Source organism: Trichosurus vulpecula, chromosome X (assembly GCF_011100635.1).
Source record: "Trichosurus vulpecula isolate mTriVul1 chromosome X, mTriVul1.pri, whole genome shotgun sequence".
Taxonomy (NCBI): Eukaryota; Metazoa; Chordata; class Mammalia; order Diprotodontia; family Phalangeridae; genus Trichosurus; species Trichosurus vulpecula.
Genome location: NC_050582.1, coordinates 45,280,899 through 45,422,667, shown reverse-complemented (window position 1 = coordinate 45,422,667; position 141,769 = coordinate 45,280,899). Strand labels below are relative to the sequence as shown.

At 49.8% G+C, this 141,769-nt stretch overlaps 2 protein-coding genes across 2 annotated transcripts in view; one reads left to right on the top strand and one right to left on the bottom strand.

Annotated features, from left to right (window-relative positions):
- The window catches only part of BCORL1 (BCL6 corepressor like 1), a 66,563-nt gene extending 17,798 nt beyond the window's left edge, over positions 1 to 48,765 (top strand). Inside the window, exons 3-15 of the mRNA XM_036740370.1 lie at positions 4,039 to 4,169; positions 8,667 to 8,757; positions 9,703 to 12,696; positions 18,004 to 18,163; positions 18,529 to 18,609; positions 19,370 to 19,792; positions 26,501 to 26,730; positions 28,951 to 29,169; positions 32,402 to 32,568; positions 33,907 to 34,052; positions 40,998 to 41,075; positions 43,585 to 43,738; positions 46,851 to 48,765. Coding sequence (XP_036596265.1) covers positions 4,084 to 4,169; positions 8,667 to 8,757; positions 9,703 to 12,696; positions 18,004 to 18,163; positions 18,529 to 18,609; positions 19,370 to 19,792; positions 26,501 to 26,730; positions 28,951 to 29,169; positions 32,402 to 32,568; positions 33,907 to 34,052; positions 40,998 to 41,075; positions 43,585 to 43,738; positions 46,851 to 47,130 — 5,109 coding nt within the window. The 5' untranslated portion in view covers positions 4,039 to 4,083 and the 3' untranslated portion in view covers positions 47,131 to 48,765. The remainder of the gene's footprint in view (positions 1 to 4,038; positions 4,170 to 8,666; positions 8,758 to 9,702; positions 12,697 to 18,003; positions 18,164 to 18,528; positions 18,610 to 19,369; positions 19,793 to 26,500; positions 26,731 to 28,950; positions 29,170 to 32,401; positions 32,569 to 33,906; positions 34,053 to 40,997; positions 41,076 to 43,584; positions 43,739 to 46,850) is intronic.
- Positions 48,766 to 61,616: 12,851 nt separating this feature from the next.
- ELF4 (E74 like ETS transcription factor 4) lies at positions 61,617 to 118,542 on the bottom strand. Its single transcript, XM_036740147.1, has 9 exons — positions 118,374 to 118,542; positions 74,815 to 75,034; positions 74,035 to 74,206; positions 72,582 to 72,665; positions 70,630 to 70,818; positions 66,189 to 66,272; positions 65,797 to 65,989; positions 64,348 to 64,689; positions 61,617 to 63,075 (listed from the first exon to the last, which is right to left on the bottom strand). Exons 2-9 carry the CDS (start codon positions 74,884 to 74,886, stop codon positions 62,397 to 62,399), a joined length of 1,815 nt encoding a protein of 604 aa, XP_036596042.1. The 5' UTR covers positions 74,887 to 75,034; positions 118,374 to 118,542; the 3' UTR covers positions 61,617 to 62,396.
- Between the last annotated feature and the right edge of the window lie 23,227 nt (positions 118,543 to 141,769).

The following is a 141,769-nucleotide window of genomic DNA, read 5'->3' as shown; positions in this document are numbered from 1 at the left end:
GAAGTTTTAGTGACCACCTAGTGTACTTATTTCATCATAGAGAGGAAGAAGAAAAAATAGGGGTCAGTCACGGTGGCACTGATCTGGGGAAGGCCCAGGCTGGTGGATCCCTGGGGAGTGGTGGGATACTGGTCTGCCTGAGGAGGGGTGAACCAGCTCAGGTTGAAAACCGAGGAGACTAAAGCTTCTGTGCCTATCAGTAGTGCCATTGGGACCTCGGCACTTGGCAGTGGCATTAGGGCCATTGTACTCATGGCTGCCTGGGAGTGGCCAGTGCATTTCCAGGCTGGGTGAGATAGGGAGATTCAGCCTCAGAAAAAAGAAAAAAAAGGAAGAAAGAGGGCCCCCTAGAGAAGTGCCTTGCCTGGTATCACCCAGAGCCTTAGGGGGGATGGATCTGGGATTTGGTGTCTCCCAGTGGTTTAGGATAGAAGGCTCTTTGCCACCACCTTCTCACCTTCTGCCTAGCAAAGACTTATCGGTTCATGGGGCTAACTGCCTTCTGTATGGCTTTCCAAGATCCAGAAGCTGCTGATTTTGTGACTGAGGAATCTCTCCCTCTGGTCAGATTGACTTCTGCTGCCTGTGTGATTCAGAGGCTGAGCTAGTCTGCCCAGGTTCACAGCTGTATGGAAGCCTCTTTGCTCATAAATGTTGCCCACCCACTGAGGTTTCAAGTGAAGATATCTGTTATCAGCATGTGTAAGGTGTGCCACCATGGTGGCATGGGAGGATCCCTAGATCTGGTGCCAGGAGACCCACATTGGAGCCTGGGCTCTGGCACTTACTACCTGTGTGACTGTAGGCCATTTGCTTGTCTTCTTGAACCTCCATTTCGTCATCTGTAAAATGGGTGTAATAACCCTTGCCTTCCCAGCCCTGTTGGAATGAAAGTCCTTTGCCAATGGAAAGGGGAGCTGTTGCTGCTTTAAGGGAGGGGTGGCTTTCAGGTGCTGCTTTGATCTGTGAAGTACTCTTTCCCTCTTCTGGGAAATAGATTGTCCATCTGTGTCCTGCTGTGGGGAGCTCAGTACCACCAGGAACCTGTGTGGGAGTGTTTTCCCTCGGCTGAACCTCTTCCTCAGCTGTACCCTTCTTCCCCTGTGGAATAGAGCTGGGGTGAGCTCGTAGTGTTGCTGTCCTGCTCTGCTGGTGGGTCCCCTGCACTTTCTCTCCCACTCCTTCAGGGAAGGCTATCTTTTAATCTGTCAACACAAAGGCTGTCTTTAATTAGCAGTAACACAGGAGAACTAGGGAGGCCAGAGTATATCCCAGAGCCCCACCTGTCTGATGCTTTGTAGGCTCCAAACCTGGGAAGCCCAGAGTTTGCAGGGAATACCTCCATTTTCAGGGGTTCTGGAGATGACAGCCTCGTTCCCTGGGTGCCCAGCGGCCTTTGAGAGGTTTGGGTTGGTTTTTTCATTTTCCTTGGAGATTGTTATCTGGGCGATTCATCACAGGCCGCAAGGTTTCCAAATCCCAGAGTTCCCCCTCCCTTCACACCTCTGGTTTGGGTCCCTGCAATATTACTACTAATCCCCTTTAACCCCTCCGGAATGACCCAGGTAGTATGGACTGCCTCAAGATCCACCTTGGGATGCCTGGCAGCCACTGACCCAGCCCTGCTTTTTCTAGATAAGCAGGCAGCTAGCTACAACATACCCTTCACATTGAAATGCAAATGGATCTTTGAGGGAGCTGTGGATGGCCTGAACCTTCTAATGCTTTGGAGGGGGGGGGGTTGGGACAGAGACTGGGGAGGGAGGGAGGAAGGGTACCCATGGAAAAAAAACCACCTGGTCCATTAGCTAATGACCTGATCTCCTGTTTTCTCAATCCGGGGTGGGTGACTCCATGTGTGCCAAAATGAGCGGAACCTAGCCTGTGAGACCCTAAGGACAGTCAGAACTCTGCTCACCAGATTGCTAGAAATCTGTGGGCCTCAGGAGCCGGGGCCATGTGGGGAGCCCTGTTCTGAGTTCTGGGGGCACCAGAGTTTAGAGGAGCCCCTGTTCTTGTCCTCCTGGAGCTCTCAGCCCACTAGTGGGCTTTAGCCCCATGGGGGAAATCGAACTGCACCTTTACCTTGGAGCTTCTAGACCTGGACCTAGGAAGGGCCCTCCAAGGCCATCCAGTCCAACCCCCTCATTTTACGGAGGAGGAAACTGAGGTCAAGGGAGGGGAAGAAACTTGGCCAAAGTCATACAGGGAATGAGAGAGCCAAGTCCCTGCTCCTCTTACTCTAGAACCAGTATCTGGTACAGAGGAAAGCCCACAGACTGCGGAGTCACAGGACCTGGGTTCAAATCATGCTTCTGAATCTTACTAGCTGGGTGACCTTGGGCAGGTCATATAGCTCTCTTGGCCTCATCTCTCTTCTGTATAATGGGGGGGGGGTGGACTCCATGGTCCTCGAGTTAGGATCCCTTGATGCTTCTCATCTACTTTCCTGTCTTAATAAGTAGGAACTTTTTGAACCCTCATGTGTGGGGTGATTTAGGAGCCTTTAAGATTTGCAGAACGCTTTCTAGACAACGCTTTGTTGCCGTTTGTCCTTCGTTCTCCAAGAGGACAATGACATCACGGAGGTGATGCTGTGACTTGCAAGTGAATTGTTGATCCCAATTTGACAGATGAGGAACAGAAGGGTCAGAGAAGTCATGTGACTCTCCCAGGGAGTGGCACCCATCCCAAGACCTGGGGGTCTTCTTTCGGATTCTCTTTGCACCATACCACATTGCCAGGGTGGAGCATCACGATAGCACATTGGAAAGTCTGCTGGCTTTGGAGGGGGCACCTCCCAAGGTATAAAGGCCAGCACTGACCCCTAGCACCCTTGAGGCTCATCTGGGCAGTGGAGGGCTTGGCTTTTGGATGCTATGCTCAGTGCTAATGTTATCCTATACCATAGGTGCCCACAGTAAGGAAGATCGAGGTTGGCGTCCCGATAGCCTGCAGCCTTTTTACTCTTATATAAATCCCCAATATGAGCTCATCCTCACAAAACTTGGACGTGATGAATTGAGAGGCCAGGTTGCTTGTGATCTGGATAATCAAGGCCATTACCTACTTAGCCCAGGAACCCAGTCAGTGTGGGAGGCACCTCAGGCTGGCACTTTGGGTAATGCCACCCTTTCTCAGGGCTTACATCTCCCTGCAGAGGGCTGGCTACTGTGGCAGGGACTGAGGAAGGGCTTTGGGAGCTCCAGGTGGTTGAGGTTCAGCTGTGGAAGTCTCCTTTTGAGTTGTCAGTTTGATGGGTGGTGGTGGAGTATGTTGAATCTGATTGCGAAAAGACCCTAGGTTTGCTTTAATCTGGGCCAATCTCAAGAACAGAAAAGGGCTTTTTGAAGAATGGAGGCTTTCCTTAGACGGTCTTTGTGAGGTTTCTCTGTTGGCATCATGGGTCTACCCTGGTAGCTTGGCTTCTGTTCTGTACCCCCCCAACCCTTCCCTGCCTCTTACCTCACATAGGCTCCTCTTAGATGGCACCCTAGTACTATTTCCAAGAGTCCGCTCGAGTGGCTATATTCTTGAGCTTGTTGTCTAAGAATCTTTCTTCTGTTGTCCAGTTCCCATCTATCTTGGACAAAAAGGATTTTCTCCCCTTGCCGTAGTCCTTAGCCCCTCCATGATGTGAAATAGCAGCTCTTTCCCATCTAGAAACCTCTGGGTTTGCCCGTGCCCGTGGATTTCTTGGTCTTCTGAAGCTAGGAAGCCTGTTGCTTCATCTGCCTTCCCGCTTGGATACTCTGGCTGGCATCTTTTATGAACAAAAAGTTTCCCTAGGTGGGATAGGGCCTTAGAAGACATTTCATTTGAAGCTTCCATTTTATAGGGGCACCGAAGGAGGGGAACGGACTTACCCAAGTTCATAAAGCTAATGCCAGGAATTGAGTAGAAGGAAACCAGGCTTTCTGTCCCTCCACCACCACCCTTTGTGCTCGCTCTCAAAAAGGTCCATCGTAACAGCTATTTGGAATCTCACTCCATCATCCACATGACTTTATCTTGAGTTTGTCTGTTTGGACTTCTTAGGCAGAGCAGCTCTGGTCGCTTCCATCCTGGTGGTGAAGGGCTGTCATGATCTCTACGGCACCGCTCTATAGTGGGGTGCACAACTGGACCAGTACTGACCGTATTCGCATGTGTGGCATCAACGAAGACAGGTAAGGCAGCTCGGTGGCTTCTGAGAGGTCGAATGGGGGGCGGCTTGCAGAGTCCTCGGCCTGGCCCGTGTACCCTGAGTGGTTGAGGTGCCATGGTAGTGTTGTTGCGTGGATTGGGGGGGGGGGGTCAATAAGCTAAGCCTGGCCCTGGCCCAGAATGCACTTGTCTTCCTCTTGATGCTCAGCCCTCTGAGCTCCCTGGGGAGGGGCCCTGGCTGCTGTGTCAGCAATGGACCTTTGGCTGGGTAGCCTACACAGTGAGAGGGAAAGGGAAGTTCAAGCTCTTTCAATTTTATTTACGGGGCTCAAGATGATGTTGGAAGACATGGAAGCTGATCCTGAACTGGTCCCTGGAAGAAAGGCAGTGCCTGACACTTAGAGTCTTCTCTGTGCTGGAAACTCCCATTCGCCTTTGCTCACATTCTTGTGTCTCCTGGGCCTGCTGCTGCTGCAGTGCAGGGGAAAGTTGGTGGGCCGCTGGGAAGGGCCAGAAAGCCTGGAGTGGGCTCTGCCGTGGTCTTGTTTAGATATTGTTACTTATCGGTGCAGTGATCATTCATGTTTTAAACCCAGATCCTGATTTCTAATCCGAGTATTCGAGATTTTAGAGCTGGAAGGAACCTTTGAGGTCATCTCATCCAACCTCCTTGTTTTCCAGGTGAGAGGACTGACTGACACTAAGAAAGGGAATGACTTGCCCAAGTAGTATGAGGAGAGCCAGCATTTGAACCCAAGTCTTCTGCGTCTTAATCCCAACGTTCTTTCCACTAAACTGTGAAAGTCCTCTGGCTCCTAGTCTAGCTCTCTTTCTAATATCCCTCAGGTGATGCAGTAGAGTGAATATGGAATTGAGAGTCAGTGGATCTGGGTTCAAAAAATGACTTTGGGCAAGTTCCTTTCCCTCCTGAGTTTCAGTTTCCCCTTCTGTAAAATGAGGGGGTTGGACTAGATGGCTCCTGAGGTCCCTTCTGTCTCTAGAGCTAGGATCCCTGTGACTCAGTTTCCTCTAATATGAGAGGGGTGGACCTCTGAAGTCCTTCCTATCTCTTGATCTAGGACCTTCTGTGTGTTGTAGCCCAATTCTTTGGGATCATCGAACTGTAGATTCAGAGCTAGAGGGAGGGGACCTTCAAATTCATGTGATGAGTTCTGCTCATTTTATCGATGAGGAAATTGAGGCCAGAGGCTGTTAAAGTACTTGCCTAAGGTCATGAAATCATAAATGGCCAAGCTGGGATTTAAACCAAGGCCCTCTGACTCCCCAGTGTTCTTTCCATTGTACAGAATGACCTTCTGAACTAGTGATTCCTATATAGTACCTAGACGCTTTTAAATAAATAGTGATGGCTCTACCCCTACTGAGATCTGGACACCTTCCACATGACAACCCTGTGTGCTGGTTGGTGTGAACATTAGCTCCATTTTTTAGAGGAGGTATGCAGGTATCTCTTGAGTTGGGGAATGAATGGCCCTATCCACCCAGTGGATTGCAGTAAACTTTGAAGTACTGTCACTTCTGTCCCCTTTGCTGCATGTTGTCATATCCAAGTCACAGTCCAGGCCAAGCTGTAGCTAATTTCCTAATTTCAGTCTTCCTCTATTTAATAACTGAATTCTCCAGCCCTGTAAAACTTGGAGAAATGATGGTTACTTAATAGAATATGCTTTGAGCTCACTGAGCATCATAGATTTTGAGCCAGAAAGGATCTTGTATGTCATTGAGTCCAACCTCCTTATTTCCTAGATGAGAAACTGAGGCACAGAGAAGTGGAAGTGACTTGCTTAGGTTCACAGGGCTAGTAAGTGTGAGGCAGAATTCAAACTCGGGGATTGATTCCTGACTCAAAGACCAGCATTGGTTCTGTCTACTCTGACCCCCAGCTGCCTAGGTCAAATTCCTTCTTTTTGCCACCTCCACCCCACCTCCATTTTACAAGAGAAATATGAGGTCCAGAACATAGGGGGAAATGGGGGGGGCCGTGAAATCACAGGTTTGCCCCCCCCAAATCACATCCTCCAAATCTTCCCTCATTTCTTTCCATTCTTTCCATTCGTTATTACTTATGGCCCCCTCATTTTACACAAGAGAAAATCCAGCTGAGGGAAGGGAAGGATCAAATCTGAGCTTGTGGAAGTTTCACTGGAGTTTCCTTGGTCAAGGTTTTGCAGCTGCTCCTGGGGAAGGATATCTATTTTCAGGGATAATTTCATGCAGGGTCAGGAGGGGATGGAGGAGGGAGGTTTATGTGGAGAGGGGAGCAGGGGGATCTGATATGGTTCTCCTCTCCTCTTCCTGGCTGAGGCTTTTGTAAATTTGTGTGTGTGTGTGTGTGTGTGTGTGTGTGTTTTAAGGGGAATGTTGCCATGAAATGCTATAGATTGCTTCTCCCTCTAGTTTCCCTGGCCTCTGTAAGGGGTTGGGGGGAGAGAATGGGGACCCTTTAAATCGATCGCCCATCCCTGGCAAATTCAAGTTGTGACTTGTGCCCACCCACCTAATCCCAGGCTAGGTGTGGGCCTTGCTTTTCTCGTCTCTCAGGAGTTGAAAGTGTGGGTTTCCTCCCCCCTTCTCCCCACCTTGCGCAGTTCCCCTAACTGGATCCACAGCCCTTCCACCCCTTTCCAACCCTTCCTGCTCTCTGTGTCAGTTTCGATAGCTGGGGGACACGCCCACTTCCGACATTCTATCCGCCTTTTAAAGGGCCCTTGCTTCTTTCCATTGGTTCTGTCATTGTACTGCCCTGGAAAGATGGGGAAGGGCTTTGAGTGATGTCCCTTTAGGAAGGGCTCATTGCCCCTTCTCTCTCCCTCCCCCCCTCCTTGTCCGTTTTGCTTTCCCTTCCCCAAGTTTTATTGGGGGGGGATAACAAATTGTCCCCTTTTTCAAAGGGTGAGGACAGGATGATCGGGGCCCTTCCTCGATCACGATGTTTTTATGGAGAAGTCCAGACTTCCCGTGGACTGGAGGGCCTGACCGAATGGGAGATCTGGCCTTTGGAGGCATGAGGGAAAACAGCCACCTTTCTTTCCCCAGAAGCATCCATGCATTCTTGCCTGGTGCTCTTATGAGGGAGATGCCTAAGCTTTTCTCTGCCTGGATGGCATCTCCGTCTTTGCCCCGCATCAAAGCATCTGCTTCTCTCACCTGCCAGGTTTTCATCTTCCTGAGACATAGGGACAGGCCATTCTTGGCCTTTTGTTTTTCACACCACAGTAATTTCCTTATGCACTGCCCTCACCGCCCCCCCTCCCCAACCCCCATAGAAGCATCTCGTTGAAAAATGAAATAGTGTAGTACAGCTGACTGTGGTACCATTACCTATGCATCATTCCATACCTCTGAGCCCTCCCCTTATTACTGAGAAGGGTCATGTATTACTTCATACCTTCTCTGGGACTTCCCAGTCAATCATTGGCTAACTGCCTTTTAATGATATGACAATCATTGACATGATTGTGACGAAGGCATGTTATGGGCTTGGAGATCTAGACCTGGAAGGGGCTGCAGAGGCCATCAGAGGAAGAAACAGGCTGAGATGGGAGGTGACCCATCCAGGGTCATGCAAATAGTAGGGGACGGAGCTGAAATTTGAACCTAATTCCACAGCCAGTGGTCTTTCCACCGTGCCTCTCAATTCCTCCCATGGGCATGGGGGATGGTGCTGATCCTGCACATTTCAAGCTCCTTGGTTTCATTTTAAATGCCCTCTTGGTGTGCTGGAGGCATCCTTATGTCCAGGGACCTTTGGGAGTGATGGTTTGGTCTCCTGGTGCCCGGTTTCCCGCTCAATATAAGTGTTAGAGCAGGCCACCTGTGGGGACCTGGCTTACTCCAAGTCAATCCGGGAGAGGGAAGAACCATTCCTTTCAAAGCCGTGCTCAATGAGTAGGTGTTACTTGCTTCCCAAGAGGCTACAGAGTAGGATTCCTTTTGCATCCTTCTCGAATGCATTTCCAAAGGGGATTTCGTTTACAAAACCTCAGTTCGCATGCAGCACTTTGAGGGCCATGTTTGTTGTGTCAAACAAAGTCCAGCTGGGGGTTTCTAGAAGCATTTGTTGGCCACAGGCAGAGCTAACCTCCAGGGCCCAGGATTCCCCAGATTCAACCTTTGTTGCCCTGGAGCTACCGAGAGAGGAGAGGCAGAGGCTTTTAGGGGGCCTGGGCTGGGAGGGGGGGCACGGAACATGAAAGCAGGATGATACAACAACAAACATTAATTAAAGTCTTCTGGGAGGATAACCATATCCCCTGACCTCATGAAGCTCTCTATCAGGTAGGGGGGGAAGATACCAGCCCAGAGAACTAAAGTTTACTTTGTTCCTATTGTGTATTAGCTACAAAACAAAATGCTTTGTGAGCTTGGATGGTGCTGATGGCTGTGTGTATGTGTGTTGTGTGTGTGGGACGGGAGGGGGGCGGGGGGTGGTGGCCAGAGGTGGCCTTTGAACTGTCTCCAAGTCTCATGCCCTTTTCTCTATGTCTCCCCTCTGCCAGGAGAACGGCTCTTTCTGATGAGGAGTCCAAGGCAGCTGGCTGCCAAGGCTTCAGACCCCAGGAGTTTTGTGTCAGTAGCAGCTTTTCCAAGGTAAAAAGATGGTCTGCTGAGGCTGCTTGGTGGAACATGGCCCACAGCCCTTGTGGCCTCTTGGGCCGCTCCCTCCCACAATCAGAGAACCACAGATTTAAAGGCTGATGAGGCTGCAGAAGCCACCATCTGCTCCGACCTCCTCATTTTGCTGATGGGGATCCAGAGGCAAGAGAGGGGAGGTGACTTGCCCAAGGTCACACATGCCAGAGGCAGGATTTGAACCCAGACTCTGTGACCCCAAAGCCAGTGGTTTTCATACTCTACTGCAATAGAGCTGTCTGCTAGAGTCTTTCTTAGGGCACATCATGGCATTGAAGGCCCTGGGAAGGGGTGGTGACAGGTGGGTCCCTGGAGAGCACAAGCATTGTCAGAAGTTGAATGAGTGTTGGATCTGGAGCTGATTCCCTCTTGGCTCTGGTGTTGACTCGTTCCGATGACCTGTCTTTGCCCTCTCCTTTCTCTGTCTCTAACATGAGGGGTCCCCCCCCAACTTTGAATCCTGTGATTGCCATCCCACTCCCCCCCAAACATACTCTCAAAGGAGAAAGCATCTGATATCTGAATTCATGCTCAGAGATGAATGGTGGCCATTGCATTGAGAACACTGGACAGGAGCCCTGGAGTCAAATCCTAGCTCTGAGACTGTAATGTTGGGCACGATTAGAGTGGCTCTACTTTCCTATGATCCCATGCTGCAGGTTGGGCAGGCTGAGTTCTGTTGTACTTTTTCCTCTCTTCCCCCTCCTTCTGCCCACACCTCTCTTCTTCTCCCCTCCGGCCCCCCTCCCCTCCCAATTGCCAGCTCTGTCCTTTCCGAAGAGGCCCAGCTGGCTTATTTCTAGGGGTATTTGGAAGGGTTGGACAAGTGGGTGTCTCCAAAGTTTCCAAGTAGGAGGTACCTGGAGGGCATCCTTTTAGATGCTCTTTCTGCTGTCTTTGCAGGTGGAGCTCACAGCAGGTGGTGGTGGCAGCGATGCCCAGGGGGCGGACGCAGCTAATGGTGGCAAGGAGAAATTTGGACACAAGGCAGGAGAGCAGCAACCCAACACTGAGCTGAAGATGGCCCCTCCTGGGCCCGACGGTATTTTTACCCCATTAACCAAGCCAGGGGATGGCGAAGAGCTCAACAAGCCTTCCCCCCTTGATGGCACAGAGCCAGGCAGCAGCCGAGCCGAAACCCACATGGACAAGCTAGCCACCCGTCCCCTGGCTGGGCTTAAGGCACTGGACCACCAGCATGCTGGGGCGCAGAAGAACACTTGCATTTTGGCAACACTAGGCATTGGGGCTGCTGTGGAGGGGGCCTTGCCTTTGGTGACTTCCGATGTCAGTCCTTTGCCTATACCTGTTTCTGGCCCTGGCCCCGTGCCCCTGTCGGCTTCTCTCTCAGTTCCCCTTGCCGTTCCTGCCTCAGTCGCCCTTTCAGCTTCTGTCCCCTCACCTCCATTGGCTCCGGCCCCAACCTTGGCTCCAGCTCCCATCCCCATCTCTCTTGCTTCTCCGGCCTCCATTCCCACACCAGCTCCCCTGTCACTCCCAGCTTTAGTTTTGGCTCCTATCCCTGCCACCGGCCCTGTGCCCCCCCTCCCCACTCCAGCCCCATCCCCAGCCACCCTCCCCGCCCCTCCTCCAACTCTGATCACGGCCTTTGCGGCTGCCACTCCTGCTCCGCCCCCCACTCCTGCTCCCGTGTTCACCCCAGCCCCCACCCCTGGCCCTCAGGCCAAGCCTGCCTTGGCCCCTATTCCCACCTCAGCACCCATCTCTGCCCCCTTCAGCCTCAACCGAGTGTGTTTCCCTGCCACTCAGGCCCCGGCCATGCAGAAGGTGCCCCTGTCCTTTCAGCCAGGGGCAGTCCTAGCCCCAAGCCAACCACTGGTATACATCCCTCCCCAAAGCTGTGGGCAGCCTCTCAGTGTGGCCACCATACCTGCTCCATTAGGAGTGTCCTCCACGCTCACACTCCCCGTGCTACCCTCGTACTTGCAGGAGAGGTGTCTGCCGGGCGTCCTGGCCTCTCCTGATCTCCGTTCTTACCCCTGTGCTTTTTCTGTGGCCCGCCCACTGACTTCAGATTCCAAGCTGGTGTCTCTGGAAGTAAACGGACTCCCCTGCACCTCTCCATCCAGTGGAAACAGTGCCCAGCCTGTGCCTGATGGCGGCCCTGCTCCTCCAGGTGACGTCCCTCTACCTGCCCCTGCTGCCAAGATTCTCCCCCTGCCGGCTGCTAGTGGGAGCTCAACCCCAGGGCACCCCTCCAAGGCCCCAGCCACTACAGAGCATCATGCAGAAGGCGCTTCTGCTGCCTTTTCTCCTCTCAAGTCCCCACCGCAGCTGGAACGAGAGATGGCTTCCCCTCCTGAGTGCATCGAGATGCCATTGGACCTCTCTTCCAAGTCCAACCGCCAGAAGCTTCCACTGCCGAGCCAGCGCAAGACACCACCCATGCCAGTGCTGACCCCAGTGCACACCAGCGGCAAGGCCTTCCTCTCCACAGTCCTGTCTCGCTCCCATCGGGCAGCCCAGGCCACTGGCAGCAACGTCACCTCGTGCCTGGGGCCTGCCTCCCCATTTGTCATCTTCCCCGAGTTTGTGAGAAACGGGGACCCCAGTGCCTGGGTGAAGAACTCCACAGCATTGATCAGCGCCATTCCTGGTACCTACGTCGGGGTGGCCAATCCTGTGCCTGCTTCCCTGCTACTGAACAAAGATGCCAGCTTGGGCATCGTCCGAGACCCCCGGCACCTGCCCAAACAGGAGCCCATCTCCATTGTTGATCAGGGAGCACCCAAGAACCCCAACTCTACCTGTGGCAAGAAGGGCAACCAGTCAGCACCAGCTGAGAACCCAGGCAGGCGATCTACCCCAGCTCGGATTGCCCCTGGAGTGCCTACCTGCCCATCTAAGGAAATGCCATTTTGGAAACCCACAGGGCAGGGGAGCATCTATTCAAGATGTTCCATTAATGGGAAGCCCACCACGGCCCAGGTCTTGCCTGTTGGTTGGTCACCCTATCACCCATCCTCACTCTTTTCAATTGGCATCCCCAGCCCTGGGCAGCTGGCCGCACATCAAGGGGTGCCTATCAAACCTGCTGGCATTGCTGGGGAGTTCTCTATGGTGCCATCAGCCAACCCCAGTGAGGCTGCCCATGGGGTTTCTGAGGGTCAAGCAAGACCCAATGGGCCCTTCCCAGAGGGTCAGGAACCTGTCCCGAAGAGCAGTAGCTGTCAGCCCCCCACCAAACCCTGTGAGGAGCCAGTTAACCCTGCCATCTTGATCTTGGGTCCCCAGACAGGTAGCCTGCCTATGTCTCTCCAGTCCAGTAATATGGGAGAGGTGAGAGGGATGAAGGCCAAGGCCCGGAGTCCCCCCCGAGACCAAGGGCCAGAGGATTCTGAGAGCCAGCCAAGTCCTGACCCCCCTTCCAGTCCAGAGGGCCCCCATAGCTCTTGCAACCTGAAGCCGGCAGGGGATGGCAAACCCAAGAACAAGGTGCTGGCCACCTACTTGGCTCCCGACCTGGCCTTGTCCTCCTCTCAGGGCTTCCACAAATTGTCTGAGATGTCTATGCTACCTCATGAAGGCCACCTGAAGGAACTCAAAGTTAAAGCTGAAATACAGGGGACCAAGAGGGGCCTAGGCCTGGGAGCTCGGCGGAAGAGCGATGGGGACCTCAGCTGGGTGAAAAAGGAGAACATGATGTTCTCTCTGAATCAATGCTTCCAGGCCGAGGGCTTCCTTGGGGCCCCGGCCAGGGCCAAGGCTGGGCAGAGTCAGCATAGACCAGAAGGCTGCAGCAGCTTCTCTTGCAAAAACAAATGGCATCCTGATGATGGCACCAAGCCGTCCTCGAAGAGGATGAAGTGCAGCCGGGCCAAGGAGGATGACATACCAGCCAGCAAGTCTCGAGGCCGGAGCCCCCATGGACACAAGGTGAGTATGGCAGCAGCCACGACAGCACCTGGCCTTGGTGTGGGTGCACTTCCTGTCAGGCAGCCAAAGGGAAGTCGAAGGGGGGACCCTGGATCCCTCTGTTTCCAGATATCTGAGCCCTCCTTCTGCCCATTTACCAGCTGAGGAAAAAGAGGTCCAGAGAGGGGAAGGGTCTTTGATGATGTCATCTAACCTTGGGATTCCAGCCTAGGGCCTCTTATTACTGCATAGCAAGGGACCCAGAAAACCAATCCAATCTTGGGCTATATTAAGAGAGAGAGCAAAAAGGCTGGGATGGGGGAAGGGCTGGTCATACCTTTTAGGCCGAACCTTAGTCAGCTGGGATGGAGGGCCTTGTGTCCATACTGTGTGACCCACTGAGTCATCTTGAGGCTGTTTAACCTGGAGAGAAGACCTGGAAGGCTGGGGGGTGTGATACTCCTCTGCACGTGCCTAAAAGGGGCTGTCCTTTGGAAGAGGGATTCTTCTTGTTCTGCCCGACCTCCAGAAGGGGGCGTTACAGAGAGGCAGCTCTAGCCACCTCAGAAAAAACTTTCTGACAATGAGTCCTCAGAAAGTGGACTGGGGGATTGCCTTAGGTAATGGTGGACTTCCCCTTTCCTCCCTGGAGATCTTCAGGCAAAATTGCTGCCTGCTTGTTTACTGGCCTGGCTTTCCCATTGTGGGGAGGCCACTGAGGAAAGAGAGGCCACTTTCCCTGACAGCCCTCAAATGCAGGCCTCAGACGCAGGCCTTCACAGGCCTTCTCCACAGCAGCCTTCCCTTTCTCCACCTTTCCCTTTGGAATTGAGGAGCCTTTTCTGGGGGAGACCCTGTCTGGGGGCCTGGGCTTGGGAGTTCCTCCTAGCCTGCCTCTCTCAGGGCTCAGGCCTGGAATTAGCATTTGGCTGGAGGCTTTAGGGACAGTCCTGACAGGTGCTCTTGGGGTTTGGCAACTTTGGTTCTTTCTTTCTGGGGGGAAGGCAGGGCAATTGGGGTTAACTGACTTGCTAGGTCACAGCTAGTAAGTGGGTCAAGTGTCTGAGGCCACATTTGAACTCATGTCCTCCTGACTCCAGGGCTGGTGCTCTACTCACTCTGCCACCTAGCTGCCCTTTGGTTCTTTCTTTTAAAGGGGACCAAGGGGCATCAGTCCAAGGAAGGGCATATAGTGTTGACCTCTTAGGGATCCCCATGCTGCCTTCTACATGTAGAAGAGGCAATTCTAGGCATTCCTAGGCCCTAGATCTAGAGTGATGTTAAGAAGACAGGAAACCAAACACTAAGCACATACACACCCAGTATGTGTCAGGTGCTAGGCTACCCACAAGCTAAAAGATAGCCCCTGCCCTCAGGGGGCTTATGTTCTTATAAGTGGCAGAATAGGGATCCAGATCTTCAGTGGAAAGCCACATGGGGAAAGCCACATGGCATTGGCCATTTAGGATCATAGGATCCAAGATCTAGAGCAGGAAGGGATCTTAGAGGAGGAAACTGAGGCCCAGGAAAGTGGCTTGCCTAGGGTCACGTGGATAGTAAGTGACAGCCCAGACTGTTAGCGTTGTGCCTTAACATTGAATGATCTATAAGTATGAACTCACCAAAGCCAAGTGACTTGGCCAGTATCACACAGCCAGGTGTCAGAGGAGGGTCTTGAGCACAGGCCTTTCTGAGTCAGAGAGCAGGTCTCTAACCCCTATGCTACATACACCACCTTTCCTGGCCAAAATCAGAAGTCATCCAAATGATACCCGCAAGATGTCACCCTGAATTTTTAACAGCTCATCTCTTAACTCCACCCAGGACAACCAATCGATCAGAAAGCATTTCTTATATGCCCACCACGTGCCAGGCATTGTGTTAGGTGCTAGCATGCAAAGAAAAAGGCAGTACAGTTTGTGCCCTCAAGAAGCTTATGTTCTACTAACTTCTAACAGCATATCCCCATCTAGCTTGTCCCACAAAAATCCTGTTTCTCTGCCGCAGATTCTGTGGGCATTGGAAGAAGGGCATCAAGGAAGGGACAACAAATGAAGGGGGTTAAAGCCATGGCGCTAGAGAAAGCAGACCAAAGGTCAGAAGACTTAGGTTCTAATCCCAAGTCCTCCACCAACTAGCTGAGTGACTTTGGCCTACCCCTCTCTGGGCCTCTGTCATATGAGGGGGCTGGATTGGGTGAGCTCTGACGTCCCTTCCAGGGCTCCCAGTCAAGGCTTCTGTGGGTAAACTGATTTGGTATTTAGTTTTTAACCTGAGCTATCTTCCTGCCTCTGCCCGAGAGACTCCTGGAAATCTGACAGGGTTGATGGCTTCAGCCTCTCTGTTCTCCCGCCCCCATAGCCACCCCCACCCCCAAGCTCAGGTAGCTTGGATGGCCCTGGGAAATGTTTCCCCAACCTGACATCTGCCAGGCCTGGCCCTGCCCCTTTGCGGAGCCAGGCAGTGCTGGCCAACCAGCAAGTGAGATGCCACTGTGTGCCCTCTGGCCTGGACATGGAGTCCAGGTGAAAAAAAATTAACTAGAGAACATTTAACCCCCTATGCCCCTGCCAGGGGTTGATTTTGTTCCCCCATTACTAGAGGGGCAGGGGTCACTTTCATTAGGGTTTCCTGTTTTTAACATCACCTTTGTTCCTGACGTAGCCCTCCTTGCCCAGACAACTGTCCTTTATGACAAAAAATAAAAAAGAGGGAAAAAAGACAGGTCAGCAAAACTATCCCATGTCTCAGGAGAGCTAGAGGATGATGTATACATCATTGCGCATCCATAGGCCCTCAGGTTTGCAGAGAAGGGCAAGAGGTGTATTGGCTCCTCTCCAGGGCCAGTTGTCATTTTCAAAGCCTTTTTTTCTTGCCAATAGATATAAGCATTTATGGAAAATATTCGCACTTGGCTTTTGTTTGCTGCTGTTTCTTTCCCCAGCTGTGTGGGGAGACCCCAGAAAACCTGGGTCCGAGGCTCAACTCTTCTGCTAACTTACCTGTATGGCCTTGGACCAATCCCTTTCCATGTTGACTCCTCTGTGGACAGTTCCTAGCTCCTCATCTCGTCTTTTGGTGGCTCCGGGTTGAGCTGCTAGCATCCCTGGCCTGGTTATTCAGGACTGCTTGATGTGGCCAGGGCTAAGGGGAAGCTTTGGAGTCTAATGGAAAAAAAAGCATTCTAGGCTGGTAATCCTGAGACCTGGGTTCTGGACCCAGCTCCATTATGTGGTGACCTTGAGTGAGGCTTCAGATCTAGCCAATGTGGCTAAGAAGTCCTGGCCCCCCTCCCTCCCAGTGCTATTAGGAGACCCAGGTGGGGTGATAGACATGGAAGCCCACTGCAGGGAGGAATTGCCCAACCCAGAAATCCTATCTGAAAGGTGATACCGAAGTTATCGGCCCCTGGGCCTTTCTCTCCCTAGCCTTTGACTTCATTTTCACTTGTTTGACTTTAATATCAATATAATAGTTTGTGTTCCATCCCTCCTACTGGCATGGTTGTGACTAAATCAACAAGAGTCTCTTATGGGACATGGCTCCTATGTGAGCCCATGTCCCAGGTGCTGGGGTGATAAAGATCAAAACCGCCAGTGCCTCTGCTGACCAACCTTCAGGGCTGCCCCGCATCCTAGCTACCAGAGTGAACACCCTCGATTCTGGGATTCCAGCTGCTTCACAGCCTGTATCCCTGAGCAGGAGTGCTTGACCTTGCTCGTGTCCTGGGTCCCTTGGGCGGTCAGCCTGGTGAAGTCTATGGAGGGGCCCCTTCAGAATTGTGTTTGTAAATTTATAAAATGCACAGATGTCAAAATAATTAATGAGTTCCCGACCCCTGGTTCTGAAGCCCTGCTCTGGGTCCCCCCCCATCTCACACTACCCCCCAGGTCCCATTCTTGGATGCCTTTGCTGGCATTGTCCTCCTGTGTGAAATAGACACCCAAGCTCATGACTCTTTAGGAAAGTCTCGCCTTCCTTCCTGGGCCAGCTCAGGTGCTGTCTTGTCCAGGAAGCCTCCCAGGGACAGGCATGATCCACCTTCCCCTCCTCAGAGTTCTTACGGCATTTGGCCCAGGGCTCCCTTTTGTGCCTTAGTTATTTCTCGGGGTGTCTTTCACACATGAGTTTGTAAACTCCTTGAGACCAGGACCTGTGCTACCTTCCGAGGCCTCAGGGTGTAGGAAAGGGGTTGGACTTAGGAGTCCCAAGAGACCCAGGTTCCCATTTCTTGTTCTGCTACTTCTGGGTTCCGTAGCCAGTCCTTTCACTGTTTCCTCAGTTTCCCCCTCCATAGAATGGGGGTAATAACATCTGCATTACCTCCTTACCAGAGTTGTTATGGGCAAAGTACTTTGCAAACTAGGCCTGCCCACCAAAGGATTTCGGGTGGCCCACGAAAAACGTAGAGTATGTTTTCCTTTACGTTTTTCTTGGTCCACCCGAAATCCTTTGGCGGGCTGCAGGTTATGCAAGCCCATCCTAAACTTTAGAGTGCCAGAGAATGCAGTGCTTCTGTTATCACAGCTCATATTCCCAGAGTCCTGCATGGCCAAACTCCATTGGTACCTACCTAGTAATCCTCTTAAATTCAGCAAGCATTTATGAAGCACTCACTGTGTGTCAGCCACTGTACTGAGGCACAGGAGATACAAAGACAAGAGAAAACCAGGCCCTGCCCTCTGGGAGCTTCCATTCTTTTGGAGAATGGAACACATTCAAAGGTAAAGAAATACATGGTGGTGATTTTGAGGAATCAGAAAGAACTGAGCCTTGCAAGGAGAAGGGAGGGCATTCTAGCCAAGGATTGCGGAGTACACATCCAGAGGTGGACTGTCCTTTCTGAGGAATGGCGAGTATCCATATGACCTCAGATACTCACTAGCTGTGTGACCCTGGGCAAGTCACTTCAGCGCTGTCTCTCAGCTGTTCCTCGTCTGTAAAATGGGGATGATGATAACAGCATCCACCTTCCAGAGTTGTTGTAAGGATCAAAGGAGATAATATTTGTAAAGTACTTAGCACAGTGCCTAGCACATAGTAGGTGCTTAATGCTTGTTCCCTCCCTCCCCATGATTCTATGAGCATGCCAGGAAATTAAGAGTCCTTAAAGGCAAGTAATATGAAACAAGGTGAGAAAGATAGGTTGTCCTCGAACTATGAAGAGCTTTAAATTCCAGGTGGAGTTTTGTATTTTAATCTTAGTGTAAGAGGGAGCCACTGAAGATCCCTGAACAATGTTTGTTGAATTGGTTGGAATTGAATGGCATGGAGTATCCTTTGCCAACCAACCTGACCATAGGCATGTCTCTTCCTGTCCCTCTGTAGTGGAGGAAGCATCATGGAGATTCCCATGAATCCAGCAAGAAAGCCTGCAAGGCCTCAGGCAAAGAGCACAATGGCATACGGATCAAGCACAAGAGACAGAAGTCTGCCAAATCCCAGTCCCAGTTGACAGGATTCCGAAGAGGAGATGGACATGAGGAAGGTAGGCCTTGCCCGTGGCATCTCTCTGCTTACCACGCTGAAGGACGCTAGATCTCCAAGTCAGAAATGCTACAGCTGTCCTAGAGGGTCATGGTAGTTGACTGTGGGGACCTGGGTTCTAGCCCCGGCCCTGTTTGTTCTGCACCTTCTGTAAACCTCAGTTTCCTCGTGGGTAAAATTGAGATTAAAATGGCGCTCGCCTCAAATGAGGTCGTGCTTTAAATGGCAGCACATCGGTATGGTATTGGCGTTACCATCACAACCATCGTTATTATTCATACTCTTTTATTTTGGGGCTCAGACTCCGCTGACATTCTTCTTATGCCTTCCCTTCTCTTCAAATGATGTCCCCAATCCTCCCCACAGGCTACTTGGAGAAGAAAGCCAAGAATAATTTCCGAGACTTCATCCCTGTAGTCCTGAGTAGCCGGACTCGCAGCCAGTCTGGTGAGTGTCTCTCTTGGCAGCTGGGGGGTGGGGTGGGGTGGGGTGGCCCCCGGCAGCATGGGCCTGAAAGCTGCTCCAGGACATTTGCCGTCACCCTGGGACATACGAGCTCTGTGCATGCCCTGTGCCTTACGTCACCCCGTGGGCTGGTTTGCAGACGACTCTAACCCTTCCCTGAATCTCACTCTGGGCCCTGGTGGTACTTTGCCGATTTACATCCTTGTCAGGTCACTTTATCTTGGATGGGTTTCAGCCTTTGGAAAATGGGACAGATTGGTAGGTCAAGTCATCTTCAAAAGTGAGAAGGCCCCTAGAAGTTCTCTAGAGTCCCCCCAGTTTGTGGTGGTCCAACCTATATTTACAAATGCTAATCTTTCCTAGCTCCTCCCACTCCTACCTTCTCCCAAGGCTAGGGTCACCTGCTTGGTTATTATTATTACCCTTAATAAGGGGGTATTATTCATATTAGTGGTGCTTGGTTGGATTGAATTGCTGCAAGGTTTACAAGTCCATCCTCCCATTTGACATCTGAGAGGAAGGAACTTGGCCCAGGTCACTCAGCCAGTATGAGCTAACCAGAGGCAGGATTTGAGGCCAGGCCTTCTGAATTCCAAGTTGAGTGCCAAAGCAGTGGTTGATGGGAGACTCTTGCCCCTGCCCCCAAGGGTGGTGTCTAGTCTGAAATGATTGAGGGAGTCCCTGAGCCCTGCTTCTTCAGGGAAGGCCCTCCCTTCTTACCCCAAGCATGTTCTGTCCACAGGGAGCCTTTGCAGCACCTTCACCCCTACAGCTGAGTGTGAGCTGGGCAGCCCGGAAGTGTTCCCCATGCTGGAAGAGCACCAAGAAGAAGTAGGGCTGGGCAGCAAACACCGCAAGCGGAAGGCCCACCGATCCTCCCAGCATGTGAGCCGCCGCTCACGGGGGGACCGCTCCCTGGCAGATCGGGCCAGCCGGCACCTGCGCAGGGCCCGTGAGCTGCCCTGGAAGATGGAGTCACCAAGGCAGCCGTGGGACACGGATGATGAAGAGGAAGACGAAGACGAGGATGAGGAGGAAGGCCACGTGAAGAGGAAAAAAAGGAGACGGCAGAAAAACCGCAAATATCACACCGGGGAGTACCTCACAGAGCGGGAAGAGCAGGCGCACAAGTCTCTGTGCCACCAGCGGCGCAAGGCCCGGACAGGTATGACCAGCTGTGGGAGGAGTATTAGATGCCTAGGAAGTACCTTCTTGGGGACAGTAGTCTTTGCTGCTCACTACCAGGGAGCCAGATGGGAACCTAGATCAAAAAGGAGGCCAACCATTCTGTATCCAAACCGGGCCCTCCCCCACCCTCATTTTGTAGATGAGAAAAGTAAGGCGCTTGGGGCAAATGACTTGCCCAGAGTATTAAGCTACAGAGCCAGGATTTGAACCCACATTCTCTTCCTTGAATCCAAGGCTCTTTGCATTGTATCATGCCATCTGCCCAAGTATACCTTCAAGGAGTGCTATCTTTGGAGTCAATGGACCCAGGTTCTAGGCCCAGCTCTGTTACTTACTAGCTGTGTGACCTTGGGCAAGTCCCTTCCCCTCTCTGGGGCTCAGCTCCATTGTCTGTAGTATGAGGTGGTTGGACCAACTGGACTCTAAGGATCTTTCTGCCTCCTAATCCCCTGAATGCCAGGATCTTTCTAAGATTCAGGAGTCTAGCCTGGGGTCATGACTGTGGCCTCTCCCTTTGCTGGGCTGGTGACAAGTGTCCCACAGAATCCTAGATCTTGAGTTAGAAGGGACCTCAAAACCAGATGAGGAAACTGAGGCCCAGAGAGGCAGTTACATTCATATTTGCAAACCAGATCCTCTGACTCCAAAGTCCCTGGTGTTTCCACCATCCCACAAGGCTTCCTGATGGTTGGAAGCCATTCCTTTAATAACCTCTGCCTCCCTGGAACAATGGAGAGCACCTTTTGGATGTATCTCCTGGAGGGAGGGGGCAGCCACAAGATAGAATATAACTAGAGACACGGCAAATCCTGGGAGAGACAGACAGACTGAGCATATCTCCCTGAAGGCCGGCCGGCCCCCCCAGAAAGGTGAGGAATTGATAATGGACGAGCCCAGAGCTGGGCCTCTGGCCCCCACCCCTTCCAGGCAGGATGTGCCCCTGGACAAAAGCTGGTTCCTCTGATTTGTGTACAGGGTACATAATGATTTCAGAAAGCCTAACTTAATTAGCAGATGGTTCATTAGGTGGCTGGGCTTTCTAATGCCCTGGCTTTCCCTCCTCCTACCTTCCCACCCTCCCTGCCTGGCTTTCCCAGGGAGTTAATCTGTTAAACAAACACTTAGGTGAGCTAGAGAGAATGTCTCCTTCAGGGCTCCTTTTGAAATTCGAGTCTTCTATCTTGGCTTTCTGATTGGGAGTCTGGGAGGGAAATTGAGGTTCTTTTCAAGCAGAAATATACTTGGATTGCAAGTCAAGTCTCTAAAGCTCGGACTTGAATTAAAGGCAGAAGGGCAAGACCTTGGAGAAGAGGCGCAAGGCCTTGGATTGGCCACCCCTCAACAAGTAGGCCACAGAAAGAACGAGTAGAGATAGCTTTCCTTGGATGACCCAGACACCACCATGGGGCCTCCCCAAGTCAGGTAGCGAGGTCTGGGTGATGGCTTACTTGTTCCCTTGGGAGAGTGGTCGCTGGCTTTTCAGACAAACAAAAGTCTGCTGAGGGGTAGTCAAGTGTGGTTGAATAGACCAGAGGTTTTTGAGCCAGAAGGGACCTTAGCTGTCATTCAGTCCACCTCCTTCCTCCCTCCCCACCTCCCACCATTTGACAAAAGAGGGAACTGCCGTGAAGTGACTTACCTATAGTCACACATAGGATCCTAGACCTGGAAGGAACCACAGAGGCCATCAAGTGTAAATCCCCTCATTTTACAGATGAGGAAACTGAGGCCCCCAGCAGTGAAGTGACTTGGCCAGGGTCATGAGGCTAGTATCTGAGGTGGGATTCAAACCCATTGATTCCTGACTCCTAGTCCACTCTCCTGTGCTCTACACCGCACCTGTCTTGAAAGAGGACTTGACATTCAAAGGCCTGGCTGGACCCAGGTCTCACCTCTGCTACTCCATAGCAGCATGACCTTGGGCAAATCCCTGCCCTTTCAGGGCTCCCGCCTCACCTTTCAGAGAAGGGCTTCCAGCTTAGTAAATCTGAAATCTCCTGAGTCCTTTAAGGCAGGACACCCCTCCCCACCCCCCTTCGTGCCCTCTGTTCCTGTAGCAAATGTCTCATGATTTACTCATCTCCAGCTGTTCATCAGCATCTTCCTTGTCTACTAGCTTGAACTCATGGACCACATATCGGGGTGGTGGGAAGAGAGAGGAAGATCAGGGAAGTGAGCCCCGGTTCATCTGACTCTGGGTGACCCACATCCCCTTGCCATTGGCCCTCACTGCCTTCTTGATGCGGGCCTTCTGATTTTTACTCTCTTTATATGGAGCCAGGTATGTGCTAGGAATTTCCAGTGTCATTAGGCTGTGGTCTTTGATATTCTCCAGGGAGGGAGTCCAGAGCTGTCCTCCCAGGCTGCCAGACTAGGGATGGGTATTTGATGGACTGGGGTCTCCTAGTTCCTTTGGGTCTCAAGGCCAGCCTTGCTTGCTTTATCTGATCTTCTCTGCAGTGGAGGGAGCTGGAGCTTAGCCAAGGCTAGGAGGCTTTGACTTGTGTGTGGCAGATGGCTTTGGTGTGTACACAGCCCGCCCATCCTCCCAGAGATCAGAAGAAGTTCAGATAGCCTACTCAGGGTTCGAGTCCCATGTGGTCACAGGGTGAGCAAAGGGGGCCAAGGAACAACACAGCATTCTTGGCTGGGGAGTTGTTTGAGACATCTGTCACCTCTTACTAAACCTAGTAGGTTTAGCACAACTTATGCTGACCTGCCAAATTTGGGGGAGGGGGGTTAAATATTGTTAAATTCTCTGCCCCCTCCAAAAGGAGTCTGGAGTCAGTGATTAGGGGCAATTAACAGGAGAAAGAAAACTCCAGGGAAGGCTCAGTCCTTGGGGGTAAACGAGATGCTATGTGGGGCCAAGCCCAAAGTCCCCAAAGAGGGGAGCTGGAGAGGTGGTTGGGTTCCAAACTCTAAGAGGGAAGGCAATTGGCATTGTGAGATAATAAGAATGTGAATGGGCAGCTAGGTGGCACCATGGCTAGAGCACTGGGCCTGGAGTCAGGAAGGCTCATCTTCCCGAGTTCAGATCTGGCCTCAGATACTCACTAGCTGTGTGACCCTGGGCAAGTCACTTAACCTCTGCCTTAGTTTCCTCATCTGTAAAACGAGGTAGAGAAGGAAGTGGCAAACCGCTTTAGGATCTTTGCCAAGAAAACCCCAAATGGGGTCACAGAGTCGGACACAATTGAAGACAACTGTACAAAATAACTATAGGATATAATATAAATATAATATCATAGTGATGGCAATAATAGCTAGCTTTAAGGGTTGCAGAGCACTTTACATATATCATCTCATTTGACCCTCACTATATCTCTGTGAGATAGGTGCTGTTATTACCCCATTTGACAGACAAGGAAACTGAGGCTGAGAGGGGTCATGACTTGCCCGTCATTGTCTGAGGCAGGATTCCTGACTGTACTTTCCTCACTGGAGGCCATAGGGCCTGCTGTGCTGGGCCCCTTCCTCCCCATACCCATTTCTTGACCTCCCTATCTGAGGCTCTGACTGCCTTCACAGCACCCTGTGGCTTTCTCTTCCAGTCAGGGCCCTGCAGGTACTTGGGATTGCACCTTTTTAATTTGGTAAAGGGTTGTCGTCGTTGGTGTTTTTTAAACCTTCAATGTTTTCCCACTGACCTCTCAGGTCAAGTTCAATTCCCTTCAATCCAGTCCAACAAGCAGTTATGAAGTGCCTACTATGTGCCAGGCACTAGAAATATGAGGACACAAGTGAAAGTGGCCCTGCCCGTAGAGACCTTAGACTCTTTCTCCTGGAGGAAGGTGCCATGGAGATAAGTAAATAATGCAAAAGTAATACAGAGATCTTCAAGACAGAGCACTTAGTAGGCTTTCTGCTTTAAGCTCTTCTGTAGTCTGTGCCGCCACCCTCACCTTGCCAGACAGGTCTCATTCACCCCAGCCCTTCCCTGGGCTAGCCAGCTAAACTAGGCTGCTTGATCACCTGAACATGCCCTGGAGGCTCGAAAGTGGCTCTATAGCTAGGCTCCTGTGATCCTGGGTCCCTTCTAGTTCTGGGTCCTATGATATTGTGGTTCATTTATTCATTTCAGAAGCTTTTGTTGAGTGCCTACTGTGTGCCAGGCACTGTGTTAAGGGCTGGGGATGCCAAGAGAAAACCAGCTTTGGGGAGCTAGAGATCAATCACTCGATGGAGAAGCACATATTAAGTGCCCATGTTGTACCAGGCACTGCCCCAGCACAAAGATAACAAAGTATGGTATGTCTTCTCTGCACACGAGGGCTGTGATTGGGTCTACAGCGTGTCCAGCCCTGTGATGCCACCAGGCACCGTATAATGGGCCTTTACTGTATTCTAAACAGAGAAGGCTTTGCTCAGCTCTGAGCAGGCAGAGCCATAGGCTTTGATGGGCACGCAGAAACGTCATCCTTGACTGCATTAAGGCGAGCCTGGTGTGGGATCTGAGAAGGCAGGTGGCTGAACTCTGGAGGGCCTACCGGACTCAGGGTCAGAGCTGCTGTCAGGCTTCTGCGGGAGCCTCCCAGAATCCCCAGAGCCCTCAGATGGTAGACTTGGAAGTCCAGGGAAACCTCAGTTGGGATACTGGCTCCAAAACTTGGAGTTGTGTGACTCTGCGCCTCACACTTTCCTACTCTGCAAAGTGGGACTGATAATGCTTGCCTTATCTCCCAGGATGATAGTGGGGAGACAAGAGTACTTTGAAATGCTTAGCTTACTAGGGCAGCAGGGGCAAGGAGCTCCCCACTCTCCGTTTTGCTAACATTTATCAATCACCTCAATTCACCAAGGCCCTGAGCTTGAGATCATCCCCCTGCCTCTAGGAGTGTCTATGCTGCTGGAGAAATAGAACTTCAGATAAATAGAATACATGGGAAATGGGATGGGCCAAAGGAGATGCCCTGGCCCTAGAGCTCTTGGAGGATGTGAGGAGGGAGAAAACACTTTCAGTAGAATTTAAGGTCCCTGAAGGCAGGCATTTTCCCTTTTTTGTTTTGATGTGCCCCTAGTTGGCCCATGGGAAATGCTGGTTGGATTTCAGTAGGGGGAGGAGGGAAGATGGGGAGACAAGGGCATTCCAGGTTTAGGCAAGCACCTGAATGTCTACAGGGAGGCAAGGGAGGGCAGGATGGGCTCAGGGGATGGAGAGCATTCCAGTGGGACCCAACTCCAGAATGTATGAAGAGGAGTCTTAGGATATAAGGCAGGAGGGGTGGGTGGGAGGAGTCTGGGAGACTCAGGTACTAGTTGTGTGACCTTGGCAAGTCACCTAATCTCCCTGAGCCTCTGTTTCCTCATATGTAAAATTGGGGCAATACTAGAACCTGCCTCCCAGAGTTATCTTGGAGCTCTAATGTCATGACATATGTGAGGCACATATGCATGTATATAATAACCTCACATGTATATATATGTAATAACCTCATATAGTGTATACATACATACATATACACACGCATGTGTGTATATATACATATATACACATATATACGCACATGTATACGTGTGTGTGTGTATGTGTGTATACACACACACATATATATATATATATATATATATATATATATATATATATATATATATATATATATATATATATATATATATATATATATATATATATATATATATATATATATATATATATATATAAAACCTCCCAGAGTTCTGTAAATACCAGCTCTTCTGGTTCTGTGTGTTTGCCCTGTAGATAGGGTCCTGGAGCAGGGGAGAGGTCTAGGCAGCTGGCCATGTTTTCCTCCTGGGATGGTGGGAGCAGAAGAGTAACTTGACCTCTTTCCTTGTTAGTCTCTTATACCAGAAGGCGCATCCTGGATATTTGGCCAACTTATTGCTGGGGTCATAAGGTTTTGAGCTAGAAGGACCTTGCAAACTCTCCTTCATTTTATAGATGATGAAACTGAACCTCTGAGGCCCGTTCCAAATCCCAAGGCAATTGGCTCTGCTGTGGGATGGAGGGTGGGAACGATCTGCCCCCTCCCCGAACCCCAGCAAAGACCTTGGAGAGGACTTCTCCTGACCTCTCCAATGGTCTGCCCCCTAGTGGCCGGGACTGAAGATGTCCCCTGCCCGTAGATAGGGGCTGCTCTCTGCCCATTCCTTCACCTACCACCAATAACACCAACTCCCATGTCTCTAGCACTTGAAATGTACAGAGCCCTTTGCTCCCAGGGCTCATATTTATTGCCCCCATTTCAAAGAAGTAGAAACTGAGACTTGGGGGCAGTGACCTACCCAGAGTGACATAGCACATGACTGCCTGAGCCAGGCTTGCCACCTAGGTGTCCCCTCCCCAAGAATCTGAGGCCCTAGTACACCAACAGTGGACATTTATTATGTGCCTTATGTGTTCAGAGCACCATGTGAGATGCCAAGGAGATAATAAGTTTGAAGAAATCTAGGTCTCTGCCTTCATGGAACTTGCAGAACAAGATAGCGCGTGGCAGGGAGGCTCCAGGAAGCCCAAGAAGGGATTCAACAAGCAAAGAAGGAGAGGGAGGACATTTTAGGCATAAGGCACAACCTGGGCAAAAACCTGGAGGCCGGTGTGCCCTGAAAGCCAAACCTTTCTCTCATCTTAGCCTTAATGGGTGTCCTATAGCAGGCACGGGGGGAACCCCTCGATGGCTTTCCTTTCTCCTCTCCTCATCAGATTCCAAGTCACGGAAGCAGAAGGGATCGTCCCAAGGCTCTGAGATCCGCCTGAAGACCAAGCACTCAACACCTTCCCGTGGGTCTGGAGATATCTCAGTTTTTCCCAATGGCTTTCTGGAAAGCCGCCTGGAAAAGGTCACCTCCCTGAGCAACCTGGATAAGCCATCGGGGAAGCGCAAGTGTAAGACCAAGCATCTGACTGGCACTGGCCCCAGCGAGGCAGGCAAGGTATGGATGGTGGGTGAGGAGGGAGCCTGAGGGTAGTAATCCAGACTTCTGCTTTTGTCATGGGGCATACTTTACCAGGCCAGGGATTCGAATCTGGCCTCTGCTATTGACTGGCTGTGTGACCTTCAGCTAGTCTCTTCCCCCCTCTGGACCTGTACTCTGTAAAGGAGGGGGTTTGGACTAGAAGGTGTGGATCTCTGAGCCTGTTGTGATCCTGCCCTCTTGGGGCCTCAATGTCCTTGTCTGCAAAGTAAATGGATTGGCTTGGATAATTTCTGAGATTGTTTCCAGCTCTGAATCTGTCACTCTATGATTCTTGGCTTGGCTATAGTAATGAGTGGTAGATATGGGGACTGGGGTTTGTATCCTAGCTCATCTGGTCTTCCCTCCCCTGAACCTCTGCAACTAGGTGGCCAGATGGGTAATGCCCAGGCCTGGAGGCAGAGAGACCTTAGGCCACAGACACTTGCTAGCTGTGTGACCCTGCGCAAGTCACTTAACCTCTGTTTGCCTTTGTTTGCTCAACTGTAAAATGAGGGTCATAACAGCCTCTACAACCCAGGGTTGTTCTGAGGATCAGATGAGATAATAATTGTAAATGTTAGCTATCATCATCATCATCTGTAAAATGGGCATGAATAATGACTTCCTTGTAGTGCTAAAGAAGGTTCAAGATCCAGATTTCCCAAGCTCCCCCCCTTGTCCTCAGCTGAAGCCTGGTTCCCTTTACTGTCCAGCATCCTTCAAGCCTGCCACTCTGACTGGCCTTTGCCTCTCCAGGAAGAGAGATACCCTGCTGCTCCACAGCCATTGCCTTTCTGCCAGGGCTTCCTCTGCCCCCCCACCTTGGGCTCAGGCTGCAGCTTGGTGGGGCAGCTGGCTTTGTCTGCATTTCTCCTTTCTCCCCTCTCCTCCATTGTCCTGAGCCTGGCCCCAGGCCAAGAAGGCCCTGGCCAGAGTCCTGGCCATCCCATTCCATCTCATCCCAACCTGTTATTTCCTTGGTGAAGAAAACTCCTGGGGAGAAAGAAATTCTCTCTACCTATGTTGGTGACTCTGTCTTAAAGAATTGTCTGGGATGGTGATTTCCCCAGGGCTACACAGCCAGAATATGTCAGAACCAGGATTTGAACCCAGGGCTTCCTGACTCCAAGGCCAGCTCTGTAGTCACTATACTGCCTCTCACTATGTTAGCACAAGGTGGGAGTAGAGGGACGGGGGGAGGGAGCACTTTGTGTAGGGTAGAGAAGAGAGGCTGAGCAGTTCGTGGGGGTAGATGGAACTCTGTTGGACTAGAAGAGGAAGCTGAGTGGAGAGAGGTGCTGGCCTTGCCCTAGACCTCAGCAGGGTTTAAGAGAGATGGGGAGAATGGAATGGAGCTTGGTGCTGTGCCCCTGCAGGGGTGCGGTCCTACAAGGACAGCTCCGGCAAGAAGGTGGTTTGAGGATCCCAACTCCGGGATGCTGAGGAGAGCACCCTGCTCCCATCAGGGTTTGAATTTCAGACAGCCAGGCTGCCCCGTGTTCTCTCATTTTCCATATAGATGTAGCCCCTACCCTCCTCAAACAAGGGCCCAAATACTAGTGAAGACAGTGGCTCAGTCCCTACTCCACAAAATGTTCTGAGTTCCTACCTTCCTCGGAGGTCCCAGCTTTAGATCATTGGTTCTCTTTATGACCTTGAGCAGGTCATTCCCCCTTCCCCACTGCCTACAGGCCTCAGTTTCTTCCCCTGAAAAATGACATCCATTCCCAGCTCTGTGATCCCTAGAGAATGAGGTGAGACTAGGTGATCGCTAACGTTCCTGCCAGCTCTGAGGAAGCCTGACTTATTCACCCAGTGACACCCTGACTTATAACACCCCAGTGTTATCTAGGCACTGTATGGGAGAGCTAAGACTGAAACCCCAGTAGTCTCCAGGAAGGAGGGGCTTTGTCTCATGACAGTTTGACTTACCCAGAGCATCTAACGGTCCTAGAATGTGGAATATCAGAGCTGGGAGGAGCCTGAGAATAGAATGTTGTTTCTGGAAGGGAAGTTTAAAGATCATCTAGACCTACTCCCTCATTTTACCGAAATAGGAAACTGAGGCACAGAGAAGGGAAGGGTAAGTGGCCTGCCCCTAGCATGAAATGAATGATAGCTAGGGAGGTGACCAAGCTAGAGTGTTGGGGCCTACAGCTGACCAATTTGATCCAGCTTTTTATCTTTGATTCCTAGGTGAAAGGGCGCTGTTACCAAGTGAGAATTGTGCGTCCGAAATCCCTACTCCCAGCAAAGACCACAGAATCCTGGACCTCTTTGAAGGTTCAGACAGGATTGGAGAATTCTCCTGAGTCCCCTTCAGCTTGCCATATCCCCCCTGAAGCACGTCGACTTATTGTGAACAAGAATGCTGGAGAGACCCTCTTGCAGCGGGCTGCAAGACTTGGCTACAAGGTAATAAATTTGGGCAAGAAGAATGTCTCTCCTTCCTCTCCCACCCCACCCCCCACCAGTATCTCTCTTTTCTGATCAGATTACTGTAATTCACAAACATTTCGGGAGTACTTACTATGTGCTATATCATGTCCTCATTGCTTATCACAGGGCCTGGCACACAGTAGGTACAACGTGGCCCCTGTTCTCAAGGTATGGACAGTCTACTTGGGGCCATGAATGCCGTAGACACAGGCATTTCTCATTCGAGGGAGACAAGTGAAAAGGATTGCAGAGGTAGAGCAGAGAGAAGTTCAGAGAGGCTTCTGGGAGGAGGTCGCATCTGAGCCAGGCCTTCAAAGAAGAGAGAAACTTAGCAATGGTAGTAGACAGGCTCTAGAAAGTCCTTTTGGGGCATGTTCAAGCAGAGGTACAGAGGTGGGGAGAGCTGGAGGGGAAGAGGGTCCTCTCTAGATGGGAGTCCATCTTGGCTGGACTGGAGAATGAGGTGGAACAGGAGTGCTTTGAGAGAAGGCTGGCACCTGGTTGGGTAGGGCCTTCCTTTGGGGCAGTTGGTTTCACTCAGTAGGAGGTGGTAAGAGAGAGGGGAAAATTGTGGACAGGACTCCAAGATTGAAAACCTGAGTGACTGGAAAGTTGTTGATTCCCTCAACAGAAAGAAGTAGTGAGTTTGGGGGCTGGGTGGTCTGGGTGAAGATGTGTAGGATTCAGGTGTAGCCAGCTTCAGGAGCTCAGTTAGGCCTGAATTGATGGATCCAGTCAGTTGTTATCTGCATAGGAATGCTAATTGAGCCCATGGGAGCTGATGAGGTCACCAAGAAAAATTGTAGGGAAAGAAGAACACTGGGCCCCGGAAAACACAGAACCTTTGGGGATCCCCTCATTTAAGGCAAGGGAGGAAGAGGAGGAACCAGTAGGGAATACAATATTCTCTTCTGTAACATTGCTCTTCCCTGGGAAGTCGGGCCACTTCCCAGCTGATGGTAAAACAACTCTCAGCAAGAGGCAGTGTGATAGAATGGGGACAGATCGGCTTGGCTGATTTCTTACCTGTCTGTGTAGGCAGTCAGGCAGTGAGTATTGGATGTGAAGTCAGGAAGACTGGGGTGCAAATCCAGCCTCAGACATTGACTGTGTGACCCTGGGCAAATCACTTCATCTCTCAGCCTCAGTTTGCTCATCTGTAGAATGGGGATAATTATAACACCTGTCCTTGTGGAGCTATCTGGAGGCTCAAATGAGATGCTGGATTTTAGAGAATGAACAAACTTTCTAACCTATGGAAATGCGAACTGTGATAACAACTTATCATATACCACGATATAGTAATGATTATTATATTGTTGCTTCCTCCAATGGGATTGGTGCTTCTTGAGGGCAGGGATTGTCTTGCTTTTGACTTGGCACAGTGCCTGGCACAGAGTAGGCATGGAATTCATGCCTGTTGCTTGAATGATTGCTTAGCGTACCGAACCTTCTCCCATAGTCCCTGTTGGGTCTGACTGGGAAGAAAGGGCACAGTTAGGTATAGCAGAGGCTACAGTAATGTAGATAGGCCAAGAAAGCCAGGCTCTTGGGTGCTCTGAGGGGTCCCAGGAAGGAGAATGCTTGGTGGCCTGGGGGTGGGGGCTGTGGTAATCTGGGAAATCTTGGTGGAGGAGGTGAGCCCAGGCAGCTGCTTATCAGAGTGGGTACTCCCTATCACTCCTCTCCAGGCCAGTCCAGGGAGGCCCTGGGGCATAGCCAGGCATGCTTGGTGGGTGGGGAGCTAGGTGGGAGTCTCTCCCTCCCCCAAGGGCAGCAGCTGGTGGATCTGGGAGCATTCCAGTGCTTCTAGGGCCTTTTACCATCTCCTGGCTCCATCCAGGCCTAGCCTGGGCTACCTCTGGCCCTGGAAGGGCCTTTGGGCCTATTGTTTGAGGGGCCCAGCCAAGTTAATCATTAATGGGTAAATGATCCTCTTGGATTGTATTCAGAACAATTCAGCTCCAAAGGGGAAGGCCTGGAGGGCTGGTGTTCCCTACCTGCAATGCCAGCCAGGAAAATGGGTGACCCAGAGAGCTCAGTCAGCAATGCCAGCCGGTTCTGTAGTGAGCCTTGGGTTTTTTTCCCTTGTTCAGAAGTTACTATGGGCAGTTGTGATCCATCTACCCAGAACTTGGCTTTTGTCTGAAGCTGTGGTTGATGAGAAGGTCCTCTCTCTGATAGGGAGGTCAAAGTCATGGCTTTCATTCATCCTCTCTCTCCCCTACTCCGCCCCCCCAGTTACCTTTGCTCCTCTCTTAGCCTCAGAGGGTGCCTCTCACATGCCCTTGGTCACAAGGAGGGGCTGGTCAGAGTGTGAGTGACTCAGTGGGCCTCATTTCCAATGTTGGAAAAAAAACCCAACTTAGTGTGTATGTCTTACACTGTTCTCACTGGTGGGCAGGATAGAAAAGGGCAAGAGAAAGAATGCTGGACTGGTCCAGTCCCAGCTTTGCTGCTTACTATCTCTATGACCTTAAGCCATTCACTTCCTCTCTCCTCAGCTTTTTTAAATGTAGAATGGGTATAATAACCCTTCCATGCCCTTCCGGAATTGTTGGGTGGAAAGTGCTTGGTAAATCGGAAATCCCCCCCCCCAAAAAAAAAAACTTATACCAAATCAGAAATCCTTAAAGCAGTGTGACTGGTTAGATTTTTATTCTAGGGTAGCTGGGGAACACAGGTCTGGCCACAGTCACTCCCCTGCTCATGAATCTTCAGGGGCTCCCTGTTACCTCTGGGAGAAAATGCCAACTCTGCTGGCTGGCAGGCCTGACTGCATCCTCTCTTTCCACCTTGATGGCATGTTCGTCCCCCTCGTGCACTTGCTGTTCCCCCAGTGTCCATCTCCAAGTCTTGGTGTGCCCTGCCCCCCATGCTTGGAATGTTCCCCTTCCCAGTTCCTCCAGGTTCCAAGAGGCCTTTCCTCATGCCCCACTTAATGTCTTCTCCCTCCCAATTAATTTGTATTTATTTTCAGTTGAATCACCTGTTTCCTTCTTTATTCTTGTATCCCTAGCACCTAGCACAGAGTTGGGCACAGAGTAGGTGCTTAATGAATTGCATGGGCTTATAGTGGCGAAGTGGGGTGGGTGGCGGTGGAGGGAATGAGGAACAGGCTAGCATCTCTATCCCTGAGAGACACTCCCCCCCCAGACTTTCCCCTCCTTGCTGATGTTCCGGCACCCCCGACTCCTGTCCTCCACAGGACGTGGTCATGTATTGTCTGAAGAAAGAAAGCGAGGATGTCAACCACCGGGACAACGCTGGCTACACTGCCCTCCACGAGGCCTGCTCTCGAGGCTGGACAGACATCCTCAACATTTTGCTGGAGCATGGGGCAAATGTCAACTGCAGCGCTCAGGATGGCACCAGGCAAGTAGGCCCTGTTCCCCTACCCTCTTCTCCCCCCACAGCACACACGCACTGGTTCCAAAGCACTCATCCTGACCTCCCTTGACAGAAGGATGTCAGTGACTGCCAGGCAGACAAAACGGAACCTTAGGTTGTTTAAGCCATTACTAGATCCCAAGGCAGAAGTTGGAGATGAAAGAATGTTGTCAGGGTGGACCCTCAGCTCCTACCCCAATGTCTGCAGAGCACCTACCATAAGAGACTTGGGGATGAAACCCAGGGAGACACTGCCAACCTTCTTGTTTTCCTTTGGAAGGCTGCAGTGTGTCTTGAAAAAAACAGAAAACTTGCCAACCTTGATTAAGCATCACTATGTACTGAGCCCGTGCTATGAGGGAGAGAGAGCTTAGATAAGACACAGCGCCTCCCCTCAAGGAGCTCACAGTCTAGATTCAAGATAAGCCCCCACCGATGATCCTAAAGTGAGCCAGGTGCAGAGAAGGTGTTAGAAGTGTGGGGGAGACCACCATCACTCGCCTAGGGCGAGATCTAAGCTCTCTGGAAAACCTTAACTGTTAAGACCCAGGCAAGGTGAACAGGAGAAAGGGAGGAGGAGAAGGGAGAGCCCGAGAGAAGGAAGCAAGAGAGATGATGGTCTGAGGTCAAGGGTTTGGACTGAGAAGACCTGGGTTCAAATTCTGGCCTCTGTTAACTGCCTGCGTGAGTGTGGGGGAGGAGTTGCCTTTTTTGCCTCAGTTTACTCATCTGTAAAATGAAGGCCTTGAACTAGCGCTTTGATTCTCCCCAGTGTCACAGAAACTCTCATCTGCCATGGTGATTAGGCAGTGTACCTGTCACTCCAGGCCTTTGGGCCTGTCACCTTGATAGGGTGGGCTTACCTGGTGGTGGAAGGACTCTTTCAGGTGATTTGCTGGAAGCCTAGGAGGTGCCGCTCAGTGGCTTCTGTTCCAACCCCCCTCCCTGGCTTTTGCCTTTGCAGACCCACTCCTTTCAGGTGACTGGAATCTCCCCAGTTGGGCTCTGAAAGCCAACTCACAGAGTTGATGGGGCACTGGGGGAATTCTGCCTCTGACGCTTACTAGCTCTGGGACTCTGGGCCACTCACTGCAAGTTTCTGAGGCCTGCTTTCCTCGCCTTTAATATGGGAACTCTAATACTATGAGAAATACTGACTCCTGGGGTTATTTTGAGGATCCGCTGAGATGATGCGTTGTAAAGGACCTTGCTTCCATTAGGATGCCGTAGAAATGCGAGCTTGCCTGATTTCTTTTCTGATGGACTAGGCCAGCCCTCCTCCTCCTTCCCCCTAGACACGCTTCCCCTGCCCTCTCTCCACAGGCCTGTCCATGATGCTGTGGTCAATGACAACCTGGAGACCATCTGGCTCCTGCTTTCTTATGGGGCAGACCCCACACTCGCCACCTACTCAGGGCAGACGGCCATGAAACTTGCCAGCAGTGACACAATGAAGAAATTTCTTAGCGGTAAGCACTGGCCCCTCTAGCCGGGCTCATCCAGGAAGGGGGTGGCCCGAGTGGCTGGCCCCTTTCAGGGCAGAGTCCCTGTTCCCTCCCTCCTCCACCCCTGGCCATTCTTGAGCTCACAGCAGGAATATAATTCTGCCTTTCTGGTTGGTTGATGCAATGTGACCCAGGTTCAAAGCCATCCTCTGCAAAATGAGGGAGTTGGATTAAATGTCCTCCCATGTCTTTTCCAGCTCTAGACCTTTGACCCTTTGTGGGACTCTGGGGCAAGTCCCTCCCCTCCTTGGGCCTCAGTTTCCCCCTCTATAAAATGAGAGGGAGGTAGACTAGATGAGACTAGATGGCCTCTGGGGCCCCTTCCTGTTCTAGAGCTAGGCTCTTATGTGTGAGCTTGGGCAAGTCCCTTCCCCTGCCTGGGCCTCAGTTTCCTCTTCTGTGAAATGAAGGAGGTTGGACTGAGTGGCCTCTGAGGTCCCTTCCAGCTTTGGCTCTGTGATCCTATGGTAATTGTGACCAGAGATGAGATTTCTTATAAGTCTAATAACCATCGGCAGAGCCAAATCAAGGAGATGTAGAAAAGATGGCCTAAAACTTGAACAGTTACTGGGGACATTTTCTTGTTTTCATGCTACCATCTTGGCTCCTCCCCCTGGGGACATTTTCTAAGGCTGACTCAACAAAGCAGTGTGTTCGTGTTCTGGGCCCCGCCTCCAGCACCAGCTGAATTCTCCCCAACTCGGACTCAGTTTCCTTTTTTGAGCTCTCCTGTGTTGGTGTCCCATTTCTTCCTGCCCCATGCTCTTGTCACTGTCACTCAGGATGGGTCTTTCCACAGCTCTTTGCATATGTCAGTGAGAAGTTTTCACTTTACAGCTGAAAGCTGATGTTTCCTCAGCTCCTAAAGGTCAAGCTTTGCCTCACACCTATCCCAAGAGGGATGTCAGGCTCCATTCCTAGTACCTAATCTTTAGGGATTGGGAATGTTTGCGTGGTCTTTCCAGGCCACCTTTATGGCCCAACAGAAACCCCAGGCCTCCCTCCCTTCGGCCCCCTGAAGAGAGGCTTTGTCTCTGCTCAAAGGGTGTTGCCTTCAGGCTTTAATATCCCACTTGGATCAACTGATCCCTGGTGAAAAGGGTACCAAGTTGCAGTCAGACCACCTGTGTTCAAATGTAGGCACTGGCTCTGACCTCCTTCTGAGTCTCCATCCCTTCCCCTCTAACCTGAGGTAGTTGGCCCTGAAGATGTCAAAGACAGGAGTCCTGGGAAAGTTTCCTTTTCTTTTCCCTGTGCCTCAGTTTCCCTATCTGTAAAAGTGAGTATGATAAACCTCCCCCCATCGTCAGAAGTGGAAGCCACTCTCTTTTTTAGTTTGGGCCAGCAGCAACTGAGAACTCACATGAAAGCCCAGAGCTAGCACTTTGAATCAGTCTTTATTTGTAGAGAAGGGATGTAGCTTTTTTTTTGTCTTTGTGACCAGAGAAGCCCTTGGGGCTTTGCCTGTGTTGGAGCCCTTGGATGTTGTAAAACCATCCTTACATCCCAGCATCCTTCTCCTTCCCTTCTCTCTCTTGGCCACCGTGGGAAAGCACCTGGAGTGCTGATCGAATCTATGGGGTAGCCCTGAGACGTGTACTTTTCTCCATCATCGGCAAACTGACCATTGGCCTGCAGTGAGATTGCTGTGCTCTGCTGGGGGTGGGGTGAGGGAAGGAGGGGGTTAGCACAGCTCTGCCAGAACCTCCATCAGGCATGCTCAGTCTCTCCCGTGTTGGTCCGGCCCTTCATGACATCACAGCTGGGTTCCCTCTGCTCTCCCCCCACCAGGCCAGCAGGGCTCATTCTGTCTTCATCCCTGTTACTCCAACTACCTCTGAGGGACTGTGTCATTCCTGGAAATAGCCCTCTCCGGGAGAACAGCTGTAGGTTGGGGAGGAGCTTCAGGGAGTTGAAGAAGGCGGGTATAATTATAGTCACCATTTCTGTTCTGCTGCCTGGGAGGTGGAGAGGACCTGGCCAGCGGAGAAGACAGGCTAGCAGACCGATCAGAGCCTGTGAGCAGGGGGGACCTTTGAAGGCATCTCCTGGTCATGAGTGCTGGTTTTTTTTTTGCCAAGCAGTGGTGGTTGTGGTGGTGGTGGTTTTTTCCTTATTTAGTTTTTGTTACAAGCGATGGTTTCAATAAGTAGGAGAGAGGAGAGAGATTGTCAGAAATGGAGTGAGGTAAAGACAGAAGATATTGATTGAAACAAAACTAGAAGTCCAGGAGGAATCTTATCCAAACTCCTCGTTTAACTGAAGCCCAGACAGGAGAAGGGCTTTGGCCAAGGTCATGTAGGTGGCAGAGGCGAGATTCAAACCCAGGTCCTCTGGCTCCAAAGCCAACTGCTTCTCTGTGACTTGCCCATGGTCACAGCCAATAAGTGAGAGTCTAACCCAGGTCCTTCTGACTTCAGTGACTGGACTCCATTACTGCCCAGCTGAAAAAGCAGGACAATACAATGCTTTTCCTGCTGACTTGCTGGCCATGTTTGTTGTTTGGGCCCCACGCAGAGTGACCCAGGACAGAATCATTCTAAGAGCTTGAGCCTGACTTGGCCAATCTGAAGCACTCCAGCAAGATGCTACTGAACTGACTTTGGGTAGCCTCAGTTTCCTCTGCTGTAATTTGGACTAGGTGATATCTTCAGGCTCTTTTCACTTCTGGCCTTGTAGGAGCCTAGGAATTCCACCTGTGTTGTTCCTCCTGCCCCCTCAAACTTAGATCATTAGCTTCTTCCACAGGCCTCTCTCCCTGCCCGCAACTCCCCTCCCCCACAGCAGAGTTCCCAGGCTCCTTAACTTCCCTAAGATACCACCTCTGTTAGGACATTTTAGGTGGAGGGGATAAATTGAGCAAAGATATTGAAGCAGAATTTGAACCCAGGTCCTCTGTCTGCCAACCCCAGTGCCTTTTCTTCAGTGGCATAGAATTGGTTGAACAAACCTGGGGGTATTTAGCCTGTAGAAAAGAAGACTCGGGGAGAACCACATTTGCTCTTTTTAAATTAAATCTTTCCAGAGGAAGAGACTTTCTTTGCTTGCCCACAGGCCAGGACTAGGAGCAATGGGTGGGGGTTGTATGAAGGAACTGAGACCTTCCCAGATGAGACCCATCCCAAAGTGGGATGGGCTGCTATCAGAGGCAGCAAGAGGTCTGCAAGTGGAGGCTGGCTGCCTGCTGGATTGGCATGTTGGGACTTTCTAAGGCATCCTTCTCCTTCCTCCCTCACTTTTGCTCATTCTGTGTGTGCCCCAAAGTGCACAAGTGTGGATAGATGGAGGGAGTTGAGAGAACCATTCAGGTCCCGGCTGGTGGTTGGGAATTGGTTTCAAGTCACTGAAAGCTCCTCCCCAAGCCTTCAGTGAAAGCTTGTGTAAAGGGCGGCTGGAGACCCCACTGAGACAGCCTGGGACAGTGCGAAGAGCCCTGGATGTTCTGATTCCAGCTGTCACTTAGCAGCTAAGTGACATTCATTCTGACCCTTGGTTTGTTCTTCTCTAAGGTTGAGTGACAACATGGCCTTGTGTAGCACTTCTCAGACCCCCTTTATACTCTTAGAAATTAATTACTGAGGACGCCCCTCAAGAACTACTGGTTATGGTTATGGGTATTCGTCATATTTGAAATTAAATTTTTATTTTCACTAGTTTTTATTTTATTGTTTTAGTTTTTATTTTGTTAGTTTTATTATGAAAATAGTTTTGGCCTGGAAGACCCTTCTAAAGGGCCTTAGGGACCCCCCCCCAGTGTCCCTCTAGCATACTTTGAGGACCACTGGCAATGGATAAGGCATTGATCTTGGACTTAGAAAGACCTGGGTTCGAATGCTGCCTCAAGGTACTTAGCCATGTGAACCTTGGAATAGTTATTATGTAAGCTCCCTGTGCCTCTGTTTCCTTATCTGTAAAATGAGAGGAATGAACTCTCCTCTCATGACTTCTGAGGTGCCTTTTGGTTCTAAATCTAGGCTCCTATGCCTGGATATTTTATAAGATCCCTTATGATTGACCAATGTTCTACGTCTTGTTTTTCTCTTTGGATTTGCTGAAATTAGTCTGGAGTTCCAACTTTGCTACCAACTAGTTGTCTAGTATTGGTTCTCAGTTTCTGCATCTCTGCAATGGGGATAATTCTACCTTGGCCTGCCTCCCTTGCAGCAGGGCTGTTGTGAGGAGCAAATGAGAGTGTCTGGCAAGCACTGTGTAAACAGGACCAGTGATTATCGTAGAGAATGTCACATAGACAGACACCCAGTCAGACACTGAACACCAAAAAGTCTAATCCCCAAAGGTCTCTTAGAATCCCTCTTTTTGGGCCAAATTACAGGCAAGGCATGTGACTAATTTACCTTTGACCCCTGGAGGAAGAAAGCAACATCCAATCTAGACTAATGAAAAGAGACCAGTTTTTCCTCTTATGTCGGGAAGAATTGGGGGGGAGGGGGAGAGAAGGGTGAAATTAGATTTGAGGAAAACCGAGCAAATCCCACGGCCCTCTTTTGGCATCTGACTCCACGGCAGGGACTGCATTTTGTTGTCGTTACTGTTCGTTGGTTTTGGTGTTTTCCAATTTTTCCCTGGGAAAGTGGATCCTATGAAATGGCGGGAGGACAGATAGGTTGAGGGGAAGGGCTCTTTTTCCCCCCAAATAAGACTCAGGGGTGCAAGGTAGAGGCAGAGAGACAGCGATTGGCAGCGAGGAAAGGAAAGAGCCAGGGAGAGAAGTGGAAAGGAGACACTGAGAAGAGAAGAGAGCTGGTCAGAGAAGGAATGAATCTTGTGAGGGTGCCCTCGGCAAGACTGGACCGAGGGATTTGGCCTGACGTTAGATGAATGTGGAAGAGCAGGATAGAGGAAAGCCCAGAGGAAGCAGGAGAGCTTGCCCAGACTTACACAAGCCTTTAGTGAGGATCTCTCCTGATGCTGTAAGGGGAAATGTGTCTAACATAGAGGCAGGAGAGACCTGGATTTGAATTCTACCTCTGGTGCTTAGTGGCTGTGGAATTTTGGGCCAGTCACTTTCTCTGAGCCTCAGTCTCCCTCCCTGTCAAATAGCGGATAAAGGTTACACCCCCTGCCTCACAAACCTAGAAGTGCTAGAGAAATGGGAGGTGTTCTTGCTTCTGAGTCACCTCGGACCTGTACTAGAGGTGGCTCGGGGTCGTCTGTGTGTGTGTGTGTGTGTATACGTGTGTGTATGTATGTGACACCAGAGCTTTGGCAAGGCCTCCCCTGCTCAAGAGGCTTCAAGTGTAGGCACCTGCCATGATGGGCCATGCATCCCTCCTTAGCTGGCTTCCTCCCAGGCCAGCCACAGGGTGATGGATCAGCCCCTCCTTGGGCTCTCCAAACCCCTAACTGAAGTCACACCAGGGTTTCCACACGTGGCACTGGAGGTCACCCCAAAGAGGACACAAGTGCAGATACTGGAAGTGTTGAAATAATAACCACTGCTGACTTAGTTTGTATAGCACTTTGTACATTACCATTTGTCACTGCCAGATTCCAAGGCCCTGCCAGCTCCTGAATTCTGGCTTCTGTGTCAAGATCTGAGACCGGGCAGAGAAGGCAGGCTGGTTCACCACTTACCAGGGTCAGAATGTGAGCCCCCTGAGGGCAGGCAGGGACTGGTGAGCATTTTGTCTTCATCGCCCCCAGAACCTTCTTAAATTGGGACCTGTGATTTCTTCAATATGGGAGAAGCAGATGAATGAAAATTAACAAATGAAAAAAACCACATTTATTAAGCACTTACTATATTCCAAGCACTAGTGATACAAATGGAAAAATCTAGAGTCCCTCTGAACTTAAAGCTCATGTTTGAATGGGAGTGATACCCCTCCACCACCACCACCACCCCCCCTCCCCGTTTCAGCTGCCAGGTGGGTCCAGAGGGCACAGGAGCAGGGTAGATTGGAAGACCATTAAATCAATAAACGTTCTCCTTCTATACTTTTAGAAAGTCACTCTGGGGAACTGAGAGGTCAAGTGATTAGCCCAGGGTCCCATAGCCCCGCTATGCGTCAAGGGTAGCACCTGCCTTCCCGACTCCTTGGCCACCTTCCCTGTCTGCACTCTGAAGCCTCTCCACATTGTATGTAAAAGACATTTTAAAAACTGTTTGATGGGCCCCAGGTGACTCCTCAGTAAAACAAGGCAGGAGGTGGGTTAGTAAGGTGCTCCAGAAGGTCCCTCCTTTCCCTTCCCTTAGTGATTCTAGACAGCACATGCTGGAACTCCTCCCATCTCCAGACCTTGGGCCCAACCTTCTTTTTTGTTTGTTTTTAAGTTTATGGAAACATTTTCCAGCCATCCTCCCCCCTCCCCCCACTTGTCAGTTGCTAACAAGAAGATGTTTCTTTCTTCACCTGGGCCAAATAGTGGTTGATGTCGGTAATTGACCAGATTCTTCCCACCACCCCCTGTGGATTTTACTTACTTACTTACTTACTTTACTTACTTTGTTGCGATTGCTGTTTTCCAACCTGGCTGAACTTTGTCTAGCACTGAATTAGCTCGCCCACCTTCCCTGGGCCCAAAGCCAAGTGGCCTGTCTGCCTGAGGCAGCATTGATAGCTCTCTAGCCCCTTTTCCAATCCCTCCTCCTCATCCCCCTTACCTATGTGCTTTGGGCCTAATCAGTGATGTGGTGTGCTGGTAAATGGTTAACAACCAGCTCTCTGGGGAAAAGAATGTGCCCATGACACCCTTTTCAGTCTGCCTTTTCTCCACTGCTTGAAGTCTAGACAATCAATGAAACATGAAATCAAGTCTCAATTTCTGCAGGGTCAGAGCTCACACCAAAGGGCCCCCCGCTGGTCTGAGCTGGCCCCAACATGCCCTTGGTCCCAGGTCTGCCCACCCCAGCTCCTTATGCCTTACCACCTTCCTTTCTTCCCCCAGATCACCTTTCAGATCTCCAGGGTCGCCCAGAGGGTGATCCCAGAGTGGCCTGGGACTTCTACAGCAGCTCCATACTGGGTAAGCTCTTACCAGATTTCCTGTGCTCCCTTCTTGGCAGGGAATTCAGGGCTGGCTGGCATGGTACTAGCCATCTACAGCCTGGCTCCCAGCTACCTTTTTCCAGGCTTCTTCGTACTGTTCCCCTTCTTGTATTCTATGTTCTGGCTCTACTTGCTTAGCACAGTGCCTGGCACATAGTAGGTGCTTAATCAATGTTTATGGACTGTTGCCCCAACCTCCACCTTCCATCCCCCACCTCTGTGCCTTTGTCCAGGCAATTCCCAATACCCAGAGTGCCCTTCCTCCTTACCTCTTACATTTAGCTTCCTTCCAGAACCATCTTAGGAGCTAAATGCAATTGGGAACCTTTCCTAATTCCCTGACTCGGTAGTGTTCTTTCCCCTTTTTGCAAGAAATACTGTTATTATCTGCCCTGCGTCCAGTAGAATATACACTTGTGGGGGGGACTTGGTTTTTATTTTTTCAATATTGTCTTTGTATTCCAGTCCCTCACCTAAGCAAGCAGTTACCAGATACTTGTTAAGGTTTCACTTGGGTCCCTGTACAGCAAAATAATTAACTTTGGATCAGAGATTGAGCTGGAAGAGACCTTAGAAGCCACCTAGTCCGATCCCCTCTTTTTTATAGAGGAGGCCCAGGGGAGTGAACTGAAGCCACCTGGGCAGAAGGCATCAGAGATAGGATCAGGCCCTCTTTCCATTGGACTCTGTACGTTTCCTTGGGCAGCTTGCCTGGGCTCTTTTTTGCCACATTCATTCAGTTCCAAGCACTCCCCACCCCACTCCCAACCTGACCCTCTCCTCCCCCAGACTCTGAGCTCTGGGGCCCAAATCACCCTAGTACAAGTGATGGCTGCTTCCCCTTCCTTCTCTCTTCCTTTTCCCTGTCCTTGGCCCGAGGGCTGGGCTCATCTCTTGGGTGGCACTAAGGCTTCCAAATCTTTCTTTCCAACAACCCTGGGTGGTCTGGAGTCTAGGCCACATCCTCCCCTTGTCACAGAGAATAAAACGGGTTCACTGAAGGGGAAGGAAGTCTCTGAGGCTCAAGTAACTGGCAAAGGGCCAGGCTGGGATTTGAACTCGAGTCTCCTGAGCTGGAGCCCTGTGGGTGAGCTGTTCTCCTCCTCCTGCTTCCCTTCCCGTGGAGCCTTGTCCTCCCAGCTTCTGTGAGATAGTAATTACCCCAAAGCTCTCGACCTCCTGACCTCAGGCTCATTGCCTTTTGATGCTAACCAGATCCCCAGCTGGGATGGTTTGTGGCTCCCTCATTGGGCCAAAGACTGAAGGAAATACCCTGAGTGTGGGGGAGGTCAGGGAGAGGGAGGAGTAGGCCATACAGGCCTAGGACTGACCCCGGGCCAGGGAGTTCCCCGCCTCCTCCCAGGCCACCTTAGCTGCCCTGACTGGGGAGGTGCCCACCCCAACTGCAGGGGAAACCACTCCTGGGCTTAGTTCTCAGTCCACAGCTGCTACACCTGGCTTCTCAACCTCTAGGATGGAAGAGACCATGGAGTCTAAACCCTCCTTTTACGGAGGAGGAAACTGAGGCCCAGAGAAGGGAAAGGGACTAGCCCCACTGCTAACTAATAGCAGGGCCAGGATTTGAGATCTAGGACTGACTGGCTCAGTGTGCTTTAGGGGTGTCCCTACCTTTCTGGCCCTAGGAGGAAGACAAGAGGGGGAGGAACAAGCATGCAACTGTTGGGCTTAAACAGATTTCTTCTGAACACACGGTTTCCATGCCCTCCCTTTCCCAAGGATCAGGGACTAGGCAGGGTGGGGAACCAGGGGCCTCAAGGCTGCCTATGGCCCTCTAGGTCCTCAGGGGCAGCCCTTTGACTGAATCCAAACTTCACAGAATAAACCACCTTAATAAAAGGATCTGTTCTGTAAAACTTGGACTCAGTCAAAAGGTCACACCCAAGGACCTAGAAGGCCACATGTGGCCTCGAGGTCCCAGGTTCCCCAGCCCTAGAGTAGGGTAACACCAGACTTGACATGGAGCTCGGGGGAGGTAAGAAAAGACCACTGGATTGGAAGTCAGGAGACCTGAATTCAAGTCCTGGCCATTATTTTACTTCCTGTGTAACTTTGGACAACCCATGACATCTCTGGGTCTTAGTTTCTTCCGCTGTAAAATGAGAAGATTGAACAAGCTGACCTGTAGCCATCCTTCCATCTCTAAATCCTATGCTACTAGGAGATTCAAGGTCAGTACTTGGTAGCTGGGTGACTCTGGGGCAAATCCCTTGACCTATGTGCGGCGCCTCAGTTTCTTCCACTGATCAATGGGCACAGCAGCATCCATTTGTGCTCCCTGCCTTATAGGGCTGTGTGAAGAAAGGGCTTTGAGCCTTCCCTTGCTCTCCAAGACCGGAAGGAGCAGCTGCTGCTGCTATCTGCCAGGGTTGGTCTTTCCGGCCTCTGACGTGGGCCCAGGAGCCTGTGCCCTCGAGCTAGACACAGTGGGTCCCAATTCCCCATGTGGATGTGTGCTCTCTTCACAGAGGGGAAGGACACGGCCAAGTGTGACCTTCTGGACAACCCCCCTGGCACCTCAGACAATGACGGGACTGACCAGGAGTCGGACGACTTCGTATTTGAGTTCTCGGAAAAGCCGTTGCTTCCCACTTACAACCTCCAAGTGTCGCTCTCCCGTGGGTGAGTGTGCAGGAGGCCTCCTAGAGGGGGAAGGCTGGGGGCCTGGCTTGGGGAGGGGGTGGGGAACGGGGCCAACAAGGGACCCTGCTCTGCCCTTCTGGCCAGGAGGTTTCCAGCCAGTTGTTTATTCGATCCCTGTAATGTGTCAGGCACAGTGCTGAGGCTCCAAAGACAGAAATGAAACAGCCCCCACTCTTAAGGAGAGATTCCATGGTATTAGCCCCCGCCCCACCTTCCGTGGGTGGAGGGGAGAAGAGTGTGTGTGTTGTACTGAGTCTGAATTCCAGATCTGGCATTTAGCAACCTGGTGACCCAGGGCCAGTCACTTGAATTTCCTGAGCCCCAGTTTCTCATCCCTAAAATGGAAAAGATAATGCTGGCACCGTTGATCTCATAGGAGGCCATAAAGAAAGTGCTTTGTCAACCCTTTGGGTGCTCAAGAAATAGAAGTTCTCATTATTGGGAATGGTTAAAAGGGGCTGACGTCTACCGTGAGTGGCAGGTGGACAGGACTGCAGAATGGATTTGGGAATGGTTAGTCGGAAGTCACTGTGTGCTCCGAATCTCAGAGTTGGCAGGGACCCGAAAGGCCATCTGATCCAATCCATTCCCTGAGCACAAATCTCTACAACCTGCTTCTTCCAGGGAGGAAGGGGACACCTCCAAGGCACGGGATACCTCGACCTTAGCAGGCAGCCCAATCCTCTGGGGGACAGTTCTCATTGGGAGCAAATTCCCCACTACCGTCAAGCCTCCGTTGATCTCTCTGCCATTCCTGACAATCACTGCTGTTTGGCCCTTTGGGACCAAACCAAGAAAGGCTGATCACCCTCCTCTGACAGGCCTTCTGATGCTTATGGGTTCTTTTCCTGCCCCCCCACATCTTTTCCTTTTCTAGGCCTAGCACACCCAATCCTCAGAAAGCCCAGTCCCCAGACTCTTCACCAACCTGGTTACCCTCCTCTGGATAAACTCCAGTTTTATCAATGTCTTTCCTAAAATATGCTCTCCCCACCCCCTCCCCCCACCGGCAGCACTCCAGCTCCTCTCTGGTTCTGGAATAAGAGGAGCAGCTGTTCTGCTGCCGTGTACCACAGTTGATACGAGTTGACCTCAGGGTCCACCAAAACCCTGAGATCCTTTTCAGACAAACTATTGCCTGGTCATAACTCCCTGGAGTGTAATTGATCTGAAATGCCGTTTGAAGCTATGTCTCTTCTGACCAGCAGAGTGCCTCGGATAGAGCGGACTTGACTGCATACCCCCATCATTCTGCTTTCCACGAGGAGAATGAGGGGAGGGGCTCGATGATTTTCAGAGAGAGAGCTATGCTCTTGTATATCTTAGCTAACTCAGTATCTCCATCAAAGCATCGGCTCCCAGCAACTGTTTCCTATTTGGCATTGAGTTCCCAGCACCAAGTACAGTGCCTGGGATGCAGTTAGGCATTCAATAAATGTTTGTGGACAGACAGTGTAGTGAATGGGTGCTTGGCTTGGACTCAAGACCTGGGTTCAGATCCTGCTTTAAACACCTAATAGTTGTGTGATCCAGGGCCAGTCATTTAACCTCTCTGGGCCTCAGTTTCCTTTTCTGCAAATTGGGAAGGAGGGGTTAGATTCCATGGTCCCTAAGGTGCTTTCCAGCTCTAAATGTGATCTGTGGGTGAACGACTGTCCCCCCCAGCACTGAGCCCAATCCTCTCCTCACAATAGGTGTATAGTGTATGTTGAATGTTATTGCTGGATGAGCCCCATGAAATACAGTCAGTCCTCAAAGGGAGAAGTCTTCATGGTCTCATCTTAGATCACTGTGCCCTGGGCATGTAGGACCAGTTCATAGGACTAGGATGATCATTCTTAACAAAGAATTGGTCAGAACTTGAATTAATAATTCACTCCTTCCTTCTGGGTGTATCAGTGTTTCAAAGTCTAATAAACAGCTCCTGCAGAAAGTTCTCCTTAGAAAAAGGAAGCTATCTGATGAGCAGGTGATCTATTCATAGGGACTGTCATGAACGGAACCAGAGTTAAAAGGAGAGCTCTAACCATTGGGCCACAGTCCCACTTGCAGCCTCTCTCCTCCCCCCCCCCCCCACCAGACCAAATGGCCTGATAGGAGTAAAAATAGTCTCCTTGCTAACACCCACCAGGATCAAGTTTCAGGGGCTTATGGTCCTTATTCTTCTGGGCATACATAAGCTGATCCCTGAGGGTGGGGGTGGGCTCTAGGGATAGTATTGCACAGTTAATGAATTCCTGCAGAGTACCCCCTCCCCACCTCACATTTCCCACCTCCCACCTTGCCCTCTGAAACCAGATCTTTGGCCCGAGGCAGTAAATGAGCTGGGGGGGGGGGGGAAGAAGGGGGTAGAGCTAGGCAACTGACGTTGCCCCCCCCCCAGTGTCTTGGCCTGCAGCTGTAGGACCCTAGGTGCCAAATGGAGCCCCTTTTGAATCAAACCGATGATTTAAATGACAGCTTTTGTTATTCTTCACAAGTTGGTGATCCCTGGGGGAATTCTCACTCTGTTCACTAGAGTACCCTGTGCACTGTAAAAGAAAGTTTAGGCTTTGCTGGTGGTGAGAAGGGGTCTCCCAGGGCATCAGAGTAGTAACACCTAGAAAGTTTCAGAGCATCTGAGTGTGAGAGACAGTGTGGTCCATTCACTGGAAGGAGCAGGAGCTAGGCACTTCTCAGCCCCATTTTATGGAGGAGGCAATAGATAGGTGAGGGCAGTTTGCCCAGGGTCACACGGACACTGTGACCCAAGTCAAGCCCAGGTCATCTGGACTCCCACAGAGTCTTTCTCTTGGTCTACTAGGGCCCCCTGCCTCTGGTTGGAGAGTCCTCTAACAGTCAGACAGATGTTGACCACCTACTCAGGATTTCATCTTGGACCTGCCCATTTCTCTTTCTCTGGCCTCCCTCCCACCCCCATTAGAATGTATGTTCTGTGAGGGCAGGGACAGTTTGGGTTCTTGGTAGGATTGCTGTGTGGCTTCCACGTGGGCCTTTGGGCCAGGCCAGGTTACGTGGACTCCAGGGTTCCATTCCTGAACATTCCTAAATGCATTTCTTCTCCTTGCTAAGCTCTCTCTGCTTTCCTCAGGCCCTGCAACTGGTTCCTCTTCTCTGATGTCCTGAAGAGACTGAAGCTTTCATCCCGGATATTTCAGGCCCGCTTCCCGCACTTTGAAGTCATCACCTTGCCCAAGGTGGAGTTCTACCGGCAGGTGGTTTCCAGCCAGCTGCTCACCCCTGCCGAGAGGCCTGGGGGCCTAGACTCCAGCCCCCTGGCCAGCACTGAGACTATCGAGCTGATCCGCTATGAGCCCGAGTTGCTGCAGCTCCTAGGGTCTGAGGTTGAATTCCAGTCCTGGAGCAGCTGACGGGCTTGCCCGCCAGCCTTTCCCTGTCCCCCCTCCTCCAGCCAATTCTCCTCCCCCCTCCCCTTTTTTCGGACTGACTGCAGTATGAGGCAATAATACGGACCAACTAGAAGCAGCCTTATCAATGCCAGCATTAGTGACTGGAGTCTTTGGGTTCAAATTCCCTCTCACCTCCCTCTAGTTACGGTCAAAGGGGGAAAAGATGCATCCTTGGTCTCTAAAGATCAGAGAGGACCCGCGATGACTGTGAGAGGGGACAGGGTGCCCTCAACTCAGCTCACCTCACCCTCCTAGGCCAGGAGCCAAGCACCAACTTGGTGTCTTCGGTGCCTGGCTCTAGGGTGGGCTCAGGGATCCCTGGGCGCGTGTGACCAAGCCCCGGGCCGAGGGAAACAGACCCAGGTCCAGTTGGCGGTGCCAGCCCTGGTGGAGAAATTAGAAAACTCTTTCTCTAGCAACAGCCCCCTTCCCGTATTCCTCCATGTCTTCCATAATATTTATTTAATTAGTATTTAATTTGTATTTTTCCTTGGTTTCTGAGAAGTCTGTATCACTGTGATGATTTGAGACATCATCTTGAATGAGAGGGGCTTTGTTCACCTTTTTATTTTCTTCCCTTCCTTCTTGGAGAAGCCCTGGGATGTGAGCCCTGTCCTCTTCCCTGGGACCGACCTTCCTGGCTTCCTGCCTGAGTTGGGGGAGATGATGGTGATCTGGGAACCGAAGCTAGGGAGTAGGTGGAGCTGTGTGATGCTGTCGACAAGCACAAGGGGCTTGGATCCCAAGGGTTGTGTATTTTCTCCCCGACTGCCCTTCTCCGTAACCCTACCCCGCCTCTAGGCTCACACATGCTTTCCAACAACTCTGCCTGCCTTAGCTTAGTCCTGTTTGGGGTGAAGGGGTAATGAGCTGCTATGACAAAAAGACAGTTAAAATGAGTCTTGGAGGGGCCTGGGCCCCTTCTTCCTTCTTTCTGTTCCCGCTGCCGCCCCCTTACTGTCCCTCCTCCTCTCCCCTCCTCTTTTTGCTCAGTGCCCATTCTCCTGTGCCTTCCTCTCCCCACTGTCCCTCATCTTCAATTCTCTTCCCGTTCCCTACTGCCATTCACCTCTCCCCCTCTCCCCACTGCCATTCACCTCTCCCCCTCTCCCCACTGCCATTCTCCTCTTTCTCTTCTCATCCCCCCCCCCTTTCCTTCTCACTCCCCCACATTCTCTTCTGACGCCTTCATTAGGCTCCCTGACCCCTGGCCACATGTCGCCTCCAGGACTCAGCTGTTTCCCAGGCGAAGGCAAAAGAAACGTTTCTCTCTTCCCCCCCCCCTCCACCCCCAACACAGGCCCCAACTCCACTTGCTCTAGTCAACCCAGCTGCGGGTTGGCCCTCCCAGGCTTCCCTCCAGCCCCATGTCTTTGGAGGAACCCTCAGTCCATTGCCCGCACCCGTCCTGGCCCCCTCTCCACCCAATCAATTCCCTTTCTCAAATACCCAGATGGATATGAGCTTGTTACTTTTCTATGGACTGCTATTTTTCAGAACAGTTCTTGGGGAGAGAGGGCAGCTACCCAAAGGCAGATGTGGCCCCTCCCTGGCCTTCTCTGGTTGTAGATGGTACAGTTTTATTGTACAGGTGCTAAAAAAAAAAAAAAAGAAAAAGAAAAAAAAGAGAAAAGAGAAAAAACAAGCAAAAAAAAGAAAAAAGAAAAAACTCTCCAAAAAAAAAAAGCCCAAGTTTGAGGATGGGACAATCTGTTCTCTGGAGTCTCCTGACCCTGGCCAGGAGCAGTTGTGGTGAATTTTCTTCGTATTGTCTTTATTTTCCAGTGGGCAGCCTGACCTCCCCTTATCTGGGACCTTCTCCCCGCTCCCTCGGTCTCTCTGGGGCCCTCTGGACTCAATCAGCTTTTAAAAAAATCCTTCTTTTTTCTTTTTAAAAAATATATATATTTAAACATATAGAGATATTTTTAAATATATATATATATACATATATAAAGCTGAGGGTTTGGGGTTTGGGTTTTCTTTGGGGGTGTCTTTGGTCTTGGTTTTTTTTTTTCCTTTTTAAAGGTTTTGTCCTTTTTTGCATTTGGGTGTGTATTCTGGCTGCTCTCTCTGTTTGGTTATAAGCAACAGGCTGTGGTGTCAAAAACACATTTCTATACAGAAAAACCTGTATCAGGCCTCATGTCTTGTGTGTCTCCTTTTATTCTCCTCGACCCTCCTGCTTTCCTCAGCACCCCCCCCCCCCAACCTGGTACAACAGCACCCTTTTGTGTGTCTGAAGCCAACGGGAAGCTCTGATCCCTTGAGGACTAGAGAGCCGGCCACTAGTTTTCAAGCTTGGCATTGATTGGCAAAAGGGACGGGAGAGCCCAGCCAGGCTCCGAGGAATGGGAATGGCGGGTGTGTGTGTGTGTCCAGTTGTCTGGGGGGTTGGGATGGGGGGGGCAGCCTGGGGGATGCATTGATTTGCTTGTGTTTCAGGCATTCCTTGGTTACCGTGGAGATAGCCTGATTCCTGCAGCCCAGGAAAGAATGGTTCTGCTCCTCTGTGCAGCAAAAGGGTGGGGGGTGGGTGGGGGTGGTTCCTAAGGCCTGGGGAGAGGGGTGGGGCTCGAGCTGGGGAGGCATTTTCTGTCCTAGCCCAGAAAGCTCACCCAATGCTGCCTCTCATCCTGCTGCCCAAATTGCCCTTTCCCTGTCCTCCTGGGGGGTGGGGGGGCAGTCTTCACCATCTCAGGAGAGGGCAGCTACTGTGTCTCCTAAGGTACTAAGCCCAAAGTGGTTTTCTTTCTGCCCAGCCCACTTACATTGCAGATCCCATGGGCTTGGTTTCCCAGCCCAGAGTCCCAAGGTGGGGATGGGGTGTGTGTGGGGAGAGAGTAATTAGGGTCTGAGTCAAGAGCTCCCACCTCTTGGCGTCATCATAGATCTGTTGGTCCCTCTATGGCTGAACACTCCTTCCGGATTCTAGGGATTCTGGCTCCTCCTGCGCTGAGAGAGGTCAAAGGGGTGGGCCTGCCCTTTCCGACCATCAGATTTCACTAAGAAGCATTCCTCTTCGCAGTAAACCAAACTCTAGGCCATCATATAAAGAAAGGCGTTCACAACGATTTCTTCATTTAAACAGAGCCCCAAAGAACCTTAAAACAAATTACAGCCTGTGTCAGTCCACGTCTCTGGACCTCAGTTTCCTTCCCTGTAAAAGGGGGGCGTTGGCTAAGTTGGCCTCTAAGGACTCCCTCCAGCTGTAAATCTCCGATCCTATGATATATACCGAACTCCCTTATTTCACGGGGTACAATGGAGTGGAATGGGAAGTGATAACTAGTAAAGATTGACGTCCGGGTCTCCCACGCACAGCGAGCGAATTCATTTCCATACAACGCACGTTTTGAAAAGCACCTACTACTCTGCCTATGTACAAAAGCGTGGAGATAGGAGATGAAAGGGCAAATTCGGGCAACAGTAAGACCAGTTTGGAGTGGAGCGAGTGCACAAGGGGGAGTAACGTGCCAAGCCTGGCATGGGCACAGCCAGCTTGCCGAGGGCTTTGAAGCGGCAGGCTGACCGAGTGTATTTTAGCCGTGAGGCAAATAGGAGAGTCGGTGAAGAATATTGACTTGGAGAATAAACCAAAATTAGACTGTGGGGCGGGGGACACCCCAAAAATTCCCGGCCCCAGGTCCTCTGCACGCAAAGACGCTAAAAAGCACGGACCTTTCTGCCTTCTGATGATCGAGCCCAGCAACAAAGAGCTTTGCAGACAGCTGGGGAACTCGAGCTGGATTTTCCACAACAGCTGGAGAGCCAGGCTACTTTCAAGTAATCCTGGGTGGGTTGAGGGCGTTCAGCAGAGTTGAAAATAAACCACCAACCCACACGGCTCCTCGAAATTCAACAATCGGCTAACTTATTAAGTACCTACTGTATGCTGAGAACTCTGTCAGGCACTGGAGAGAGGCAGGCTAGATGACAGGTTTCTCGTCCTCAACATAGGAGAGAAACAAGGCACAGATTGAAACCAGGGCGATGCGCAGCATTCGGTGTAAAGGCGGGTGTGGAGAGGCCACAGTTTGCTTAGATTTTGGAGGGAATCTAGGGAGAGAGGACGACACTGGTGTAAGAAAAAGAATGCAGGGATGTTTTATTGAGAGGGGAGTAGGCTGAGACTAGGTTGAAAAGGCAGATGAACCAGATCGCAGCAGACCTTGAATGCCAGGCTGAGGAATTTGCATTTTAACGTAGAGACAATAATAATTCCTGGGTGCTGAGGCCGGTAATTCATCAGGAAGATTACCATTTCACACCTCTCTATAGAAGGCTGGACTGGCCCGGCAGGGAGACTTGTCACTGAGAGACTGCGGAGATAGTCCAGGCTGGTAGTAATAAACCTGCTGGCTGAGAGACCGGAGAGGAAGGGGAAGGGATGTGAGAGGTGTTGCAAAGATGCAACTGACAGAATTTGGAGGCCGAATGGATGTATCGGAGAGGTGAGGAAGAACATCGAGATTACAATACTTGGGAACAGACAACTGTCTCCTGGACAGAAAGAGTGTAGTGGAGTGTATGGGATCCCGATTCAGAAAAACCTGGGGCAACCCCCAGCTCCGACACTCCCTGGCTGTGTGACCTTGGCCAAATCGCACAACTTCCGTTTCCCCAGCCGTAAAACGGAGCTAATAGTAACTAACGCCGAGGGCAGTTGCAAAGCTCCAATGGGACGACGTGAAGTGTTTCGTAAATTTTGGAGCGCTATAAAAACTGCTAACTATTGTTACTAAATCGCGTGGCCATAGGGAAGGTTTATTCATTCATAAAAGCCTCCTTGCCGAGAATTGTCCTGAGTGCTTGGGGGAGTTGCTAATTCCAGCAGCTCCAATTTCTCCAGGGCTTTGGTGTTTACAAAGCATGCTTCTGCTCACAACCCTACATAGCTCCCTGCTCGCAGGGAACCTAACATTGAGAGGAAAAGGCGTGTACACGAAGAACCCGGATCCCGAGAAATGGAAAGAAATGCAAAGGAGAGGGCCAGGAAAAGGGGGGGGAGGGGAAGTTGGGGAGGAAGAAATCAGTTGGGGAAGGGAGAGGAAGGGGCAGGAGAGGCTTCTAGTAGGTGGTAGCTCCTCGCTCCAGGGCCTTGAAGGGCAAAGGCTGGGAGGTAGGAGATGATGAACATATGACGAGAACAGTTGGGAGTCCAGCGCAGCTGGAACCCAAGAGGACGAGGAGGGGCTCAGCCCAAGATAAGCCTGAACAGGAAGCGGGGAGCTTGCTATGCGTGGAAGTCTAATGCCAGAATTAGTTGCTAATGGAATTACGGAAATTTGTGGCCGACAGACTGGACACGCGGCCCTAGGTCTCAGTTCGGTAGGCGAGCACCGGGAAGATAGCTCAAGCAGGGGGAAGACTGGGTCAGAGAGGCAGACAGATGAGTTTGCCGGGAAGGCGAAGAGTTAGTTCCATTCCACTTGGGGCTGGGTTCGAGATGTCTCCAAGACATCTAATGGGAAGTGGCCAATAGGCGGCTAGTGATGCGGGGCTAGAGCTCAGCAGAGATCGGGCTGGAGCTACGGATTTGGGAGTCGGCTGCCTAGAGAAATAATTGGACCCAAGGGAGCAGATGAGATCAGATGAGATCAGAAGTCGAGGGGGAGGGACAGGGCGAGCCGGGGCCTGGGGGACACCCACGCTTGGGGGCGGGGCGGAGATGACGAGGGGAAGGGGGCGGGGAGCTCGGGAGGGGGCGTGGCCTTCTCCCTGCCGCGCCAGCCCCCCCTCCTTCCCCCCCAGGGCTAAAGCCTGGGACTGCGCGGGCGCGTGCCCAGGGGCTGGGGCCAGGCCTTCCCTCCGCCCCCTCCCCCCCCCCCCCTCAGGCTGAGCCCCAGCTGCCCCAACCGCGGGCCGTCTGCGAGAGGCTGGCCTAGGCCAAGCATCTCCAGGCGATCGGCACCGGTAGAGACCTCGGGGCCCTGGGAAGCCAGAGGGCAGAGGCGGTGGCCCGAGAGCCTGGCCTGGAGGCGCGCGCCCGGAAGCCTGGGCGGCAGCCACGTGCTCAGCCGCGGCTGGGAGGGGGAGGTGGCCGGGAGGGGGAGGACCAATCAGCGAAGCGGCCCGGAGGGCCGTGAATTCCCTGTTAGGGAGACTGGGTGGGAGAGAGAGGGAAGGGAGGGAGTTTCCCAGCCTCGTAGACCCTCCCTCCTGAGCTACTAGGGACCCCAGAGGCCAACTCCCCTCTATTTACAAAGGACACTCAGGCCCAGGGAGGGGGAGGAAGGTCACACAGTAAATGTCCCAGATAGAATTTATACCCGAGTCCTCTGACTCCTGAGCCAGTACTCTGCACAGTAACATGGTGCCTCCCCCAGTTTTCAGGCTCCCTGTGGCCTGGCTTCTTCCATGATGCGCACAAACAAGCCCAGGTACCCTCGTTTTTCTGCCACCGCACCAAGATGCATCCTCTGGTCTCTTCTCCCTATCGCTGGCAATCTGGCTTTCCACCCCGACACGAAACTGGAGAGTCAGGGAAATGTCCTGAAATTTAGAGACCTGAATTCGAATCACAATTCATTCTGTATGACAAGGCAAGACGCTTCCTGTATCTGGGAATTATTTTTTCAATTCAATAAACATCCATTAAGTGCCTACTACGTGTCAGGCACCGTGCTGAGGCGTCATCTGTAAAACCAGCCGATAGTACTCAATGATTCTGGACTGGAGAGGAAAGGAGGACTTGGGGGCAGGGGGCGGGGCGGAGAGGATGGGCCGAGGGAGAGAGAGCGAGACATGCCTGATGCTGCCTTCAACTATCTGATATTAGATTTTTTTCTGCTTGGCCCCTGAGAGCAAGAGGTAGATAAAGACTTGATTCAAGGAAAATCGTCTTGAGAGGGAAAGCTGTCCCAAAGTGGAATAGGGAGGAAGGGAGTGGCTTCCTCTTGATTGGGGGTTTACTTGTCCAGTATGTACCGGGGACTGATGATTTTTTTTTCAGACGTGCTGGTTTCCACCTGTAAAATTCTGTTTCCAAAGCCCCATCCAGCTTTAAATTCTGTGATCTTCTAAGGCAGGGGTGGGGAACCTGCGACCTCGAGGCCACATGTGGCCTCTGCAAAGTTTGGACTCCGGCAAAGAGCCGCACTTGAGGACCTAGAGGGCCACATGTGGCCTCGAGATCGCAGGTTCCCCAGCCCTGTTGTAAGGTCTAAAGCAGATCGAGATTGCTCCGCCCTCGTCAACCTCCTTGACCTGGATGCAGCTCTCCTCCCTTACGTTCCCTGATACTGCCCTCTCCTGGTTGACCTCTTACCTGTCTGACCCTGCTCAGTGTCTTTTGCTGGCTGGTCCCCCTTTCCTTCCCCACCTTTAAGCGTGGGTATCTCCCAAGGCTCTATCCTGAGCTGTCTCCTTTCCATACGCTCTTGGTGATCTCATCAGCTCCCACGCGTTCAATTATCTCGATGAAAATGACTCCTAAATCTATATATCTAAACCCGATCTCTTTCCTGAATCCTAATCCTTACGACAACATCCTCCTGTGGGTTACCTCCACCTGGATATCCCACCAAGCATCTCAAAAGCAACTTGGCCCAAACAGAACTCCCACTCTTGGTCCCCAAACTGACAGAACTCCAAACTTCCCTGTCTGGGTTGAGGGGACAGCGGTCTCCACCATTCTCCCTCAGAGCCATACAAGCTAAACACACTCCAGTCATAGTAGACCTCTCTCTCTCTCTCTCTCTCACACACACACACACATACACACACACACACACACACACACACCTAGATTCTATGACTGTCATTTCTCTGGAGGCTGCGCCAGTCACTGAGCACCCCAGATGTTGAGTGTTGAGGGCTCCAGGCTCTACCACTAAGTAGCTTGTGACTCCAGGTAGATACTTCAGTTCTCTCTGACATCTGCCTGGATCAGCCTGCCAAATGGACAAGTGAGGTACCTTCCTCTCTACTGCAGAACCCTTTGCCGGTCAGTAAGTGAAACAGGAGATGCATAGCCAGGGCTCTGGGGCCAGTCTCAGAACAATGGAGGAGAGGGGGGAAAGAAGGGATGCAGACAACCAGCCCCTCCCCAGCAAGCTGCAGCCTGAGCCCAAGGTGGGGGAACTGAGAGAGCCCTGGCAGAAAGGCATTGGTTGTGGATCAGCAGGGCATCTCTCTTCCTGGAGGGGCAAAGGCCAAGAGGATGCTGGGAAGAAAAGGGAACCAAGCCTCAGCCCAGGACAAGGGGGGAGCTTGGGAAATCTGGAGCTTCAAGAGATCGGGGGGAGCTAGGGCTGGGCAAGGAGTGGAGCATGGGGTGAAGGGACCAGGGAGGCTTGGAGAAGACCAACACCATCAGTGGCTGAACCTTCTTTAGCATGGTAAGGCTAGGTGCTTTCCTCTCAAGAGACATCTGAGAGTATGAAGATCATTATTCATCCCCATTCTACAGATGTGGTCCTTGAGGCTCAGAGAAGAGAAGGACTTGCCCAGGGTCACTCAGTGAGAAACTAGCTAAGTCAGGACTCAAACTTGTTACTGAAACCCCTTGTAATCTGGCTTCCAACCCAAGTACCTTTTTGCAATTGCTGCCAAAATAATCTTCCTAAAACTCATCTTTTCATGTCATTTTCCTTCTCAAAAACCTTCAGGGGCTCCCTATTGTCACTAAGATAAAATACAAACTTTTCAGCTTGGCATTCAAGGCCTTCCACAATCTGGCTTTGAACTACCTTTCATTCTTAATTGTACATTTCTTTTTTTTTTCTTTCCTTTTTTTTGGAGTGGGGAAGGCAGGGCAATTGGGGTTAAGTGACTTGTAAGTGTGTCGTCTGAGGCTGGATTTAAACTCAGGTCCTCCTGACTCCAGGGCCGGTGCTCTACTCACTGTGCCACCTAGCTGCCCCTTATTGTACATTTCTCCCTTTCACACACTCCAAAGTCTAGCCAAACTAGGTGCCAGCCATCCTCCAGTCTTGTCCTGTTCTCTCCCACCTTCAGTGTTACTTATGCACTTCTTTCTTATCTCAGCCTGTAAAAATGCTTCTCTCCCTTCCAGGTTCAAGCTTCAGTGACGCTGCCTCCAGAAGGCCACCCTGATTCCACCCAGCCAGAAGGGATCTGTCCCTCCTCAAATTTTCCTAGATCACTTTGTAGGAATCTCTTTCCTTTCACCCTCCGTTGTGTCATACCTATCTGGGTGTCTTATTTCCATTCTTCCTTCTCCAACCCCCCACCCCAGCTCCCTCTGGCAGGCATCTGTTTCCAGGTCGCTTTCAGTTGGTATGGGACCTCCTCCTCCCATGAAGCTCTCTCACAACCCCTTTGTAACTAACAGTCTTAGCAAGGTGCCTGAGGCACAGGAAAATCAAATGACTTACCCAAGGTCTCATAGCTAGCTAAGCATTAAAGATGGGACCAGAGCCCATCTCCTTCAGTGGTCCCTGATTCCCTCTAGGTTCAAAGAGAGACTTCTGTTTTGTGTTAAAAGCCTTTCACCACCTGCCTCCAACATACCGTACCAGACTTCCATTACTCGCCCTCATTGACTCCTGCTCTCTCCCAAGGTAGGCTGAGCCCCAGGACTGGAGTGTTCTTCCTCCTTCCTCCTCCTCTTCCGCCTCCTCCTCACTGTCAGCTTCTTAGGATCTCAAGCTTTCCTCGGCTCATCTCCTAAGCTAGCTAGCCTTTCCCGATTTTGCCAGTAGCTGGTATTGCTCTCTCTTCCCCTACATGGATTTTTTTGTATTTTATTTATCACTTATGTACTGTATCTCCCCCCACCCCAATACATACACTCACCCTTCTACTCTGATGTAAGTTCCTCGGTGCCTAGAACATAGTAGGCACTGGAGGAATGCTCATTGAATTTAATAGAATCATAGCATGTTAGAGCTGGAAGGGGGCCTTAGAGACCATCTAGTCCAACCCATAATCCTATAGTGGAGGGAAACTGAGGTCCAGAGAAAGATCAAGAAACTCTAAGCCTCTAACTCATTGTTAGAGGTAGAAGGGATCCTAGAGAGGTCCTAAAGCTCAGAGTAGGAGCCTTTGGAAGTAGGAACATGGAAGGGAGCTCAGAGGCCATCTGGTGATAGTCCAATCCCTCATTTGACAGAGGAGGAAACTGAGGACCCCAGAGGTCATCCAGGTCCATGCATTTAGATCTAAGAAAGGCCTCAGAAACTGTCCTGTCCATGCCTTTTGCTTTACAGAGGAGCCGTCATGGAGAAGATGACTTGCGTAGGGCTACAACTTGTCAGAGGCTGGGGCGGGAGGAGGCAGAGACTAGAACCATGATCTCTTTCCTTCCAGTTCAGAATTTTGAGAATCAGACACCTTAATTGTTTCTAGTGTGGGCACAGAAAGTGGCCCAAGGCAGAGGTGGGGGGGAGGGGTAGGAGTGATTAGGGACCACAAGGACCACAGTCGAAAGAGAGAGGCAGGGAAGGCGGGAGGCCTTCTTCCACTCCCTAAGCCTGAATCAGGAACCAGCCCCACCCTGGCCACGCCCCGATCTGTGCCCTGAGCCCAGCCCATCATCTGCCCGACAGCGCCACCTGCTGTGTGGCCGCCTTCATGGCAAACAGGGAGGGCCAGCCTCTGCCCAGCTTCAGCCTTCTTTCCGACCTCCATCGCCCACATCCCCAGAAGCACCTCACCCCCCCCCAACCATTTCTATCAAGGGGGTGAGTGGAGGGATCCAATGCAAAGGACCTTGGCCTGGGGAGTCAGGCTCACCTAAGCTGTAGACCCTTCGGACACTGCCTAGCTGTGACCTTGGACCAGTCCCTTCCCTTGATCTTCAGTTGCCCTATCTGTAAAATGAGGGAGGTGGGGAGGGAAGAAGTAAATGATCAGAGCTGATGAATCATGGACCCCTTTGGAGGTGGAAGGAAGCTTCAGTATTCTCTGTTCCAGCTGACTTTCTATTACTCCATGAATTCATTTAAGAGATTTCACAACAATCTTCTGGGACACAAACCATCCTTTACTGTCCAAACTGGTGTCACCTGGAAAAGCGCACAGAGTCCAGACCTAATGGGAGAAGATCCAGGACAGAGAGTGTCCCTGGGAAGGGCTGGGCTACGCTGGGCTAGGCGTGGCTGGGAGTGCAGCTCCAGGTTTTAGGCTAGAAACAACAGGCCTTCAGCTCAAGATAATATCAGCCCTAAGGCTCCAAACCTCCTCTGCCAGTGACAGGGCTAAGGACAGTCTAGGGATCAGCCATGCCAAGGGCAAAGAACTTAGGGACCCTATTCCCAGGTTTTGGCTTTCTCTCTCCCCTAGAAAACCTGCAAGACTAGTAAAAAAAATGCTGAGGAAGAGAGGAAAGGGAGGCAGTGGGTGGGCAGGTCTTAACCAAGTACCAATTCTTCTTGAGGTTGGTAGAGAGGGAGTCACTCTGGCCCACCAAACCCATTAAAGTCAACATCTTTTACTTTTTTTAAACTTTTATTGATGCCTTTTGTTTTTTACATCATAGTCATTTGCCGATATACCACCCCCACCCCTATCCCCACCCCCGCAAGCCTTCCCTTGTAACAATGAAAACAGTTAAGCAAAACCAAGCGACACAGCAACCACATCTGACAGCATATGCAGTATTCTGCACCCAGAGTCCCCCACCTCTCCAACGAAATTGGGGACATGCGTTTCCTCATCTTCTCCAGGAGGGTGCAGATGGGTCACTACAATTACACATGCAGCTTTAGTGTTCTTATCGCTTACATAATTGCAGTCATTGTGTATATTGTTTTTCTGGTTCTGCTTACCATTCAATTTGATTTCAAAAACATAGAATTCAGCAGACTTAGAGATAGCTGGAAAGGGACTTAAGGACCATTTCATTTTACAGAGAGGAAACTGAGGCCCAGAGAGGGGAAAGAAGTGACTTCCCAAGGCCTCCAAATCCAGTGTTCTTTCCACTGAGATAGGGAGGCCCAGGACTAGCCTACATGTCCAACTGGAAGGGAACATGGGTGCTATTGATTAATAGCCAATCACGCAATTAATAGCCAAAATCATTTCTACCTAACATGGGATGTTGGGTAGGGAGGGAGTTATGGCTCTGGATTCTGCCCAGCTCTAATCGTTAGAAAGCTTTTCCTGACATTCAGCCTTAAATTGCTGCTTCTTCTGCCCCACTCCGATGCTTGATGGTAGGAAGCATGTTGTCTTCTGATGTCCCCAATGCCTCAAGCTGATCCTCCTATGCTACAGTCTCGATTCCTCTGGTCACCTTTGTCTCAATGCCCTCCTACCATTCAGGGCCCAGACCCAAATCCCGTACTCCAGTCTGACTAGGCCAGGCCACAGCTGAGGGGGAGGGTCACTCTCTAAGCCCCAGATCATGGGAGCCTCATTGACTACCATATCCCATCGTGGACTCGTCTTGAGACACTAGTGCACTCACACCGAGTCACTTTCAGACAAATAGCTAACCAAACTGCCCTCATCTAGTACTTGGAACTCAGGTGTAAGCCTTTATATAGTCCTCCGGAATCTCATCTGAGTAGATTCAACCCATTGCTGGAGCTGTCAAGATCTTTTTCCTCTAAGGTGTTTTCTGCAAATTTAAAAAGCAACAAAATCTATCCCTTTATCCAAATCACCGCTAAGGATATTAGGCTGGGACCAGGCACAGATCCCTGGGGGATCCCTGCAAAGGGGGGGAAGAGTTCCCAACAATGAAAAGATGGCCTCTATCTTATCTCAGACCTAGGCTGCCTGTGTGACTACCTCAGGCCCTGGGTAGAGACACGCTCTGGTTAACACACAACACCCCCCCCTACCCCCCCACCCTTCTAGCTGAGCCTGTTCATCCTGAGGGGCTTCATACAAGACAGGTGGGCTCTCCTTATCCTAGCCTGGAATGCTCCAGCTCCAACGCCAAGAGGCCTTTATCAACTAGTCCCCTCCCCTTCAAATTACTGGCTATACTATACATTGTACATAGTTGTTACTTATCTTTGAACATATTCACTCCCCATCCCTCATGTAACTCCTTGGACAGGGGGATTATTTTTTGTCTGTGTCCCTGGCACCTCACAGTACCTGGTACACAGTAGGCGCTTGGTATTTGTTGATGGATTGACTGGTTGAGCACCCAGACCCTAGAGAGTGGGGACAGGCCTGGATTCCAGTGGACAGTGTAGACCCAGCTCTAGGGCCCCTCCACCCCGGCCTGTGTCACCATAGAGTGACCAACCAAGGATGGGGCCTAAGAGCCCTGGGCTGGGAGTCTTCAGGATCTGGGTTCAAAGTCCTAGTTTCAGCCTCAGTGACATGAGGGGGCAGGGACTAGATGGTCTCTAAGATCCGACCCAGCTCTAAATCTTTGAATTCTATGGATAGGGCTATTCGGGCTGCAAGGGTGTGGGCATTTCCATGGGCCGCCCAGGGGCAGGGCCTGCCTCCTCTGGAAGCAGATGGGAAAATGACTACATCCGATGATTCCGATGATTCTGTGGGCTTCCCTTCCCACCTAAAAAGGTTCCTTGGCCTCAGGAAGTCCTGGTACAATGACAGTCTCCCTACCTTCCTTCTCCCACCTCCTCCAGAACCACTTACTCGGTGGTGAGGGGAGGGGGATGGCTGCAGGAGACTATGCCAAGAAGAGGAGGCCTCTTTGGCCTAGAAAGGCAAACTTCCGAGGGACCCGAAGGACACATACAATCAAGAAAGGGCTGAAGGGAACAAGCACTGAGCTGTTCACGGGACCCCTGGCACAGAGATCCAGGGCCCTGCCTACCCTTCTTCAGCCTGACAGAGGCAGGTTTTGGTCAAGTCCAAAGCTATCCTCTCCCATAGGGGGAGACTTCTGGACAGCGATGATTGCCAGAAAAGTTGTCCTGGCTTAAGATCTAAGTAGCTTCCCAAAAGTTTGGGAAGGAATTCCTGAATGACGGACCCAGAATGGGAAATTCAGATGCTTGGGGACATCCCTGGCCAGCGAGGTTGGGGTCCAGGCCCTCCTCACCCAGGTGTCCTAACTGTCATTTCTAGAGCCCTTCAGAAGCTTACGAAGGGCTCTCCTTACAACACCTCTGGGAGGTAGGTAGTGTAAGTATTATTTTCCCCATTTTACAGAGGAGGAAACTGAGGCCCAGAAAAGGGCCAAGACTGGCCCAGGATCACAGAGGAAGTGGTAGAACCAGGATTTGAATTCCAAATCCAGGGCTTTTGCCACTAAGCCATGCTGGTTTCTACAAAGTTGAGCACCTAAGTGCATGCATGTGGGCGGGCACACAGACACACAAGCACACACGGACAAAGCTCCCAAGCTGCCCTGGGGGACCTATAGCACTCAGGGGACATCCCTCAGTGCAGGGAATGGCAATGAAGAAACTGATTCAGGCAAGGTTCCTCAGCTGCAAGCCAGTTCAATTCCCCAATGACTGGCCATGGTTGCAGAGCCCTATGTGGGGCCCAGGCACCCTTCACTTCCCCACTTCCCCCCTCCCCCCCTCCCCAAGGAGCTCACAGTCTAGTCAGGGCAACAGAAACAGCACCCGAAAGTTAGCAAGGCCCAGCCTAAGTGGGTACCGACCTCCTCCAGGCTACCCAAGCCAGCTCTCCACCCACCAGCTCAGGGCGTTTTTCTCTGAAGGTGCATATCTCTGAATGTCCCTGAAGCCCAGGGCTTGGCTCCAGGGCTGCCCAACTAATTATGGTCAAAAATGGCAAAGGGCTGGTGACAGGTTTCATTGGCTTCTTGCTGGCATTCAAGGATCGGAGGATCTCTACTGTTAGAGGGGGCCTTTGAGATTATCTAGTCCAACCCCTCATTTTACAGATATGGAAACTGAGGCTCAGTAAGGTGAAGGGACTTGCCCAAGATCACAAAGTTAGGGAGTGGCAGAGCTGAGGTTCAAAGCCATGCAATGTGGCTCGAAATCCAGAGCCCTCCCACTGCGCCTCGCTGCTTCTAGGCAGGCCCCACTTGGCAAACTGGCTGGGCCTCTCCTAGATGCAGCAAGGTTAGAGGCCAGGTTCTTTAACACAGAGGGTCCCAGGGGGCTTGGGCATAAACAATAAGGCTGATGGTGGAGAGCTCCCCCCCACCCCATGCTTGGTGGCACCCTTGACTTCTCTGCCAAGCTCCCCCAGGTGACTCCAAAGCAAGCACCAGGGAGAGGGGAGAGGAGGGTCCCATTCAAGATGGCAGCCATGAGAGATTCACCTAGAGATGGCCCTGGCACTTGACTGGTGGGTGGAGCTCCCTTGAGGAGTCCTTCTCCAAAGAGGGCCAGAAATCCCTCCCTTCAGAGCTCCCCTTCTCCCCTACCTCCTTCAGCTCCAGTCCTGGGCTCCTGGAAAGGGCCCAGGGGTCCAGCCAGCACCACTCCCGACTGGGTCAGGTTGGGCTCAGCTACCAGCAGGGCCCCTGGGCTGGTGGCGAGTTCCAGTTCAGCCACGGGGGTCAGGCCAACAGATGGGCAGCTGGTGGGGGTCTGGGGCAGCACTGGGATCCCTGGAGCTTCCTGGGGCTGGGAGTTACCCAGGAGCCCCTGCATCTGAAGCTGCTGAGGCTGCCTCAGGGCCTCGTCAGCCACTACACCCTGCAGGTAGGAAGGGGGCCCAGGAAGTGCCTCTTTCACTCCTGGAGTCCTAATGATGGCAGCAACCAGGGTCCCCGGGGGCCTGGACGAAGGCCCAAGGGCTGCAGATGAGAGGCTGCTAAGGACAAATGGACGCCCCGCTGTGGCTGACCCCTCTGGGAAGCTAGATCCCAGAGGGAAGGCAGCCTGCAGGGTGACAATGTCCTTGAAGGCCGAGGCCGAAGGGACCCCCTGGAGGACAATTTGGGGTGAGGTGGCCGAGGTGGCTGAGGAGCCACTTGCCAGCACTGTGGCCAGTGGGATGGTCTGAAGGGTCAGGGCTCCAAGGCCTGAGCTGGCTCCTGCTGCAGACACTCCACCATGGTTAGAAACCAAAGATGCACTGAGGAGAAAGAAAACAAGCCAGATGAGGCAGGGGGCAGGCCCCAAATACACTCTATGCTTTACCACTTCCAAGCGTTTGCTTAACACATCCCCTCCACCTGGAGTGTCCTCCCTCCCTCTCTTCACTAGTCCAATTACAACCCTCTTTTAAAGGCACCTTCTCCAGGAAGGTGATTTCTTTCTCCTTGTCACATTTTCTTAGGGTCCTTAATTAAGGGTTGGAAGGCATTACATTATCATATATCTAAGAATCATTAGAAGTTGTCCAATCCAACTCTCTCATTTTATAGATGGGGAAACTGAGGCCCAGAAAAGGTAAATGATTCATCCAAGGTCATACAGGTAGATGGAATGTGAACTCAGGTACTCTGACTCTAGTAGCAGGGGTCTTTCCATTTACTGTACTGCCTCCCCTTTGTTCTGCCCTTCTCATGGGCTTATATTAATCATTTTCACTATAGTTCTCTGTGTATGGGTCTTGGCCCCCTACTAGAGTGTTAACCTACTTGATGACAGGAACTAGGGCCTATCCAAACTTCATATGGCCTTCAGTGCCTAGCATGGGGTTTTGTGTATAGCAAGTGCTTAATGGATGTTTGTTGAATGAAATTATCCAAGTTAGAGAAGCTAGGTGTACCATGTGGAGCACATAGATCTCAGAGCTATAAAGATCTGGGTTCAAGTCCTACCCCTGATACATACAGGCTTTGCGATCCTGAGCAAGTCACTTCATCACTCAATGCTCTAGAGAGGGGGTTAGAATCCCCCAAAGCAATGAGGCATTAGAGGCTGGCCAGGGAGAGTGAGAGCTTCCTGAGGTAGAGGCCAAGGTCCCCAAGATCCGAAGACAGTGACCCTTCTCTGGCCCAAGGGCAAGGAAGCCTAGCCCCTGGGGAGAAACCATCAGAGCAAACCTTATCTTCTGGGGTTTGCCCAGGGTGAGGAAAAATGTCAATGGCCCAGCCTTTGGAGAGGTTCAGATCATCTTGTCAAGCCCAGAGTCCTGGCCCTGCCCTTGCTCTCGAAGTGGCAGGCTGTAGAACAAGGCTTCTTCGGCCCCAATGCTAGCTGCCCCATCAATGAACTGTGTGACTTTGGCCAAGTCACACTCTCTGTGCCTCACCTTCCAGATACTAACACCTGCTTCCCTGACCTCACCAGGCTGTTTCAATAAACACATGAGATCACAGTTGGAAAAGCACTCAGCAAGGAGGTCTGAATCAGTTTCCTACTGACAGCAGGTAGTCAGAGAGAGCAGCAAGGATCTTACCTGACTGTGCGGGTCAGAGTCCCCCGAGCCTCACCAGGAGGGGCTGCTACAGCAGCAGCAGCAGCAGCAGCTGAGCTCTCTGCGGCCATAGCTTGCAGGCTCAAGGCCGCCTGTGCGCCTTGTTGCAGGGCCTCCCTAGGGGGATCCTTCTTCTGCTGAGTGGAAGGCCTAGCTGAAGCCTTCGAAGCAGCTCGGCGTGGAGGTGGGGCCTGTTGGAGTTCAGCACTGGCTTCATCACCCTCTTCATCTTCGATTATCACCAGGTCTTTGGGCATCTCTTTGAACTGGTACACCAGCCTCTGCCCTTCCACTTTGGAGAGGATGCCCCTCTGATAATAATACCTGGGGATAACAGGACACAGTTGGCAGGGAGGGAGACACTGAGCCACAAACCTCAGATGCCTGAGCTGCCCTGCCAGTGGCCAGGAAAGCCCTTTACTGGCTCAACTTCCAAAGACCTTGGAAATAATCACAATCATAATTCCAAGGTCTTTGGAAACTGATCTGGCAAAGAGATTTCCCAGACATATTGACCAACAGAATAACATTCATCATCATCGTCATTGTCACTCCTACTCCTACTCCTACCACTACTACTCAGAGATAAACTGGAACACAGGTTGTAATCAACGACTCCCTCCTCTTGACAAGTCTTGTCGATGTGACTCTGGACAAGAGCCTCCGGCTCTCAGGAATGCCCCAGGCAACTCCAGAGAATTCCTAACTGGGTTCCACATAGCTGGCCAAGGGGTCAATGGATGGATTTCAAAGGGTTTGTCTGATCTTGGATTGGAAAAAAAAAGACATCTTTATTTTCACTAACCTTTGGTTTCCTTTGTAATTCTATGTATTTTAATTTATGCATTTCAAAACCTGATTTTGAGAAGGGGTCTGTAGGCTTTACTAGCCTGACTGCCCAAGGGGTCCAGGACCCCCCCCAAAAGGCTCTAAGCTGTAGAGCAGATGCCAATCTGGATTGCTAAAAGAGGTTTTCTCGCTATAACTTTTCTAAACTAAAGAAATCACCAACCTGGTCAAATAAATAATAATAAGTCTCTCACATTTCCATTGCTTTGAAATTTACAAAGCACTTTCCACATATTATCTCTTTTAAAGGAGGTAGAGACTCACTGGTGGAGCCAGTTTCACTCACCTAGGGAATTCCCAAGGGGCCTGAGCAGGGAATAGGGAGAAGGGGGTTAGGACTGGGACTAGGAGTGGGACTGGGGCTGGACAATAATCAGAAAACTCAGTGGGAAAGACGTTAGCTGGAGCTGGAAGGAGCTTCCCTGCCCAGAGGTGAGGGCAGCCTCGGTCCTAGAGGATGGCTTAGGAGAAGGGCATCAGCCTCCTGAGTCCCTGGAGGGCAGTGAGAGGCCCAAAGCAGGAATGACTGCTAGGATATGAAGGCTCGGTGCTGCTGGGAGGGGGGGCCCCAAACAGGCTTACCTCAGTGCTCGCCCCATGGTCTCATAGTTCATGTCTGGCTTGTTTTTCTGCTTCCCCCACAGTTTTGACACAGCCTTGGAGTCCACAAGCTTGAAGATGCCCTTCTCACGCTGGGTCCACTTGATATACTTGGGGCAAGTGTTCTTGTCCTGCAGGAGAGCCAGCAGGAACTCCCAAAGGTAGATGGTATTCCCTGGAAGAAGGAACATTAGCAGTCATGGAAGATACCATTAGTCCCCCAATCAGACTTGGGTCTCCCTGAGGGCAGACACAGTGCCTTCCCCCAACAGACCAGGGCCTCTCCAAGAAGTCGGGCCATGTCTCCATCCTCCCCCCAGCCCAGGATCCAATGCCAGAAGGTGAACAATAGAGAAAGAGAGAGCAGATTGTACCTTTGCCATCCTTGGACTTCTTCCGGATGGGGAAGTTGGGCTCACTGACTGGTGAGGGACAACGGGGTGCTTTCGCCTTCTGAACTGTAAAGGTGGAGATGGATGGGGAAGCAGGGTGAGTATAGTGCCTCAGTGCCCCAGAACCTAGCAGTGTCTCAAAAATGGCAGCAGATGAGCCCCGATGTGGCCAGTCCACTGAGGCACACAGCGCAGCTTCTCCCACTTACACCTCGTTCCATGGTGTCCCAACCTCAGTCTGGGGGCCCAAAGGGTAGACATGAAGAGGCCAGCTTTTGGGGGGCTCCATAAGCTCCTTACACACTGGCCTCCCTCTGTGCTGGTTTGTAAACACATCAGCAGCACATGGCTGGTTCAGGCTCAAAGGCATTCTGTGTGTGTGTGTGTGTGTGTGTATTGAGGTGGGTGGGTGTATGTGTGCATGTGTATATATACATATATGTATAGGTGTGTGTGTATATATGCATATATACACACACATATATACATACAGAGAGAGAGCTGCCCATCTTCCCCCTCTCTCCCCAAGCAGACAGAAAGGTCTAATGTAGGAGAGTAGCCCCTCTGCTGTAATCTAGAAAGAGAGCTAGGCCATAAGCAATAACAAATATGAAGAAGTCAGAGAATTTGGGGAGACTTGTATGAACTGATGCAGAGCAAAGCAATCAGAACCAGGAGAAAAACAATATGGACAGGCTTCATAATTCTGGTCAACTGTAGTGATCAATGGCGATTTCAGAAGCTAGATGGCAAAGCCTCTTCCTACCTCTGAGCAGAGAAGGGTACACAATAGGTATGGAATAAGGCATATATGGCCAGCATAATGATGAATTTTGTATGACTGTGCTTATTTGTTATAAGGAAGGATCCTATTGAGGGCTTGGGGGAAATCATTGGGGAAATGGTAGTGACATAAAAAAATAAGAGAAAAAGGAAGAAGAGGAGAAGGAAGGAAGGAAGGAGGCAAAGGGAGGGGAGGGGGACAGAGGAAGAACAATGAGAGAGAGGGGAGGGAAAGAGACGAAAAAAGGAAGGAAGGGAAAAGGGAGGGGGGGGAGAGAAAGAGAGACGCAGGGAAGAAGAAAGACGAGAAAGGAAAGAGGAAAGGAAAAGGAAAGCAGAGTTGGTCTGAAAGTCCTGGTCCCCAGCTTCCTTTTCGTCTCAGATCTGCCACCAACCGACTAGCTGAGTGACCTCTGACAAATTTCTTGATCCTGGAATGCCAGACATAGGAGAGGTTGGGGAGCCCTCTTAGGTTGGGCAGATTCATCCCAAGGAGCCCATCTCCAATGGCTTTTGATGTCATTTGGGGCCCTTGCAGCTACTGCACCTTCTTCAACTGGGATGTCTGTCCACTGTGAGATAACTGCCCTGGGAACTGAAGTTTACCCCTGAGTAAAATGAGGCAGCTGGACTAGATCAGAATGATTCTCCTTTCTCTAGCAATTTAAGGTTCACAACAGGCTTTCCTCACAACCAACTGAAAAAAGGGAAGGGGCTTGCTCATGGTCAATTCAATTCATTTCAATAAGTATTTATGAAGTGCCTACTGCATGCCAGGTACCCTACCAAGGCGCCGGGGATAAAAAAGCAAGCAAGCAAGCAAACAAAACCAGTGCCAGTAAAACTCAGGGAGTTTACGTTTCACTGGGGGGTAAGGGGAGTGTAGGGAGAGGCAAGAACAAGTACATAGAAAATTGAATACAAAACAGATCCGAAGTCATTTCCACAAGTAGTACATTAGCAAGTGGGGGATAAGGAATTAGGGGCCCAGGGGGAGTTGGTAACTTAGCTGAGCTTTCCAGAGAGCTGGGGGTTCTATGAGACAGAGCAGAGAAACAAGTGTATTCCAAGTGGGGGGTGGCCTATGCCGAGACATTGAGAGGAGAAATGAACCAATGGGGAATGGCCAGTTTGTCTGGAACATTGAGCGTGTGCGTGAGAGAGAAGTGGGCAGGAAGCCTGGAAAGGCAGCCTGGAGTAACACTGGGAAAGGTTTGAATACTCTAACTGAGGGGTTTGTACCTTTTCCTAAAGGCAAAAAAAAGCCACGAGAGTTTCTTGAGCTGAGGAGTAACATAGTGAGCCCTGTGCCTTAGGAATATCAAGTTAGCAGCTGGATTGGAGAGATGAGTTTGGGAGGGAGAGAGGGAGGGAGGGAGACAGACCAATTAGGAGTCTCAGCCATAGTGGAGAGAAGAGGTGACGAGAGCCTGGGCTGGGGCAGGGGGAGGGGAGGAGGGGTTCCCGCTGTGGAGGCAGAATTGACAATGCTTGGCAACTAATTGGATATGAGGGGGTGAGAAAAGGTATTGAAGTATTGAAGATGACTCAGACGTTTTGAACCTGAGTGACTAGAAGGATAGTAATGCCTTAGGAAGAGAAACGTTCAGAAGAGCGGAGGGTTTGGGGGTGGGGGAAGATAATGAGCTCTGCTTTAGACATGCTGAATTTGAGATCTCTATAATATAACATACAGAGAGTAGAAGTTTGTCAAATGGTGTGGGGAAGATCTGGTAAATAAGGTGACCTATTAAAATTCAAACCTGGGGCAGCTAGGTAGGGCTACAGTGGATAGAGGTCCTGGAGTCAGGAGGACCTAAGTTCAAATTCAGTCTTGGACACTTACTAGCTGTGTGATCCTGGGCAAGTCACTTAACCCCTATTGGCTTCAAAATAAAAACAAAAAAAGTCATCTCTGTTTTTTCTATGTTCATATGCATCATAAACTCTTGAATTTCTTTCCTTTCATATGAAATAGGGGAAGGTTTAATGAAAACCAAGGTGTCGGAGGACCACAAAATGTTGGGAATCCCTGAAGTAGGTAATCAGTGATGTAGGATCAGGACTATGGAGAACAGCCAGTGTGAATACATAGATCTGGGAACCCTCTGAACCTTTCATGTGTTCTGGACCCTTATGGCAATCTGGTAAAACTATGTCCTCCTTCTCAGAAGAAGATTTGCAAATAATTGGAGGAAATGCTACCTTTCAGAAAGAGGTTAGTGAAAATAAAGATGTCATTTTTCCCATCCAAATTCGTGGACTCCCTGAAATCCATCCACTGACCCCTTGGTGGATCTGGACTCCAGGTTAAGAACCCTTGACATAGAGGACAGTTGAATTCATAAAACCAGGTCCTTGTCAGGGCCAGGATTTGAATCCAGGTCTCCTTAGACTCTGCCTCTAGGATATGATCTCTAAGCACCTGCTAGCTCAAACATTACATAATTCTTTTAACTGCCTAGTTCTAGCACAGAAACTGAGGCCTGTGGAGATAATAAGGAATCACAGGCTGTGAAACTAAAAAGAACCTCAGGGTTCTTAATTCAACCTCTGCATCTTAAATAGGAGGAAACTAAGCCACCCTCTTCCCCCCCCCCCAGGCAAGTATGTGAGAGCTAAGATCACACAGTCAGCATTTGAACCCAGGTCTTTTGACCTGGAACTCAAACTTAGGTCTGCCCTCCACCAGCCCAGTACTCTATCTAACTGATTGCGTGATTGGTTCACTACTTTTTCAACTCCAAAGTATGTTACTTACAACAGCCCAGTGAGGTGGGCAGGCCAAGCACTATTTCTATTTTACAGAGGAGGCCCAGAGAGGTTAAGTGACTTACTTATCCACGATCACAAAGAAATTCATTAAGCATTTCTTACCTCTTATTTGCCAGGCTAGGAATACAAAACAATCCCTGCTTTCAGACAGCTCCCATCCTTAGGGGCAGTTAGAATAAGGGAATACAAAGTGATTTCCAGGACAGAAAAGCCTTGGCCTAGGAAGGGTGAGCTAATGCCAGAGCTGAGCCTTCGAGACATATGGGGATTCCTGAGAGTGGAGATGAGGAAGGAGAGCATTCCAGGCCAAAGCCAGGTGGCCACTTTAGCCAGAACATACTGTTGCATGAGGCCTAGGCTGAAGCCACATTATTCAGCACTTTAAATGCCAATGACTTGGTCATTTTTCCTGGAGGTAACTGGGTACCACTGACAATTTTTTGTGGATGGACCTGTGAAACTCATTTTGAGTGACTGTGTGAAGGATGAACTTGGCGGGGAGGGAGGCTGGAGGTAGGGGAGGCTACTGCCATGGTCTGGTGGGAGGTGAGAGAGGGAAACGTAAGAGATAAGGATAGATGCTAAGACATTCAAACCTGGGAAACAGTTGGTAAGGTGTTAGAGGCCTTTCTCTGGTTCTTTTTATTTCATGGGCACCAAGTACAGCCCTTGGGCTGTTCTTCTGGGGACACCCCTCCAGCTAAAGTTCAGCATCTCAAGAAATCCAGAAAGTGGTGCTCAGAGTGGCATTTCAGGCACTGTGGCAGGCCAAGAGGGAACTATCTGTGCCCTTTGCCCAAGTCCAAGTGTGCAGTCACCTGTGAGCAAGGCCAGCCCAGCTCCCTGCAAAAACAAAAGTCCTTACCTTTCTTCTTTGACCTCACTGGCAGAGGCCTTCCAAGGCCTTTGTCCATGGAGCTGTCCTCCGGTACAGAGAAGCCCTCAGCAGTCACACTCCCACTGCTTGGAATGTCTGCCCCCGAGGAGGTAGAAAGCACACAGTTGGTGAAGGCCCCAGAAGAGTCCTGCTCTGTGAACAGCCCGGAGCCACTGACTGTAGGAGGAAAGACCCAGGTGGCCTGAGTTGGGGGCCAGGAGAGGTAGAGGACCCCTTCCCCCAAGGATGGTGGCATCCAGTAGTTTCAAGCTCTGGACATACAACCATGGCCTTCCAAGTGTCTCGAGTAGCCCCTAGGCCATGGCAAGGGAGACAATTTGGCACAATAGAGACAGCCCGGGATGGTGGTGGTTGTTGATATTCAGTCCTGTCTGACTCTCTGTGACCTCATTTGGGGTTTTCTTGGCAAAGATATTGGAGCAGTTTGCCATTTCCTTCTCCAGCTCATTTGTCAAATGAGGAAACTGAGGCAAATGACTCGCCTAGGTCATACAAGCTAGTTAATGTCTGAGGTCAAATTTGAACTCCAGAAAGATGAATCTTCTTGACTCTAGGCCCGGCACTCTATCCATTGTACCGCCCAGCTGCCCAGGTATAAGAGGACCTGAGTTCAAATTTCAGCTCTGCTCCACATTAGCTGTGGGACCTCAGGTAAATAAATCCCTTGTCCTCTCTGGGTCCCTTTCTCCTCTCTATAACATGAAGGAATTGAACTTTCCTATTCTACACCCTCCCCATTAATTCTTTCCCTCTAAGATTACCTTCTCCATATACTACATATATTCTCTATGGACATGGTGGTTTGCAAACTGTCTCCCCCATTGGCCTGTGAACACTTTGAGGTAGGGATTCATTGCCTTCCTTTGTATCTCCAGGTTAGTGCAGTGCCTGGTGCCTGACTGGGCTAGAGGCCCTAATATCCAAGAGGTGTGCAGTGATGGATGGCACCCCCCCTCCCTCCTGCCTCCATACCACCAGGGGTCCTGCACCATCCTTAGCTGGGGAAATGGCCGCCTTGATTCATTTTAGAGCAGTGCGGAAATGGAAGGAGCGTTTTCCAGAGAAGGCCACTGAGGCTGGGGTAGAGAGAAGGACTTTTCCAAGGTCACGTAGCAAATGAGTGGCACAGCTCGGTCTAGAAGCCTGACCTCCCACCCCCCCTTCCGGGCTTCAGGCTCACTCCTCAGCAGGGGGCGATTTACTGCTTTCCCCCACTGAGGGCGAACGGGAACCTGGATGGGGCTGGATGCCGAAGGTCCCCTGCTGGGGGTCGGGGAAGGAAACCACCTTAGGTGGAGCACTGGGCTCAGAAACGCACAAGATCTAGATTCGAATCCCGCCGTGGGCCCCAGCTGGATGACACCGGCCAGGTCCCTTCGCGCCTGCGCATCGCTTTTCTCCATGGTATGATGGGAACGAGAACGTCCCCCGAAGCGAATGAGTCTCTTCGGTGGCTGAGACCCTAGACGCTCACACCTCCCTGGGACGGGCTCAGCACCTGGGAGGTCTCGGGAGAGCTTTCCCCGTGCGGGCTATTTCTGGACTTCCGAGTCGGAATTGCAACAGCGTCTCAACTTGTGTCTCCTCGTGCCTGCCGGGACCCCCTCGGTGCACTTACTGGGCCCCTTGCTTCCCAAGAGACATCTCCGAATCCTCTCCGGCCCTGCCTGCCAGAGTAGGGACTGGAGACTCTATTATCTTCAGTTTACGGGAGGGATGCTGAATCCCAGAGAGGGGAATGGAGGGCAACTGAGGCTCAGAGAGGGGAAGAGACTTGCCCGAGGTCATGTGGCTGGGAAGTAGCAGAAGTTGGATTTGAACCCAGCTCCTCTGACTCCCCAGTCTAGCCCTGTGTCTCCAGCACCCCGCTGCCTCTCTGCTGCTTGGGACTTTCCAGGGAGAGGGAGATTCCAACTCACACATTCGACTTTCATCCAGTATGTTGTTGGGGGCCTCCACGTTGAGCAGGACTTCAGTGGCCATGACAGTCTGGTTGTTATCATCTGGTATGAGGGAAGATGCAAGAAGTAAGAGAAGTCCACGTGGGGTGCACGCTGGGGACACAGGTCCAGCCAGAGGAAAAGGATGAGAGGGGTGGCAGGAAGAACCCTGGAAGCTGAGAGGATGCCATGAGGCACCATGGGGAGGGGAGCCATGGGGAGCCCTATGGCAGAACATCATTGGGTTCAACCCCCGGGTCTCCTACAGAGCCCTGAGGGATGGTTTGAGGGAAGCTGTGATCGTCATCCAAGCGGAATAGTGGGCAGAGCACTGGATTTGGAATCAGAGGGCCTGGGTTCAAATCCCAGCTCTGCAGCTCCCCAAGTGATATCATGGGGAAGTCACCTCATCCCACCCCTGGGCCTCAACTTCCTCCTCTGAAAAATGGGGGGGGGACTTTACACTAGGTGATTCTAAGATCCCACCTTTCCAAGCTTATCTCCTCACCCCTTCCAGCTCTGCTCACAGGCTCCACATGCCCAGTGCTCATTCCCATTTCTGTACTGATTCATACCCTTTCAAGCTCAGTCCCCTTGTGAAGCCCCACCCTAACTCTCCTACTGGATCACAAAATGTCAGAGCTGAAAGGGGCCTTAGAGGCCATCTAAGGTCTTTATTCTACAAATGAGGAAACTGAGGCCCATGTGGGATGTGATGCGGTTATATGGGCTGAGACTCAAACCCAGGTCCTCTGATGCCAAATCTAGTGCTCTTTTCACCTCACTAAGCCAACCGATACAATACTGTTCTGTTTCATGAGTCTTGTCTCCTCAGTTAGACTGGAAGCTCCCTGAGGGCCTGGACCATCTCATGATACTTTTGTATCCCCCACAAGGATGAGCACAGGACTGGCCACCCCCTCCCCCTCAGGTGCATGTTCCCTAACCTCCCTTCTTAAGTACATGCCTCTGTGGTTTAGCTGGTGGGCCAGCCCTCCATTCATTTCCACACCTCATTAACACAGAGAGCTTCTCAGCTGTACCCCCCGTTGGAGGTGATGAGTCCTACTGGTTATTTGTCTAAAACTATTCTCTCCTCACTCACAGGAAAGGAAGGGAGGAATATGCCTGTAGATGGTCCCTCCTCTTCTCCAGGCTTTTGGTGGACTGTTGGTCCTGGCCCTGGTTCCTCCAGGCTTTGGGGGGCTTAACTTAAAGAAAAGTCACCAGCCTCCCCGAGGAACTCACCTTCTGCCCAACTTGGAGGCAGAAAGAAGCCAGTGGGAAGCAGGCATTCCCCTGCTTCCCCAAGTCAGGTTATGCTAGCCCCCTCAAGTTTTTCTTTGCACACAGCAGCTCCCTCCCCACCTCCAGCCCCTTCCCGCTCCTTCTTCCCTGAATGTGCCCAGTCCCAGCCCCAAAGAGGATGGACCTGACACCACAAGGCCTCCCTCCAGGATCTGCCCTTCGGCCACCCCCAGGTCCCGGTCTGCCATGATGCCATTGGTAACATCATCTCGATCCAGCCCAGAGTAGAGGTGCAGCAGTTCTGGGCAGGGGAGCTGCTCCACAATCACCGCTGGAAACACGGACGGATCATCCAGCTGTAGAGGGAAGGGACAGCTGAAGGTATTCCGCCCCCCCCATACACATCTCCTCCAGGGAGTCCTTCCTGACCCCCGCCCCCGCACCCTACTAGCCTCTGGGTGCTAACCATGGAGGAGGAGAGGCCCTCAGTGTCTACTCTGGCCTATGGCCCCAAGAGGCAGCCTAGGCCTCTCTCCTTCCTTCTCCCTAGTGTGGCTCCTCCCATCCATGTAGTCATACTATGCCTCCACACCCAGACTTTGGGGTGGGTGCTGGAAGACAGGAGGCTGGCTTCAAGGTCTGACTGGATATCACCTGTGGTGGGGATGGGAAGTTATCCTTTAGAAGTGATCTGGGCTCCTCTCAGCCCAAGCCAGGCTTACTGGTTCCAACAGATGGAGCTGGGGTGCGGGGGGGGGGGGGGGGCAGAGAGGGAGGGTAGAGTTCACATTCAGCCCTTGCTACCATGTAGGAGGGAAGAGGTAGGGGATCCTTTATCAGTGACGTGAGATCCTGGGTGTTCAGTCCCAAGGATTGGCTAACCCAAGATGGGGCACTGCCAATGACAATAGGGTGTTTGCTGGGGGTGCTATCTCTGATGCTCCAAGGAGTTGCGCCCGTGTACCTGCTGGATTTCCTCCATTCCACCGTTGGCAAACTCAAATACCAGTTCACTGCTCTGTACAGCAGTGGCCATGCTGCCTCCTCCCAAGGCCAGTGAGAAGGGGACCTCTGGGGCCTTGAGATCTTCTGGGCTGAGTCACACAAGCAAACTCCAAGCTGTATGAAAATCTGCCCTGGGGTCAGGGCAGCATGCTGGGTGGGGCTCAGCTGGCTGGAGAGACCTGGGTAGAAGAGAGGGAGAGGACAGAAGCCTGTGAATTCACCTTTCCCTGGGTCTAGCCTGTTAGTCCTGAGGACTACCAAGGGGAGCTGGGAGGAGAAGGAAAGAGGAAAGATGAGAAAGAAAAGAATCATAGATTGGCAGAGCTGGGAGGGTCCATCTAGTGACTAGGGGTGGGGAACCTGCACATGTAGCCTCAAGCTGCATGTTCCCCACCCTGATTCTGGACTAATTCCCTGATTTGACAGAAGAAGAAACTGAGGACCAGAGAGAGGAAGTTAAGTGCCCAAGGTCACACAGTTACCAGTGGTCTTGAACCCTGGTCTCCTGAATCCTGGTCCATTGCTCTCCACCACAGAAAAGATAACAGAGAGACAGACAAGCAGAAACATAAAAAGAGGGAAGGAGGGGGTGGGTGGGAATCAAGAGACAGAAAAATGGAAGGATCCTGCAAAAGATAGAAAAAGGGTGTCATGTCAGACAGAGAAAGCGGAAGGCAGAGAAGTGAAAAGAGAGAAAATGCTTCCATTGAACAAATGTTTATGAGAGCAGCACTGGCCTGGGGGCCCCTGACCCAGAGAAATAATGAAGACCCCTGAAGAGGCCAGGCCTCCTCCCTAAAGGGTGGCTGGCTGCTTTAGCTGCTTCAGTCCCTTCTCTCCTTCCCCTCCCCTCTTCCTGTCTTCCTCCTGTCTCAAGCACCCCTCCTCTCCTTTCTTCTTTCTTCATTTTCTCCCCTCTCTCTCTTTGCCTCTCTCTTTTTTCTTTTTTTCTCCCTTCTCTTCTCCTCCTTTACCCCTCTCTTCTCCTTTTCCTTCTCCTCTCCCTTCTCTCTTCTTCCTTCTCCTCTCCTGCTGCCTCTCACTCCTTTCTCTGGAGAAAGCCCTCGCACTTTTTGCCCGAAGCCTCCGTCTCCCCCCAACTCAGCTGAAGCAGAGCACTCCCCCTCCCCCAACCTGCAGGCACTCTGGGCCAACATAAGACACAAGTTAGAGAAATTGGGATTCTGTGAGAGCTGGTAAGGCCCGCACAGTGGGCCCACTGGGAGCCAGCTGGCAGAGTCGGTCAGAATTTGCCCCCAGACTCCAGTGGAGGAAAGATCTGTGCTGGCCAGGGACTGTACTAAAAGCCTGGCGCCCACCCCCACTCTGCCTCCCGCACTTATAGAAGCTTGCCCAGAGAGGGCTGGCAAACAGGGAGACAAGATGCCCTGGCCCAGAGCCCCCCGCCCCTCCCCCGGACAGTTGATAGTTGTTCTGGTTTCAGGACTGAAATGTCACCCTGGGAAAAGCATGGGGACCTATCCCCCAACCTCCCCGAAAAGGCACGGATCAGCCTCTCCCCTGGGAACTGGTGAAGACAGCAACAGCTTGGGGGATGGGGAAGGCATCCTGCTTGGTCTCCAAGTCCCCTTCAGGATCCCCCTCCCCTAGGAAGCCTGGTCTGAGAACTCCAGCGCTACCCCTACCCCCACACCACAGAGACTAACAATCTTCTTCTTCTTCTTGCACCCCATCTTATTTTCTCTATTTCAGGAGTGTTGGTCCTGCCCCCTCCCCACGCTCCTCCCCCAGGTTCTGAAAAACAAGGATTGTACCTTCGGTTTGTCTCTCCTTTATCTCCCACAGTATTTGGCCCAGGGGTAGGCACAGGTGCTTGGAGATCTTATTCAGGACTGCAGCTTCAACTCTCACCCCTACACAGATGCTTCCAAATCTACACAGTCAGATTGACCTCCTCTCCCCCTCCCTGCTGGACATCTCTACCAGGATGCTTGACGTCAGCATCTCTAACGTAAAGTGACCAAAACAGACCTCATCATTCCCACTCCCCCCACCTCAACCAGCTCCCCTGCCTGGTTCCCTATTTCTCTTTATGGCACCACCACTCACTCTCCCAACCCCAGAAACTCTTCGACTTCTTCCTCTTCTCACCACCCCCTCCAACATTCAAGCAGTTGACAAATCCGGTCGATTCTACCTCGGAAAGCTTTTACGTCCATTGCTTTCTCTCCACTCCCACTCCTCTCACCTAGTTCAGACCCTCATCACCTCTCCCCAGGACTATTGCAACAGCAAATTAAGTCTCCCTGCTTCCTCTCCAATCCATCCGCCACACAGCTGCTGAAATTATCTTCCTAAGGCTCAAGCCTGGCTACGTCCCTTCTCTATTAAAAAAACCTGTTAGTATCTCACCATAACCTTACTGGATAAAGTCTAAAGTCTCGACACTGTCATTCAAGACCCTCCTTGATCCCATTTACCACTCCAGCATTACCTCCCACATATCCCACTATGTCCTCTGTGTTCCAGCCAAACTGTACTTTCCTCCTCCCTAGTTCTCACCCTGCCCTCTCTGATCTCCCTGGCTTTGCTCATGCTGTTCCCCATGCTTGGAATGCTCCCCCTCCAAAAAAAAACCCAAACCAAACCAACCCTCCCTTCATTCAAGACTCAGGTCAGGCCATACATTGCCCATGAAATCTTCCTTTTACCTGGGGAAAGTGGGCCACCCCTCTTCAAATTTCCAACAAGCCCTAATATTTATTTGTGTACACCTTGTATAACAATGGTTAATATTTACAGAGCACTTACAGGTTTGCGAAGCCATATATCATACATATAGATGTGTGTGTGTGTGTATATATGAAGTGTCATCTGACAACACTAATTCTCCATCCTTCCCCCATCGAAATCCAATTAAACAATTGTTGATTCACCGATGAAATGACTACTAAGTGATGGTGCTGGGTAATGAGGATGCAAAATACCAAACCGAAAACATTCTCTGCCCTCCAGCTAGGAGATATTGTGGCCCAATGGCAAGAGTCCAGGATTTGGAACAAGAGGAGCTGAGTTTGAATTCTAATACCCCAATGTACCTATGTGACCTTGGGTAGTTTTTCTCATTTGCAAAATGGACATTTGCATAAGCTGTGTGACCTTTAACCTTACTTGGCCTCAGTTTCTCCATCTGTAAAATGAAAGTAATAACAGCACCTACCTCCCAGGGTTGCTGTGTGGATCAAATGAGATCATAATTGTAAAGTGTAATTGTAACTGCACAGAGCCCAGCAGCGTCATGTAAATGTCAGTTATTATTTATTAGGATGACCTCTCAAGGTCGTACTGAGCAATAGACATGTATGTAAAGCACTTTGTGAGCTTTAAAATGCTATAGAAGTGGGAGCTATTTTTGTGATATGTAAGGTTTGTCTACATTACCATTTCATAAGAAACCAGTGAGATCATGTAAACTTCCTGAAGGCACAAATCGGGTCTTGTTTGTCTTTGTATACCTGCCCAGAGTCTTGGGCTTCATAGGCCCTAAACACTGGCTTATTGAACTTAAGGGAATTTTTCACATGATTCAAGTCCAAAATCCTGACTCCGGCATTCAAGACCCTCTACAATGTGGCCCTTATCCAGAGGCAGGACTTGAACCTGGGCCTAGGTCCTACTAGACATGCAATCAGTAGGTCTGAGTGACCACAGCCTTCCTCTCTTTGGATGTTTCCTCCTAAAAATAATTAGAATCATTCCCCCTCCTAACAGTAACAGTAATATTTCCTGACAACAACAGTAAAGGCTGCTTTAAGATTTGCTAATAAGCAAATTACAATTTACAATTGTCTCATTTCACCCTCACAATAACCCTGGGAGGTAGGTGCTATTATTAGCCTCACTTGTCAAGATGAAGAAAGGGGGGGAAGCCAGAAGTTAAGCGATTTGCCCAGGGTCACTCACCTAGTGTCCCACGCTGGATTTGAACTCTGGTCTTCCTGACTCCACATACACCCACTGCACTACCTAGCTGCTTTCTAGGTGATGATGCTACTAGGCACTGCTTCCCTCAAAAGGCTGCCACCTTGTGGAGAGTGCTAAATAAAACTGAAATTGCTAGAGATATGGGTGGGGGAGGCCACGGGGAGGGACCTGTTGCCATGGAAAGAGCTTATCTAGGTTCAAATCTGGACTCTGCCACCTCACCTATGTGTCCTTTATGCTCTCAGAGCCTCAGTTTCCCCATCTCTAAAATGGGGGAAGAGTGGACTGGACTATATGACCTTTAAGGTCCCCTGCAGCTTGAAATCTCTGGTCCATTGTGTGTCTCCTGCCTTGTTTTGTTATTCTTTAAAGTCCCAGGGGTCTTACCTACCCAGCTAAGCTTCCTTAAGCCAGGGAGGGACCACAGTCATAGACTTCCTGTGTATCTTCCCCCCACACACAATGCCTAACGCTGAGTGAGGACTCGCTCAGTAAAACTTGATTGATTTCTCTTGTTGACCTGATTCCCAGCTCTGCTTAACACCCCTCGCTGCAGCAATAAGCAGCAGGCCTGTAGCTCCGCCCCCCAATCAGCCAGCCAGTGACCACATCCTTTGGGGGCTACCACCACAGCTGAAAGGCCAGGAAAGCCCTCCTACCCCCCAGAAGTTCTCAGCCTGGAGGAGGGAGGAGAGAGGGGAAGGGGTGCTGGCTGCCCAGACCTTTTTACCTTGGTGGGAAAAATCAACTTTAAAAAGGGGGTGGAAGGAAAGGCTGCCCTCAGCATGCACGAATGCACCTAGGCTGGTTCCCTAGGCTCACATGGAGCCTGCTAGAATTCTGCTCTGTCCTCAAAGTTAGCTAGGAGAGATCCCCTAGAGAGGATGCTTCACTCCCATTTTCCTAAGAAAACATTGGCTGGCAAACTTCTCTTGGCCCATTTCATATCCACACGTTGCCAGCCCCTAAGCAAAAATAGCAAATAACTAAATAAAAAGTGTAGAAAGGCATGCTGGTCTCAGAGGTAGGAAGACCTGGGTTTAAGACCCCCTACCTCTGGTAAACACTGTGTGACCTTGGACAAATTACTTAACCTCTCCATGCTCTATTCCAGCAGTGTCAAACTCAAATAGAAACAAGAGGCCAGTAAATCATACCTACATCATGATCTCTGTGGGCCCCATATTGACTTAGAAAACCACATATTAACATTATCTACGTTCTATTGTATTTTTATTTATTTTGTTCATATTTCCCAATTGCATTTTAATCTGGTTCCCAGGTGTACCTGAGAATGTTCAGGCTGCAAAGTCACCCCAGGGGCCAGGGTTTGATCCCTCTGCTCTAGGCAAATCTCCAAGACCAGAAATTTCATAGAAGGTGATGACCTGAATTGGTAGAGGGAGTCTTCCCCACCTGGGAGGTTGCCTATACAAATGAAATAAAGTCCAGTCTTTATTACTATTAAATTAGAATGTCCCTGAGGACAGGGACTGAGTCATTTTTCTTCTTTACATTCCCAATGCTTAGCACAGGGCCTTGCAAATAGTTGCCACTAAATATATGTTTGGTTGAAAAAAGCCCCAAACAAACCTGAATTCTGGCTCCAAATGCAAGTTACTTCCCCACCTAATCTCCCTGGGTCTCAGTTGCTTCTCCTGTCAAATGGCCAGAGTAGTACTTGGCCTTGCTACCTCACAGGAGCTCAAACAAGAAAGCTTATTTATAGGATTTAGTGTTGAGAAGGGCCTTAGAGGAGCAGCTAAGTGGCGAAGTGAGTAAAGTGCCAGCCCTCGAGTCAGAAGGACCTGAGTTCAAATCCGACCTCAGATACTTGACATGCTTGCTAGCTGTGTGACCCAACTGCCTTGCCTTCCCCCCTCAAAAAAAGAGAGGGACCTTAGAGATGACCTAGTCCTCATTTTACAGAGGACATGTTCAAGGTCACACAAAGAGTAAGATCATAGGACATGGGGTTCAAATTTTGGCTTTGCTAACTTCCAGAGGTCTCTTGACCTTGTGCAAGTCACTCTTTTCTGGGTCTCAGTTTCCCTGCTTGTAAAATGAGAGGTAGAGAAAAGCCTCGAGGCCACATGTGGCCCTCTAGGTTCTACTGAATTCAAATTTCACAGAATAAATGTCCCCATATGGGGTCTAGATCCACGGTTTAGGAAGAGGAAAAAGCATTGGCCCTGGTCTCAGGAAGACTTGAGTTCAAATCCAGCCTCGTATGACCTTGGCAAGTTACTTCCCCTTATTCTGCCTTAGTTTCCTGATGTGTAAAATAGGGATCGTAATAGTACCTATCTCCCAAGGTTGTTGTGAAGATTAAATAAGCTAATAGTTGTAAAGCATTTAGCACAGTGCCTGGAACATACATAGTAAGTGCTTAATAAATGCTTGTCTCCTTCCTCCTTAAGTCATTTGGAGGACCCAGAATTTATCAGCTGCTGGCCACTCCATCCCCTTCCTAACTAGTCAGAAAAAAGGTAACATCTCCCCCTCACCATCACCCACTGGTGGCCATTTGGCCAAAGCCTTCCCCTCTCAGCCAATCCAGAAGGCTGGGTCATTTCTGCCAGGTGGCTGAGCAGAGACCTCCTATTCATAAATGGGTCTCCCCTGTGGCCAAGTTCTTTGTGTTGGTCTGGGTCATCTCGTGGATGAGTAAAATGTGTCTGGTTGCCAACTCTGTGCCAGGAGGTGTGTGGTGTTCGGGGACTGTTGGCCCATGCATGCATTTGTGCCTGCCCTGCCTGCTCACGTATAAACGTGTACGAGTGTGCAACTCTGGGAGACCATAGGCAGAAAGTCCCTCTCCCACTACCATACAACTAGTCAAGTGGTCTATTCCTCCCCTTCCAGTCCACCCCAAGCTGCCCTCCCCAAAAGAGTCTGAGAAACCTGCCAGAAGGGGAGTGCAACCCCAGAAGGCAGTGATTTCCTTTTTGCCTAGTATTCTTGCAACCTGAAGCCCAGTGGGCACTCCATAAATGTGGGCTGAACTGAATTGAATGGGTGGGGGGAGGTGGTATCAGTTCAATTCACCATACATTTATTAAGCACTTACTACATGCATGGGGGCTGCCCTTCCCTCAAGGAGCTGACATTCTACTGAGAAGACACAATCGAAACATAGCTACGTTCATACCGAGTATATTACCAAGTAATACAAAGTAATTCCAAGAGGGAGAGAGCGCTAACACAAGAGCAAGGAAAAGGCCTCGCTGGAGGAGGCAGCTCCCGATTTGAAGCAAGTTAGAGATACTGACAAGTGAAGGTGAGAAACAAATGCCTTCCAGACATGGGGGACCAAGGGACAGGGGGTGGCGTGTTGGGGATGAGGCTTGGTGAGGGTGATGGTGGGGGAAGGTTCCGTGAGGGGCTCATCGAGAGTGACAGGGGCTCAGGGAAGGGATCTGCGAGGGTGATGGGGGGCTCCGAGAGAGATCGGGCCCTCAGCAAAGACGATGAGGAACGTTCGGTGAAGGGATGGGATGGGCTCGGCGAGGGTGATGAGGCGCTTGGTGAAGGGATCAGGGCCTCAGCGGACGATGGGGAACGATCAGTGAGGGGATGGAGGGAGTTCGGGGATGGGATGGGAGGGCTCCGGAGGAGGATGGAAGGACGATGGGGGTTTCAATGAAGGCGACTGGGGGCTGAGGGAGGGGACAGGGGACTCGGTGAGAGGATGGACGGCTCAGTGAGAGAATGGGGAGGGCTATAAGTGGTTGGGGACTCAACCAGAAAGTGGAAGACTCAATGAGATGGGGAGGGTCAATGATGAGGTGAAGGAGATGAGGAGGGGTGCATTTAGGAAGCAGAAGATTCTATGAAGGAGGTGGGGACCATGTTGAGGTGATGCGTGGGCTCCTTGAGGGTGATAGGCTCCTTGCGAGGAAGGGGGATTCTACGAGATCCAGGTGCTCAGGAAGCCGGATGGAGGCTCAGAGCTAGCGAAAGCCCTTCCATAGCCCAGCCTAGTGATGGGCTACAGCCAGCTGCCAGTTAAAAACCAGCTCTGTCATGCTGGGCCCCCGTTTTCTGAGGCAAGCTCAGAGGCTTGACAGCCATGGTGGTGATGGAGGGCGCGTGCAGGGGTTCAGGCCACCGAGGTGGCCACCGCTACAAGAGTCCCCCCCCCTTCCCCCGGCCGATGCCGCTACCCCCGCTGGGCACAGTGCGGGCAGCGCGGGCCCCGTGCTGTGCGGGCAGCCTAAGCCGACTCAGCCGCCACCGGGGAGGAGAGAGGCCTGGAGCAAACGCGAGGGGGGAAACAGGAGCCAATGGGCTCCCTCCTCTCTATCGTAAGCATCTTGAAGCACTTTGCAAACTCTGCGAACCTCGCGCCTCCCCGCGCTGCTCGTGCCGGAGCCGGTGCTGGTGCCGCCGCCGCCGCCGCTGCTGGTGCCGCCGCTGCCGGTGGTGGTGGTGCCGCCGCCGCCGCCGCCGCCGCCGCTGCTCTGCGACCGGCGGGCGGGCTCTGGGGTGGGTGGGGCGCCTTGGCCGCGAGCCCGCCCCGAGCGGCGGCGGCCACAACCGGCCCCAGCGCGCGGCCCGGGACCGGGAGGCCGCCCCAGACACGCCCCCGGCCCGGGCCCCGCCCCCGGAGGAGAACGTTCAGACCCAGTAGGCCGCCGCCAGCCCAGCAGCCAGAGTCTCCGGCTCCGGCTCGGTTCTCCGCAGGTGTCGGAGGAGTGCGGAGGGAAGGGGGAGGGCCCTAGAGGAGGGAGAAGAGGGGCTCTCATTTGCATGCGGACTCTGCCCCCTCCCCGCCTCCTGAGCGCAGAGAGCCGCAGCCCCTCCCCCCCGCCCCCCAGGAAACCGCCGCCGGGGGCCCGGAGGCCAGAGTTGGGGGGGGCCCCGCACCGGCGGGAAGGAGTTGGGGGAGGGGCCACAGGCCTTCAGCCCTGGGAACCCCAGGGCCTGCGGGCGGGGCCTCAGTCCTCACCTCTGCTTCCCGGCGGGGCTGAGCTGATCCCTGGGAACCTTTTCCCCCTTTTCCCCAACCCCGGTCCGAGCGTCCCCGCCGGAGAGGATGGGCAAGCGGCCTGTGGCCCGGCGCGGGTATGGAGCACAGGATGGCTTGGGGTGCTCTGCGCGGGGGTGGGGGGGGGCGCGGGAAGCAGCCTCACTATTGCCAAGACGCACAGCCGTTTGGATGCAGCAGCAGCCAGTCTCGGCCTCCCCCCTCCGCTCAGGATCTCCCCAGCTCAGTGCCAGATCCTGGTCCCCAGTGGGTGGGTAGGTAGTTGAGTGACTGAGTGAGTGACTGAGTCAGTGAGCGAGTGAGTCACGGAGTGCGTTGGTGACAATTCCCTCAGCTGACCCAGTGGAGCTTACACACGTTGCTAGTACCGTTCGGCCCCCTCACGTGAACAGACAGGGCCAGAGGCCAGATGGACAGAAAGGTGGGCCTGCCAAGTGTAAGTCTCCCTCCTAGCTCCCTCCCGCCTCCTTTCACTAGTCCCCTCATGCCCATCATTCAGACCACTGAGGACCGCCTACACACACACACACACACACACACACACACACACACACACCCTTCCGTGAAGCCTGGCAGTAATACTCAGGATTTTCCAGCTGGAAGGAACCTGTGGTCAGTCAGGTAGTCCAATATTTCCCCCTTCCCCATTTTACAGAGGACAAAACTGAGTCCTAAAGAGGGAAAAGGACTTGCCCAAGGGCAGAAAAAGAGTCTTAGCTTCACCCCAACAGCATCTCCTCACCCCCAACCACTGCCCAAAAAGGTTCCCTCCAGAACACTTACCCTGTACCTCTGTACAGATGAACCACCAGCCAACAACATCCATCAACTGGCAGCTACAGCAGACTCTAGCTCGTGATCAATGAACTCAGATATTGACGTTTTACTAGACTGCCGGACAGGGTGAGGGGTGTGGTCCCCAGCCACAGAGCTCAGCCCAGCGATGGAGGGAGCAGGCAAACAGGTTGTCATAGGGAACAAACCCACAACCTTGGTCCCTCTCTCCAGCCCTGAGCTCCAACTCCAGTGTGCAGAATTCTCCTTCCCTTGCCAGCTCTCTCTCTCTCTGTCTCTCTCTCTCTCTCTCTCTCTCTCTCTCTCTCTCTCTCTCTCCTCTCTCTCTCTCTCTCTCTCTCCCTCCTCTCTCTCTCTCTCTCTCTCTCTCTCTCTCTCTCTCTCTCTCTCTCTCCCTCCTCTCTCTCTCTCTCTCTCTCACACACACACACACACACACACACACGGGGGCTGGGGCCCAAAGCTGATTTTTTTTTAATAAAGCTCCTCCTTCATGTTCTTTTCTGCCACCCCCACCATTTGAGATGAAATCAGGAAGAGAGAGGCAAAGATAAAGACAGTGGGAGCTGGGCCGCCTGGGGTCTCTGTGTGCTTATTTACATGAAAGCCCTGTTTCCTTCCTTGTCCTCCGGGCCCCAGAATATTCCAGCTTTGGGTTTAACATAGCCCAGACTACACCCAGTACATGGTTCCAGGGCCTGCCTTGGGCCCTGGCCCTCACCTGAAATTTCTGGAGTAGTCAGGGGAATTTCAAGTTCCCTAATATTGCCCATGGGTTCTTTGAGGTGGGGGCGGGCAGGGATCATCCTGAGGCTTCCCGGAGGATCCAAAAATGACACGTGGAATGAGTCTTGGCTTTGGCATTGAGAGCCTTTCACATTCTGGGTTAAGCCTACCTTTCAGACTTATTCCACATTACTCCCGTTCCTTCATGCATTCTGCCTTCTAGCCAATCTGGCCTATTTGCAAAGTACTCCTTTACAGCATTCCACCTCCCACCTCCCAGATTTTCCACAAGCATCCCTGTTCCTGGAATTCACTCCCTCCTCACCTGGGCCCCAGAATCCAGAGTTTGCTTCAAGGCGGAGCCACTTTTTACAGGAAACCTGATCCCATTAATTATTTATGAATGCTCTTTCCTTATATTTTTCTGTAATCATTTATCAGTTTAAATGTTGAATACCCCAGTAGAAGGTAAGCTCCATGAGGGAAGAGATTCTTCTTCATTTTGGTATTTTAGCCCTAGTGCCCAGCACATAGGCACTTAAAACAAGTACTGGTTGCATTGAATTAACTATGTTCCCATCCTGGCTCCCGATACCACCACTGTGTGAACAAGTCACTGTCTCTGGGTTTTCATTTTCTCTTCTGTCTGTGAAATTCGTGGGGGGCGGGGGGAGGCCAACAGAGTGGGGCCAGACTTAAGAGTCAACTCCACATGCATTAGGGGAAGTGAAAAGGAGCGCAGTCCCTTCTCCAGCCCCCACCCCGGAGGTTGGGAAGGTTTTCTGGAGCAGCTCCTTCCTCCTCTCCCCCAGGCAAGATTAGAAGAGGGGAAGTTGTGGGCAAGAATTGGGCAGATCCAATGAGCCTTCCCTTGTATCATTTTGGAGTTTAAGGGTATGACTAGAGAGGACTTTGAAGGTCCCTTCCACCTTCAGGGTTCTATGATTGTGTAAGACCATCCCTCATGGGAATATGTGGCTCTAGGAAGAGACCAGAGTTGTAAAGTGGGGAAAGCCCCAGATTTGGTGCCAACAAATCCCTGTTTTTCTACTTTACAGACTTTGCCATTCTGAGAAAGTCCCTGCCTGTCCCTGGGCCTCAGTTTTCTCCTCTGAAAACAAGGGTCTTGGCCTAGATGACCTCAAAGGAACCTTCCAGCCACATTTAAACCCAAGTGTTACAGGCTGCCAGGCCTGGAGTTAGGAAGACCTGAGTTCTGACACTTTCTAGCTGTGTGACCCTGGGCAAGTCACTTAACCTCTGTCTGCCTCAGTTTTCTCATCTATAAAATGAGCTGGAGAGGGAAATGGCAAACCACTACAAGTATCTTTGTCAAGAAAACCCCAAAAGGGGTCATGAAGGGTCAGACAGCAAGGGGGATTGTTAAAAGGCTGGAGCTGGAAGCTGCAGCTTCAATCCTAGCTCTGCTAGCCAACTGACCTTAGCCAGGCTCCTTCCCAACTCTGGGCCTCAGTTTCCTCCTCTGAAAATGAGGAGGGGATGGGTAGACCAGGTTATCTTTTAATATCCCTTCTAGGTCTATCACCTATGACCAGCTGAATCTCAGGTATATTCTAGAGCTAACCTTTAGGGTCATGATCAGCAAGCAAGGAAATACATGGCATCTGTCCTTCCGTCTTCCTGCCCTCAAGGGCCTACTTTCCCCATCGGAGAACCACAAGGGCTTTAGAGGCCATCTAGATCAACTCCCCAGCCATGTTACAGATAGGGAAACAGAGACCCAGAGGGATCATGCAGTCTGTTTGTGGCAGCATGAGAATAAGTCCCCAGCCTCTCCCCAGTAGCTAATTGAGGGCCAGCAGCAGTGACCTCTCCACCCTCCATGGCTTGTGTACTGTGGAGGATAAAAGGGAGGTGAGTCCCAGATTCACCCCCTTGACTCACTGTGTAGCCTTAGGATGGCCATTTAATTTCTCGAGAGTTTTCCCCATCTTGAAAATGGGTTATGGGGGAAATAATCCTTAGGCCACCAACTATAGTTGGATCAACAGTGTGTGATGGGAGAAATTCCCAGGTTGGATAGCAAAGATGATCAAATGAGGCACAGTGGATGCAGTCTTGAAAAACAATGAAAAACCTGAGGGATGGTTGGCATTGTCTCAGGCTGTGGTTTGGTATGGTAAAAAGAGAACTCACAGCCCTCTGAGGCAGGAGACAGGTTCAGGCTGTGCTCTGACTCCCTCCCTGTGTGACCCTAAGCCGCTTACTTCCCTCCTCCAGAAAATGAGGTGTGTGGGGACACAGGTGCTCTATGGGTCAGAGGCCTCTGACACTTACTAGCTGGGTGACCCTGCAAGGCACTTCATCTCACCAGGCCACTGAGGGTTCCTCGCCTGTAAAATGAGAAGGGTTTGGAAGGCCTCTAAGTTCACTTCTAGCTCTGAATCTCAAAACCTCTGAGAGCCTGATTTGGTAGAAAGAATAGTTTGGGTTCAATGTCTAGTTCTCCCACTTCCTAACAGGGTGACAAAAGACCCCTCCCAGCCCTAGGCCTTAGTTTCCCCTCCCATACGTGAAGGGGGTGCACTCCATGGTTTCTGAGCTCCTTCCCGGCTCTGCCATTTTCTGTTCTAAGTTGCTCCCTGCTGTGTTCCCTAAGGTCTCCTCCAGCTCAGCCAGAGCCCGTTCTAAGACTCTTCCAGGCTGGGATTTGGTGAAAGTGTTAAGTGAGGATCATTGGGTGTCACCCAGAGAGCCTTGGCCTCTCCTGCATCCCAGAAATCTTCAGTGGCTACAAGCTGACTCTGGGAGACTTTATTCTCAGACTACCTAGTGGGGGAGGGTCCCAGGTTGCAACAGCTGTGAGTGCCTGGGGCCCTGGCAGGAGGGATTGGGTGGGGTGCAGCTGTCAGGAGAGATCTCCCCAGCCCCCAGCTCCTCTCCCTCCCTGTAACACCCTTGGGGTTGTGGTTATGTGGCAACATCGATGCAGAAGGGCCATGAAGGAAGGGGCGGTACTGACAGCGATGGGAAAAAAGGGCCCTCCCCAGACTGTTTACTGAAAGCACCCAGAAAGCAGCCCCTGACCCAGTCAATATCCACCCAGCCTTCTGCGAGCTGCTCTTCTCCCCTCTATGCCGTGATGGCCACAGCTGATCAGAGGAGTGTAGATTTAGGGGGCCAATCACCAGGTCTAGAGAGAGAGGGGGGCTTATCCAAGCTCCCCACAGCTAATGAGGGTCAAAGATGACTCAAGAAAAAGGAGAGAGAATTTGGGGTCTTGAATCATACCAAGTCAGAGCTAGAATGAGCCTCAGGGCAGGTCCACCCCCCTCATTTTTCAGAGGAGGAAACTGAGGCCCCAAGGGAGGAAGTGGCTTGTCCTATTGTTAGAGCTCCCCCTTCAGCCCCCACCCCCGTCTCCTACAGCTGATGGTGGAGAGAGGCTGGGCCTGGACTCAAATTTTAGCTGCATGACCTTGGGCAAGTTACTTCACCTCTGCCTCAGTTTCCTTAACTGTAAAATGGAGATAATAACAGCACCTCCCTCCCAGGGTGGTTGTGAGGATCAAATGAGATATTTGTAAAGCGCTGAGCATAGTGCCGGGCACATGGAAGGCCATTACTAAATGTTTCTTTCCTGCATGCTAATTATGAACACTGAATCATTGGAGCTTTGTTGTTGAAAGGTACCTCAGGTTATCTAATCCAATCTTCTCATTTTACATAGAGGGAAACTGAGGCCCAGGACAGGGAAGTGACTTGCCCAAGGTCACAGAGGCAGTAAGTGACAAGGATGTGCATTTATATTTATTTTATATTTATTCTATACTTACTTATCTGTGTCTATATGGTTTCCACCTGTGTGTAGACAGTGGGCAGAGAGTTCCAGCCCTCTGGGCCCAGCTTTATGCTAGCCTATGGTTTTCCCCCTCAATAGAATAGCAATTCCTTGAGGGTAGGACCTGTTTCTTTTTTACCTTTACAGCACCAGGCGCTGGGCCTAGCACACAATGAGCTTGTGAAATGGAATTCCCTGAGATGAGGAGTAAGTAGCAGGACCTGGGTCCTTGGACTCCAAATACAGGGCTCTTGCCTCTAAGTTGGGATGCCTCCTGGTATATTTCTAAATTTGGAGATCTATTAAGTCAGGGAGGCCCCACTAATGATGGAATTCCCATACTGGGGGAGGGGTCATAACTTTGGGACTGGGCCCACCCAGAATTCAACGGGGGGGGGCAGGAAAAGTGTTGATGGGCCCTGGCACAGCTGGCCAGGCCTCAAGGGTTGGGTACTAGGGGAATCCTGCAGGAGGTCCCAGTCCAAGGGAAGAGGAGGCTCACCACAGACCAAGTCAATTCATTAGGTTTGTTGTTTTTTTTTTTTTTAAGGAGATGGGGTAATGTGTGACCGTGACCCAACAGGATATTAAGTCAGATTCCCTTTTACTGAAGGGGCACTTTGTTAAAGAGAGACCAACACTATCTCCGCCTTCCAGCCCCTCCCAAGCAGCCTCCTAGAAACTGGTGCATTCACTTGGGACTTCATTCTTCAATTAACTCTTTCTCCATCCTCCCCCTGGGCCCCTCCCTCTCTGTCTGTACTTTCCTGAAAGCTCCTCCCTGCACAATGTGTATGGCTTCCTTGAACAGACTCCCCCCCCACCAGCCTTGCTCTTCTCTGCCCAGGCAGGTCCTCCCCTCCTGTCCTCCCCACCAAAGACCCTCTTAGAGAGATAGGGCAGGGCCCTCTCCTCCTTCAGCCTCCCTGGGCCTGCACTTGCAGGCCCCAAGCTTGCTTGTTCACTGCACCCCTGCCTGCTCCCCCAGAGGAAAGGGGCCACTTCCTGCTCTTGGCCTTTCAGAAGTTCCCCCTTGTGGTAACTGTCCCCCCTCCAGGTCAGAGAGAGCTGACAGGGGTGGGGCCCTCCCAAGTGAACCTCCTCAGAGTTAGCAGAGGGGAAGGGACTTGACCATGGTCACACACACAGTGTGTGTGTGTGTGTGTGTGTGTGTGTGTGTGTGTGAGACAGAGAGAGAGAGAAAGAGAATGTATATGTGTGTGTGAGAGAGAAAATATATATGTGTGAGAATGTGTGTGTATATGAGAGAGTGTATGTGTGTGTGAAACAGTGTGAGAATGTGTCTGTGAGAGTGTGTGTGTGAGACAGTGTGTGTGTGTGTGACTATGTATGTGTGACAGTGTGTATGTGTGTGTCTGTGAGTGACATGCAGGAAAGGAAGGTCCCTGACTCCCTGGGTCTTGTACCTCGTAAGTCCATCCTCAGGTTCTCAGGTCCCCTTTGCCAATCCTGCCTCCTCTGTTACTGGGGAAGGGAGAGGAGGGGTTAGGATGTGCCAGGTTAGATTAAGTACTTAATCAATGTGTAATGCATTCAATTGTGTCCTCTAGGCCTCTCTCATGAACACAAGTGGAATCAGATTCAGATGACCTCAGTGTCCCCTTCAAAGGCACAGAACTAGTTAGATGGAGACCAGGAAAACAGCAGTGGTGGGAGGAGGGGGAGGACCCAAAAATCTGAGGTTGCATCAAGGGCATTTTCTGGGTGATAAAGCCTAAGGCGGTCGGGCGGTACAGTGGAGAGGATATTGGGGAATCAGCAAGGCTGACCTCAAATTCCAGATGAAACATTTAAAAGCTGTGTGGCTGTGAGCAAGTGCTTTCACCTATCTGTGTCTCAGCCTCTTCATTCATAAGATGGAGGAGTTAGCCTGAATGGTCTCGAAGGTCCCTCCTAGCTCTAAATTTATGACCCTACAGGCCTATGAATCACTCATCCTGCAGCTGCCAAATTGGCAGGGAGCCCCTGGGGCTCTGGAGTCCCAAGGACCCTGGACTCCCCTGGAAAGCAGTGGAGTATGTACGTGTGACTAGGAGAACTTTTGGGTGACCACTAGCTTGGGGGAGCAGGGAGAAGACTGGTAGGAGTCATGTAGGTAGGAACCTCTTCCTCTAAAGTAAAGAGCTAGACCCTTCCAAAAAGCAGCAGCTCCTTGTCCTCCAAGAAATAATGTTCTGGACTCCCAGGTGTCACCAGGTGGGTGGCAGCTCAGCTAGTAATGGTCAGAGGAGAAGAAAAGGAGTGACTCCTTGCTGAGGGCCTATTTATCAATATGAGCACAACAATAGAGAGGTCTGCCATCTTCCTGGGGCATGTACCCAAGTGGTGATGGATGGAAGAACCTCTCCGAACTTGTCAGGCCTCCCAAGACTTGTCAAACCTGATGACTCCAACCCGTTTCTGGTGATTTATGTGGGCACAAAGGATACTGCCAGAAGGAAGCTAGAAAGTATTGCTAGGGATGAAGAAGACTCGGGCAAGAAGTAACTGAAGACCTATGGGGCACAGGTGGTGTTTTCATCACTGCTGCCGATGGAAGGAAAGGGCTTTGGAAGAGAAAGGCAGATTTGGGTTGGTTAAGAACCTGGTATGTGTGAATGGCATTTGGCTTTCTGGATCATTACTTCAAATACAGTAGAGAAATGCTAGATCTCTTGGGAAGGGATAACAGCTGATAAAGTATGTGGACGTGTACATACATAGATGCATACAAACACACATATATGTGCATATGTACACATATATACATCTATATGGTATCTTGAAAAATCTCACCCAAAGGGATTTAAGGTGAAAGAGGAAGGAAGAAAACTGCCTCTGTATCTACCAAGATAGATGCCAAAGAAAGGATCTACAATGTAGGAAGGGGAATGGCAGTGGAGACGCCCTGAAGTGCATAGGAGAGAAAAGCCAAGAAAGGAGCCAGTAATAAACCTTACAACCTCAGATGTCTAGTGATACAAATGTACAATGTGTAATAAGGTGAACCAGCTATCTTAAGGCTAGATGTTGGGGGCTGCTAGGTGGTGCTACAGTGTACCAGGTCTGGAGTCAGGAAGACCTGAGTTCAAATCCTGACTCAAACAAGCACTGTCTGCCTCAGTTTCCTCATCTGTAAAATGGAGCACCTACCTCCCAGGGTTGTGAGGATCAAGTGAGATAATAATTGTAAAGTACTTAGCACAGGGCCTGGCAGCCACCTAGCCACCCCTAGTTGGTGTTATTATGGCAGCTAAGTGATACAGTAGCTAGAATGCCAGGCCTGGAGTCAGGAAAGACTTCTCTTCCTGAGTTCAAATTTGCCCTCAGACACTTACTAGCTGTGTGACCCTGGGCAAGTCACTTCACCCTGTTTGCCTCAGTTTCCTCATCTGTAAAATGAGCTGGAGAAGGAAATGGCAAACCACTCTAGTATCTCTGCCAAGAAAACCCCAAATGGGGTCATGAAGAGTTGGACATGACTGAAATGACTCATGAGGAAATCCAAGGCTGGGATCTATGTGAAAAAGCACACTGGAGAGATGTGGCTGAAGATAAACATAGAAACAAAAGTGACATTGTCACAGAATTCCAGGGTTGGAGGGAACCTCAGGGGGCTTTTAGAGTTAGAAGGGACTTGAGAACTCCCCCTCATGTTATAGGGGGAAACTGAGGCCTTGCCCAGAGTCACCCAGGTAGTAATAATCAGAAGCAGGATTTGAACCATGGTCCTATGACTCTAGGATCAGTGCTCTTTCCCCTGTACCATGGTGGGTACTCCTCCTACAATAGTGTATCTGATCATCTTGCTTTTGCCTCTAGCAAAAAGGGACTTGGAACTATTTCCTGAGACAGCCCTTGGCAGACTCTAACAGTTAGGGCCTAAATCTCCCTCTCTGTACCCCACCCCCCTCTCCTCCTATTTTGTTCCTGGTTCTGCCCTCTGGGGCCAAGGAGAACAAATCTGATCCCTCTTCCATATGACAGGCCTTCTAATATTTAAAGACAGTTCCCGTGGCTCCCTCCCCATGCTTTGTTCTCTCCAGAGTAAAAAACCCCAAATTCTTTCAGCTGATCCTCACCCAAAATGGTCTCAAAGCACTTTAAAATCCGTCTTATTCTCCTCTATAAAATCATCAGCATCCTCCTTAAACTATAGCTCCCACGGCTGACTATGAGACTCCAATTGGACAGCTGGCCAACGAGCTCCTCCTTCTACTCAGTCTTCCTCTCTTCATGGAGGCCAAGATTGACTTGGTGTTCTGGGCTGCTCTAGCACTCTTGTGCTACACGTGTGCACACTCTTAAGTGTATAGGCAAAATCCTATAGCTCTTTTTCAAATGCACTGCTGCCTAGTCACATCTCCTCCATCTTGCACATAAAAAATGAATGGTTTTGAACCCAACTGTAAGATTTTACATTTATGGCTATTGAATTCCATCCTTCTCAGCAGCCAAGTTCTTTTTAGATCCAGAATGCTTTCAGGTGTGTTAACTGTTCCTTCCAGCCTTGTGTCTTGAGCAACCTAATAGTGTGCTATCTGGACCCTTATTCCCAGTCATTGATAAAAATGGTAATTAGCACAAGGCTTACTCTGCATACAGAACATCTACAAGAAAAACTTCGCTGTGGCACATTTCATGGTAGTAAAAAACTGTAAACACAGTGGGTGTCCACCCATTGATGGCTGAACCAATTGTGGTATAGGAATATAATGTAATACTCTTGTGTCCTAAGAAACAACAAATTGAGGAATTTAGAGAAGACTGGAAGACCTTGTACCAGCTGATACAGAGTGAAGTGAGCAGAACCAGAATAACAGCATAGGCAGTAACAACCAAGGAAATGTGAACAATCAAAAAGTCAAAACTGAATGTTATAACATTATAATGACCTAGCTTGGCCCTGGTGAGGAAACATGAGCAATCATTTCACCCCCTTCTTTGCAAAGGTGGGGGAGGTGGTGCAGCAGATAGAGCACTGGGCCTAGAGTCAGGAAGTCCTAAGTTCAAATCCTGCCTCAGACACTCCCTAGTTGTGTGACTCTAGGCAATTCATTGAACCTCTCTCAGCTTCAGTTTCCTCATCTGTAAAATGTACTGGAGAAGGAAATCGCAAATCACACCAGTATCTTTGCCAAGAAAACCCCAAATGGGGTCATGAAGAGTTGGACATGACTGAACAACAAGTTTTGCTGAACTGTTCTCTCTCTCTTTTGTTCTTTGTTATACAGAGAGACGAGGAACATATTGGGAAATAAAGGTGATATAAAGAGAAGAGACGTCAATAACAATTCAAACTTGAAAAAAGGTACCGATAAAACTTTTTTTTAAGTAGCATAGGACTAGCACAGATCCCTGGGGCACTCCACTAGAGACCTCCTTCCAAGGCGATACTGTGCCATTGACATCCCAATCCACCCAACTGTACTGTCATCTAGTCCACATTGCTTCACTTTGTCCACCAGAATAGCATAAGAGACTTTGTCCAATGCTGTGCCAAAATCTAAGTAAACTATTCCTACACTGTTACCTTCATCTACCAGTCTAGTTAGTAACCCAGTCCAAAAAGGAAATAAAGTTAGTCTGGTCTGACAAGCTCCTGATGAACCATGGCTGGCTCTTTGGGATCACTGATTCCTTTTCTAGATGGTCATTCACCATCCCATTAGTAATATGATTGAGAACGAGAGTTCTAAATCTTGCTATATGTGTTATGGTCCCCTTTGAAACCTATGGACCCCTTCTTAGAATAATAAATGCATAAAATACAAGGGATCACAAAGGAAGTCAATTGAAATGTAGCGATCAAAATATTTTTACAAAAATATATTCATGGAAGTCAGGCTAAGAACCCTTGTTCTAGAGTTTGGCCAGGAATCATAGAATTTTTGAGTTGGAAGGGACCTCAGAGGCCATCTAGTTCAATCTGTCCACCAAAGGAATCTCCACTACAACATACTGGGACAAGTGATCAGTCGATCTTGTTGGCCTGGAGTTTTCAGCCTCTGTCCTCTTCCATTTGGTGAAACCAGGAACAACATTTCAGGAAGGATCAGCTGTTGTTGTTTAGTCATGTCCAACTCTCCATGACCCCATTTGGGGTTTTCTCGGCACAGATACTGGAAGGTTTGCCATTTCCTTCTCCAGATCATTTGACAGATGAGGAAACTGAGGCAAGCAGGGTTAAGTGACTTGCCCAGGGTCACACAGCTAGGAAGTGTCTGATGTCAGATTTGAACTCAGGAAGATAAGTCTACCTGACTCCAGGCCTGGTACTCTATCCACTGTATCAGCACTAGCTATCAGGAAGGACAGCAACTTGCTAAAGAGTACCCAGAGGACAAGAGCCAGAAATCCTCTACAATATCCCCAACTGCTTGGAGACCTCCAGTGACATGGAATTCACTACCTTATGAGGCAGACTATTCCCCTTTGGGATAATTCCAGTGGAATCCCAGACCTCAATTCTGGAGGCTTTTGCTTCCCTGAAAGAACAGACATGATTCATTCTTTGATTTAAGGGTGGTATAACCCTCATTGTTCTTAGGCAAATACCATCTGCCAAGTGATGAAAATGGGCACAATTCTCCAGCACCATTTCAGGCATCTAGTAGGTGCTTTATAAATTCATGTTGAATCAAATTGAATTGAATGACAGATGCCACAAAAAGGCCTTGGGGCCACATTAGCCAGGTGTGCACCTGGGCTCATGCCAGTCCCTCCCCCAAGTTTGCAGTGCAACCTCCAAGCAAGCATTTGGTGATGGAACCCAGTTTAAATCCAGGTGACAAATGTTTGGAAAAAAGCTCCAGCCCTAGGGAGTAGGTGCAGGGTGGGGGTGGGGGTACCTAAGAGATCAGATGGGGCTGGGGGAAAACCTAAAGAACTTTGGCACTGGCCTAAGCTGGGGCTATGTAGAGGGTGTGGATGCCGTGGCCACAGGCCAAATGCCGGGAGTTTTTCAGATGTGGGCAGGGATTTCTTTGGAAGCCCTAGCCAGCTCAACAAAAATAACTTGACAATATCCCTTCCCCCCTTGCACCACCCCCATCCCACGAACCTGTCTACATTGTCCCCCAGTCCTTCTTCCTTTGGTAATCTTTCTCTGGGCCTGAGGTCTGGGAATTTGGTTTTTAAAAAATAGACATTTTGATAACTGGTTTCCAATATAATTGGTTTCCTTTGGAATGTTATGTATTTTATCTTGGAAGCTTAGAAACATTCTGAGAAGAGGTCCACACATTTCCCCAGACTGCTACAGGGATCCAGGCCCCAACAGAATAGTGGAGGACCCTTGTGGCTCAGAGGCTGATTGCATGCAGAGGCTGATGGGAGGCAGAGGATATGAGCAAGTGACTTCCCCTTCCCTGGGGCTCATTTTCCTCACCTGTAAAAGGAGAGAGCCTGAGCAGATGGTCTCCAAGTCCCCTTCCTCTGACAAGGGGACAAAGTGCAGACTTAAAAGAGGAGGGGGACAAAGCAAGCAATACAAAAACCATAAATGGAGGAAAGCACAAGCCTAACAATCATAACTTTCAGCGTGAATGGATTAAAACCATCCAGTAAAGGGAGACTGTCATCATAAGTGAGAGAACAAAAGCCAACAGCCTGTTAAACTGGAGAAAAGCATCTGTAAAGTAGACAAGCATAATGAAGACGGGAGATCGGAACCAAACTTACTATGTAGCAGGTGAACTCATGCTTGTTTCTCTTGTGAATTACGGTTTACAGAGCATTTTCCTTAATCAACTCTATGATGTCAGAAGGGCAAAGATTCATCTTTCGCTGATGGGAAAACTAAGGGATTGACAATTTCGATCAGGGAAGGACTACAGTGACATCAAATTCAACCCCCTCATTTAACAGAGGAAAGAATTGCCCAGGGTCACCCAAATAGTAAATATTGAGGTGGATTCAAACAAAGGTGACCAGATACTGGAGACAGATTTCAACCTAGATCTCGACTATGCAAATTTCTGTATGGCTTGTGAACTCTTGGGGTTCCACATGCACGTCCATTTCTCTTGTTCTAAACCTAGTTTTCATGGGAGTTTCGTTAAGTTGTGATTGCTCACTGACAATCTCCAGATCCTTTTTTGACAAGGTCCCCTGGCTCCAGAGAGTTTCCCCCCATCCCATCTTGGGATTCAGAGCAGCTCTATCATGGTCCACAGCCCACGAACACACTTAACTTGAACTGGAACACAATGTAAATATGTACGCGCATGTTTGCTCATTCATTCACTCAATATTTACCAAGCACCCCCAGTGCAAGGCCCAGAGCTAAGCTGTAGTCACCAGCCCTTCTCAGGCGACTCCTCCAGGTCACTGCTACCCCCGCCCAGCCATGGCTGCCCTGCATGGAATCCCCTAGCAGGATGAGGTTCTCATCTGTCGAAACAACAGCCACCAACATCTATATATGGGTTTTGTTGCCAAGACAGCTTCACATCTCCTGAGGCCCAAAGAGGGGCATTGGCTCCCCAAAAATCAAACAACAAATGGGGGGAGGGCCAGTACTGCAGTCAGCTCAGTTGGGCTCCAGCCCATTGTTAAATTTTCATTGTGAGCACTTACACCGCAGAAATCAGGCAATCGTTACAAAGGAGGGCTTGATTTATGGTTTTGTCGATTGTCTACACTTAAGAAAGCAAAGGAGAAAATATTCATAATAATGCAGATTCAACTTCCAAGTGTGCCCAACATAAATTTCTCCCCAGAAAGCTGGTTGTTAAACATTTGGCAGCACATGGAGGAATTCTTGTCAGAGAAAGCGAGTCTCCTGCCTCCTAAACTCAAGGTCCTTTCCTACTTTCATTGCCTGTATGAGATCCCTATGAGAAGTCTTTAACAAGTCCTGGAGATGAGAGTCCCAAGTGGAGAGACAGTATTAATTAACATGGATGGGACACTTGGAGAGTGGGGGAGTAGAATGATTTGAAGTTAGAAGACCTGAGTTCAAATCCCATCTCCATCACTTCCTGGCTGTATAACTTTGAGCAAGTCACCGTCCCTCTCTGAGTCTCCGTTTTTATGGGACAATGGGTGTGAGGAGAATAGTGTTTACCCTACCTACTCCCCATAGGTGCTATGATGCTTCACATGAGAGAAATGAATGGAGAAATACTTGGACTTACTTATTCTGTCATTTACTAGCTGTGTGACCTTGAGTAAGTCACCTGATTGCTCTGGGCCTCAGTTTCTTCTTCTGTAAAATAAGGTCTAAGGTCCCTTCTAGCTCAATTAATCATAACAGCTGGCATTTATACAGCACTTCCAAGTTCACAAGACATCTCACATATATATTATCTCAATCGATCCTTACAACAATTTTGTGAGGTAGGTGCTTTTATTATCCCCATTTTACAGATGAGGAAACTGAGGCTGAGAGTGGTTAAGTGACTTGCTAGTAATGTCTGACGTGAGACATGAAGACACGTCTTCTTAACAGCAAACCTGACAACTCTATCCACCACATCCTACTTCCCTTGAATAATGGACAACTTTTGGGACTAATTAAAACACATTAGGAAAAAAGGGCTGGATTTGGAGTCAGAGGACCTAGGTTCAGGTTACTTCACCCTTCAGAGTTTCAGTTTCTTCATCTATAAAATGAACTCGATGGCTTCTTTCAACCGTAGATTTATGATCCTGGGAAACAAGGCAGTGGAGTTCTATTGGCTAGTGGGGTTCATAGTACAAGCGTTACTAGCAGCACATATAACACACACACCTAATTGGCTGCTTAAGCAGTGTTCCTCAGGGCCAGGGATGCAGAGGATTTTTTTAAAATAAAATAATCTTGAAAGGTATCTGTGGCAAACCTAGTGTACCTACAGGTAGGTCTCCAGATGAATTCTTGCTTTCATTACAACCCTCTGAGTATAGCCAGTGTGGGGGAGCAGAAAGAACTCTGGGTTTGGGTCCTGACTTATTAGCTGAGTGACCTTGGATAGATGCATTGCCCTCTCTGGGCATCACTTTACTCTGTTCAATGGAGGGATTGAACTAAATAATTCTGAGCTTTCTTTCAAACTCTACCATGCTTCTAGTTTGGGCATTCCATGTTCTAAGGTCCATTCCAGCTCTGAAATTCTGGGCTTAACATTCTATGGCCTATGTTCTAAATTCTCTCTGAGATCTTTCTCTTTTCTATATTCTTAAGTCCCTCCCAGCCCCAATATTCTCTGTTCTAAGGCCCCTTCTAGCCCTGAAATTACCTGTTCAATGTTCTAAGGTTCTCCCACCTATGCAGCTCTATGTTCTAAGGCTATTCTGATCTATGTTCTATATTCTAAGGTTCCCCCTGCCCAGCTTTATGTTTCAAAGTTCCTCCCAGCTCTGAATGCTATGTTCTAGGGTACTAGTTCTGATATTATCTGTTCTATGTTGTTCAGACTCTTCCCTTACTGCTCTGACATTCTATTCTATGTCCTAAGGTTCTGTCTTCTATGGATCTTCCCAGCACTGATATTCTCTGTTCTCTGTCCTAAGGTCCTTTCCAGCTCTAAAATCCAGTGATCCTATGTGCAAGGTCCTGGGCTTGGTTGTGCCTTGTGAGAGAGCCCCCACCCCCACTCCCACCCTGCCCCCTTGTAGGAAGCTCCTTTTGGAAAGTCAGTAAGTATATGCCCTTGGATGGGCCCCAAGAGGGGCCTGCTGCCTGCGTCACACTGAATTCTGCTCTGCTGCACTGAGGGTCAGATGGCTGGCCTCACCCCCCCTCCCAAGCTCCCCTGTAGGGCAGGATGTTTCCCCATCCTGCTAAGCTTCCTGCTGCTTGGTGGGGTTTCCCCCTCCCCTCCCATCACTGGCCTAGCCTCTGCCCCATGCCTCCCTCCCCCACCAGGGCACTTACAGACTGCCAGCAACTAACTTATCTGTGGGGAAATCTTTGCCTCACCCTGCTGCCCCACCCAGCTGACAGCCTCCCCACAGCCCTGTGGTTTGGTCCCAAGCCCTGCCCCAGGCCGGGAGCAGTGGCAGGCAGGGCTGTGGGCAAGAGTTGACTGCCTCATAGAGGCCTGGGTTGTCTGATTATTTGTGGTGGTCCTATTGGCCCTCCCCATCTTGGGGGGGAGGGGGGAAGGGGTACATTAGTTCTTTTTCATTAAGTCTCCTTTCTTTCCATGCAGGCTATTGAAGGTGTGTGTGTGGGAGGGGTGAACTTGACCTCTGGTCCCCAGTTCCGCAACCCAGATATGGCCAGTCACAGCCAAAGGGTGAGGGTCATAGGACCATGGAAGGTCAGAGCTGAAAGGGACCTGAGAACACAGAGGGCAGAATGTCCAAGTTGGGAAGGACCTCAGAAAACAGAACATGAAACATCAGTGCTGGGAAGGAACATAAGACAACGTCAGAGCAAGGAGGAACCTTAGAACAGAAACTGTCAGGGCTAGGAAGGACCCTAGAACAGAACAGAGAATGTCAGAGCTAGCAGAGACCTTGGAACATCAAATAGAGAATGTTTGAGGTGGATGGGGCCTTAAAACAGAATGTCAGATTTGGGAGGGAAACTTGATGAGCATCTAATTTAGACCCTTTTTCTTATGGGTAGTGAAACTGAGGCCAAGAGAGGCTGTCCAGAAATGATGAGGTGGTGTGATGAGGTAGAGAGTAATGTTAGAGTTAAGGACTTTGAAAAAAATCTCTATTCAATTTTTTAAAAAGTTTATTAAGTGCTTACAATATTCCAGGAACCATGTTGGAACCAAGGACAAAGAGACAAAAAGAGACATAGTCTCTGCCCTCAAGATGCTTACAGTCCAATAGTGGAGATGTGACATGGACACTAATGGGTAAGATACAAGAGAGAGTCTGGAAAGGGTAAGGGAAAGATCCTGGCAAAATACTCTGAGGACGTTGGAGGAGGAAAAAGTATGTCATGGGAGCAGGGGGCTTAGAAGGGGAGGTGAGGGATCAACAAAAGATTCCGGAAGACATGTGGTACCTCTTGCTTGAAGGAAGAGCAGGATTTCAGCAATCAAATATGGAGGGGCAGGGTAATTTCTTCCAAGCATGGGGGATGGTATAAGCAAAGGCATAGAGAACCTGGAGGACAGGAGGAGAAAATCTGGACCGGGGATGGGGAATCTGCAGCCTCAAGGCCACATGTGGCCTTCCACGTCCTCGGGTGCAGCCTTTTGACTGAGTCCAAGTTTTACAGAACAAATCCTTTTATTAAAGGGATTTGTTCTGTGAAGTTTGTATTCCATCAGAGGGCCACGCTTGAGGACCTACAGGGGATTTGTTCTGTGAAGTTTGGATTCAAAGGGTGCACTTGAGGACCCAGAAGGCCACACGTGGCCTCGAGGTCGCAGGTTCCTCACCCCTAGTCTGGACTATCCTAGTTCACAGAGAAGAATGCATCACAGGAGGCTTAATAAGATTATTGGGGTGGGGTTTGGCAATAAAGAGCACGAGGGGATTGGACTCAAAGAGGAAGATGTAGAGCCCAGTGAGGAGAATAGGGCAGCTCATTGAGGGGTGTGGGAGTCCCCAGGGAAGGACTGGAATGGATAGGGTCTTACTCTCAGATAGCTCTCATAAACCCACCAATTCATGTGGTGTCAATGACTGATAATGGGTTAAGGTTAAGCTCTCCCAAGAAACATATTTCCATTTTAATGGAACTCTTTTGGAGAAATGACTCCTTAACCCAATGGACTGACAGATGGATGTGATCCAGCTGAGCTGCTTCAATTGGTCTTTGAATGGCTGGGAGTGGTGATGGCATGCTTATCCAATCTGAAGATGATACCCAGCTAGGAGGGCTAGCTGACATCGCTGAATGCCAGCCGGGAACCAAAAAGATCTTCTAGACTAGAAAGGTAAGTGGAATATAGAAAGAGAACATTTGGTAGGCATCGAAGTCTTCCCCTTGGATTCCAAGACTGCATAGGCATGGCTAGACAGCAGTTCATCTGAAAAAGATCTGGGGAATTTGGAGGACTGGAAGATCAATCTGAGGCAGCAGTGGGATGAGACAGCTGAGAAGGCTAATGTGTTTTTAGTGAAGTATAATATAATGGCCAGGGCCGAGCCAAGGCTCTGTAGTGGATAGAGGGCCAGGCCCGGAGTCAAGAACACTCATCTTCCTGAGTTCAAATCCAGCCTCAGATACTTACTAGCTGTGTGACCCTGGGCAAGTCACTGTACCCTGTTTGCCTCAGTTTCCTCATCTGTAAAATGAGCTGGAGAAGGAAACGGCGAACTACTCCAGTATCTTCAACAAGAATACCCCAAATGGGGTCCAATAAAGAGTCAGACACAACTGAAACGACTGAACAACAAATATAGTGGCCAGGATGAGGGTGATGATTGGCAAGATGCCATCTGGAGTTTTGGGTTCAGTTCTGTGTCCCACATTTTAAGAAAGACATTACTAAGATGGGGAATGTCCAGATGAGGGTCACTAGGATGATGAAAGGTGTTGAGATTGTGCCATACAGGGACTGGCAGAAGGAACTGGGAGTGTTGAACCTGGAGAAGAAAAGACAAAGGCCCCAAGAGAACTGTCTCCAAGAATTTGAAGAGCTGTAGCAGGGAAGAGATATTGGCCTCGTTTTGCTTGGACCCAGAGGACAGAATTAGGAACAGTGGTCAGAAGCGGGGAGGCAGGGAGGCCGATTTAGGGTCACCATCAGCAGAAACCTCAAAACTTGGTCAGTTCCAGCTGGCCACAAGAAGAATGGGTTATCTCAAGAGAAAGTAGAGGATTCTTATTCTGGTTGGAGTGATCCTGATGGACTTGGAAGTCCTTTCCAATGTGGTTCTAGATTCTGTGTTTCTATAGAGAGATTTGGGGGCAGTTGAGGTCAACAGCATCCTACACACAGATATTTTAGAATGTTAGAAATAAGAATCGAGATTATCTAATCTAAATAATCTAATAAGTAATCTCAATAGAGATGATCTAATCCAATCACTACAATTTTCCAAATGAGGAAACTCTGAGGCTCTGAGAGAGTCCTGTCCTAAGCTGTGCAATGAGCTGGCCCTGCCCAGGGTTATCCAAATCTTTGTTGGAGTCAGTCGTCTACAGCCCTCCAGGTCATTCTCCCTCTTACTGTAAGGAGTTCCATGCCAGGGTTCACAATTTTCCTCTCCATCCCCATCTCACATCTACTCTGGGACTTCAATACACCTGGTGATGTCTTGAGGAGACATCCTGAGACAACACCTAGGCCACCCAGTTCACCAACCTCCTCAACCCCCATGGTCCACATCCTTACTGCACCTCCACCAGGAGGATCACAGTCATATCTCACCCTCACCAGAACAGTGCTCCCTCCATGATCCCGAGCTTGGAAAATGCCCTCTCATCACAACCTCCCATCATCCCTCTCTCCCCCTAAACCTGCCCTCCTCTCCACAACCCTGTGTTTTGGCCTCACTTTCTTGCCTTCCCAGTCTGGACCCTATGTTGATCAGTTTAGCTATATACAGTCACGTAGCCTCGAATCTCTTGTGTCTTGTGCTGTTGCCTCTCACACATTGACAAACCCCAATTCTGGGTTACGACTACCAGGAGCATGCTGGAGCCATCTCGAACCAACTCGAGGGCCAATTATTAAATTTTCAGTGGGAGCATTTACATTTTGGGAATCAGCAAAGGCTACCAATCACAGCTTGATTTATTGTTTTGTTGATTATCTAGACTTAAGAAAGTGATGGAAAATGTTAACAATGCATTTGTTAAATGTAAAAGTGACATTTTTTGGAGGGGAAATCTGGTTGTTAAACATTTACCACCACACCACTGGCTACCCTACCATCTGCTTTCTCAACTCCTATTCCAGGGCTTCCAGAAAAAGTCCCACAACCATACCAATCTCAGCTGGAGCCTCACTGATGACCAGCAAGTCCTTTTATTGATTCTGATACTCCCTTCAATGATGATTCTAAACTATATCTTTTCTCTTCAAGTACTCTATACCACCCCTCTCTCTCAGCAGAGGACCATGTCTTCTATTATTCTGAGAAAAATCAAGGCTAGCCACTATGAGCTCCCTCTTTTCACTTATTCCCCACCCCCAAACCTCTTGACATCATCCCCTATTCTTTTCTCCTTTGGTCTATTCTCTGAGCAAGAGGTGGTCTTTTTCCTTCTGAAGGCCAAGCTCTCTGCTCATGCCCTTGATTCCGTCCCCTCCCATCTCTTCCTGGAATTGCCCCTTTGAACATCACTCTCCTTATCTACTGGCTCTTTCCCTGCTGCCTGCAAACAGGCCCTTGGCTCCCTCACCCATAAAACAATAATAATAATAAACCCCTTTTGCTTGACCCTGACACCCTCCTTAAACCATCATCATACATTTCTCATTTCTTTCACTGTCAAACCCTGGATAAAGAATGACGCTGCCTCTGTTTCCTCACCTCGCACTCCCTCTCAATCCCTTGTAATCTAGATTCCAGGCAGGGGACTGCAATTGCTGTCTCCAAGGTTACCAACAATCTCTTAACTGCGGAAATCAGATGGCCTTTTTTCATTGCTCATTTTCCTTTACCTCTATATATTCTGACATGTCAACCACCCCCTCCTACCCGGACTTTCATGGTGCTCCTCCCATCATCTGACTGCTCCTTCTCATTCTCCTTTGCCTATTATCATTGAGTTCCTGCCACTTTAAGCAGGTGTACTTCTCAATGGTCTGTCCTGGGCCTTCTTTTCTCTCTCTCTCTCTCTCTCTCTCTCTCTCTCTCTCTCTCTCTCTCTATGTCTGTCTCTCTGTCTCTTTCTGTCTCTCTCAACCCTTTGTGTCTAATGGACCCCTTTAGTCGCCTTCTTTTTTTCCCCTTATTTAATTTTATTTTTTCCCAATTACATGTAAAAACAATTTTAACATTCTTTTTTTTTCAAACTTTGAGTTCCAAATTCTCTTCCTCCCTCCCCTCCCCCCTCATTGAGAAGGCAAGCAATTTGACATAGGTTATACATGTGTAGTCATGCAAAACACATTTCCATGTGACTCATTCTGTGAAAGAAAACACAGACCAAAAAAACCCTCAAGAAAAATAAAGAAAGTAAAGAAAAAATATCTTTGATCTGCATTCAGGCTCTACCAGTTCTTTCTCTGGAGATGGACAGCACCTTCCATCATAAGTGCCACAGAACTGTCTTGGATCATTGTGTTGCTAAATTACTCACAGTAGATCATCATACAATGTTGCTGCTACTGTGTACAATGTTCTCCTGATTCTGCTCATTTCGCTTTGCATCAGTTCATGTAAGTCTTCCCAGGTTTTTCTGAGAGCATCCTGCTCATCATTTCTTATAGCACAATAGTACAATAGTATTCCATCACAGGGAAGCCCCTTCTTGGAATCACATTTGTAAATAATCAAAGATCGAGATACTAAATTTCAGTTAAAGGCTGGTGAAAATAAAGTTGCCATTCCCCCTTCCAAACTTGTGGGTCCCTTTGTGATCCATGGACCCCAGGTTAAGAACATCTTGCATTGTGATCTCAGCAGCTCTCATGAGTTTAATCACCAGCTCTATGCAGATGCCTTCCAGATCTATGTAGCCAGTCCTGGTTGCTCTCTTGAATTCCAGGCTTGCATTGCCAAAGCTGCTAGACACTGCCACCTGCATGTCCCACTGGCATCTCAAATTTAGTATGTCCAAAATGAAATTCTTTCTCCTCCCCTCTAAACTGGGCCTTCCTTCAAACTTCTCTGTTGCTGTTGAGGGTGCCACAGACTCCTAGTCACCTAAGCTTCCCACTTCGGAGGCGTTCTCCCCTCTCTCTTACCCCATTATAGCCACTCGGTGTCCAAGACTTTATTTTATTGGGGGGGGCAGGGAGAGGCAATCCAGGTTAAGTGACTTGCCCAGGGTAACACAGCTAGCAGTGTCTAAGGTCCTATTTGAACTCAGGTCCTCCTGACTCTAGGGCTGGTGCTCTATCTACTGCAGTGCCATCTAGCTGCCCCTAGTATACAAGTCTATGATTCTAACTAATGTCTCTTGGGAAGTTCAGGAGGTCCTCATCACCTCTCACCTGGACTATTACTGGACTATTCCTGATGGATCTCTTCGCTTTTAGGCTCTCCTCTCTCTCTCTAATCTAACTTCCACACACTTGCCAGGATAAACTTTTCCCTCCCTGGATAATCTTCCTAAGGTACAGGTCTGATCATGTTACTCCCTTACTCAGAAGTCTCCAATGGCTCCCTATGGCCTTTACAATAAAATACAACCCTCTGGGCTTAGTATTGAAGTCACTCCACAATCTGACTGCAACCTCCCCTTCTATACTGATTTCACATGCTTCCTCTTTACATCTAGCCAAAGTGGTCTGCCAGTTATTCCTGTTTTCTCTCTCACCTTCATGACTTCAAAAGGCTGTCCTCCTATATCTGGAATATACATTTCCTCCACATCTTGTGCTCTCAGAAACCTTATTATCATCCTTTAGACTCAATTGATGGGCCACCTCCTCCAAGAAGTCTACCCTGATTTCTCTCTCCCCCTCTCCAAGTTGTTGCTCCCTCCTGCTTCAAACTACCTCCTGTTTGCTTCTCTATGTACATGTTGAATCCCCGCAACAGACATTATAGGTTCCTCGAGGCCAGGGACCATACAAGTTTTTGGACTCAGTATCCCCATTGCAAGCATTTATATTCATATTGAGTTAAGTAACTGTAAAGATGATCACAGAGGTACAGCTTGAAGGGGCTTCCAGTCTACCCTGCCTCCTCCCATTTTACAGATGAGAGAACTGAGTCTCAGAAAAATGAAGCCTGCACCTAGGACACACAGCTAGTAAGTGTCTGAGGCAGAATTGCAACTCAGGTCTTCCTGACCTTCCTGACCACAGACATGTGGAGACTCAAAGGCAGGTGAGAGGGGCCCAGGGTGGCAGCCTGGCTCATGAATTTGGTTCCTGCTGCAAAAGGTCCTCTGAGTGATCTTGATTTGAATTTTCCCATATACCTGGATCAGAACCCCACAAATGTGTTATAGTGGAGTGGCATTGTGGTCCAGTTACAAGGGTGGGCACTGGACTTGGCTTTGCTACTTAATGGCTATGTGACCTCTCTGGGCCTCAGTTTCCCTTCCTATTAAATGACTGGTTTGGTCTACATATGATCTTAAAGCTCCCTTCTAGCTCTGCCTAGAGCAAAGGCAGCATGGTATAGTGGACAAGACACTGGAGTCAAGAGCACCTAGGTCCAGATCTTATCTAGAGTGCTGTGTGACCCTGGGCAAGTCACTTAACTTCAGTTCCCTTCTTCACATAAAAGAGGGTGTTGGACTCAATGGCCTTTCAGGGCCCTTCCAGCTCTAAATCCATGATCCTATGAGCTATTCTGAGAGGCAGTATGGCATTAGTGGATAGAGGTGGTCTCAGAGTCAGGAATATATGAGGTCAAGTTCTGCCTTTGACAAATACCAACTGTGTGACCCTGGGCAAGTCACTTGGCTTCTCAATGCCCCCTTAAACCTTCTAAGACTATAAATTGTAGAGAAGGCACAGACTTGTATTAGACTTGTAAAGGGAGTTTCCTTGTCTCATTCTCCCTACATCAATGAAATCATAGATCCAGTCTCTCCTCCCATGAGTTTCTAACCCCAGTCCCAACCCAGGGGATTTCTCTTGGCAACACTAAAGGTGACTAGAGGAGAAAAAGTGGGCAAAGGGCCCAGATGCCCAGAGGGCTCACCCATGGTTCTCCCCATTGAGACAGGTCTTCCTCTCTGGCTGCAAGGTTTTAGCCCAGCCTGCTCAGTGAGCTTGGGAACCTGGCATCTCTCCTGAGCAGCATCAAAAAGTGGGCCAGGTGTCTCACAGAAAGCATGCCCTTCCCCAGCCTTTGGTCACACTAGCTGTGTGACCCTACGCAAGTCACTGTCCCTCTGTGCATCTTGTAAGTATAAAATGGAGATAAAAATACCAGTAGCATCTAGGACACCCACAGGAGGTATAACATGGCTTGCTAAATTTTAAGGCATCAGCTACTGCTAGTACACCAAGGGGCTGTGACCTTGGGATGGCCTCTTCAATCAGTCAATCGACAAGCATTCATGAAGCACCTAAAATAGGCTATAAGGACCAAAAAAAGAGTGGGTCTTGGCTCTTATGGAACTTTCATTCCATCACTGTCTGGGCCAACTTCCCCAGCTGAAACATGAAGGGGCTGGACTAGATTCTAAGATCTTTTCCAGGTCTGGCATTCCACAGTTCTCTGAGAAGGCCAATCCAAATGCTCCAGGGAAGAGGGCGGGGTGTCGGTTCCTATGAACACAGTCACAAAAGAAGAGACATCTCTTTGGCCTGCAAAGGTGAAGGCAGGAGAGGACAGGACCTACAACAGCTATAAAGTCACCAAGTAGCAGGAGAGAGGATCACTCATAGGCAGCCTACTCTATAGCGTGGGCAGTTTAACAGGTCTGGGGAATGGCGTACCTGCAAGAAAGAATGTGGGCTAAATAACCAAAGCAGCTTCCCCAAAGGTGTGGATAAATTCAGGGAGGACTGAGGCATCTGGGGAGGTGAGCAGGCCCTCTGCGGGGTTCATACCTGGGAGCTCCTAGAGAGCTGGAGCCACAGTAGAGTCCTGGCCTGGAGAATCTGGGAGCCTGTGCTGGGGGAGCCACTTACAGGGCTGGGAGAGGATCTCCCGCCCCCTCCAATAACCTCTGGTAACATTCAACTGTTCAATAACTATTTGTTTGTTCATTTCCTCATTTATTTATTTGTCCACCTATCTATCTATCTGTCTGCCTTCCTGTCTATCTATCTACCTGTCTGTCTACCTACCTGTCTGTCCATCTGTCTGTCTGTCTATCTGTCTATCTACCTGCCTGCCTGCCTATCTACCTACCTGTTCGTCTGTCTGCCTGTCTGTCTGTCTGTCTGTCTGCCTGTATGTCTATCTATCTACCTGTCTGTCTGCCTACCTGTCTATCCATCTGTCTGTCTGTCTGTCTATCTATCTATCTACCTGTCTGCCTGCCTGTCTACCTACCTGTATGTCTGTCTATCTGTCTACCTACCTACCTGTCCATCCGTCTGTCTGTCTGTCTGCCTGTCTGTCTATCTATCTACCCTGTCTGTCTACCTACCTGTCCGTCTGTCTGTCTGTTTGTCTGTCTGTCTGCCTGTCTATCTATCTATCTGTCTGTCTGTCTACTTATTTGTCTGTCTATCTAGCTACCTGTCTGTCTGTCTGCCTATCTGTCTGTCTTCCTGTCTATCTGTCTATCTACCTGTCTGTCTGCCTACCTACCTGTCCATCCGTCTGTCTGTCTGTCTGTCTGTCTATCTATCTGTCTGTCTGTCCGCCTGTCTATCTGTCTGTCTGTCTATCTATCTACCTGTCTGTCTGTCTGTCTGTCTGTCTATCTGTCTGTGTGCCTGTCTATCTATCTATCTATCTACCTGTCTGTCTGTCTACCTACCTACCTGTCCGTCCATCCATCTGTCTGTCTGTCTGTCTATCTATCTATTTATCTATCTCCATTTATTAATTTGTTAAACCAAGCCAGCAGCCCTGCACTGGGCACTAGGGGAGAGACAATGTGTAGACAAGACATGATTCCTGCTCTCCTGGAGCTCACAGTCCAGCGGGAACATAAAATAAAGCTAACCCACTCACAACAGGCAACATGATACAGTGGAAAGGACACTGGACCTGGAATCAGAAGACCTGAGTTCAGATCCTGTCTCTCATGGTTACTAGCTGTGACTTTAGGCTAGTCACATGATCTCTGGGCCTCAGTTACTTCCTCTGTGAAATGAGGGGATTGGATTCCATGGTCCAGCTTAGTGTATTCTCTGATGAGGTCTAAGCAAAATGCTCAGGGGGAGAGCCCTGGGTGAAGGGGAAGGTCATGCCTTACCTGCAGGTGGAAATTAGTAAAGGGTCATAGCATCAGAGCCGTAAGCGACCTTAGAAGATGTCTGAACCAAACCCCTCATTTTAGGGATAAGGAACCTGAGACTTGGAGAGGTTAAAGTGTCTTGCCCAAGCCTACATGGCTACCCATGTGGAGAAGGTGGCATTTGAGCTGGGTCTGAATTCACCAGGTGGAGAGTTGTTGAGAAGGCATCCCAGAAATACTGAACAGCCTGAGCAAAGGTTCTGAGATGGGAAAGTACAGGGTGTGTTTGGCAGAAAGAAAGGAGATCTTTTTGGCTGAAGCATAGAGTGGGTGGAGAAGTGGGTGGAACCAGATTATGGAGAGCCTTGAATACCAGAAAGGGATGGGTGAACTTTCACCAGGTAGGTAATAGGGAGCCACTGGCAATTTTTTGGCAAAGGAGCGACATGACCAGATCTATCTACAATAAAGATGCTCTAGGGATCGGATGGCGGTGACCATAGAAGCAGGAAGGCCTGTTAGGAGCCCTTTGTAGTAGTTCAGGTAGTAATGATGACCTGTACTAGATTGGGGAAATGGGACTAGAGAGAAGAGAAAAGAAGGCATTGGGAGTGAGTGATTGCTAAGACTCAATGATTGATTAGATAGAAGAGGTGAGGTAGATCCAGGGAAGAAGCAAAGATAACCCCAAGGTTGTGGCAAAGAGCCCTTCATTCAAACCTTTCTAGTCCACTTACGTGACATTGTGGATTTCAGTTATCTGGAATTGGGGACCCCTAAGCTGTTTCCTGCCACAAGAGCCTAGTTCTTGAATGCCAACATGCTACCAGTGATGCCCTATGGCTGTGGAGCCTGGGGCTCCACAATCCATGGAGAGCCACGATACCAGACCACCCAAAAGGCAATGCATCATGAGGGTAAGTGGCAGTATATCACCAGCCATTACTTTCTCCTAAGAATCAGTGCAAAAGCCATCAAAAAGCCATCATTATCCACATGTGTGACAGGAAAAGAAGCCTCTTAAAAGACCTGTCTGTTGGGAAGTTCTCCTATGGTAGGTTTCTCAAAGACATGGGCAAGAATCATATTGGATAATAAGATGTGGATGAATTGTGATCTGTACCTTTGGAGAAAATAACCATATATGGAAGATTACAGCTAGACTGAAATATCGACATTACCTGTGTGTTTCCAGTCCCCCTCCCCTGCCTCCATAGACTGGGAGCTCTGTTAGGGTAGGACCCCTTGGCCCTTGTAGACTCTATCATCTCTGACCCGGAATGTCCCCATAGCCTTGCCATGAAGACTCTTTCCTCTTTCATTGGGGCCACTCACCCACTCCAGGAAGCCTTCTCCAATGAAAACAATACAGGTCATGGAGTGCCCTTTCTCCAGTCCCCCTCCCTCTTGACCCTCACCACCATCCAAACCACAAACACTAAACTTCATATATGATGTAAATATTGTTTTCCTCCCAGGGCCATTTGGCATGTTAGCTCTTGACCTGCTGTGGAACTGAGTATACCTATCTGCCTTGCCCCAGCTTCTGCCACTGGTTTCAGACCCTTGAGGGCAGGGGCCAGGCGTGTCCTGCTTTCCTCAAAAGAGTGGGACCCTGTGCATGTTGGCACCCTTCCAGGTCAGCTGGACAACCAAGCAGCTGGCCTGGCCCTTGCTCAGGAGGTGAGGCCACCGGGAGGTGGTCAAGGGCATTCTGGGAAAAGGGAGGGTTCTCCCCTAGGACCCTGGGCAAGTATTCCAGGTCATGAATTCAATTGCCCAAGCTCCTGTCCTCCTGTCCCCTAGTCTCTGAGGCATCTTTGTTCTACAAGGTTGAATCAGGATGAAAGGGGAAGCCTGAATGTCTACTCTCAAGACTGGTCCGTTTGCAGGTTATCTTGGGGCCCTGGAGACTCGGCTTATTATTCCCAGGCTGACCTCAAAGTTCTGCTCTAGGTTATCTCTCTGTGGCAGACCAAATGCCCAAGCTATCCCCAGATTGGCCTACTGGAAACAGTTTGAAATCAGAGTCACAAAATGATAGCAGCTAGCATGTATGTAGAACTCTAAGATTTGCAAGATGCTTTATATTTCTATATCTATCATTTCACTTGATCCACACAACAACCCTGGGAGGTAGCTGCTATTATTATCTCCATCTTACAAATGAGGAAACTGAGGCAAACAGAAGTTAAGGAACTTGCCCAAGATTCCTCAGCTAGTAAATATGTGAGGCTGGATTTGAACTCAGGCCTTTTTGACTCCAAGTCCATGACACTCTATTCACTGAGCCAAGCCTAGACTTAGCCCCTTCTGGGCCATTCTAGGCCAAGACCACAGAGTGCCAAAGCTGCAAGGGATCTTAGAGATCACCGGGTTTAACCCTTTCATTTTAGAGAGGAGAGAAGTGACAGGGAAAGGTCTCTTGATTCTGGTCTGTGTTGTCTGCCTCCCAAAGCAGCACTCTTTCCACTAAAGCAGGCCCTGGGCCTTCCCGGATTGCTAGAGCAGAGATGGGAGGAACAAGATGTGGGTGAAATGCCAGTTGCCTCCTGGCTTTGTTCCATGATTCCCAGGAGTAACTGATTATTTCCCCAAGATCATTTAATAATAACTTGATGCCAATGATGAGAACCACAACAGAGGGAAAGATGAGGGGATGAAGACGGATGCCTTAATAAAAATGATGAGGAAGAGGAGAGATGGAAGCTCTTGGGGTCCCACTCCTCCCTAGACGACCACTCTGCTGTTCAATAGGCCATTAGATACTCCTTCCACTTAGCTCCCATTTCTAAAGTACTTTACCATTTACAAAGCACTTTCTTCCTGACAACCCTACAAAGGGCTCGATATTCCTCTTTTACAGGTAAGGAAACTGAGGCTCATCAGGGAAGGAACTTTGCCCAGGGCCACATGGCTAGGAAATTTGGATGGAAACCAATGGATGGAATTGGATGGAACCCACCACCAATGGAAGGAAACCCACCCATTTCTTGATGCCAAAACCAAATGTTCCGTATGCTGTAAAGCTTTTCCAGTGTCATATGATCACAGCTAAGAGTGGTTCAGCAATGACTGTCAAGGACACATCAAGGGCTCCAGGGGGTCTCCTGGATTGGAAAAAAAAGCACTGGATTTTGGCTCAGAAAATTTGGATTCGAATCCTCACTTAGCCACTCATTACTTGTGTGCCCTTGGGCAAGCCCTTCTCCTTGGGTCTCTAAAGGTAGGTAGGACTAGGATTCCCTCTAAGGCCCAGACCACCTCGAGTTCTATCGACCTCTGACCTTTCTCAGTGGCCTGGAGGAAGCACCCTTCTCCAGACCTGAGTCACTAGATGAAGGCGGGGAGTCCTCTCAGGCCCTGGCACCTGTCCTCAGAAGCCTCCTCTCAAAGGCATGGGAGAGGAATGTTTGCGATCAAGGGGCAAAGCTTTCAGTATTCCCCAGACTGGGCTTTGGTGGGTGAGGGTGCCCGTGGTTCCTGGTTCCCTTGTCTATAGGGGTGGGGGTAGAGACAACAGTGACTGGGGCGGAAAGGAGGGAAGGTGACTTCGATATGTACTAAAGCCAGGACACTGAGTTCATGTGAAGCACCCAGCCCAGTGGGGGAGGGGAACTACAAAAGAAACTGAAGGGGCAGCCCCAGCCCTGAACTAGCTGCCTGCCTGTAGACATGTGTTCTGGGGCCCCCAAACTCACAACCATGATCATTTACTGAAAACCCCTGAGCTGGGTAACCACAGGATTAAGAGCTGGAAAGGCCCTTTGAGGTCATTTAGTCCAACCCCCATCTATTTACAAAGGGGGAAACTGAGGCCCAGAGAGGAGAAGGGACTTCAGTTTCGAGAATGTCAAAGCTAGAAGGGGACTCTGAGATTTGTTGTTGTTCAATTGTTTCAGTTGTGTCTGACTCTTAGTGACCCCATTGGGGGTCTTCTTAGCAAAATTAATGGAGTGGTTTACCATTTCCCTTTCCAGCTCATTTTACAGATGAGGAAACTGAGGCAAAAGAGTTAAGTGACTTGGCAGGGTCACACAACTAATAAGCGTCTGAGGCCAGACTTGAACTCAGGTCTTCCTGACTCCAGGCCCTTGCTCTATCCACTAAACCACTTAGCTGCCCTTACCTTAGAGATCTTCTAGTCTAATCTCATAATACAGACAAGGAAATTGAGGCCTAAGGAGGTTGTGACTTATCAAAGGTCACATATAGGATCTGAGATTTAGAGCTGGAAGGGATCCCAGAGGCCCTTTAATCCCAGCCCTTCACTTTACAGACAAAGAAACTGAGGCCCAAGTATTCAAGCTCCCACAGCTGGTGAGGAGCAAAGCCAGGGTTCAAATGGGAATCCTTTCCCTCCGAGCCCAGTGTTCTGGTCACCACATCACATACTCCTTAATAACTTTGAAGAACATTCTCTTTTCTGTGCCAAAACCCTAGATCCTTACATCACTGATTTACAGAGGGGAAATTCGTTCAGAAGGCATCTAGTCTCAATGCCTAATTTTAGGGAGGAAAAGACTGAGGCCCAGAAATTTTCCCTAGGACATATAGTTAGCAAGTGACAGGGCTAGGATTTGAATGCAGGTCCTCTGGTTCTCCATCCTGTGCTCTTTCCACTGCTGGAAAGAAGCAAGAAGCAAGAACCCCTCAAACCTCCCCCCACCCAGGATTCTATCATTGGCTCTGCTTGGGGTATCCTTATCAGGGAGGGTCTGCTCACCCTCCCGGACAGCTCAGTCTATCCCCCACAAATTTATCAAAACCTCTTAGGAAACTGGCTTCTGGATTTTAGCCTGGATTGTCCCTTAGAGGTAAGGAGTTCCATAGATGTTATAATTGCCCATTCAGTAAAGTAGGCCGGTTTGGGTTTTAATTGGCCCTAAACCTGGGCTCCCCTCTCCAGGCACCTTGTGATTTTTTTCAGACTGTTGATCCTGTCCCCTCTCGTCTTCATCTTTGCAAGCCTAAGAGGCTTCTCTTTTTGGTTTGGAACCCTGCCCCTCCTCCCCTCCAGAGTTCTAATTGGCCTGCTCTGAGACTGGGGGCACACCAGGTTTAGGCGATGCCTCATGGTGGTGAAGGTGGGTCAGAGGAGGGAGAAGGGGTTGCAAAAAGTCAAAACCCCAAAACAACACCCAACCAATCCTAAGACAGCTAGGGATCAGGAAGGCTGCTCTCCTGACTTTGCCCAGTCCATCTGTGGGAGCTCAGACCAGGTGTCAGAAGTGTCCCCCTCCCTCCACTTCAGGGTGTGTGTGTGTGTGTGTGTGTGTGGGTAGGTCACTGTAATAGGCCTGTTCTGTTCACCCCAGTGGGGATGGGTTTGTACTGTACCTTCTTCGTGCTTTCCTCTTCAGGGAGGAGAGATGAGGAGCCCCAGGGAGAGGGATGGTAGGGGAAAGGGGTATCTAAGGAATCTATTCTTGCTCCCAGCTCAAGAAATTCTGCTGGAACCCCTCCAGGACTCAGTTTCCCCATTTGTAAAAAAGGGTGTTAGTCTAACTGTCCTCTTAAGGATCCTTCCTAGCTTTAGACAGACCTTGTTCCTTGTCCCAGCAGGCAACTCAGTCAGCCGGGGTGAGAGGCCCAGGGCTCAAACCGCAGCAGCCAGCCGGGGTGAGAGGCCCAGGGCTGGGCCCCTGCCTGCTCAGGGGTGGATGCTAATTGCCGGAGCAGCCGAGCAAACACAAGGCCTTCATGGGGGGAATGCCAGACATAGCTGCAAACAAGCCACTCCTTCAGCTCCCAGCAGGTCAGGGCGGCCTGAAAGCTGCAGCCTGAGCCCAGGAGAAGCCTCCCCCAGCCCCAGGGAGGGAGGCCAGAAAGCCCTCCAAACTGAACTCCACTTGACTCACAGGACAGTCTGGCCCACTTATGGGCTAAGTTCACATGTCCTTGGAGATAGAGCTGTGGGGTCAGGTCAGTGTTCTTCAGCCTACTCAGCCTACTTCCTGAGGGCAGGGCCTGTGTCTCCCCCAGCAGACTGTGTGTGTGTGGGGGGGTGCCCTCTAAGAACAAGGCTTTTGTATCTTCTATCATATTGGGGGAGGGGACTTCCTAAGGTCAGAGCTCTGTCCCCTCCAATATACTGAAGGCAGGTACAGTGTTTCTCCTACATCAGACTGGGGGATCCCCGCAGGCAGAGCCTGACTTCACTACCAGATCAATGATTCCCTCAGTCCAGACAAAGGTGGGGAGCCTGTGAGGCCACAAGTGGCCCTCTAGATCCTCAAGTGCAGCCCTTTGACTGAATCCAAACTTTGTTCTGTGGAGTTTGGATTTAGTCAAAGGCTGCACTTGAGGACCTAGAGGGCCACTTGTGGCCTTGAGGCCGCAGGTTCCTCACCCCTAGACTCTAGGAGTACCCTGTCCAAAGGACCTGGGCCTCCTGGATGAACTCTGTCCGAGGTGTCTTCTAACTTTACATCTAGCTTCCTGTGATCCTCCCATACCAAAGCTAGGGAGGGCTTCCTTAGGGCAAGGATTTCTTGTTTCCCCTCTCAGCCTAGGTACCCAGGTCCCCTTGCTACCCTGTTTCCTCACCCAGCACTTGGTCCAGGGGGCAGCCCCCAGTAGACCCTCCCTAGATGTTGATACCTGAGACCAGGATGCCTGGGGCCAGAGGCAAGAGAAATCGGAGTTAGGAGGAGTGCCTCCCACTGGCTGGCTTCAAGTCTGTCTCTGCCCCCACCCCCCCACCATCTGAGGCCCTTACAGCCTGGAATCAAGGAGTCCAAGGTTAACTGTTCCTCCCCACTTTAAGAGCTAATTAAAATGATTAGCCACAGTGAACTGTCAAACATTAACCAGGAGAAGCTTCAGGATGAGACAGGCCTCTGTCTTGAGCAGAGAGATGAGGGACAGAAATCCAATGGCCAAACTTAGGGGGAAGGTGGGAAGAGGGAGTATTGTTGAGTGGGGAATGTGGGGGGAACTGGAGGTGGCCGCCAGGTGGGTGGAAGTGGGCCTGCTGGGAGTAGGGGGGGAAGGCTGGCCCAGGGACAAAAAGTGGGGAAGAGGCAAGGAAGGCTCTCCCATCCTGAGGTGTGCCCATAGGAGTCTGGGCCCAGAAAGCTCAAGACTAGAGATCCAAGGGCTAGGGAGGGCTACTCCTTGGGATTGTGGGAGGAGAAGAAAGGGAGGCTTCTATGGCTAATGGTTCAAAACCCAGCTCAGACAAGGACCACATCTCTTCACTAAGCCTCAGTTTCTGTCTCTGTAAAATGGAGGAGAAGAATTCGATGATCTCTAAGGTCCTTTCTTAAGAGTAGCATGTGCTATTGTCCTTTGGAAGGGCTGTTGTGTAAATAAAGTACTGGAGAAATGAGTTATACAGTCATTGAGAACCTAACTCTCTAACTTATCTTAGCAAAAGTTCCCTGCCCCTCCCCCACAAGTTCAGGCCCACTGGCCCAACCCCCCAAATCAGGCCCAACCCCCCCCCACTCAGGCCAGCTCCCCACCTAGCTCAGGCCTGCTCCCCCCAAGTTCAAACCCACTATCCCAAATTCAGACCTGCTTCCCACCCAGCTCTGGCCTGCTCCCCCTTCAGTTCAGGCCTGTTCCCCCATTTTAGACCTGCCCCCCCAACTCAAGCCTTCTCCCCCCTCAGGCCCACCCTACATTTCAGGCCTGCTCCCCGCCCCCAGACCTGCTCTCCCCAGCTTGAGCTCACTCTATATGTCAGGTCTGCTCCCCCCACCCCAACTCAGGCCTGCCCCCCCTCCAGTCAGTTAGCCATTCAATACAACTCAGCAGACTAAGATTTTGTGAGCACTAGATCTGCTTCCCTGGCATTTGCCGGGGAGAGATGCCCACTGTCCCTGGTTTAGCTCCTGGGGAAGGGCTTTCACTGAAGGAGGGGAGAGGCCAGGGCAGATGGGGCAGTGTGAGACCTTTAAAAGAACACTGAGCTCCAGCCCAAATCTCGATTCGCGGGTTATTTGCTAGATGCCTAGTGGGACCTTGAGAAAGTCACTTACAGCGACCTGCGCCTCGGTTTCCCCTTATGCAAAACGAGGGGGTTGGACTAGATGACCCCTGAGCTCCCTTCGAGCTCTCTAGGGGAGCCCCTGGGCCCCAGGCCCGGGAGGGGTGTAGTTTAAGCGCCCTACTCTCCCCCAAACACAGGTGGGCTGGCCAGACTTCTAGCCCGAAAAGCCAGCTCTCGTGGCGGCGGCCGCCGCCGCGGCGGCGGGTGGGGGAGCGGCAGGGCAGGGACGGGACGCGTCGGGCAGGGTGCCCACAGGCACCCGATGCCCACCTCCGGGCCGGTGCCCACTTTCCACTCCCTGGCAGGCCGGATGCTCTCTCCGTAAGACTGATTCTCCTTCCCTCTTCCCCCAGCCCAGCCTCTCTCCCTGCTCCCCCTTCCCCTCCCCTCCCCTCTTCTCCCCTCCTTGGGCGGCCGGGACGTACCTCTGGCAGCTGGGACTCCCGCCGCAGGACCATGGTCCGGCCCGGGATGGGCAGCCCGGTAGGAGGCTCAGCTGTGGGGGCTGCAGGGGAAGGCTGGGCTCGCCCCCTCCCCCCACCCTCAGGAGGCTCTGTCGAGAAAGGAGAACAGCAAGGAAAACTGGGGACAGCCCAAAAGGAGAACTACAACTCACTGGTGTGCAGCCTCAGCCTCCTCCCCCTCTGACTCACCTCCTGGCCCCGGCGGGCGGGCGGGTCGGGGTGAGGCTCAGCCTCTGGCTCTGCCTCTCCCACCGGCCCAGCTGCCACTGGCTACTTCGAGGGCAGTATGCAAATATCAGGTGAGCCGGGGGCGCCCCGCCTGGGAAAACACTGTGGGTGGGGGGGTGAGGGGGAGGGGAAACACTCAGAGACACGGAGAGACAGAGACCGAGAAAAAGAGGCGGAGACACAGAGATGTACAGGAGGGGGAGACAGAGATAGGAGGAGACAGAGACACGTAGAGATAGACAGGAGAGGGAGACCGTGAGGGAGGCAGAAACATCCAGAGATAGAGGGAGGCAGAGACAGGAGGCAGAGACAGAGAGATAGAGGGAGGCAGGGATAGGAGGCAGAAACACAGAGAGACAGAGGGAGGCAGGAATAGAGAGTGAGGTAAAGAAAAATCCAGAGACAGACTGAGAAACCCAGAAGAGAGGGAGGCTGAGGGAGGCCAATACTGAGAGACTCAGACAGAAGAGGGAAACAGAGGAAGAGGAAGACCCAGAAAGACAGAAAGTGGAGAGAAAGGCAGTCAGAAACAGAGGCAAGGAGAGGCAGAGATGGAATGAGACAAAATGTAGAAGAGAGAGACTGGGGACAAAAGAAACTGAGAAGAGAGACAGTCACCAAGAGCTATGGAAGGCAGGAGTCAGCCCTGACTTCACTGTGGAAACCAGTGAAGAGAAGAGAGAAATGAGAGAGAAAAAAGGGGAAATCACAGTAGAAAGACCCAAAGAGCTGAGGGCAGAGGCGGGGGAGAGGCTGTCTCCTTTGAAGCATCTGCCCGCAGCAGCAGCAGCACCCAGAAGGCACTGGGCTTCTAGCGAAGATTCAGAGCAGGAAGGGATCCCAGAGTTCATCTAGCCCTCAACTGGGGCAATCTGGTCCTCCCTGCTTAGACATAGAGGAAGTGACTTTTTGTATCTCTAGTTCTCTATCTCAGATGGGTTTGGTCCCTGGGGCTCCCAGGCCTTCTCTCCATTCTAAGTCACTGGGCAAGTTAGGCCCCAGGGTGACAGCCTGGCTGAAAGGTAACCCTGTGTCATGGGGATGTGAAGTTGGGATACCTGGCTTCTGCCTTTCACCTCCTCTCTGAGCCTCAATTTACCCTAATGGAAAATAAGGAGGTCTTCCAAGGTCCCTCTCAGCTTTGACAATACATACTCCTGGCCACCAGGCTGAATGCCCAGACTGTTGCCCCAGGGCGCAGGCCTCACTGTGAAAGGAGCTCCCCTTCCCCTATCTCAGAAAGTAGAAACTAACAGGTCCTGCCCCAACCCAGAAGTAAGCCCTGTGAGACAGGAGCCCAGGGCTGACTTGCCCAATAGACCCAGCTCTGGACTCAGAAAAACCCCAACAAGCAGACTTCCCAAATCAGCCCTCACCTTCCCCTGCTGCAAAAGCCCCTTGGAGCCTCTGGGAATCTAGCTCAATGAGATGATCTCATCTGAAATCAGACCCCGTGGGCCCTCTGATTCTCAGAGGCAACTGGTGGTCTTCCAGCACCTATTATGTCTATGCCTGGCCCCCACACTAGGCACGGGGCAGGGGCGGGGGCGGGGAGGGGCAACCAGGAGAAATGGAAGCCCTAGCCATCCTAATCCCCTCCCCCCCACCTTAAGGCTGACTCCAGCTCTCTGGTTCCAACCTACCTTTTCAGTTCAGTTTTGCCTGAGTCCCTTTCACTGCACACTGTGTGCCAGCCAAACTGGTCTACTAGTTCTCCAACTCAACATTCCATCGCCCACCTCTATGCACAGGCTGTCCCAGGTGGGACCAGGTCCTTCTTCCTGCAGGGTGAAAGCCTTCTCTGCCTTCAAGGCTCAGGTCCGAGGGCGTCTCACATTCTCAAATAGGACATATACATATACATATATATATATATGTATATGTATATGTATATATCAAGAGCTTTGTAAACCTTGAAGTGCTACGTAAATGTTTGCTATTAATATTCTAGGCAGTATCCTGCCTATTTGTGCATGTCCTAGTCCTCCTACTAAACTTTAAGCTCCTTCATGGTCAGGGTCTGGGTCATTTTCCTTTTTGCATCTCTAGCATGCTTAAATGAAATAGAAAAAACCCTCAATGTCCCCCGTAGAGCCCTCCATTTCCCATCTCCAGGCTTTTGCCCTGGCTGTGTCCCCTATGCCTTGAATGCATTTCTTCCTCCCTTCACCCTGGTTGTTTTCCAGACTCAGCTCAAGTGACAACTTTTACATGAAGCCTTTGCTGACTCCACCCCCCCCCCAACTGCTAATACCTTCCCTCCTAAGTACCTTGTATTCATTCATTTTGTATCCATTCATTCGTTTTGTATATTGGCCATCACCAGTCATCCTGACTTGTCTTGCCACTGGACTTCGATGACTCTGGAAGAGAGTGTGAGGCTGATGACTTTGTGCAACTCTGATTCAGTTCAATCCAATTCAGAAGCGAGTCAAGACATCACCCCATGATGTCATTGGATCTCTTCGAAAACGAAGGATGAACCACATACATTCTGTATCTACTTACATGTGCTCATGTGATCTTCCCAGTTAGAATATAAGCTCTGCAAGGGCAGGAACTGTTTCATTGTTCCCAGTGCCTAGCACTGTAGCTGCTTAGAAGGCAGCAAGTGCTTCGTGCTTCTTCATAAATGATTGCCGATTGGTTCTTTGGCTTGGTTCCTAGTTGCTTCTGGGAACTAATGCTCGACCCTGGGGAAGTTATGAAGCTTAGCTAAGGCTTGATCTTACCCTCAGGAAGCTCACAGGGTATTGGGAGAAGTGACACAAAGACAGATCACTTACTGTAATACACAATAATACAGACACACACAATAGAGAAAGGGCTAAAGAAAGTGATTTGTGAGGTCAGAGGGGGCTAGCCATTTGGTAAATGCTTGTTGAATCAAATTAGTTTTGGGCCGCCAGCTGCTTTTTCTCCACCTTCAAACAGGTACCATTGTTCAGAGAGACATTGCCTTTGTGCTCTTTCCCTTTCTTCTCCTCTATATCAGAGTCTGATCTGAAGAGAGGATCTGAAACTCATGTACGTGCCTGACAAGACTTTACCCATTACCTTTCTCAGGGCAAGGGAGAGTTTGTATTTTAATATGAACCAAAGGAATGAGTATCTAATGGTGAAATTTCAAGCCTAGGTAAGTTAGACAGGAAAGGTTCTTATTTTGGTGGGAAGGCATCACTCAGTTGGATTCCCACCAAAGATGCTACTAAGACAAGCTTCATTCTGGAAAAGTATTAGATAGCTGCCCCCACTAACTGGGTAACAGTGAGAGAAAAGTTCTATTTCCTTGCCAAGTGACTTGTTCAAGGTCACAGAGCTGGTAACTGGTAAAGTTAGGCACTGAACCCAAATGCTCTAATCTAGCACTATCGGAGTGTAGTCAAGAAGAACCAGGCTCAAATCTCCTTCCTAGTGAAGTGACCATAAGCAAGTTACTCATAGAGCTGTTCGGAGACTCAAATGAGATAATACATGTCAAGTAATGTCAATTTAGTATTAAACCATACCACCTTCTGCATCGGTGTGAATTTGAATGAGTGTGTTTGGGATTTGGAGGGAGGAAGAGGAGGGCAGAGTGCAAATCTGGGATCCACAAGCTGTGTCTAAGAATCTGTGTGTGGCTTTCTTCCTTTCCATAGAGAGGTGGGAGACAACAGGTACCCAGTGATGTATATACTACTGTGAAATGGGTCCAGTCATTTGGTTGAATTGCTTTTCATTTGTTACAAAGGGATGTTTCATTTGATGATGGTGAGGGGTGGGGGAGAGGGGGGGAAGTGAGGCATAACCGGAAATGACTATGAAGCAAAGTAAATAAATGAAACCTTTAACCAAAAAGAATCTATGTGCAGATATAGAGAGCCTGCTTGTTTGTATATCTATCCTTTCCTGCTCAATTCTGCCTTTATCTTCCTGGTTTAGTGAAATGCAGGGAAGCTGAGTATGAAGGGGAAGTGGGGGGCAGCTGAGCTAAGGGAGCGACAAGGGAAGGGGAGGGAAGGGGAAAGGGAAGTTAAAGCAAGAGAAGAGAGTGTCAGGCAGGGATGAAACCGAAACTGACAGAATAACTAGTATACGAAAGAAGCTTGGCAACCTCTCAAGACTGTCATTGCTCCCATGGACAACTCACCCTAACAACTCACCAACCCGAGATTCCCACCTTTAATCTGGCTACTCTGGGCTGAGGCATGGTGTCTCCAGAAGATTAGGGGTGGGCGTAGACTGCTGGGTTTGGAGGTGTTAATACATTATAGAGTATTAACTCCTGAATAGCTACCATGACAGCCCAGGTCCATTGATTTCATTAGTTGCCCCTCACATCAGCTAGGTTAGGGCATCATACCAGGATTGGCAGTAGAGGATGTGGCCTCAACTGCTCCAATTGTACTAGTTGTGCAAATGTAGGGAGGTCTCTTAACCTCTCTCTGTCTCACTGTCCTCATCTGTAAAGTGTGCATGGCACTGCCTACACTCCAGGGTCACTTATGAGGAAAGTGCTCTGTAAACCTTAGTAAGTTGTATAAATGAGTGTGTTATCATCACTGTATCATCACCACCATCGTTGTTGTCATCGCCATCACCATCATCATCGTCATCATCACCACCATTGTTGTCATCGCCATCATCATTGTCATCGTCATCATCGTTGTCATCATCACTGTATCATCACCACCATCGTTGTCGTCGTCATCGCCATCATCATCATCGTTGTCATCGTCATCACCATCAGCATCATCATCGTCATTATCATCCTCATTGTCGTCATCATCGCCATCATCATCGTTATCATCACCACCATTGTCGTCATCATCACTGCCATCGCCATCGCCATCATTATCGTCATCATCATCATTGTCGTCATTTCAGGAAACCCCTAACTGGCCCTAAACACCTAAACACTGGCCCTAGAGTCAGGAAGACTCATCTTCCTAAGTTCAAATCCAGACTCAGACTAGCTGTGTGACCCTGGGCAAGTCACTTAACCTCTCTTTGCCTTTGTTCCTCACCTGTAAAATCAGTGGAGAAGGAAAAGGCAAACCACTCCAAAATCTCTGCCAAGAAAACCCCCGATGGGTTTATGGAAAGTCAGATATGACTGAACAATGCCAATTTAAAAAGGAACCCTGCCTCCCGTGGGGAAATTCCTTCTACCAATGCAAGTCAACATCTCAGCAGCATAAAGGCTTTAGAACAAGGGTCCTTCACCTGGATATTATGCTAAGTATAGTTTAAACCAGTTCAGACCAGTTTAAACCAATTTAAGCTGGTTCAAACTAGTTAGAACTGGTTCAGACCAGTTTAAACCAGTTAGAACTCGTTCAGACCACTTTGCCAAGACCTTACCCTTGTGGGATTTTCTTGGCAAAGATACTGCAGTGATTTCCCATTTCCTTCTCCAGCTCATTGGTAGATAGTAGATAAGGTGCTGGACCTACAGTAAAGAAGATCTGAGTTCCAATCCTTCCCCAGACACTAGGTGTAACCCTGGGTATCCTTATCCTCAACGTCCTCATCTGTAAAATGGGACAATAATAACATCTATCTCCCTAGGTCATTGTGAGGATAATTTCAATACAATTTGTTCTGTTTGCAATCCTATGTATTTTATTTTATGCGTTTAAAATCATTATTTTGAGAAGGGGTCCATGGGCTTCAAAAAACTCCTAAAGGAGTTCATGACACAAAGAAGGGTAAGAACCCCTGTACCTAGGATACTAGACATACTCGTGGCTCACCCGATTCTGAAAAATCCCTCACTTGCTCCTTCCATCCCTGGTAACCATAGTCCTACATCTCTTCCACCTTTTGTAGCTAAAGTACTCCAAAGGCCATGTGTAACCAGTGCCTCCCCTTTCTCTCCTCTCACTCTGTTCTTAATCCATTATGATCTGGCTTCTGACCTTATGATTCTGAAACTGCTCTCCAAAGTTACTAATGTTCTTTTAGTTGCTAAATCCAATGGCCTTTTCCCAATCTTCATTCTCCTTTACCTCTCTGCAGCCTCTGGCATTGTGGATCACTCTCTCCTCCTTGATTCTCTCTTTTCTCTAGGTTTTAGAAATCGTGCTTCTCCTTTTCCTTCTCCTCCTTTTCCTTTTCCTTCTCCTCCTCCTTCTCCTTCTTTTCCTTCTCTTCCTCCTCTTCCTCCTCCTCCTTCTTCTCCTTCTTTTCCTCCTTCTCTTCCTCTTCTTCCTCCTCCTTCTCCTCCTCCTCCTTCTTTTCTTCTTCTTCTTTTCCTCCCCCGCTCCTTCTTCACTGGATCCTCCTTAAGATCATGCCCTGTAACTGTATGTGTCCTTCACAGTTCTATCCTGGGCCCTCTTCTCTTATTATATACTACTTCACCTGGTGATCTCATCAGCTCCAATGGATTTAATTAACCATCTCTATGCTGATGATTCTCAAATTTATCTTTCTTGCCCCAGTCTCTCTGCTGACCTCTAATCTTGCATCTCCAAATGCCTTTCAGACATCTCAAACTGAATGTCCAGCAGACATCTTAAACTCATTACGTCCAAAACCGAACTCATTATTCCTTCCCGTAAGCACCCCCCCCCCGCAATTTCTCTTTTATTATAGAGGGCACCCCCATCCTCCCAGTCCCTCAGACTTACAACCTAAGAGCTATCCTGGACTCCTCACTCTCTCAGTGCTCAATCTGTTGCCAATGCCTGTCAATTTCACCTTACATCTCTTTAATACACCCCCTTCTCTCCTCTGACCCTAGTGCAGGCCCTCATCACCTCACACCTGGACTATTACAGAAGCTGCTGGTGAGTTTACCTGCCCCAAGTCTCTCCCCACTCCAATCCATCCTCCATTCAGCCACCAAAGTGATTTTCCTAAAGCATGTCACCTCCCCACTCAATAAATGCCAGTGGCTCCCTATCACCTCCAGGAACAAATACAAAACTCTCTATTTGTGGTTCAAAGTCCTTCATAACCCAGCCCCCTCATACCTTTCCAGTCTTCTTATACCTTCCTCCCCACCAAGTACTCTTCGATCCAGTGATACCAGCCTCTTGGCTGTTCCACAAATAAGACACTCCATCTTTCAGCTCTGGACATTCTCTCTGGCTGTTTCCTATTCTTGAAACACTCTTCCTCCTCTGCTCTGACTACTGATTTCCCTGGCTTCTTTTAAGTCTCAACTAAAATTCCACCTTCTTCAGGAAACCTTCCCAAACCCCAATTAATTCCAGTGCCTTTTCTCTTAATTATTTCCTATTTATCCCATATATTGCTTGCTTTATATACTATATATTTGTTTGCATGTTGTCTCCCCTATTAGATTTTAAGCTCCTTAAGGCCAGGGACTGTTCTTGCCTCTTTTTTATCCCCAGATCTTAGCACAGTGCCTGGCACATAGTAGGCACTTAATGAATGCTTATTGATTGATTGTCCAGGGTCATATAGCCAGTAGGTATCAAGGGTGGAACTTGAACCCACATCTTTCAGGTCACCTCTCTATCCTACACACCACTGGTATCAAACTTAAATAGGAATAGGTCCCTGCAGGCTGTATGTTGACTTAGAAAACCACAAATTAACATTAAGCATGTTTTATTGTACTTTTTATTTATTTCATTAAATGTTTTCCAATTACATTTTAATGTTTGGGGCTACACTCCAGAGTTTTATGGGCAGCATTAGGCCTTCAGAATTTGACATCCCTGTTCTCTGCCACACTGTCCCTTTTTTGATTCAGTCCAATCCAACCAAAAAAGCATTAATTAATTGCCAGTCACTATGGAAAAACTAGGAAAAACAGTTCTTGTCCTCAAGGAGCTTACATTCTTATTGGTGTTAGCTGTATCAGAATTAAGGATAGCAAGAGCTCCTTCCTTTCCTGAAGGCGGGGGACTGGACCTAATTATGGGTAGCTGTCATCTTCTTTGTGACAAGGCGTGTAAGTGTCTTGAGGGCAGAGACTATTTTGTTTTCTTGTCTTTGTATTCCTAGAGCTTGGCATAGTGCCTGGCATAGAGTAGGCACTGGAAAAATGCTTATTATGTCTCCTGTAATTTTAGAATGCTGGATAGATAGCCATCCAGCAAAGGCTTGGTCTAGCTCACCTCAGAACTCCTTTGCAGCTGTGAAATTCTATGAATCTGTAATGGACAAAAAGGTCTGGGGCAGGGGTGGGGAACCTGTGTCTTCAAGGCCATATGTGGTCCTCAAGTCCCCTTTGCCTGACTCCAAACTTCACAGAACAAATCTCCTTAAGAAAAGGATTTGTCCTGTAAAACTTGGACTCTGTCAAAAGGCCGCACCAGAGGACCACATGTGGCCCGAGGCCACAGATTCCCCACTCCTGGATTCTGGAAGGTCCCCATACGCCAGGGAGAGCTAGCTTAAGGGTAAGGCCATATGCTATAGACCTGAAAGGGATTGTAGTTTAGTTTGAGCATCTTATTTCAGAGAGGGAGGAATGGTGTTCCAGTGAGGTGAAGGGACTTGACTGAATCACGAGATCACAGATTTAGAGATGGAATGGACCTTATGGGACATCTTGTTCAAGATCCCACAGGTAGCAAGGAGAAGAACCTGGGCTTGAACCTAGGCCCTCTGACTCCAAAACTAACTCTCTTTCCACTCTCCCAGGAAAAGCTGGGCCTGGCCTGAAGTCCTGATATCATGAAAGACCCCGTAATTCTCAGGATGTACATAAAGACCTATTTGATGAGCATTTTTATTATCCTCTCCCAAGAGCTTCTGCAGGTGAGAGGCAGAGACACAATTGGTCTAACAGACCAAGGCTCACTGGTGGCAGTGAAGGACAATGGCTGTCTCCCTGCAAAGGGAGCTGGGTGACAGGTAGGATTCTTTACTCCTATGTCTGAAGACGGGAGTGGGGCTACTTTATTCCCCTAGGATCACAGGTCTTTAGCTGGAAGGGACTTCAGAGGCTCATCTGGTTCAACTCCCCTCCTCTTAGAGATGGAGACACCGAGGCCCAGACAGGTGACGTGACTTACCAAACACCACACAGGCAGAGGTAGGATTTGAACCCATATCCTCCGACCTCAGAGTCAATCCTCTTCTCACGGAACCATGATGTCTCCCTGCTCCAGGGTGCTTGGATACAGGCTTAATCAATCAATCAGTCAGTATTCATTAAATACCTGTTATATTAGAGGCACCATTTCTCCTTCCCCTCTCCTTCAATTTAATAAAGTCTTGTTAAATGGCTAACACCTGAGTTTTGCTGCTCAATCAGGGTGGGGGACAGAGTAGGGAGCCCTCCTCTACCATGATCAGACCACATCTGCATTACTGGTCTAGGTTCTGGGCCTTGGAGAGCAATGAGCAGTGATAGACTTGGCTTAGCTTGAGCTTCAACAAGGCACATTGTTAACCAATACTGAACTTAGCAGTCACTAAATCCTAACCTCCTCCTCCCCCTTGCCTCCCTTCCATACCCACCCAGCCTCAGCTGCCAGGCCACAGACTGAGCCCCAGGCTAGCACAGCCATCTTCTGAACTTAGCCCCAGGCCTTACAGTGGGGGGGAGAGTTCACCTTTTCTCTGGTGGATCTGAGCAGGTGCAGTGAGCAGGGTAGCCATACTAACGGGAAGGTATCATGATGCAGAGGATTCAAAGGGGTTCTTCTGTATCTGGTTTTGGGGCCACCTTCTCTATCCTGGAAGCAGATCTACCTGCCTCATTGGCTTGGAGCAGAGAACGCAGCCTGGGGAGGGGAAAGTGAGGTTGGGCCCAGGTATAGGACCAGCGTGAGTGGGTTTGAGCAGCTGGGGGTGGGAGTAAGGATGAGTTTGGAGAGGGTCCAGGGCTGGCAATACCAGAAGGTCTGTGGTGGGAAGACCCTTACAGAGCATTTAACCCAGCTGTGGCCCTCTAGGTCCTCAAGGGCAGCCCTTTGACGGAGTCCAAACTTCACAGAACAAATCCCTCTAAGAAAAGGGTTTGTTCTATCAAACTTGGACTCACTCATAAGGCTGCACCTGAGGACCTAGAAGGCCACAAATAGCCTAGAGGCCCCAGGTTCCCCACCCCTGGTAAATCAACCTCTCATTTCATAGAGGAGGCAAGGCTCAGAGAGGGAAAAGGACTGGCCCAAGGTCACACAGCCATCAAAGGTCACAACCAGGATCCTTAACCCCACAAGAAGAAGCTGGGGGGCTGAATGGACAAAGAGCCAACTCTCAATCTGGGTCTTTCTCCCAGACTTCCCAGACCTCCGCTGCTCCAAATAAGCCAAGAGCCAAGCCAGTCCCCAGCATCTCCTCAGCGCCGCCATCTACTGAACAAGCTTGGGCAAAGCAGCTCCCGGGGCCAAAGTTATTGGCTTCGGCCTCCTGAGAATCCTGGCGGTGGCGTTCAGGGCTCTCAGCCTTGCTCAACTTTCCCAGGACTCGAGGAGCTGCTCAGGGCAGGGCGGGGCCAGAGGCGACGACCAGGGCCCCAGCCCATTGGAAGCCAGCCCCCACCCCGGCAGGCTCGAGAGCCCCGCCCCAGGCCCTCTCCCTCCCCCACGCCGCTCCCGCCGCCCAGGGCAGGGGCTCCCCGTTCCCCCCAGGCAGCCACGAAGGCACCCGCAAGCAGGGCCAGGAACCGCTGACTCATCAGGATCCCCCTTCGGCCGGCCCAGCCCTGGAAACTTCCCCTCTGTCTCGGCTTTCCAGCCCCCACTCCCCCCTACTCCGGGAACCACCGTGAGGCTTGAGAAAAGCCCGTCCTAAGATCTCCCGCGCTGAGTTAGAAGGCTTCTGAGGCCATCTCCTCCACCTCGCTCATTTTACACAGGAAGAAACTGAGGCAGAAGTAGGGCTGAGGGGAGTGGGGCAGGTTACCCACAGAATCAGACAACCTGGGCTTTAGTCCCAGCTCTGGCATTTGGTAAGTGTGGGGCCTTGGCAAGTCTCCTCACTATGATAGACTTCATTTTCTCCTTTAAGATGACAAGAGCTTGGGCTAGCTGGCCTCTGGAATCCTCTCCAGTTTGGACAATCCAAGTGGGAGGCAGGTGGCTGGACTTGAGAGGAAGAAATATTTAGGTTCCAATCCCACCCCCTCAGGCAGATCCCTCCTCCACTCTGAGCCTCGGTTTCCTCATCTGTAAAATGGTCACAATCATGCCAAGAGCACCCACCTCACACAGGGCTGTTTCGAGACACATGAAATAATCTAGGTAAAATTTGCAAACTGTGAAGTGCCAGTTATTTGGGGACTGAGTAGGAGTTGAGAGCTCATCCAATCCAACCCCTCCCTTGTTGTTGTACACATGGAGGAACTGAGGCCCAGAGAGGTGAAGTGACTTGGATAGATTCACACAGGAAAGTATAGAACCAGATGCCAGAGCTAAAAAGGACTGAAAAAGCTCTTCACGTTCAGTGTGTGGGTGGAACTGAGAGAAACATTCTATGTACATTCTATCATTTTCAGGATTCTCATACAGTAACACCATGCAGCCATCACTGATAAAGTACCTGCTGTGTGCCAAGCTCTGTGCCAGGCACTGAGCAGATAGCAAAGCTTTTTTGGGATTTGTTTCCTGGGCTCTTACAGCTTAGTGCACTAAACTGATAAGACATATCCTAACATAACTAGAATATACGATGTTATTAGGTAGAAGGGCAGAATGAGGTGAAGACTCTGAGGAAAAGTGACCAGTGGTAGGGGAATCAGGGAAGGCTTCCTGGAGAAGGTGGCATTTGAGTTGGGCTTTAAGGATTGCGTAAGAATTCCACAGGTGAAGAAGGCAGTGGGCAGGCCAGGCATAGGAAACAGCCTGAGCAAAGACAGCAATGTACAAGAGTGTGTTTGGGGGCAGAAAGTAGTTTAATTTGGCTGGGACTGAGTACATGGAGGGAAGTAACATAAAATAAGACTAGAGAAGAAGGGGGGCATTAGATTGTGGAGAGCCTTGAATGCCAGAGAGCAGAGTTTGAACTTTGTTGTTTGTCCTTCATTCTCCAAGAGGACCAATGACATCAGGAGGGTGGTGTCTTGACTTGCAAGTGGACTGGATTTAAGTGAGGCAGGGCTGTGCAAAATCACCAGCCTCACTCTCTCCTCCAGAGTCATAGAAGTCCACTGGCAAGACATAGATCAGGACAACCAGGGATGGCCCAGTGTTGGAACTTTACTCAGTTGGGAGCCGCTGATATTTTAGCGGAAAAGTGACAAAATCCATGTGTAGGAATGATTATTCAGATAGTGGAATAATGAAGGATGGAGGGAAGGGGCGGGGTGTGGAGAGAGAAAGTGAGCTTCTAACAAAGGCTGGATGGCTGCTTTTCCTGGATGTTGGAGAGAGGAGAATCCTGTTCAGGATCAGGTTGGATAGATCAGTCAATCACTGAGCACTTAGGAAGTGTCTACTGTGTACCTGAGCACTTGGGCCACAAAGATGGTTTTGGAGGTCTCTTCCGATACTGACATGCTGTGATTTTGTGGTGAAAGTAACCAAGAACCGAGGAGGTTCAAATAATTTACACCTGGGAAGAGCAATGGGGACTTGAAGGACAAGGCAGGGCAGGGCAGGGGTTTCTTCGGCCATTCTTCCTTTGGACACCCCTCCCCCAGTGCTCTCTCCCCACTCTCTCTACCACACCATAGTCCTTAGGCCAGGCCAAGGGCCTCTGCTACCTTTTGCCAGCCTCCCACTGAAAGGCAGCCTCAGAAAACAAGATTTAGCAGTGGGGACAGAGCAGAAGAGATCTTCCTTCACTCTGCCAGGAGCTCTGGTGCTCCTACCCTCCAACCTCAGCCCAAGCAAGGGGCATTTGCTCTAGGGCTCAGTCCTCATCTAGGCAAGGGGGAGAAAGAGCAGCACTTTGGTGAAAAGAGCTTCCTCAGTTTCCTCCTCTGTACAGTGAGGGGGCTGGGCTCAGTGATGGCTCCAATTTTCTGAGAATCATTAATAACGACGATACAGATGGCAATCATGAGAAGCTAAATCCCCCATTTCTGTGAGTGATGTCGGATTTCCAAAGAACGTCCCACACAGCCACCCTGGGAGGCAGGTAACAGTTCTCCAGATCCCTTCAGCTTTCATTCTCTGAGTCAATGAGCCAGTCCCAGCACCGGTTCCCACCTGCCTAGGTGGGCGTGGAGGATTATACAGCCTTTCCTTCGCTCTCCCCAGGGGCAATGAATGAAGGAGGAGGTGGTGGCTCTGGAGGAGGAGGGGGCTAGGCCCCAGGGACGGGGGCTCGGAAAAATGTCAGCTGAGAAGAGACAGCCTGGGGGATGGGGTGGGAACAAACCAGACAACCACAGAGAAAAGGGATTGGGGTGGGGGTGGGGGTGCGGGACAAGATGGAGCGAACTCTGAGAGAGAAAGGAGAGGAAGATGGGGGAAGGAGGAGAGAAAGAAAGTGATGCCCTTTGGAGCCCAACTAGCCATTTGCCCCGGGGCAGTATGTCTAGAGGACCTGAAAAATGTAAGAGGCGAATTTTCAGCTGAGCTGGAAGGTGGGACAGTGAGTGGTTTTGGAGGCAGAGAACTTGGGTTTGAAACCTGACTCTGACATTAACAGCTGTGTGACCTTCCACTCCCTCAACCTCAGTATCCTCTTGGGTAAATTGAGGGAGTTGTATTACATGACCTTTGAGATTCCTTCCAGCTCTAAATCTGTGTTCTTCTGACATGAAACACACCTGGAGCTCAGGTGCTCGGATGATGAGGGGTAAGGGTTGCGGTTCAGACTCTGGGACTGGGTTTGGGGGCAGAAAACTGTGGTTAGTGGCTAGGCCCCTTGACTTGGAGTCAGGAAGGCATGGATTTGAATCCTGCCTCAGACACTAGCTGTGTGACCCTAGACAAATCACTTCACCTGCCTGGGCCTCAGTTTCCTCATTTGTAAAATGAAAGGGTCCCTTCCACCTTGAAATCTATGATGCCATCATCTATGATTGTATGACCTAGGTTATTGGCTTGCCTTATCACACTCCCTGCCTCCCTTCTCTCCTTCCCATCTAAAGGAGGGGGAAGGCCCCCACCCTCTGGGCTGTGTCCTCTCCCCAGGACTTCCCTTCTCTTCCTCTTTTCCAGGTTGACCAGGCTCTCTCGGGCCTAGTGACCTCAGACAGCAGCTCTGGCTTAGTGCCCTCTCTTCTCCTGCTTGCTGCATGGGAGGGAGCTTTGCTAAGGCCTCTGATGGAGGATGCTGCTAGAGCCAGAGCCCCCTCACTTTACAGATGAGGAAACTGAGGCTCAAAGATCACACAGAGGATTAATCACTAGGGAGACAAAGGCAAACAATATGGTTCCTGCCCTCAAGGAGCCCCAATTCTAACCACATCAAATAACTAGATATATGCAAGATGCATACTGTGTAGATAGAAGGTAATCTCAGAGAGAATCCACTAAGTATTAAAAAAAATACCAGGAAAGGCCTGCCTTGAAGGAAGCCAAGAGCTAGAGGTGGGGAGGGAGAGCATTCCAGGAATGGGGGCCAGCCAATACAAAGACATGGAGGTGGGAGATGATGGGTGTGTGTGAGGAACAGAAAAGTAGACCAATACAGTTGGATAATAGGGTGCTTGGAGGGGAGTAAAGTCAGTCAGGCAGTCAACAAGCATTTATTAAGTGGCCACTACCATGAGGCACAGTGCTAAGCCCTGGGGATATGAAAAAAGCCAAAAAACAGTTCCTGCCTTCAAGGAGCATACATTCTAATTTGTTTTTTTTAACTCAGATTTTAATTTTATTTAAAAAATTTTCCCCAATTACATGTAAAAACAATTTTTACTATTTTAAAAAAATTTTGAGTTCTAAATTCTCTCCCTCCCTCCCTCCCCTCCCTCCTCATTTAGAAGGTAAGCAATTTGATATAGATTATACATGTGCAGTCATGCAAAACATATTTCCATATTAGTCATGTTGTGAAAGAAAACACAGACCAAAAAAAAAGAAAAGAAAAAGAAAGTAAAAAATGGTCTGCCTTGGTCTGCATACAGACTCCATCAATTATTTCTCTGGAGGTGAGTAACATTTTTCATCATAAGTCCTTGGAAATTTTCTTGGATCAATGAATTGCTGAGAATAATTAAGTCATTCATAGTGGATCATCATACAGTATTGCTGTTACTGTGTACAAGTTCTCCTGGTTCTGCTCACTTCACTTTGCATCAGTTTATTACCAGATTCTTCTCAGGTTTTTCTGAAACCATCTTGCTCATCATTTCTTATAGCACAGTAATATTCCATCACAATCATATGCCACAACTTGTTCAGCCATTCCCCAGTTGATGGCTATCCCCTCAATTTCCAGTTCCTTGCCACCACAAGAAGAACTGCTGTAAATATTTTTGTACATGTAGGTCTTTTTCTTTTGATCTCTTTGGGATATAAACCTAGTAGTAGTAGTGCTGAGTATGCACAGTTTGATAGCCCTTTGGGCATAGTTCCTAATTGCTCTCCAGAATGGTTGGTTCAGTTTACAACTCTACCAACAATGAATTAGTGTCCCAGTTTTTCCACATCCCTTGCAACATTTATCATTTTCCTTTTCTGTCACTTTAGCCAATCTGATAGGTGTGAGGTGGTAACTCAGAGTTGTTTTAATTTGCATTTCTCCAATTAATAGTGATTTAGTACATTCCTCCCCCCACCCATATTACTATAGATAGCTTTGATTTCTTCATTAGGACCATACATTCTAATGGGGACCTTCTCCAGTCATCTTGATCTATATCTGGCCACTGGACCCAGATGGCTCTGGAGGAGAAAGGGAGGCTGGTGATTCTGCACAGTCCTCCCTCACTTAAATCTAGTTTACTTGCAAGTCATGTCATCATCTCTCTGATGTCATGGTCCTCTTCAAGACCCAGAACGAAGGACAAACCACAATCACAACATTCTAATGACATGTAGATAACTAGGAATGTATAAGATATATGCAGAGTAGATGAAAGATAATCAAAGAGGTGAAGGAGAAAGGATGACAGTGGGGACAATCTGAAGGAGAAGTTGGGGAGTTATGGGATCAAGGGTGCATGTAGAGGGGTTTGCTCTTCTTCAGATGCCAGAATGGAGGAAATAATGAGGGAAGATATTTGAGAGACATGAGATGAGGAGGGGAGTTCAAGAGGAAGGTCTTGGTGAAATGTCTCAATTTTTTTTTCTGTGCAGTTTAGGTCCTGAGCCTCAGCTCAGCTGAGAGGGTGGTAGGAGGGGGTGCCATGGGACACCTGAGGAGGAGTGAAAAGGCTTGAAATAGCTGCTGTGGTAAGCAAGAGAGTAAACTGATTAAGGAGGTATAAAAGGATTCCTTGCCATGGTGAGAGCCCAGCTGAGATCAGGTACCAAATTTATAGTGGACCCAAATTGGTCTGGTTTCTTGATTTTTCTCCAGCTCTGTTTTGGAGCACATGAATAATCACAAAGTGACAGGACAAGGGGGCAAGGGATTTGAGTGTTGATGACAGTGTAGGGTTGAATCGATTCATCAAGGGGTCAAGATATGGAAGAGAGGAGAGTGTAGCCAGTGCAAAGGTGGACTATATGAGAGATTTGCCCAAGGTCATAGGCAGGCTCCAAAATTTAGAGCTGGAAGAAACCTCAGAGGCTACCTAGTTCAGTCCCTTAATTTTACAGAAGAGGAAACTGAGTCTCAAAGAGGGGAAGTGATTTGCCCAAGGTCACACAAGAGCATAGGATCCTAGATCTGGAGCTGGAAGGAACCTCAGAGGTCAGCAGTCCAATCTTCACCATAGTGTTTTTTCTCTTCCTTTGAATTCTTTATTACTGACTTCTTGGTGGAGGGTTGGTGGGGTGGAGGGATATGGAAATGAAGGTGACATTGAAACAAAATATATCCAAAAATTAAAAATGCATAAAAAAGAGAAAAGTCTTTAAAAGGAGGGCAGGAACTATAGATGTGTGTGTGTGTGTGTGTGTGTGTGTGTGTGTGTGTGTGTGTTTTGTTTTAATCCAAAGAGCAAACAGATCAAATCAGAAAAGATGAGATAGACTTGAAACTATCTCTGGAGGAATGTTCTAGAAGACACAGTGTAGGTGAGAAAAGAGTTAAAAGGGGTCCTCAATCTTTATCCCACTGGCAGTCTGGTGAAGCCTCTGGACCCCTTTCTCAAAATCATGTATTTAAATGCAAAAAAAATTACAGGATTACAAAGAAAACCAATTATACTAAAACCGTTGAGATTTTTTTCCAAAAAGTTCATAGGCCCCCAGTTAAGAATCCCTGAGTTAAAGGGAAGAGAGAGAGAAGTCCAGACCAACTCAGTTTCATTCTAAAACATTCTACCTGATGCTCTTGAATGTGCTGAGGCCAGGAAGGGGAACCTGGGTCCAGATATGGTACCTTTAGAGTTAGCACCCCACCCTTCCTGCCCGATGAGAATGAGCAGCTGCTAGTGTCTGCCTGCCCAGCCATGTTTCAGCGGTCTGCACATATATATCTTGGTGAACAGTTGGCTAAGGCGTTGTGGTTTTTGCTTATCCTACATTTCTACATATATATATTTGTGCTTCTGAACCTACACACATACACACCTCCCCCCAACTTTCCTTGCCTCACTGTGGTCCAATTTTTAGACCATCTATAGACAGTCAGGTAACTGTTGGTACATAAAATCAAGCTCCCTGTCCAGTGATCAATGAGTTGACCTTTTTTTGCTAGAAATGAAACCAGGAGACAGAAAGATATTGCAGCTAAATGGAAAGCTGCCTCACAGATTCTCCTGAGAGAGACAAATAGAGGAGCTGGTGGAGATGGTTTGATTGCGTGTCCAACGGCAGGAGAAATGTAATTTTTGTGCTCAACTTTGGTGGACTTATATACACACTATAGCCATCATGATGGGCATTTGCTGAAAATACCATACCATGAAGATAATTGCTGCTTCTGTGCCATGTGTTAATGAGGATGAGGACGCAGAGAAAATTTACAAAGAATTAGATGAGACCCTCTGATGTAAATCGGTATCTATCTTAATACATGAGGATTTTAATGCAAAGATGGGAAGGGGAGGGTGAGGAAATATATATGGGAAAAATACGGTTCAGGTTGGAGAATCTAAGCTTCATCAATACTTTAAGAAGAGAGTGAGGGGAGCACTGCCTAACATCACACAAAATGAAATTGATTTTATCTTAACAGACAGGAAGCGACTGGTTACCAATGTTGAAGTCATTTCTGAATCAGCTGTCTGTGTACAGTCAGACCCTAGACTTGTTGGAGCAAAGATCACAATCAACACCAAATTATAAGAAAGAATAAAAATGGAGTGTAAGCAAAACAACTCCAAACTATTAGAACAGATTATCGATGCTGACAACGGGACATGGACAAAGGAAGAAAGACTAATATAGATTATCACTGTTTTAAAAGGAAGATTAACCAATGTAAATCAATTGCCTCAACTGGGAGACCAAAAGAACCTAGAAACAGCCTCAGCCATCACACACTTGATTTCCCTGCCAAGCAGAGCTATGGCAGCCAAGGGAAACATCGGTTTAGAATATAAGTGTTTGTAAAATCTTATAGAGAAGGATTGTGAGCAGTATTTTCTCAAAACAGCAAAAAGTGGTGGATGGAAATTCACATTTACGGGAAGCTTGGCAAGAGACCCAATTTAGCCAGATCATCCCCAAACCATTTAAGTATGAAATTGGAAGGAGGACAACAAAGAGATGAACAGTGGAAAATATCTGTGAAGATTTCTGCAAGTCTTCTCTTCATCAAATGACAGAGGTGTGTGTGTCAGGGGTCACCACATTTGAATCCTAACAGCAGTCTCTGACGTGTTGCTCGAGCAAGAGTGGCTGGAGTAGGACAAGCATACACAGAGGAGATCTGTGTTGGAGGTGACACAACTGGAGAGTGTTGAGGTATTTTGTCTCAAGATTTCTGAAATAGGGAAACATGCCCAAAAAATGGGAAAAAAAACCACACAAGTCATTACTACCAAAAAAGGGGATGGAGGGGAAAGCAATAACTACCAGCCCCCATACCTACTTTCTCATCTCTATGCAATCTGTATGAGAGTAATTTACACATGTAGCAATGTTATCCATTAGTGTGCCCACTTAGTCACTGGACAAGGAGCTCCCATTTAGAGAAGCAATAGTTAATTTATTCTTAGCACCCTCTGGCCCCTTTTCTGATGTTGCCACTACTGGTACAGAGTCAAAAGAAGGCCACCTAAGACTTGGGGCCATTCGGCATTCTTCTTTGTTTCATGGGTTGCCGTGGCCAAAGAATTCATCACCAAGTAGCCAACCTACATGCTAATGAACTTCTCTGTACTTAACCAGGCTGTTACTTAGAGCCCATGGTCTGTCACCATGTCGACATCATCTGTCGCCAGGACCCTACTCAAAGCCTTTCCACCAGACTCGAATATCCCAGAGAGTGCTTTCCACTTGCACAAAGTTGGAGGACACAGGTCACCACCCTGAAACAATGAGATCTTGGAACAGGGCCTTATGCTTAGAGCTTAATTGTTTGTCTACTATTTCCTCTGCGTGTATCTTGTCTACCCAACTAGACGGTGAGCCTCCTGAGGAGAAGACCTGGATTCTATCTTCTACTTCTGTTTCACCCTCAAGTGACTCATACAGGGCTGGGCATATATCACAGGATCAGAGAATCAGAACCTCGCTCCAGTCTAGACCTAAACAAGAATCTCCTCTGTAAACATTTCCAACCCCAAGAAGTCATCCAGCCCTTGTCAAAAGACCTTGTAAAAAGTAAGGAGCCAGAGAGAGTGCCCCATAAATTCTTGTTCACGGACTAATTACCGCATATTCTAGCTTGGGTGCCCAAACTGGCCAATGTCCAACCTGAGTCCAAGGGGCCAGCCAAGGGCGTTATTACTATTATCACTCCTAATTATTATTAGTTATAATTATCACTTATAGAATTATTAGTAATTACTAATAATAACTCCCATTTGTCCAGAGCTCTAATGCTTAGCCTTTTCCCCACAACAACTTTGTGAAGTGGGAAGTTCAAATGTTATTTATTGCAATTTAATGAGGAGGACACTCAGGCCCAGAGAGAGGAGGTGGCTTGTCTAGCAGTGCACTGCTTAGAGTACCAGCACTGGGATTCCAACCAATTTCTTGACTCTGAATTTAATGTTTTTTTGCCCCACTATACTGTTTCTCGTGAGGAGTGTGGCAGAGAGAGAGAGAGAGAGAGAGAGAGAGAGAGAGAGAGAGAGAGAGAGAAAGAGAGAGAGAGAGCTGGACGTGGAGTAGAGAAGACCTGGGTTGGAATCTTGCCTGTACCTCCCTGGGCCTGATTCCTCCCCTGTAAAATGAGAGAGTTGGCCTTTCAGCTTGAGATTTATGTTCCTATGTATGACTTTGGGAAAGTCATTGTACCTTTCTGGGGCTCAGTAAAAGACCCAGTGACCTCGAAGGTCCCTTTCAGGACTAGATTGATGATCCTATGGTCCTTCCTCTCTCCATCTTGTTCACCACCTCCATTCCCCGATCCCGAATGAGCAAATAAGATGGAGGAAACTCAGGCAGCAGTAGTGTGCACACATTAGTTGGGCAGCAGGCCCAGGGAGCTAGGCTGGAGCACCTCCCACTGGGACTTGATTCCTGCCAAGCTCAGGCTAGACCCCCTACCTTGGAGGTTCCACTGGCACCTGGCCAAAGCTTCGGGGGTAGAGCAAATCAAAATTGACCAGGGCCCCTTCTGGCAGCCATCCGCTGAGTGCGCTCTGGTCATTTCTGTTTCCAGATGGACATTTTGAGATGATCCCTCTTCTCCAGCTGGTAGTTGGCAGCACGGAATCTCAATATTTAGACCCTCCCTGTACTCTGACCTAGTCACACCCAGACGTGAAAGCAGCCAGGCAGGGCAACGTCATTGGCTGTCACCGGCTCAGGCCATGACTCTGTGAACATATTTGTATGTCTGTGCATGTCAGAAATTCCCAACTAAGACTGAAAAGGAGGCCAGAGGTAGTCCTTCTTCATCTACATGTCCTATACCCCTGTAGGCAGCAAGGCCTTGGGCCTGAGTGCCAAGCATCCCTCAGGGCAGCAAGATGCCAAGCCTGGGAGGAAGCCTGCAGGAGAGATGCTACAGGATTCGAAACCTGAGGGAAGAATGGGAGTTGCCACAGAAGGGTGGCGTCATAGGATTTTGAGCTGGCAGGACCTTGGAGAACATGGGGTTGAATCCCCTCAGCTTACAGAGGAAGAAACTGAGCTAGGCAGAAGGGAATGACTTGCCCAAGGTCACATAGCTAGTAAAGTAGCAGAGTCTGGATGGGACCCAGATCGTCAGGCTCAAATCCAGTGCTCTTTTGATTCCAAGAAGCCTAACCCTAAAGGGGGTCCCGAAAAGCCTGAAATTTCCCATCAAGGAATTGGTAAAGAACAGGGCATGGAGGCAGCTAGGTGGCACAGTGCATAGAGTGTTAGCCCTGGAGTCAAAAGGATTTGAGTTCAAATTTTGCCTTGGACATTTACTGGTTGTGTGCTTCTGGCTGTGTGAAGCCCAGAGAGGTTAAGTGATAAATCATTTATTACTTAAGTGAATGATCACCTTAACCTATCTGGGTCTTAGTTTCCTCATCTGTAAAATGAGCACCTACCTCACAGGGTTGTGACGACCCAATGACATATGTACAGGGTGTTCCTAAAGTCTGGACACATAGGCAAAAATACGTATTTTCAAGAAATGAATAAAATTTTCAACAACATTTAATTGGAATATTAACAAATAGCATCTTCAATATGATTTCCATCACTTGTGATGCAAAGGTTGATGTGTTCTGCAAGATTCACGTGAACTCAATGCAGTAACTCCACATTGCTGTCAATTTTAGCACATTCACTCTTTTTTTTAGTTTTTTTTTTTACATTTGCTCTTTATGCATCCAATTAAGCGTGTTGCATCTGTGAGTTTCATTGAGTACACCTTCTCCTTTAGCATACCCCAGAAAAAGAAGCCCAGGGGGCTAAGGTCTGTTAATATTCCAAATATTTCAAAATATACATTTTTGTCTATGTGTCCAGACTTTAGGGACACCCTGTAGAAGCCCTTTGTGAACTTTAAATCACTACATACGTGGTGGCTATTATTACCCATTTGAATTCACCCTTACCCCCAGAGCCCTTTCTGTCCCCAGGATCAGAGTACAGCTTAGAGCTGTTTAAAGACCATCTTCTGGTCCAGTTCCTTGGTTTTATAGATGAGAAAATTGACGCCTAAAAGAAATCGACTAGCCCAAGATAGTATGATCTCATTCCGGTTCCTTCCTTGTGGGTAAGAACAGGAATCAGCACAATGACCTTTCCCTAGCAAACAAACTCCTCCTGCCTCCCTCATCCTTCCCCCCTCCCCCATCTCTATGACAGTAAAGTAAGAGAGATAGAAAATGCATCTCTCTACTGGGCTCTCGCTCATTGCAGGTGGCCACAGAAAGTTGAGTGTAATTAAGCAGTGCCAAGGTACCCAGTGAGACTGGAGATCAGGTGGGTGGTCCTGAACTAGGAATATTTGGATATGACCCTTGACCCTTGCCTTACCTCCATACTGTGGTGTGGCTCAGACTCAAACAGAAATGGAAGGATCCCTGTAGGCTGTATATTGACTTTGAAAAACTCAGACTAACATTACCAATGTTCTAGTCTCTTTTTATTTATGTTGTTAAATATTTCTCAATTACATTTTAATCTGGTTCAGAGTGGGCAGTGAGTTTGACATCTCTGGCCCATTCAGTCCCAGGCAGTGGTTGAGGTGGCCCCCAGCTGGACCAAATCCCAGTTCTCACTGCTATTTTCCAGGGAGCTATAGTCCTAAACTTCTGGGATAGCTTCATTTCCATTTTATTTTTCAAAAATTTAAATTTTTTTCATTTCCATTTTAGATTAGAAAGAACTGGCTGCTATCAGGTGCTTTGGACATCCCCATTCTTCCTGCAGCTGGACAAAACAAAGTTTGGATTCAGTCAAAGGGCTGCACTTGAGGACCTAGAGGGCCACTTGTGGTCTCAAGGCCACAGGCTCCCCACCTTTGTCTGGACTGAGGGAATCACTGATCTGGTAGTGAAGCCAGGCTCTGCCTGCAGGGATCCCCCAGTGTGATGTAGGAGAAACACCGTACCTGCCTTCAGTATATTGGAGGGCACAGAGCTCTGACCTTAGGAAGTCCCCTCCCCCAAT

Bases quoted from the DNA above. Each gene is read 5' to 3' on its own strand.
- ELF4 (XM_036740147.1), bottom strand. From the start codon at position 74,886: ATGGCCACTGCTGTACAGAGCAGTGAACTGGTATTTGAGTTTGCCAAC. The intron at 72,666-74,034 runs GTCCATCCTCTT...CCCTCATACCAG, and splicing joins GGGAGGCCTTGTGGTGTCAG to ATGATAACAACCAGACTGTC. The intron at 63,076-64,347 runs GTAAGATCCTTG...CTTTCTCCTCAG, and splicing joins ACTCTGACCCGCACAGTCAG to TGCATCTTTGGTTTCTAACC.